The 106,753-nt window shown below is 36.9% G+C and overlaps 5 protein-coding genes across 8 annotated transcripts in view; 4 read left to right on the forward strand and 1 right to left on the reverse strand.

Moving 5' to 3' along the window:
- The window catches only part of alkal1 (ALK and LTK ligand 1), an 11,884-nt gene extending 9,010 nt beyond the window's left edge, over positions 1 to 2,874 (reverse strand). For 2 of the 3 annotated variants that reach the window (XM_051117005.1, XM_051117003.1), the window contains exons 1-2: positions 2,372 to 2,874; positions 1,787 to 2,053 (exon numbers count right to left, since the gene is read on the reverse strand). In XM_051117005.1, coding sequence (XP_050972962.1) covers positions 1,787 to 2,042 — 256 coding nt within the window. In that variant the 5' untranslated portion in view covers positions 2,043 to 2,053; positions 2,372 to 2,874. The remainder of the gene's footprint in view (positions 1 to 1,786; positions 2,054 to 2,371) is intronic. The other variant, XM_051117004.1, reaches the window with a different exon arrangement.
- A 3,074-nt stretch (positions 2,875 to 5,948) lies between these two features.
- On the forward strand, positions 5,949 to 15,281 carry zgc:153738 (uncharacterized protein LOC558115 homolog). Of its 2 annotated transcripts, none has more exons than XM_051116975.1 (19): positions 5,949 to 6,189; positions 6,377 to 6,704; positions 6,786 to 6,905; positions 6,988 to 7,173; positions 7,273 to 7,344; positions 7,990 to 8,195; positions 8,304 to 8,388; positions 8,581 to 8,685; positions 9,342 to 9,417; positions 9,517 to 9,623; positions 9,844 to 9,930; positions 10,039 to 10,100; positions 11,282 to 11,364; positions 11,525 to 11,632; positions 11,739 to 11,938; positions 12,024 to 12,110; positions 12,189 to 12,366; positions 12,472 to 12,710; positions 13,000 to 15,281. In XM_051116975.1, the coding sequence occupies exons 1-19, from the start codon at positions 6,179 to 6,181 to the stop codon at positions 13,117 to 13,119; spliced, it is 2,460 nt and encodes an 819-aa protein (XP_050972932.1). In that variant the 5' UTR covers positions 5,949 to 6,178; the 3' UTR covers positions 13,120 to 15,281. The 2 variants fall into 2 exon arrangements, with proteins under 2 accessions (XP_050972932.1, XP_050972934.1); XM_051116977.1 differs by having other exon boundaries at positions 6,786 to 6,899.
- A 1,579-nt stretch (positions 15,282 to 16,860) lies between these two features.
- On the forward strand, positions 16,861 to 19,860 carry LOC127169271 (obscurin-like). Its single transcript, XM_051116511.1, has 5 exons — positions 16,861 to 16,992; positions 17,702 to 17,760; positions 18,168 to 18,434; positions 18,624 to 18,785; positions 19,751 to 19,860. Exons 2-5 carry the CDS (start codon positions 17,754 to 17,756, stop codon positions 19,858 to 19,860), a joined length of 546 nt encoding a protein of 181 aa, XP_050972468.1. The 5' UTR covers positions 16,861 to 16,992; positions 17,702 to 17,753.
- Positions 19,861 to 19,918: 58 nt separating this feature from the next.
- LOC127169272 (obscurin-like) lies at positions 19,919 to 67,482 on the forward strand. The gene is given in 75 exon segments (XM_051116512.1): positions 19,919 to 20,198; positions 20,347 to 20,616; positions 20,785 to 20,906; positions 20,908 to 21,052; positions 21,177 to 21,440; positions 22,375 to 22,641; positions 22,746 to 23,015; positions 23,100 to 23,366; positions 23,480 to 23,746; positions 25,022 to 25,294; positions 25,654 to 25,917; positions 26,041 to 26,307; positions 26,389 to 26,655; positions 28,313 to 28,579; positions 28,719 to 28,985; positions 29,064 to 29,330; positions 29,592 to 29,858; positions 34,240 to 34,509; positions 34,606 to 34,884; positions 34,956 to 35,213; positions 35,560 to 35,826; positions 36,972 to 37,238; positions 37,616 to 37,882; positions 38,111 to 38,377; positions 38,456 to 38,722; positions 38,898 to 39,164; positions 39,265 to 39,531; positions 40,047 to 40,313; positions 40,438 to 40,704; positions 40,818 to 41,084; positions 41,196 to 41,462; positions 41,571 to 41,837; positions 42,342 to 42,608; positions 42,753 to 43,019; positions 43,118 to 43,384; positions 43,485 to 46,064; positions 46,208 to 46,265; positions 46,359 to 46,471; positions 46,603 to 46,712; positions 46,877 to 47,077; positions 47,171 to 47,265; positions 48,165 to 48,338; positions 48,437 to 48,596; positions 48,697 to 48,804; positions 48,981 to 49,145; positions 49,263 to 49,421; positions 49,623 to 49,800; positions 49,898 to 50,011; positions 50,097 to 50,264; positions 52,396 to 52,498; positions 53,054 to 53,183; positions 53,269 to 53,377; positions 55,693 to 55,771; positions 55,926 to 56,065; positions 56,156 to 56,268; positions 56,381 to 56,549; positions 56,639 to 56,729; positions 57,563 to 57,763; positions 57,883 to 57,943; positions 58,028 to 58,105; positions 58,908 to 59,080; positions 59,186 to 59,212; positions 59,358 to 59,510; positions 59,588 to 59,633; positions 60,550 to 60,627; positions 60,728 to 62,414; positions 62,685 to 62,828; positions 63,185 to 63,307; positions 63,395 to 63,562; positions 64,002 to 64,107; positions 64,685 to 64,924; positions 65,054 to 65,277; positions 65,909 to 66,005; positions 66,127 to 66,276; positions 66,641 to 67,482. Coding segments are annotated over 75 exon segments (18,354 nt in total). The 3' UTR covers positions 66,819 to 67,482.
- Positions 67,483 to 67,645: 163 nt separating this feature from the next.
- On the forward strand, positions 67,646 to 78,120 carry dmap1 (DNA methyltransferase 1 associated protein 1). The gene is made up of 11 exons (XM_051116990.1): positions 67,646 to 67,785; positions 68,162 to 68,269; positions 68,403 to 68,494; positions 71,673 to 71,871; positions 71,974 to 72,132; positions 72,240 to 72,407; positions 74,242 to 74,427; positions 74,614 to 74,685; positions 75,245 to 75,317; positions 76,713 to 76,999; positions 77,326 to 78,120. Exons 2-11 carry the CDS (start codon positions 68,171 to 68,173, stop codon positions 77,383 to 77,385), a joined length of 1,395 nt encoding a protein of 464 aa, XP_050972947.1. The 5' UTR covers positions 67,646 to 67,785; positions 68,162 to 68,170; the 3' UTR covers positions 77,386 to 78,120.
- Positions 78,121 to 106,753: the final 28,633 nt, after the last annotated feature.

Consider the following 106,753-nt stretch of genomic DNA (forward strand, 5'->3'; position numbering starts at 1 on the left):
GTTGTAATGCCTATCAATGTCAGGTCCACAAATCCATGCAGCAGCTAATTTTAACCTGCCTCAGAATGTAGGATAACCAACACTGCGTTATGAATGAGCTCCTCTTTCATTCAAAATACAGCCAATTTTTACATTTTTGATGCTCTCACAGTTAATTTTTTCCATTTTTGATAAGAGAATCGTGGAGATGATACACTATCAAACACCTATCGAGATAATTCTGGTCTATACGCGTGTTGTCGCACCTGAGTCTTACATAAGATGACTAAATACTTTTTCTGATGGGCTGTTCTATTCACGAGGGTACAGCACAGTACAGTGTGTTGCCTCTTTAGATTATATAAAGATCCATGATCAACTCAGTTTTCAAAACTGCCATGTTTTCACTGGATTACAGTCCAGTTAAAATCTCATTGCAAAACTTTAAAGGCAGTGAAGTCAGTCAAAGGTCATCCAGATCAGCAATAGCAGATGTTTATGGGTGTAATTTTTCTGTGTAACAACACGTCAATCAGTTTTTTTCAAATATTTAAATAGCAAATTCTAAATCAGCCCAACCAGAAAATTGTCACTGGCACAGACCACAGTCAAAGTTTCATTCATTTTGTTTTATAGTCAAACTAAGCAGTGGGGTGTCACAGCAGTTAAGAAACCATGTAATGGCACAGCACATAAACAACTTCTGTCTGTATTTGAGTACAATTAACTATTCCCAAGAGGAACAGAAATGCTAAAATGTCTCTGAACAAATGAAAACACTGGTCAGCTTCTAGGACATTCAGTAATTGCCGTTACATTAACACATATTATTTAGTTTGAAGTCATTCTTTGGAAAATTACACCAATAAGCAAGGTATCACTATTCCAGCATGCACAATCCCAAGTACATAAAATTTAAAAGCATGAGTAATGTCGGGTTCAGTGAATAATTCTGCTATATTTGCTGTATTTACATGAGACTCGAGTTATTATTTTCAAACCATTTCAAAACTGAATGTCCTGGAGCGTCATGTGACAATGACCATGTTAACCGTTACAAATGTAGACAGGGTTTTTTATCTATAATGAGGGTCACTATCAAAATGCATTTATAATGGTGTTTCAGAATGCAAGAATGCAGAAACAATCCATGGTTGTGGACATACAGAGGAAGAATGTGAACACGTTTTTAAGATATCACTAGCAACATATGGATGTATAATGGTAATTATATAGTAACGACTACTAAACATAACCAGATTTGAAATACTAAAAAGTCATGTTTGAAATGTTATATGTGTTAATTGGGGATCATTTCTATTAAATGCCTTTTTGGTGCCAATTTTTGGACTTAATAAATAAACTGGTTAACAAGGATGTTACTCACAAAGTGCAGAACATCAGCACAAAGCATTACATGACACAACCAGCTTCATGATTTCTCAAGCCTTTAAACTCGTCTCTGAGCAGTCCTTAGATCTACACCGATGATTTCAGCATTATGTGATCTGTCTAACAAGACTATGAGCATTCGTTTTACCACCCTCTGCAGATCAAAAGAAAGTCTTTTAATCCAATTTCATGTCTTTTTTACTGGACTTTTCACAATGACCTAAATAATACAGGTTATGATACTATAACTGCACTTTCATCAAGAGTAAAGGCAAAATATGAACAGCTGTCCCAAGTGATTAAAGCATTAAAAGTGCAGTTTATATGCAAGAGAAAAAACCCACTCCCACTAACAGGAAGGAGTTAATACGCAAGGATTACTTTTGTATCATCACCTGATCTCAAATCAGCTTACCTATTGGTCTGCTGTTGTCCGGCTTGGGCAAATGTGCAGTCCTTTCACGAGAGGAAAACTTCACATCTTGAGATACAGAGTAGAGGCCACTGGTGACGCGTCTGGACGCGGGCTTGTCCTCGATCACTTGCAGGATTAGATTAAGCAGAGTTTTCCTTTCCGACTCTTTTACCTCCCTGCTGTCCATGCACTGGCTGGAGGTGATGAGCAAAAGAATCATACTCAACAATATGTGCCATCTCTTCTCAGCCCGCATGGCTTTCCAGCCTGATAAACGAATAAAACAAGCAAACATAGTCATTACTTATCCTTGCACTAAAAGTTCTGATGCCAGAGCAGTGGCGCAGTGGTCCTGTGTTTATGCAGTACATATTACATCCAGATTCGAGTCCGAACTAAAAGTCTCGACCTGTCTGCAAATAAAAGTACAACTACATGAAACGCTATCTAAATGTGCATGACCTAAATCCAACTATTCTGCATTGTCCAAATGTTTAAACTTTTTAAAATCAGACAAATAATCGATTTACTTTACTATAATCATAAAGTAACATAGCACATAAGCAAACATAAAAATAAACTTACGCGATTATAAATTGGTAGGTGCTTCTACCTCTAATGATGTGCACGCAAAGTTGTCAGAGAAAAATATATCTTCCAACAGTTCCTGTTGTCTCGTGTCTTTCTTGAGAACATGCGTCTTGTTTTTATACGTCAAGTGCGAAGCTTCTTGAATGTAATACAATCGATTTCGGGTGGGTGGCAAATGTAGACATCTTTCCCTTAGGTTTTTTTTTTCTCCTCAACTCGTGGTCAGTTCCTTTGACATTCGCCCCTCCTTTCGTTTCAAATTCATCACAGAAGTTCAGATAACTATAAAAAAAAGTGTCTCAAAACTCCTCTCTGCAGGTTATTAAAAGATTCATAGCTGGCAGAGGGCTGGACGCGTAAATGTTCTTGGAGATATCCATCGCGCCATGTCCCCCCAGGGAAATGATGGGCAACCTCAAGTATCCATATATCCGAATATACTTGATTAAATGTAGCTGAGCAGTGAAATTAACGCCTGGATGTTTTTGTTCATGGATGGTCGGGTCTTGTGACTGCACTAAGCGCGCTATCCTGGTAAGCCCCGCTTGTTTCCACCTCCCAACTCAAGTTTGCACTTGGCTTGGTGCTGGTATTACACGCCTAACGCATAAATTCTAGGGTTCTTAACTTTTGTATGTCATAACAAGCAAACACAGATCAATGGTCTGTTTGGTATGATATTGAACGTTTAAATATTTTATGAAGTATCACATTATTTCAACCTGTTCTCATGCCTTATTTAGTACTCGAATCTTGATTATTTCTTTAAGCTTCTTAATATTTCTCTGTAGACAGAGTTTTCCCCCGGGGGTCTGTGAAGGTCCTGCAGGGGTCATGTCCTGGAAATCTGGCCTTTGAGTTTGCATTTGTGATAGTAATGACATTTTCCATGGAAAATTTGAATAAACTTTGTCTTATATTAATTGCAATGTATAAAAATAATTAAAAATTGTAATGAATGTAAGTTCTGAAATGCTCTAAGAATCAAATTCTCTATAGCATGGTGGCATTGATGGCAATATTTATATAATAATACTAATACTACTAATTATAATATAATAAAAAATAATAAGTACAGCAGTTATATTTGTGATCCTGGACCACAAAACCAGTCGTAAATAGCACAGGTATATTTGTAGCATTATCCAACAATACACTGTATGGGTCAAAATGATTGATTTTCCTTTTATGCCAAAAATCATTTTTGATTAGTAATATATACATTCACTAAGAACTTCATTTGGACTTTAAAGGCGACTTTTTTTTTTCAATATTTAGATTTTTTTCTTTTGCACTCTCAGATTCCAGATATTCAAACAGTTGTATCTTAGCCAAATATAGTCCTATCCTAACAAACCATACATCTGTTAAGCTTATTTATTCAGCTTTCAGATTTTGCAAAAATTGACCCTTATGATTAGTTTTGTGGTCAGATATTATTAAACATAAATAAAAATGTAGCCTATACATAAATACCAAACAATATGTTTTAACAAAAAAAAAAAAAAAAAAAAAAAAAAAAAATGCGAATTATAAAAATAATAAGAAATTGGGTTTCACTTTATCTTGATAGTCCACTTTAGACATTCTACTAACTAGAAGTAACTTTGCAACTACATGTCAACTAATTCTCATTAATTTGCAACTACATGTCTACTAACTCTCAGAGCAGACTGTTAGGTTAGGTTTAGGGTTAGCAGAAAAAGTTGACATATACTTGCAAAGTTTAGAAGAGTGTTAGAAGATATTAAGCAGACAGTCTAATACTCTAATGACTAGTTGACATGCAGTTGCAAAGTTACTTACTGTTAGTAGAATGTCTAAGGTGGACTATCAAAATAAAGTGTTACCAGAAATTATGAAATTTACATTCTGAAATACCCTAATCAAACAAACAAACAGAAACTAGACACTTTTTGGGAGAATTAAAATCTGGGTGGTGGATAATCCTAAAATAGTGAAATTATAGTGACAATAGTTTACAATAGTTTAAAGCTGTGATTTATCCATTAACCATAGACTGATTACATTAATATTATATTCAGAGGATCCCTGGGTGCATAAAAGTTGTAAACCCGTTCTGTTGAATCCATGTAAAAGTACAATGTGAAAAGACAAACAGTTTCACACAGCTCTTTTTGCTCTTCCAGGGATGTCACTGAACCTGCTTCATATGGGAATTTGAAGGAAACGGCCTGGGTCCCTCCTGACATCAAGATGCATAATGGGTTCATACTGACATCAGGAACAGAAAAATAATCTTCAGATGCTTAAAATGTCACATTTGCATGAGGACATTTCAAACTGTGCTTTGCTTCTGAAGTAACTTTACATATGGTCATGACAATGGAATGCTGCATTTTCCACTCGGCAAAGCTTAATCTCAGCACAGATATAGGCTACACTAAGTAAGTGATCGGTGTCCTGATATAGCCTTTAACCAAATACCTAAGACATATGATTACTGGAATGCTGTGAGATGCGTTAAAGCCTCATATGAACCCTATGAACGCCAACAGTTACGGACAAGCAATAAAGATATTGTACTTGGCGACATCAAGCGGTGTGTTTTCAAACTACAAGTAATATCGTTTTACCTCACACATCCTATATGACTATATCTGCTTAAAAAACATTTTTACAGTTATTTACTTCAATAAATATGACTTTTGAATTAAAGTCTGTGAACTTATATCTGTATTAAAAACCGAATTGAATCCAGAACTGTTTTCCCTTCGAGAATGGTAAGATTGCACCTGCTGTTCGTAAGATGTTTCCTTACGTAGCACGGGTATATTTGTAGCAATAGCCAACAATACATTGTATGGGTCTAAATGATAGATTTTTAATTTATGCCAAAAATCATTAGGATATTAAGTAAAGATAATGTTCCATGAAGATATTTAGCAAATTTCCTACCGTAAATATATCAAAACTTAATTTTTTAGTATGCATTGCTAAGAACTTGGACAACTTTAAAGGCGATTTTCTCAATATTTAGATTTTTTTGCACCCTCATATTCCAGATCTTCATTCTATCCCCATCCTAACAAACCATATAGCTTATTTATTCAACTTTCAGATGATTTCTCTCAAATCAGTTTAAAAAAATTGACCCTTACGACTGGTTTCGTGGTTCTGGGTCACAAATTGTCACGTAAATAATTCACAATAAACTAATAATAAAGTTAGTTTGCATCTAACAACTATATTGGTAATGTGGTTGCATCACTTGTTGTTCTACTTTCAAGTCATAATTTAGTCGGATAAAATAACGTTTATCTTTACTGACTTAATAAAAAGCCTCTAAATATAAACAGAAGGATTTCAATGCTGTGCATTTCAGTTCAGTTAATGTTTAAAACTTACGTAACTGACAACTGTAATAAATGACATTTCCACTATATGTTATTTAACGAGTGTACATGTCAGGAACATCATATATGTGTACAGGAACTATATCTGTCAGGCAAAACGTTGACGTAATTCAATCACCGGTCCTAATTTCTATTCGACATTTGATCTTCTTCCGTTCTACGTAATCGTTACCGTAGAAACAAGTTGACAACAACTTTCAGGCAAGTTAGTCAGCCATGTATCCAGCTGTCTACTGCTGTAGAAATGTGTTGAATTTAAAAGTCACATTATTTGTTGTCGGGAGTGTCGTTCTACGTGCTAATAACCTCATCTTAACGCCAAAAAGTGGATGTTTTAACTACCGCTACTCTTATCTGTGACAGACGTCCGACATTCTGTAAAATCCTGCTATACGAAGGAACCGTTGAGAGATTTTATCAAACGATGTCGCACAGGTTTGTAGGTTAAATGTGCTTGCAAGGAAATATTGCCTCAAATAAAATGTCTTTGTTAGTAATTCTTCTAAATGTTACAACATTCAGTCTCTTTCTGTTTAATTTAAGGTTAAGAGATTATTTAATTTTATTCAGATGTTAGCTTGTTTGTATTATTCCAATGGGTGAAACAATTTGTCTCTGGCAGCACATACAATACACTCTGGTCTGAAGCCCATGAGGAGCTCAGTTGTTTGCTGGATGAAGAACTCCCAGAAGAACCTCTCCGTCCTGAGAGAGACAGAGTGGTGTTCTTCCAAAGGCTCGCCAGCTTCTATGTCCGCTATGTGCAGATGTTCAGACAGCTGGAAGAGGCCTACGACCAAAGCGTTCACCCTCAAAAGAGGCGCGTGATTAGGCAGGTGCTGGACAGTGTGATGGGCCGAATTCTGGAGCTCAAGAACGAAATGGTGGAAAAGGAATATTCTGAATACCACTACATGGATGACATCATCCAAGACCTGAAGTTAACCCCTGTGAGTGTCTTTAATACTATAACGGACTTAATAAATGTATTTAAACTTTAATTTGTCAATTCAATCTCTTGTTTGTTAAAGGAGGACCTTGAGATTCCAATTCCCAGGTATTTCATTCGAGAGCGGAACAGAGTGCTGCAGGATAGAGAAAGAATGTTCGCTGCTGTATTGAACCAAATGGATGTCACAGAAAAGGCAGGAGTGAGATCAGTTGGTTATGTTTCATCATAAACAACAATTGGATTGTTTAATGCTCTAACATGACTTCTCTTGCCTCGCAAAGCCTCCTGTAATGCGCATGCTGACTCTGGAGAGGGCCATTAAAGTCATCCAAGTTGCTGAAAGAGCACGGCAAGGCCGACTGAGGGCAAAATTCATGAGAGAGATTCATAAAGACTCTGAGAGACAGAGGAAAGCTGAGGAACAAGAGGAAGTTAGCACTGACCAGGCCGCAGTTTGTATCCAGAAGGTAAAATATACTGTTATGTTCACACAAAATAGTTATAGTTAATATATACCTATTAGTTTACACAGTCATTTAATTAAACTAATTCTAATCTTTATTTAGGTGTGGAGAGGTTTCATGCAAAGAAAAATTACAAAAAGGCTGCGTGAGGAGGAAATGATATTTCTTGGAATGGTAAAATGAGTCATATAGAACTCATTTATTATTTATTTATTTATTTATTTATTTATTTATTTATTTTAATCAGTCTCTAACTGTATGATGACCAAGACTTCATTTATTTAAAATTGTGAAATATTACAATAAAATATTTAATATTTAATATATTTTAAAAGGCAGTTTATTCCTTATTACCAAAGATGAATTTTTATTAGCCATTACTCCAGTGTTCAGTTTTTCAGAAATCTGCTCATTTGTTGATTATGAAACATTGCTTTTTATTATCAGTGGTGAAAAGGGATTAGGTGCTTAATATTTTGTGGAAAACTTGATGTATATGTATTTTTCAGGACTCTTTGTTAAATAGAGAGTTAAAAACAGCATTTATTTGATAGAGATTTTTTGTAACAATGTAAAGTTTTTTTACCGTAACTTTTCATCAGTGCTTGGTGAATAAAGATGTACTTTTTGGGTACTTTATAATACATGCAAATCACACCAATACAAGTATGTGCTTTGTACTGATAGTCATAGGTAAACCGGACATATTATTAAAGATCATTGTGTTTCTACTGTGTACTGTGTACACCGTGTTGCCACCAGTAGATGGAACTCTAATACTGTTTCTTTTCATTTCATTCTCTGGCTGTGCATCTTCAGGCCATGGATCCAAAACTGTCCAATCAATCCCAAAATGAGCTGGATGTCCTAAACAATGAGGCCAACAGGCGAATTAGGCAAGAGGAACATGAAGATGACTATCAGAAGTCCATCGGATCTGTTATTCATCAGCTGAGGGAAGTGGAGGGCCCAGAAATGAAGGAGACCATGAAAGATCAGATCCGACAGTGGTTCATAGAGTGCCGGTAAATGCCAATAGTTGCACACTGTTTATATTACCTTGGTGTTTTACTGAGCATCTTTTAACAACATTTAACATGAGTGTGAATCACTTTTGCATTACTTGTGAATAGTGATGCAACAGGTTCATTTCCTGACTACCCAGAGGAGGAGGATGGAGGTTCAGCTCTCATATTCGCAGAGAAAACACCTGAGGAGGTAAAAGTATTGCTGTTATTAGTATATATGTTAATCTTTGATCAAAACCTATATATAGAAAAGGCTCAGCAGAATTACATTTGTTTGGGATGTTATTTACTGTTTAGTATGATTATAACTAAGTAGAACTGGAATATACAGTATAAAGTGTTTGTTATGTTTTCACTGAAATGATCATGTCTTCCTTTGAAGCTGGCAGAAGAACTGGCAGCAAAGGAGGAGGAAGATGCCAACAAAAAGCCGAAGGGCAAGGAGGAGACGAAAGAAAAAAGAAAGAAAGAGAAAGTCGATGACGAAGTAAGAACTGAGGGAAGGACTTTACATGCGCTTAAGGGATAGTTCACCCAAAAATAAAAATTCTATAATTAATTACTCACCCTCATGTCGTTCCAAACCTGCAAGATCTTTGTTGATCATTGGAACACAAATTAAGATATTTTAGATGAAATTTCTACATGCTCTCTGTCAGCAGCACCACGCGTATGCATTAAGGTACTCTGTTTAATGGTGGCAGATTCTCAAATGAGAGAAGAAATTGTTGAATAAAATCATTATTTTTGTCTTCTTTGCACACAAAAAGGTTTTTCGTAGCGTCATACAATTACGATTGAACCGCTGATGTCACATGGACTATTTTGTCTTTGTTCTTGGACACTTGCTGTCTATGGAGGGTCAAAAGCTCTTGTATTTCATCAAAAATATCTTTTTGTTCCGGAGATGAACAAAGGTCTTACGGGTTTGAAACAACATGAGGGTAAGTAATTAATGACAGAATTTTCATTTTTGGGTAAACTATCGCTTTAAAACAACATTTTGTAAAACAATGACAAAATCTGTCATAACAATAATAACAATGACAAAAAGTAAATCGGAAGACACTGGCAAGAACATTATTGAATATGTTTACTAAGTATTTCTCTACTGCATAGTTCTTCTAATATGTAATATCACAGGAGGAAGAGCCTGGACTGAAGATGCTACCATCTGCCTATCTGGCAGATCTTGAGAGGGGACACAAGACATTTTCTGGCAAGAAAATTAGAATATTTAAATATTTAAGTGTTACAATAACAACATATCAGTCTCAAGAGAAAGGGTGTGAGTATGATTATCTCATCTGACCTGCAGAGGTTTGGAAAAACAGAAACGAGTCCAAGAATTTTAGTCAAAGACATGAGCAGGAGCTGATCAAGGAGGAGAAAAGAAAAGAGATTGAGGTGGAAATAAGAAAACAGGTGACTGATTGTTCATTTAATGTGTTTTAGCTTGTTGTGAAACTACAGCTGCTGCTGTTAAACCTTTCTGCATGTACATGCTGTTTTCCATTTACTGTCGCTTTTCTTTTTAAATCTCCCTGAGATCAAACATTTAAGGCCATTTGTCCTTCAAAATTATTGTCATTTTATTAACATTAATCCTAGCTTTTAGAGACATTGGTTTTTGTTGCTTGTTCAGGTGGATGAACTGATGAGACAGGAACTGGCTAATTGGAAGCTGGCTGTGGATAAAGAAAAAAGTGGAAAGGTCAAGGGTGCTGCAAAAGTACAGTAAAAAAGTTCTGTTTACATAGATTTATTTGATAACATCAGAAACATTGACTGTACAGTATGTCTTATGTCTTTTATGCACATTTTGTGTCTTACTACACAGAAAAAAAAGGCATCAAAAAGTGGAAAGAGGAAGAAGAAGGACAAAGACCTTACAGCAGACAGGTTATTTTATTTTTATTTATTCATTTTTGTTAAACATGTCTTTGGAAATTTAGAGCGGTTAAAGGGATAGTTCGTTTATTTAATTATTTACTGTCAAAAGTTTTTACGTTTTTTAAAAGGAATACTAATACTTTTATTCAGCAAATGTGCATTAAATAGATCAACAAGTGAAAGAATCCTGAAAAAAGATCAGTTTCCACAAAAATATTAATGAAGTAGTTCACTTCCAGAACAAAAATTTACAGATGATGTACTCACTCCGTTGTCATCTGAGATGTTCATGCCTTTCTTTCTTCAGTCGCAAAGAAATTATGTTTTTTGAGGAAAACGTTTCAGGAATTATCTCCTTATAGTGGACTTTAATGGTGCCTGTGAGTTTGAACATCCAAAATGCAGTTTCAAAGGGCTCTAAACGATCCCGTCTTATTCCTCAGCTGGGATTGTTTAGAACCTCTTTGAAGCTGCATTTAAACTGCATTTTGGATGTTCAAAGTCATGGGCACCACTGAAGTCCACTATATGGAGATAATCCCTGAAATGTTTTCCTCAAAAAACATAATTTCTTTACGACTGAAGAAAGAAAGACATGAACATCTTGGATGACAAGGGGTGAGTACGTTATCTGTACATTTTTGTTCTGGAAGTGAACTGCTCCTTCAAGCAGCACAACTATTTTCAGTATTGATGATAAAATATAAGAAGACATGCACTAAATTAGCATATTAGATGATTTCTGAAGAATCATGTGACACTGCAGACTGAAGTAATAGCTGCTGAAAAATGTATCTGTGCCGTTACAATTCTAAATTATGTTTTGAAATATATGAAAATAATAAAACTAAAATAAGTTGTAATAATACTTAACAATATTACTGTTTTTCTTTTATTTGTGATCACATAAATGCAGCCTTGTTGACTTGAGACTTCTTTCAAAAACATTTTTGAAAATCTTATCGAACCCAAACTTTTGAATGTGTATAATTATGTGTATGATGTGCCCAGTGGTTAGTGTGCTGACATATAGCACAAGTGAGCTGAAGGCGATTCCCGTCTCGAGGTCCTTTGTCGATCCCGCCCCCCCACTCTTCACCCATTGCTTTACTGTCTGCTCTCAACTGTCCTATCAAATAAAGGCAAAAGTCCAATAAATATAACTTTAAACTCTCTTTTTTCATTTTTAGGACCACCGAGTCACTGTTTGAAGAGCTGGTTGAAGAGGAATTGCTGAAAAAGGCAGATAATGTTAAACTAAAAGATTATCTAGGTATTTACAATCTGTTTATGATTCTCCTTGAAATATACATATTTTGAAAGAAAAGAAGTAAACACTTCTAATGCTTGTTTGGCCTTTTAAAGTCAAAATAGGGTCATAAATTTCTATAAGTGTATATACAATACTAGATATATCTGCTCTGTTATTAAAGGGGACTATAGCTACCTTGGCACAACTCTACGACAGTCTGACATTGAGCCTATGCCGTCCTTATCTGATGTTCGGCAAGTTGTAGCTCTCTATGCTGTCTTACCATTAGGTGAGTAAATTAATCACTCATACTTTTACCTTAGAAATGGCAACTTCTTCATATAGTGTCAAGCTGGCCAGTTAAATGGATGAAAAAACATTTTCTTGTCCTATAGGTTCCCAAGCTGTGCATGAAAAGGCACCCCTGGTGAAGACAATACTGCTAGTAGGGCCATCAGGGGTGGGTAAGAAAATGTTGGTCCATGCCATCTGCCAGGAGACTGGAGCCAATCTGTTTGACCTTTCACCTTTAAACGTGGCTGGGAAATACCCTGGCAAGAGTGGATTGCAGATGATGCTGCATCTGGTGTTTAAGGTAACGTTTAGTTTGATGTTGGCCTAAATCTGCGAGTCCGGCCTGCTAATTGTTGATATTTTCATGTACTCTGTATTCTATGCAGGTTGCCAGATTGATGCAGCCTTCTGTCATATGGATCGGAGAAGCTGAAAAAATGTTTTACAAAAAAGTACCGAAAGATGAGAAGGAGGTAAAGTGTGCAACCCAATTGTGATCTGTCTAGTGGTAAAATGACATGTAATGAGCTGGTTTTAATTCTGGTACACAGTTAGATCCGAAGCGTCTGAAAAAAGATCTACCCAAGATCCTCAAGTCCATTAGAGGAGAAGATTGTGTTTTAATAGTAGGAACGACAAGTGATCCACACAGTGCAGACCTGAAATCCTTGTGCAAATTCTACAATAAGATAATCCTCATACCACGGCCAGACTATGCATCAAGATATGGTAAACTAATTGCTCATCAAGGCTGCATTTATTTGATCAACAATAAAAATAAGAACAAATAAGCAAAATCAGTGTTTCCAATCATGCATTTGCATATGTTTATAGTGATGTGGAAAGAGCTGATAAAAAAGAATGGAGGAGAAGTGACCAGTGACCTGGACCTCAGCTCTCTGGCAAAGATCTCTGATGGCTACACACAGGGTCATATGGTGCAGGTGGTCCGTAGCATCTTGACTGAACGGCGCATTCAGCAATTTCCTAAACGTCCACTAACTGCCTCAGAGTTTGTGTCTCCGCTTGCAAGAATCGACCCTGTGTTTCAGGAAGAAGAAGAGGCACTAAAAGTAAATAAAGTCTCTCAAATGTCTGATACACTGCTAAAAAAGGCTTATGTTACTTAGTATTTTTGTCTTGTTCCTAGTCAAAATATCTAAAAATTCTTAAATCAAGATGCATTTACTAGAAACAAGACAAAAATAGTAAGGATAAGTCTTTTTTTGCAGTGTAGAATGGCTTTTTATTGCACAATCAAAGTTAATAGCTAACTTGATGATAAGATATTACATTTTTGGAGAAGTAAACCCTCGTGATGTAAAATTTCCGTCTTCTCTATATCTTTTGCATTTTTTATAGAACTGGTATGCCAAGACTCCCCTTGGAAAGAAGAGAATTAAAGCTGCCTCAGGGAAGGAGGGTGATGAAGAGCCCCCAAAAACAGGAGGCAAAGGTGGCAAGAAGAAAGGAAAAAAGTAACAATATAAGTGTTAACATGAGCAACCACGGTACCACATTCCCTGCCTTCACCAATAAATGTATCAATTTGCTTACGACATCATAATCTTATGACAGTATGCTTGTTTTTTATTCAGTTGTAAATTAAATTCCCAATTGAGGGGTGGAGCTTGTGGCTCTATAAATACACAGATACCATCTCCATCAAAGAGGAAAGGCGTATCTCGTAGTTCATTTAAGAGTGTAAAAACCAGTGTGAAAAACATGATCACATGGCTTATCGTATCTAACACACTGTATGTCCCCTCAACAAACTGGCATATAGCCTGAACATTTTTGTAACTGACAAAAAAGTGTCATTGCTAACATGCTTAAGCCTCAAAAGTAAAGTGTTGTATAACAAAAATAATGGAGATACATTAATCTGTGCAATATAACAGATTAAATTTAGATTCAGTTATTTTAACCAGTAAAATTCTTATTGTGGTGAGTTAAAATGGCACTTATTTAGGTGTTCCACTATTTCATTAAATTGTAAACCACAAATGTCCAGCATTTTTATATCTACAGTGTCCCCTATACATTACCATTCAAAAGTTTGTGGTCAGTAAGTCTCTTATGCTCACCAAAGCTCCATTTGTTTGATTGAAAAGTACAGTAAAAACAGTAATATTGTAAAATATTATTACACTTTAAAATAACTGATTTCTTTTTTAACGGGGACATCGGGTGCTAAATTCACTTTTACATGGTGTTTGCATATAAATGTGTCTTAGCAGTGTGTGGACATAACCACCGTACAATTATCTATTTTACTTCTTTTTTTAATCCCTGAAAAACCTAAAGTCTTAATTATATCAAGATGTTTTGATTTTCTGAAAAGTATGATGTCATACTGCACAGGTCCCGCCCACGACCACTGACGTACTGTCTTGTATAGTAGCATATTTCCGGCCTCAGCCAGTTGTACGCCATTTTCTCAGTGCTCAAGCAGCTGTAGTGACAACGTCTCAACAATTAGCTCATTATCATTTAAAGTGGCTCATTATCATTTAAAGAGCCATGCACCGAAACAGGTCGCTGTGAACAGAGCTTCTTTTTGACAAGGTAAATTTTAACCACAGAATTTTGCAGACATTTTATGAGGACCCTAAAGAATCATACCAACTTGTGGAAAATGGGCATCCGATGTCACCTTTAATATATTTTAAAATGTAATTATTTCCTTAGATGACAAAGGAGAGTATTCAGCAGCCATTAATTCAGTCTTCAGTGTCACATGACCCTTCAGAAATCAATTTTTTTTCTTATATGCTAATTTAATGCTCAAGAAACCTTTCTTAATATTACCAGTCCTGAAAACAGTTGTGCTTTTTGTCAAAAACATGATATTTTTTCAGGATTCTTGAATGAATTCTAAAAATTCTAAAATAAGTCTAGTTTTATTAAAAGTAAAAACTAAATTAAAGGGTTCATTTTCTTTAAATAAAAAAGTGTACTGAACCCAAACTATTGAACGGTAGTGTACAAATAAGACATGAGTGTTGTATTGATATTCAAGTTGCACTTTGGTAAGATCTCCACAATCACCAGCCTGCTAAAAATGTGTGCTTTTACTAATGTTAAGCTAAGAGGTTTCCCTGCATAAGAATTCTTCCAGGGTCTGCTATGGGTTGTCGGGGTCCATACATAGAGGTGAAAAGACAGTACGTGCTTCAGATCAAGGACAACTAATGGGAGAAGGGGATTTTGTAGCCCCAGTTAGACATGTGGAGCTGTGATTGGTCTGGGCTGAAACTGAGACAGCCCCCCAGACTAGGGTTTAAGGGATTATCTCAGATCAACAAATGGACAGCCACTCTGTCAAAGCAATGCAACTCAGTGCTGGTAAACATGTAGATCTGCATATTTCATTGAAGTAGAACTTTTGTCCAGTGCATTCCAATTTCACAAAGTTAAAATTAAGGTTTTGGTGCATCATTTAACTAATGATGCAGGAATAAGCTGCACAGCATCAACATCATTGATGTCCAGAAGGTCATGCTGTTTTCACTCTCACTATAATTACACTTACATTCCAACCGTGTCATGGGTACTATGGATTGAATTTAGCCAAATTGCTTTACGTTTATATACATATAGTTCTAAAGCATGTTTCTGATTATGTGCATATAAAATTGTTTGAGTCCAATTATATTAATTCAAATGACGTTCATGTTGAACTGCTAACAATTATAATCATATGAATCATAAAAATTATAATAAAGTGCAATGCGATATGTATCAGCAACAAGGTGACTTCGAATTGATTTATGGCTCTCTGTAAATCTGTTGTCAGCAGGGTAGACAGAGACTGAACCAAAGGACATGTGAAACTCGCAGAGATGGGATCCAAACAAGGACCTGTAAGCTTAGGTGAAGTGTTCAGCTGTTTCATCAAGTTCTAATTTCATCTAACACATCCTCACATGGCACTGGTTCCTTAACAAATTGCTATTTATATGGCGTCTTCGGGCCATCAGTGATATTGCGTCCATGTCACCTTGAGTTGAGATTCCTTGTGGACATGCTTGGTGGATGTCTGCAACTCATCAAACAGACTTTACACCTGCTAAATGCAACAGATCTGCAAATTTATTCAGTGATAATAGGTAAAAGGTTTTTTAAGTGAGGTGCATTTATTTAGTCACCAACAAGGTTGCCAGATTTTCACAATAAAACCCGCCCAAAACTCAAAACTAGCCCAAATCTAGCCCAGTTGCATTTTGACAAGGGGTTTCCTATTAAAAATCACGTTCTGGGGGATAAAATACATGTTTTTTGTCAGGGTTCCCCTGGACATCAAACACACTGGTCACCAAACAGAATTCCAAAAGTGCTTCTGGTAACAGGTAGTTCCGCCCCTAAACTGATGCCATTGGTTGAGCCAGTTATTATGTCTAGCTCAGCTGCATTGGCAAATCAGATTAATTGTGTATGATGCTGCTAGTAACATAGACATGATAAATCAGTGCAGTTTATATCAGTGATGTTAACATTTATAAACTATTTATGTACTTGACAAAATGAAAAATGTTCTCTAACAAAGTTCCAACAGAACAGACAATGGAATTCTTGAATTGTCAAACTGCAGCTTCGGTTGTCAGAATGAATCTTGCTCATTTTGCAGTACAACTTGATTAGACACTCGACAGTCCTGAAGTATGCACATTCAGAATGATCTAACAAATGATTTCATGACTGAATGACAGCTAGGATCTTTTAATCTCTCGTGACCTTTCCAACTCACTTGTATTGGCAACTATCAGAGAAATATGATTCATGAACAGTGCTACTGTGAATAGCTTTTGGTCAACACAACATTAATCAATGAAATCTTTGGGAATCAACTTTAAATCAAGCCTTTGAATCAGTTTGGGTTTATTTGGTAAGGGTGTATAGTCAGTTAATTATGAAATTATGGGACTAAATTTTATGAACCAAACAATCCTTTGAGAAAGGTGGGTGGTCAGTCATCTGCGCTGGATGATAACAATGCTAGCAGGCAGGCAGGACTTGCTCCATGTAGCCAAGATGTTTCTATCTTTATGTATAATGACGCACTGCTATTTTGGAGATATGTCAGCTGTTCGGTATTAGCCTTTGGGAAAGCTGAAAAAAAAAGAAAAACACTTTCATCTGCTTGTCTGCCAAAGGAAACAGGGGATAGCACACTGACCTGGGTATCTTTGGTCAAATTTTGGGGGGGTAATCTTGGAGGAATTTACGTGAACTAAACAAAATCTTGGGTGGACCTTGATGTCTTCTGGTATTTTTGTCACTAGCTTCAAATATGATAATGATAAGTGTCTCTTCTGGACTTTAATGTGAGGAAAATGTCACATTCAGCTAATGGTAAGTGGAACCAAAGATTATCTATTCACGCCTTCCTAAAATTCTAGTCAGTATTAACTTTTTTTCTCATGCTTGATCTCTACATATTTTTTTTCTGGTGCATGATTCACAAAAAAAATTAGATTTAAATTTAATTTAATTTAATCTGATTAATTAAATGAAAAAAAAATCCTAAAACACATATTCTGTGTTTTAATCTTAAGGATGCAAGGATGGTGTCATGTTTCAAAGCATTATATACACTTGAGACCAACTATTAATTGAACACCGGTGACATATGAGACAACTGGGAGAAGTGTTTGTTTGTAATGTGAGAAAGAAGTGTGCAGGGAGTTACTCTGTCTTTGTCTCTCTGTTTGACATAGACAACCGTCATTTGACTCTGCATATATGGACAAAACTTACTGAACCAACCAAAGAGTAAGCTAGAGTGGCAGAGACATTGGTGCATTCCAAGTTATTAACTAATTACTCAGAGAGAGTGTAAGTTAGGGTTTCATATTTCATGTTATAAGATCAGCCACAGGTTGTATTCACTAATAAGATCTGTTTTGTCAAAATTGGAACACATTATTAATGTATTTTGTTAATTAGTTAATAATTAAATAAACATTAATGCAGAAATTGTATGTGTGTGGAAATAACAGGCACATTTATTTTTTTTATCAGTCTTTACAATGTCAGTGAATAACAAATGACACTTTTTTAGAATTCAGCTGGAGTTGCTGGTCATTCCTAAAGGCTTGTGAGAAGACATAAACATGGCATGTAAGAATCGTTTATTAATTAAGCATACTGAATTTCATTATCCACCTTATTTTTGACATTTCACGAGTTTTTAACTGTACAAAAACATCTTGTTTTTCTGCATTGATATTTCAAATTCGTGTGTCTTACCATATTATTGTACTGTATTATCTTACTTATGAACACGCTGATTTGTAGTGCAAAGAGTTTTACCATTTACTACACGTTGATATTCTTCTTTTTATTTAATTAACCGGAAGTCTCGTCCTTAGGCTTACTTCCACGTTGAAGAATAAGATGGATATCATTTAATTTTATACTGTTGCAGGGTTTTTATTTCACCTGCAAATGTCACTTTGGGGGTTCTGTAGTAGGACAGTTTTTGTTACAAAAACCCCCACTGAAAATTCTTCTATTTTTGTCTGAAGTGAATAGAATTCAGTTGGTGAAAGGGCTAGAAGATGTGACTCTGTGTGAGAAAGAAGCCTGTACTTTTGAGGTGGTCCTCAGTCATGCGTACATCCAGGGTCAATGGAGCAGGGATGGAGTCCCACTTAAATCCAGGCCTGTTTGTCGAATTGCCACGCAGGGGAAAAAACACACACTCACACTTACACGCGTCACGGTTGCTGACATGGGTGTCATCAACTTCAAGGCTGAAGGGATTGAAAGCTCTGCCATGCTGACAGTCACAGGTACTGTAATGTTACCATCAACATGTAATCTGTGTTTAATGCAGAAGTCATTTCTTTATGGGGTAATGGATGGGACGTCTCAAATCCCATAAGTTTTGGATCATTTACAGAAGTTGTCTTTGTCAGTTTAAATGTTATCAGAGTTGCCTGTGATAGCAGTACTTTACTGTCATGTCTTCTCTTTCTCAGCCAGAGATATAAAGATTGTGAAGGATCTTCAGAATGCCAGTGTGACTGAGAGGGAGAGTGTGACATTTATCTGTGAGGTCAACTGGGAAGATGTAGATGGGAAGTGGTACAAGGACGACAGCCGGTTGAGAGCTGGGGACAATGTTAAAATAAGATGTGAGGGTATGTGTGAGAGCTTGAGTAACATTGACTGGTGGCTCATTATGTTCATTAAAGGGTCATTCTCAAAATATGGTGACAACACGGCAGCTAACTTTTTGATCATGAAAAGAGATTTCAAACTCTATATGAAAAGCATCAATACTAAAATCTTTATTAAAGTGTAGTTTCATGTCATATTGTATATTAAAGGAGAAGCCCACTTCCAAAACAAAGATTCACATATAATGTACTTACCCCCTCGTCATCCAAGATGTTAATGTCTGTCTTTCTTCAGTCGTAAAGAAATGTTTTGAGGAAAACATTTCAGGATTTTTCTCCATATAATGGACTGATATGGTGCCCCGATTTTGAACTTCCAAAATACAGTTTAAATGCGGCTTCAAACGATCCCAAATGCGGTTGTAAACGGGCCCAGCCGAGGAAGAAGGGTCTTATCTAGCGAAACGATCGGTTATTTTCATTTAAAAAAATACAATTTAAATACTATTACCATCGGTGGTTGTGGCCACACACTGCTAAGACACATTTATATGCAAACACCATGTAAAAGAGAATTTTGCATCCAATGTCTCCTTAAAAAAATCTTATATATATAACAAGCTTGCAAAAAAACAAAAGCAGATAATATAAAAATACCTTTTGCCCACTGCTTTCTCGAGATTCTGTTTTTTTAATGTTAAATATTTGTATTTTGAAAATACAGAAAGCTGTGGAAAAATACATCCAAGTTCAGAGTAAAAATAAGCCGTTTAAACCTACACATGGTGGTTTTTCAACCGTGTTGAGAAAGTTTAAGTTAAGTTCATTTAAATGGATAATTAGTGTTATATTGTTTAAAAAGACGTCACAATATGAAACTTTTTTGAGAATGACCGAAAAAGTCTTTTACTGAAAATTGTAACATTTTGTTTTAGAATGCAATTTTCTTCAGCTCTTTCAAATTCAATCAAATCTCATAAACACAGGTAAAATACACTCCCTAACCTATAAATCAGTCAAACCAGAAGATGCTGGTGAGATCAGATTCACTGCCGAGAGGGTCTCTTCAACAGCAACGCTACGAGTCAAAGGTTAAAAAACAAAAGCACAAATCACATATCCGTTTTTTTCAGCTGTGTTTAAAATTAACAAAGATGATCATTACAGAGCTTCCAGTTCATATTGTGAAGCCCTTGAGAGTGAAGATTGCCATGTACAAACATCGTGCCTTGCTGGAGTGCCAGGTCTCCCGTGCCAATGCTGCAGTTAAATGGTACAGAAGAAATCATGAAATTGTGCCAAACAGGAAGTACCAAACTATCAGTGAAGGTGTGTACAGACAGCTCATCATAGATGATGTGGGATCCTCAGATGAAGACACTTTTATGTGTGACGCTGTCGATGACAGAACTTCCTGCCAACTGTTTGTAGAGGGTGAGAAGTTACATTTAATCATAATTTGTATACAATTTACTACCCATTGATTTAGACTCATTCTTATACTTTACATTCATTTAGCCTGTTAGTCTATCTTTTTGATATGCTAAAATTTTAACAGTGAATACTGGATCTATTCTTACAGAGCAGGCCATCAGCATTTTGAAAGGACTCAGTTCTGTGGAGGTCATGGAGCCTAAAGAAGCTCGTTTTAAAGTGGAAACGAGTATTAAATTAGAGAGGGCACCCAAATGGACCCTGAATGGCCGGATACTGTGTCCCTGTCCAGAAATCAGGATTGAGAGACAAGGAACTTCAAACAGACTTATTTTCACTCAAACCGACAGTAGTATGAGTGGAACTGTGCAGTTCACCTCAGGAAAAAGCAAGTCAGAAGCTCAACTCACAGTTACAGGTAATTACCTTTTCAAATATTCAGAGTAGGATTGTCAATTGGCCATAACATGATTAAAAATAATTTTATTAGCCAGAATTTTACTATCAGAGTATGGAGAAAACATCTGTATTATATGGTTTGTGAATCATGTGCCTTAAATGTATTCTTGCCTGTGCTTCCTAATAGAGCGCCCTTTGATTGTCAGTCAGCCCATTTCTGATGTGGAGGTGAAGGAGAACACGTCAGTTACTCTCAGCTGTGAGTTCTGTCCATCTCCCAGAGTGGTGCGCTGGTTCAAGGGTAGAACCCCCCCTGTTTGCCTCCAATAAGTACAGTATGAAGCGGGAAAAGAACCGGGTTGAGATGACCATCACGAGTGTGAAAGCAGCAGATTCAGGAGAGTATCGCTGTGTGGCTGGTGGCTCAGAGACAAGAGGAAGAATTAGTGTGGAAGGTAGCTGCTTTTAACTATTCATGCCCTGGACTTGTCCTAAGTATACACAAGTAGCTTTGCATAATACTGTACATCTTTAGATCCCAGATAAGTCACAGTAAATAATTTTTTTTTTTTCCTGCAGTGAAAAGGTTGAAGATCATAAGACACTTAGAGCAAGTAGAGGTTGAGGAGGATGGAACTGCAGTGTTCAGCTGTGAACTGAATCATGAGTCACCCAGCATCCAATGGTTGCTCAATGACCGAGTCCTATACACAAACCACATCAACAAAATCCAGAGTTCTGGAAAAGTGTACAATCTAATTCTAAAACGACTCGCTCCTCAAGAAAGCTGTGTAACATTCAAAACCTTTGATGTCAGTGAGTCTGCATTCCTCAGGGTCAGAGGTGAGGTTTTTCGGTTACCATTGAACTAGAAAAAAAGGATTTTGAAATAAGCTGCTGTCCTGCTACTTTACATTTACAGTAGAGACACGTAAGCTATGTTTCCATCACCCTGTTTTTATGCGCATTTTGAAGTATTGCATAAGAAAGAAGTGATGGAATTGCCAAATTTAGAAAAAAATAAAAATCTCTTGATTCTCAAAGGGGTTTCGACTTGTGCAAAAAACTAAATAAAAAACTAAATAAATACCTCCATGCGCATCAAATAAGTCACCTCTGAAAGCAATGACCACATTTATTGTGTTTCGTCTGAGGTGCAGTTTATTATATATGAAAATTGTGTTCAGTGGCTTCTCCTAAGTGATGATTTTGTTCTTTGGATGGAAACGTTCCTTGTTCCTAATGTAAAAAGTTCTATTTTTGGCAAATGTAAAAGCCTTTTCACACCAAAAGCCTGGCATTACTTATTTGAAAAAAAGTAACTCTAAAAAAGATATTTTCTTGTCAATTAAAAAGTAATGCATTACTTTACTAGTTACTTAGAAAAAGTTATAATATAACGTAACTCGCATTACTTGTAATGCGTTACCCCCAACGCTGCTGCTTTTCAACCTGCATTTATTAGATTGAAAATATAGCAAAAACAGTAAAATTTTAAAATATTTTTAAAATTACTATTTAAAACAACTGTTTTCTATTTTGAATCAAATAAATGCAGGCTTAGTGAGCAGAAGAGATTTCTTTAAAAAAACATTAAAACCTAAAAAATTTTGCCTAATAGTGCATGCAAATAGTTTACTTTTTATGGTAACTTTTTTTTCTGTTCTTCTTTTTTGAACAAAGCAGTATAGCTTTCTGATATTGGCCATTTATTAGTTTTCAAATTTCAAAATTTCAAAAGAGTTGCTATGTGACATTTGCTTTATGTGTCTCTTAGAAAAGCCAGCCGTGTTTCTTAGGTCACTGGAGGACGTTGTAGGAGAGGAACGTGGTGAAATCCTTTTGCACTGTGAGGTTTCGAAGCCATCTGTGACACCTGTCTGGAGGAAAGATGGTGGAATTCTGACCGCCAATGAAAAGTATGAGATTCTCCATGTGGGAAAGTCATTGTCTCTTATAATTCGCAAACTGAGAAAGGACGATGCAGGAGAGTACAGCTGTGATATTGGCTGCAGCCAAACTAAAGCGAAAGTCATAGTTCGTGGTAGGTTTCAGAATCTATACTTAAATCTAATTAAAATAATTTAACAAAAATTATATAAATGTAATTACATATAAATGTATTTAATATGTGGGACTTTTTTTCAGACCTGCGCATTACCATTGTCAAACGCATACGGACAACAGCTGTGCTGGAAGGGGAAAGCTGCAGGTTTGAATGTGTCCTGTCCCATGATATCATTGATGAAGCATCGTGGATTTTGAATGGCCAACTGATTGTGAGCAATGGACGGATCATAGTTGCTAACAAGGGCTGCAAATACACAATGAGCATTCAGGAAGTTACAATATCTGATGCAGGCGAGGTGGTCTTTACCATTAAAGAGCTCAGCTGCAGGACTATGCTGTTTGTCAAAGGTAAGACCCCTTATTATTATTTTAAACATCACACATTTTACAAGTTTACAAGCATTGTTCACTTTCTGTCTGTTCTGCTTTCAGAGAAGCCTGTGAGAGTATTTAGGGATATGCTAAATGTTAAAGCAACACCCGGTGAAGATCCAGAGCTCAGCTGTGAGATCACCAAACCTGACGCGACCGTTAAATGGCTGAAAAATGGACGCCTAATTAGAGTCAGCCCAAAATATGAAATTATCCAAAATAATTATCTGGTGAAGCTCATCATCCATAATGCAGCTATAAGGGACTCAGGAGAGTACTGCTGTGAGGCTGATGGGATTGCTACAAGGGCGAGATTAGATGTTAGAGGTAAATACTCATTTTATACACTTGTTTTTACATTTTTCTCAGTGCAATGACTGATCAAGCTTAGGTTATTCTGCTAAGTGTCATTAACTTTCTTTTTCTAACTCTGAATTTAGACTTGCAGCATACATTTGCAAAGGAACTGAAGGATATGCGTGCAGAGGAAAAGGGTATGGTGACCATGGAGTGTGAAACCAGGAGGCCCGCCGCTACCGTGACCTGGTTAAAAGGCCTGATGGTGCTCAGCTCGGGACAGAAGTACATGATGAAGAAGAAAGATGTTGTCCTCACTCTGACCATCTTCAATCTGGAGAAAAGTGACAGTGCTGTCTACACCTGTGACGTTGGGACAATGCAAAGCAGGGCTTTACTTACAATTCAAGGTAGCCAAATTTGTTGGTCAATTGTCTTTATTTACTAAAAATAATAAATAGCATAAAAATATACTGTGTACAGATGGCTTAAAGTGTTGGTAGAATTACAGTTGAAGTCAAAATTTTACATACACCTTGCAGAATCTGCAAAATGTTGTTTTACCAAAATGAGAGGGATCATACAACATGCATATTATATTTTAATTTTGTACTGACCTGAATAAGATATTTCACATTAAAAAGATGTTTACATATAGTTCACAGGAGAAAATAATAGTTGAATTTATAAAAATGACCCTGTTCAAAAGTTTACATACACTTGATTCTTAATACTGTGTTATTACCTTAATGATCCACAGCTATGTTTTTTTTTTGTTTGTTTGTTTGTTTGGTGCTAGTTGTTAATGAGTCCCTCGTTTGTCCTTAACTGAATTTCCCACAAAGTCTTTGATTTTTCATAATTTTTTTGTATTTGAACCCTTTACAACAATGACCGAATGATTGTGAGATCCATCTTTTTACACTGAGGACAACTGAGAGACTCATATGCAACTATTACAGGAGGTTCAAACACTCACTGATGCTTCAGAAGGAAACGCAATTCATTAAGAGCCGAGGAGTGAAAACTTTTTGAATTTGAAGATCAGGGTAAATTTAACTTATTTTGTCTTCTGGTAAACATGTAAGTATCTTCTGTAGCTTCTGAAGGGCAGTACTAAATGAAAAACAAATATGATATTTAGGAAAAACAACAAAAAAAAAGTACACATCTTCATTCTGTTCAAAAGTTTACACCCTTGGCTCTTAATGCATAGTTTTTCCTTCTGAAGCATCAGTGAGCATTTGAACCTTCTGTAATAGTTGTATATGAGTCCCTCAGTCGCCCTCAGTGTGAAAAGATGAATCTCAAATTCGTATAGTCATTGTTGGAAAGGGTTCAAATACACAAAAATGCTGAGAAACCAAAGAATTACTGGAAAATTCTGAAAGATTTTACTGAAGAACAGAGGGCAGTTTAACTGTTCAAGACAAACAAGGGACTCTTGAACAACTATCACTAAACAAAAAACAAAAAAAACAGCTGTGGATCATTCAGGTAACAACACAGCATTAAGAATCAAGTGTATGTAAACTTTTGACCTCAACTGTACATACCTTATTATAATAAGTTTGTAAATCTGACATTACTAGATGTTGCATTACTAGAATAGTAATGTTTGGACACTATGAATTTTAAAACGTTTTTATGCATCTGTTGTGTTTTCATATGAATTTGGCCCTCAGGTCAAAAAGTGGTCATTGTGGATGAACTAAAAGATAAAGAGAGTCTAGAAGGAGATACCATCGTCTTTAGGTGTCGGATCTGCCCAAGTGACTATGATGATGTCAAGTGGTACCTGGATGAGACCTTGCTCTACACTAATGATCTTAACGAGATTAAGATGATGCCTGGTGGATACCACACTCTTACCTTCAAACAGCTTGCACGTAAAGACACCGGCACCATCTCCTTTGAGGCTGGGGACAAAAGATCATATGCGTCACTATTAGTCAGAGGTAACTGTCATAAATCATCACACATAACAAAATGCATGTGGCAAATTTAGTGGATAACTATCAATAATTCCCACCTTTACAGAAGATACTTGGAGTCAAAACTAGTCAATATTTCTTTTACTGCTTTGATATTAGATATTAGTTTCTGACACTTTTTGAGGTTTTAAAAACCTTAAAAAAGAACTTTAAAACCCTTTTTGACCATCAGAAAAGCTATTTTAGGAGGTGTATGTGTAAACAATTTTTTCTCTTTGTATTGACTAGTATAAAATTTTAAAAAAGTGAAACGAAGTACAATGCAAATCAGAAAGCATTCAATTCAAATATGTCCTTGTAATAGAACTTTTTTTGAATTACAGAGAGACGCCCCACAATAACTAAAGCATTGGAGGACACAGAAGCAATTGAAGGAGGAAGTTTGGTGCTGTTATGCAAGACCTCAAAGCCATGTCATATTGTTTGGTACAAAGACAGCTGTTTAATCTGGAATTCCTCTAAGTACGTAGTGAGTCGATCTGGAAATGAGGCCAGGCTGACCATCCGTGATGTGAAAGACAGTGACGCAGGGGTGTACGAGTGCGATGCAGGATCTGTCAGCACTAAAGCCACTGTGACTGTTAAAGGTATTTCAGACCTCTCTTTTTTATACTCTACCAAAAGGGAAGTTTTAGTATTATTTCAGATGTCTCTTTTCCACAATCTACCAAAATTTAAATTGCTTAATCTTCATGTTTGTTTCACATAAGTTATTCCTGCTGAGTTTACAAAAGCACTTCAGAACCAGGAGGTCAAAGAGGGAGAGAGTGTAACGCTGATGTGCGAATACTCTATACCCGGCGTCCAGTTTGTGTGGCGCAAAGGAGCCGAGACATTAAAATCTAGTGAGAAGTACCATATGAAGCAGAGGAGGTCTTGCATTTCTCTTACAATACACAATCTGAAGCCAGAAGATTCAGGGAATTACACATGCATTTGCAGAGACCAAAGAACTATGGCTACTCTTACAGTCAATGGTATGGATATTGATTGCTATGAAAATAAATTCATACAATTCAGCTTTGATCTTGTAGCTTTACTCATTTCCTCCTTTCCAGCGGTTCCTATATCATTTATTAAAGAGCTCAAGAACCAAGAGACAGAAGAGGGTAAAAATGTGACATTACGCTGTGAACTTTCCAAAGCTGGAATCCCAGTGGAATGGCTGAAAGGCGAACAAACTCTCTTGCCAGGGGAGAAGTATCAGATGAGACACATAGTCACCATATTGGAGCTGGTAATCAGAAATCCAGTTCCCGGCGACAGTGGAATGTACATCTGTGTGTGTGAAGATCAAAGGACTAAAGCCATTATCACAATACGAAGTAAGACAAGATGTTGAATATACAGTCGCAAAAATATTCGTACCCCTTCGGGGTTTTTTTTTTCACATTTTATGTTGCAGCTTTATGTTAAACTGCTTTAAAGTCCTTTTTTTCTCTGCATCAGTTTACACTTCATACACCATAATGATCCGTAACAGATTTGTGACAACTTTGCAAATGTATTAAAAATAAAACACTGAAATAAGTACATTACATAAGTATGCATACCCTTAACTTAAGTACTTAGCTGTAGAACCTTTACAGCCTCACGTTTTTTTTGGGTATGATGCAAGTTTTGTACATCTACATTTGGCAATTGTCTGCCATTCTTCGCCTCACCTCTTCACCTCTCAAGCTTTGTCAGCCTGGATGGGGGCTGGCAGACATTTTCTCCAGAAATGTTTTATTGTACTTAAGCCCAGACTGTGGCTGGGCCACTCAAGGACATTCACAGAGTTGTCTATAAGCCACTCTTGCTGTGTGCTTAGGATCATTGTCCTGTTGAAATGTGAACCATCTGTCCAGTCTGAGGTTTTGAATGCTCTGGAGTGGGTTTTCATTAAAGCTGTCTCAATTTTTTGATGCATTGAGCTTGCCTTCTCTGACGAGTCCCTCATTCCCTGCCTCTGAAAAAAAAAAAAACATGCATGAGCCTGATCTTTCCATAATTTTCTGTTTTCTGTTGGGATGGTACTCTGCTGATGAGCAGTGCCTGGTTTTCTCCATACATGATGCTTGGAATTGAGGTTCGTCAGACCAGAAAATCTTTTTTCTCTTTTTTCTCACAATCGAGAGTTTTTCATGTGCATTTTTGAAAATTCCAAGTGGGCTTTAATGGGTCTTCACTGAGGAAAATTTCATTTATGGCCACACCGCCATAAAGCCCAGATCAGTGACGTGTTGCAGTGATGTTTATCCTTTTGTAGGTTTCTCCCATCTACACATATGATTGTGGAGCTCAACTAGAGTGACCATCAGCTTCTTGGTCACCAGTCTAACCAAGGCCCATCAGCTGCTCAATTGTTGCCAGGAGGCCAGCTCTAGGAAGAGTCTTAGTTGTTCCAAACTGCTTCCATTATGAATAATGGAGGCTACATGCTTCTGTGAATCTTCAATGCACTATTTTTTCTAACTCTTCTCCAGGTCTGAGCCACAATCCTGTCTCTGAGCTCTACAGGCAGTTCTTTTTACCTCAGGGCTTGGTTTTTGCTCTGATATGCATTTTCAGCTGTTAGACATTTTATTGAGGTGTGTGCCTTTCCAAATCATACTCATTCAAATGAATTTGCCACAAGTTAACTCCGCTCAAAGTGTAGTAACATCTTCAAGCAATATGAATGCTCCTGAGCTCAATTTCAAGTGTCCCAGAAAAGGGTATGAAAACTTATGCAATGGAAGCAATTCAGTTTTTTATTTCTAATAAATTTGCAAAGTTGTCACAAACCTGTTTTTTGCTTTGTAATTATGGTGCATGGAGTGTAGATTGATATGGAAAAAAAGTAATTTAAAACATTTTAACGTAAGGCTGCAACACAACAAAATGTGCAGAAAATGAAGAAAAATGAAGGGGTATGAATACTTTCGCAAGGCACTGTACAGAATTTGCTTTTCCAGTCCTTTGAAAGCTGAGCTTATATATCCTTTTATATTTCGTTAGCTCAACCAATCATGTTCAAACAGAAGTTAAGAAATCAAATGGCTGAAGAGGGAAACAGTATAATCTTACACTGCGAGATATCCAAACCAGACACCCCTGTCCAGTGGAGAAAGGAGGGCAACCTGCTAAAGTCTGGAGAGAAGTACAAAATCAGGCAGAGAGGCTGTATGCTAGAGCTGAAGATTTTTAATTTGACACAAGAGGATAGTGGAGTCTATAGCTGTTCGAGTGATACTGCCGAGACATCAGCCAACATCACAGTTAGTGGTAAGCTAAGAATTTTTATGCTTGCCCAGTCAGGCCAGTAGTTTTTTTTTTTTTTTACCAAACATTTCCAGCTTTTTCAACTGACACTACAACAAAATGATAATAAGAATGTTCTTGTTTGTTTCTTTTTGTTCTGAAGCGCAACCTGTGACTTTTAAAGAGAAGCTGAAAAACCTGGTAGCTGAGGAAGGAAAGACAATTACACTGCACTGTGAGCTTTCCAAACCCGGTGTCCCAGTAGAATGGTGGAATGGAGACGAACTGCTCCAGCCTGGAGAGAAGTATAAGATGAGAGAACGAGACACCTCAGTTGAGCTGATCATCTGTGAGGCTGAGCCTGAAGACAGTGGAGTCTACAGATGTGTCTGTGGAGACCAAAAGACAAAAGCTACAGTCAAAATTATTGGTAAGGTTTTGTTTTATTGATTTGTTTTCATTATTATTAAATGTATGTTATTATAAAATTCAAGTGGTGGTTTCCCAGGTGCTCCTGCTACTTTTAAGCAAAACCTTAAGAAACAAGAAGCTCTGGAAGGGGGATCGATAACTCTACACTGTGAGGTCTCCAAAGCTGGAGTACCTGTGGAATGGTGGAAAGAAGATAAACCACTCCTTCCAGGGACACGGTACCAGATGAGACTAAATGGAAAGACTGCAGAGTTGGAAATAACTAACGTTTTCCCTGAGGATGCTGGGACATATAGCTGTGTGACTGGAGGCCAAAAGACCACAGCTGAAGTGAAAGTCAAAGGTAATATTAACTGAAGTCATTAGATGTTTTTAGGTTTATTAATTTTATTCAGCAAAGCTGCATTAAATTGTTCAAAAGTGGAAGTAAAGGCATTTATATAAGTTGCTGTTCTTTTGAACACTACTTATCAAAGAATCCTGAAAAAATGTATCATTCTTTTTACAATAATATTAAGCAGTTTGGTACGGTAGTGTATATATCATATGATTACTGCCTGTGATTTAATTGTTCATATTAAAAGATCTGTCAATGTTTTCTCAGCTCATCCAATTACTTTCAAGCGAGAGCTTCAGAATCAAATATCTGTAGAGGGTGACAGTGCAGTATTTACCTGTGAACTTTCAAAGCCTGGTGCTCCAGTTGAGTGGAGGAAAGGTAGAGTGATGCTGAAAAGTGGAGCCAAATATCAAATGACGCTTGAGGGGCGATTAACCAAACTGGTGATAAATAACCTTGTTGAGGGTGATGCAGGAAATTACACCTGCAAAACCAAAGATTCACAATCGACAGCCGAATTGACGGTTCAAGGTAAGATCCACTTCGTTATAAAAATAAACAAATTACTTCTGAATTTTCTGACATTATGGATTTCATATGCATTTCATTTTCATCACCATTTGATTTTTGTCGTAGCGTTGAGTGATTTTTTTCCACTTCATTTAAAATGTCCATTTCTTCCACAGCTACAATAGCACTCTGTCATGACATTACATAAGCCACGTTCACAGGTTTAATTAATCTCTCAACAGTGATATAAATCACTGTTGGAATTTCATTACATGATGTTTAAATTCATACCCTCTAATTACACTCCTTATTTGACATCAGAAGAGTCTTGCTATCAGAAATCCCTTTGTTTGTTATTAATTGATCAAAACTACAGTAGGTAGCTTTTATTTTTGATCTTGACCCATTCATTACAGCATGGGCTAGTTGGTGTACATAATACATCAGTAAAATGAACCTCAATAGACATTTCTTTGATGTCTTTACCTGATGTAATTATTAACGGTGATTGCTCTCAAGCACAAAACGTGTAGACTGGTATGTTTTTGTAAATTCTTTGCTGATGGAAAGACACAACATTCACGCTTTTGGCGAGTTTATACCCTGCAATACAAGAATACAGGCTTACTCAATTCTTGGCTTTCTAAAGGACTCCCTGCTACCTTTAAAACAACTTTGAAGAACCAGGAAACTCAGGAGGGGAACAGTGTCACTTTGCACTGTGAACTTTCTAAGGCTGGGGTTCGGGTAGAGTGGTGGAAAGGAAAAGAAATGCTCAAGACTGGAGAACAATATCAGTTGAGACAGAAAGAAGCAACAGTAGAGTTATTAATAAGAAAGGCACAACCAGAAGACAGTGGAGTGTATCGCTGCATATGTGGAGATCACAAGACTGAAGCCACCATCAAAGTTAATGGTATGATCCAAGACGTTTTCATATGCAGGTTCCTGTAATTAAGCATGTTAGAAATTCTAGAGCAATTAAAAAGCATTGTTAGATAATGCAACATCTTCATCATTCAACTGCTCTGTAGCTCTCCCCATCACTTTTAAACAAGAACTTAAGAATCAAGAAGGTGAAGAAGGAAACAACGTCACATTGCGCTGTGAACTCTTTAAGGCCAGTGCTGATGTGAAGTGGTTGAAGGGAGAGGAAGTCCTTAAGCATGGAGAAAAGTACCAGATGAGACACATAGCAACTAAAATGGAGCTTGTTATCAGAAAAGCTGTGCCTGAGGACAGTGGAGTCTACTTTTGCGTATGCCCTGATCAGACATCCGAAGCGACAGTTAAAATCAATGGTACAAAGTTTAAGCAATTTATTAAATAAATGCAGATTCTTATAGGTCAAATATTTTGCTTAGTTGACCCAAATATGCTTACAATTTCGTAGCCCTCCCAATCACTTTCAAACAAAACTTGAGAAATCAAGAAGCAGTGGAAGACAACACTGTTGCTTTGCGTTGTGAGCTTTCCAAACCGGGAGCCACGGTGAAATGGTGGAGGGGTGAAGAGGTACTGCAAGTTGGAGAAAAGTACCACATGAGGACTGAGGGACGGATTGCTGAACTTCTCATCAAAAATGTCAACTCTGAAGATGTCGGCTTCTACAGCTGCTCTACCGGAAAGGAAAAAACGACAGCGGAGGTCAAAATCAGGGGTACGCTGTAATACTGCAAGATCTGATCTTTTATTTTGCAATTATGTAGTGCCGTTAGTAGTAGCTTTCCTCTTTTGGATCATTCTCCAACTTAAACACATTTTCCATGGCTTTCATAGCTCTACCTGTCACTTTTAAACGAGAACTTCAAAATGAAGTAACCAAAGAAGGTGGGCAAGCTGTATTTAGCTGTGAGCTCTCTAAACCCAGTGCTCAAGTCGACTGGAGAAAAGGAAGAGTTATTCTCAAGCCCGATGACAAATATGAAATGAAGCAAGAGGGAACATTCACCAAACTTGTAATACGTAATGTTGAAGCAAGTGACGCTGGGAACTATTCATGTAAAACCAAGGATTCTGAGTCGACTGCTGAGCTAACCGTTAAGGGTAAGGCATGCAGGCTTTTTGCAGCGGCAGCTTGGCACATTTTGGTCTTTCTCGGCTTGCTGCTATTACGTTGTTTTGCTTCTTGTGCTGTAGTTTTCGGCTTCGCTGTGCTTTGAAGACCTGCATGGCTTTGTTGTAAAATAATCAGGCATATCATTTTTATTGACGTTTCCAGTTCCACCTATCACTTTTAAAGTCAAGTTGAAAAATCAGGAAATCGAGGAAGAAAATAAACTTGTGTTGCACTGTGAGCTCTCAAAAGCTGGATATCCTGTTGAATGGAGGAAAGGGGAAGAGCTCCTTGGGTCTGGGTATAAATATCAAATCAGAGAGCATGATGTTACAAGGAAGCTGATCATCACAAAAGCCATGCCTGAAGACAGTGGAGTCTACAGTTGCATTTGTGGGGAGCAGAAGACCAAAGCAACAATCCGAGTGTTTGGTATGGACGGAAGTTTTTAAAGAAAATTGAGCTTTTATTGTAGCTCGAGCTCACTGTGAGGTAACATGTTACTGTGCTACTCTTCAGCCACACCAGTAACTTTCAAACAAAATCTGAAGAACCAAGAGGCCCCTGAGGGAGGTGTTGTTGTTCTGCATTGTGAGCTGTCCAAAGCTGGGATACCAGTAACATGGTTAAAAGGGGATGAGGAGCTCTGTGATGGGACTAAATACAAGATCAAGCAGGAGGGATTGGTTGCAGAATTACACATTAAAAATGTCCTTCCTATGGATGTTGGGGAATACAGCTGCATTGTTGGAGACCAGAAGACTACAGCTGAAGTTAATGTTAGGGGTAGGTCCAATGCCACTTTAATGGGTACACAGTCTCAGTGGGTACACACAAGATCTTTTAGATTTTTTAATAATCTGATTCAGCCAAATCAGATTTTGTCATTGCATACTAACAAATGTTGTGTAAAGACAGCTGTTTATGTCTACAACCACTACCTTAACAACATTTTTAAAGTGCTGTAAACACTCTATGATACCAAAGAATGGAAATGAGGGAATTGGGGGAACCAGATTTTATTTATTGAAGTGGAATTTATTTTCCACTGAATAGCCTTAAGAAAGCTGTACAAGTTAAAAAATTAATAACTTTTGCAACTGGATGTTAATCTTCTTGAAGTCTTCATTTATGTATATTCATATTTGAATAGAATCTGGTCATCTTAAAAGGGACCCCTGGTGTTAAGACTTACATGGCTTAATAAAACATAAATTATGTCTCTTACTGAAATATATAATAGAAAACCCATGAAAGATTGTTTTTACATATTTTGGACTATGGAGGTGCCATTATTTTGATTACTTCAAATGGTTGCGCTATGTGAGCTATTGGCGCTACCTGTTGTTACTACGACACAACTTTGAATAAGCAACTCTGTAAATAAAACCTTCATAAAATGCCACATCGTGTGGCTTTTGGATGTTATTTTCAGTTCGAAGGGCAACAAGAAAAATTATGTAAGTCTTCACTGCTTTCCTAGAGATATAAGAAGAGGAGAAAAGAATGGGAAGATGCCTGTGGACAAATAAAACTTGCTAAAGACCCACGTCGTTGTTCTCTCCATTTTAGCTCTGATGCCTTTTAATGGACCACAGCTACTGAAAGAGCTTACAAATGGCAGAGACAAGAAACGCTAGATGCCATCCTGGTAGGATGTAAACATGGTCGGCATTGTCATGATGCTGCAGCCACTGAAGCCATTTCTCAATGCACATTACACTCAATATCCGGGGGCATTTAGACTCCCTATGGGGTAAAAACAATGGTACGGCATTTGGTTTAAGCCTATGCTTACATCTGTCACCACCTATAAGCTCTTTCAGTAGCTGTGGTCATCGTATCAGTATTTTATTTTTCGAGTTACGCATTCTGAGTTGCGTTGCAGTAAAAATTGCAGCAGGTAGCACCAGTAGTTCAACGATAGAGTGCAACCATTTTACGCAATCAAAGTAACAACACCCCCATACTCCAAAATATGTATAAAACGATGTGGATTTTTTAAATAATATAAATATTTAATGGGTTTTCTACAACATATTTCAGTAAGAGACATCATTTACATTATATTAAGCCATACAAGTCTTGATAATAAAAAAGACCTCTGATTCCTCAACTAGGGTCCCCCAACTGAACCTCGGCATTTCCACCACTACTGATACCCTCAGGATCCTTTCATGAACCCTGTATGATACCCTTCATGAATCACAGGGTCATACACACACAGTGCCATTTCATATCATAAACTCTACCAATTAACACTCCTACATGATTTCTAAATTGCAATTTTTCCCTCAAAGTACTTTTGAGCTGTTGTTGAGATCAAACTTCTTACACCTCTCACAGCTGCTGCCTCTGTGTTCTTTGAGAAAGAGCTTGAGAGTCAAGAAGCAGTGGAGGGGGATTCTGTCCTGTTTAGTTGTTTGCTCTCTAGTGATAATGCCCCAGTGACCTGGAGAAAAGATGCAAATCAGGTCACGCAGGGAGGGCGATATACCCTCCACCGTAAAGGTTCCACTCAGGAGCTTGAAATCAGGAAACTCAGAATGCAGGACGCTGGTGTGTACACGTGCAATGTCAGAGGCAAAAAGACTTCTGCGACCCTCAAAGTAATAGGTAAATCAAAACAGGCTTACATAAAAGGTTAACAATTAAGCTTAGCTTGCCTTCAAACTTAAATGAACTCCAAGGACTCTTGTGCATTCACAACAGAGCGTGTGAGGATTGTGAAAGGACTGCGTGACTTGACGGTTACTGCAGGCGAGAGCGCACACTTTGTGTGCGAGCTTTCACACGAGAACATCCTTGACGGGGTTTGGTGGCTTGGTTCCAATGTACTTCAGGAGAACGAGATGAACCAGATGACTATCTGTGGTCGAGAACATCACTTGGTGCTCACTATGACCACAACCGAAGAGACAGGTGTCGTGTCCTTTGTGGTGGGAAATGAAAAGACTTCTGCTCGTCTTCGCGTGAACACCAAACCTAAAGGTGAGTGTAAGGATCCTAAGTATACCACAATGTAATGTATCTTTTTTTAACTGTGCATTCTCTCTTTGTAGTTTTCATAGAGGAAAGACTGAAGGACATGACCATTTTTGAGGGAGATTCTGCCACCCTCTCCTGTGTGACTTCTGATACTTGCACACCTGTCACCTGGAAACGAAATAATGTAACTCTGCTTCCTGGGGAAAAATATGAACCTCTGAAACATGGGAAACGTAATGTTCTTCTGATTCACAAAGTCAGAAAAGAGGACGCTGGGATTTACATGTGCGATACAGGAGACATGCAGAGTAGTGCTACTCTTATAGTCAAAGGTAGGAACAGCTGGAAACACAAAGTTTTTTTTTTTTTTTTCATTTTTTAAATTGAATGGTCACCATTTCAACTTTTTTTAAATTATCTTAATAATAATAATAATAATAATATTCTTAACAATAATAACCTATTAGTAAAAATAAAATGAATTACTTAATACATTTAACTTTAAAAACATGTATTTTTTCATCAATAAATTGGTTAAATGCTTATTTCAGTTTCAGAAATTGTTATTGTAGATTTATCTGTTGTTATTCTTAAGCATATCAGAACTTAATTATAAATTAATTCACAAATTGAATTTGTACAGTAATTTATACCTAAGGGCTCTTTGCTTACTCTCAGAACGTCCTTTGTTTTTCTGCCGGGAGCTCCAAAACCAAGAAGCAGAAGAGGGTGAGACTACTTTCTTGTGCTGTGAATTGTCTCAACCTGGAGTTGTGGTTGAGTGGAAGAAGGGAGCAGTTCTTCTTACACCTGGTGACAAATATGAGATGAAACAGGATGGATGTGAGTTCCAGATACAAATCAATGACCTCACAAGTCAAGACAGTGGGGCTTACAGGTGTTGTGCAGATGGCATTGAGACAAGGGCCAGTATTACTGTAAAAGGTAATACCAAAATAATTGCTTGTCTAATATTTATTTCATTTGATGGTGAGAATTTGATCTATGCATGAACTTGTCATTCAGTAGTACTTGTATTGAATTAATTGCATACATTCATTAAAGAGGTCATCGGATGCAAAACTTACTTTTACATGTTGTTTGAACGTAAATGTGTGTTGGCAATGTGTATACACAACCACCCTATAATAATAAATATTTACCCAGTGGTATTTTTGTAATCTTTATAAGAAATATCCCCTTTTTCAAATCAAGCCATTCTCAGCTTCTTGGCCGCTCCCACAATAGTTAATTGACATGGCCATCGTACCTTAGACCTGCCCTGACTGGGGTGGGGTGAGCAGAGCTCATTAGCATTTAAAGGAACATGCAATAGAATGGCTCGCTCTGAACTCGAATATGGAAAATGGGCATCCCCACCGACAGAGGCCGCTCCCACCATAGTTGATTGACATGAGCGTCTTACCTCAGATCAGCAGTAACAGTCTGACCTCCATTGTTTTGATGCCGGAGGAGGGATGTAAGTTACACAAGAATATCTCCGATTGAGGTGTTGTGTTGCTGGATGTAATAATGAACATAGTGGTTGTCATTTACTCCCAACATGAGCCGCTGAAGATGCAGTGGATTACGGTTGTTTGTGAATGTACATATTCTACATATATCCGTCTATGTTCGCGCAAATCATTCGTGATCCAGCTTCACTTACAGCAGAAGTGAGTATAAGGGCTTTTTTTACGAATCTTTGCGATCGCCTTTCCTAATAACCTGCTAGTTAGCAAGTTTAGCAGCTAAACAGGGCTAAAGTAAACAGGCTCGTCACTCCACACAGAGAAGAGAGGGGCGGGGCGAACAGAACTCATTAATATTTAAACCTTGACCAGAACAGAATGATTTTGCAGAGCTGATTTTGGCATGGTAAAAAAGGTGTTATTTACACTACCATTGAAAAATTTTAACCAAAGCATGTTATAGACTTTTCATTAAGACCCTAAAGAATCATATAAACTTGTGGAAAATGGGCATCCGATGACCCCTTTAAGGATGTATTAATTTCATTATAAGCATTTTTTTTTTTTTGCATTATGAACATTTGTTTTACCACTGTTTCTTCTCCCCTTTTGCCATAGAGCGTCCTTTGATCTTCCGTGAAGAGCTTCAAAACCAAGAAGCACAGGAAGGTGAAACAGCCTTTCTGTACTGTGAGCTCTCTAAAACTGGAGTGCCAGTACAGTGGAAGAAGGGGGCGATGCTGCTGAAGAATGGACAGAAGTATGAGATGACGCAAGAGGGCAATGAAGTACAACTTCAGATCCATGACCTCACAAGTCAAGACAGTGGCACCTACAGATGCTGTGCTGGCAACATAGAAACACGGGCTAGTGTTATTGTTAAAGGTAGGAATGCACAATATATCCTAATGGTTGTGGTGTATATTTAGATTAGCAGTAGTATTACCCGATATTGGATATTTTATAGTTTGTGCTCATTCCCCCTATTTTTACTTTTTATTTTATTTTCTGTTATCACTTAAAACACAAAAAATTATTTAACACTGTTAAATGTAATCTTTAGCAAATCCCATTTTCATAATGTACTTTTCACAAACAATATAATGCTGTAATGCATCAGTTACTATCAGTGCATCCTTAAATGTTTGCAAGTGTGATCATATAATGAATTCAGGTTTTTAATTAAGGTATGGATGTTCATCCATCACTAGATGTTGTTTTTCTGCAAAGCTAGTTAACATTAATTTGCTCTTCCTTTTCAGAGCAACCTCTTTTCTTCTGTGAGAAACTCCATAACCAGGAAGCAGAAGAGGGTGAGACAGCTTTCCTTTCCTGTGAGCTCTCTAAACCTGGAGTTGAAGTGCAGTGGAAAAAGGGGGCAATACGACTGAGACCAGGAAACAAATATGAGATGAAACAAGATGGCTGCAAAGTTCAACTACAGATCCATGACCTGACACGTGAAGATAGCGGCACATACAAGTGCTGCTCTGGAAGCCTGGTTACCACTGCATCCATTATAGTCAAAGGTGAGAAGCGTGAAATTAGAGGGCCATACTACGATATTGTGAAAAAGTATTTGGCCTGTTTGATTTTTCTGTATTTTTTAACACTGAATGTCATCATCAGGTCTTTAACTGAAATATAGATGACCATTCATGGACAAAAAGTACAATAATTTAGAATTAAAAATAAAAACAAAATGGAAAAACTCCTAAAGACTGAACAATTAAAAGACTACAATCTATTTTTTTTAGAACATCCTTTGTACTTCATCAAGATGCTTGAGTGTCAAGAAGCAGAAGAAGGGGAAACTGCCTTCCTTTGTTGCGAACTTTCAAAACCTGGGGCTGCCGTGCAGTGGAAGAAGGGATCTGTGCTGCTGAAGCCTGGAAGGAAGTATGAAATAAAGCAGCATGGTGGTGAACTGCAGCTTCAGATCCATGAGCTCACAAGCCAAGACAGTGGTGTCTACACATGCTGTGTTGGTAGTCTAGTGACCTCAGCATCTCTGGAAGTTAAAGGTATAGTATGTTCATTTTAGATTTCAAGATGAATTGTGAGAGTATATGTCAGTTAACATACTTATTTGCTGCATCCAGAACAACCTCTGTATTTCTGTGAGGAGCTCCAAAGGCAGGAGGTAGAAGAAGGTGAGACTGCAATACTAAGCTGTGAGCTCTCTAAACCTGGAGTGAAAGTGCAGTGGAAGAAAGGAGTGGTGTTGCTTACACCAGGAAACAAATATGAGATGAAGCAAGATGGCTGTAAATTACAGCTTCTGATACATGACTTAAACAGTCAGGACAGTGGCATCTACAAATGTTGTGCTGGTAGCTTGGTGACCACAGCATATATTGATGTGAAAGGTATGTATTTTTTTTTAGGATGAAATGTTGCAATTTTATAAAATTATTAAATTGACTCAAACAATCTATGCACTGGATCGAAAAAGTAAGTAAGAGTAAGCATGGAGTGATCCAGCATAGGGTTTGCTTTTTTTTAGGTAATAAAAATGGTTCTAATTTATTTTGTGTTCTCCAGAATCACCGGTTGTCTTCGAAGAGGAACTCCAAAGTCTTGAAGCAGAGGAAGGTGAGACAGCCACCCTGACCTGTGAACTCTCTAAACCTGGAGTTGCAGTGCAGTGGAAGAAGGGAACAGTGTTGCTAAAGCCAGGAAACAAGTATGAGATGAAACAAGACGGTTGCCTACAGCAGCTTCAAATATGGGACCTGAAACATGAAGATAGTGGCTCGTATAAATGTTGTGCTGGCAGTCTGGTGACAACTGCTTCTCTTGTGGTAAAGGGTAAGGAAATTTTGACGTAAGAATCAGTCAACCCATAAATCTTTTATCTTTCCAGTTACTCTTAAGTAAAGCATGAATGCATATTGTATACCTTCTGCAGAACAGCCATTGTTCTTCTCTGAGGAGCTCCAAAACCAAGAAACAGAGGAGGGTAGGACAGCCATATTCTGCTGTGAGCTCTCTAAACCTGGAGTTTCAGTTCAGTGGAAAAAGGGAGCAGTGTTGCTTAAGCCGAGTAAAAAATATGAGATTAAACAGGATGGCCATCAACTACAGCTTCAGATCCATGAGCTAACAGCTCAGGACAGTGGGGTGTACAAATGTTGTGCTGGAAGCCTGGTCACAACTGCTTCACTTGTGATAAAAGGTAAGTCGATTATTCAAATGCCAATTTTCCACAATTTGAATTTTGACATAAGAATTATTTAATTTTAACAAAAAACAAATGGTCACATGAACAGATCCAAAGTTCTGTCATGAAACTGGTGGCACAGTCCGATGACTCAATCTGACATAATGACATCATCACATGGCACAGCTGATTGGTTCCTTTTGTATCAGCAGCCAATGAACTGCTTTTCATTGCAGCATGCTTCAGAAACCCTCCACCTTCCCCAGCTCCACCTGGATCTGCTAGGGGGTGATTCATGTATGCTATATATGGGGGTTATTTCAAATATGTTATATATGAAGCAGCACTATTTTTTGCATGCTCGCAGCAGCATGTTGTGGATGTATTGGCAGGAGCAAGTCTCTGTACTTGTTCTGCCGCAGAAGCAGCATAGCAGATCTATTCTGCCAAGACCAAAAACATGTACATTATCATGGTAAACCCTCTGAGAGTTGTCATGATAGAAATGTGCTTTTGTTTTCCCTCTACAGAAGAGCCATTGTTCTTCTCTGAGGAGCTCCAAAATCAAGAAGTAGAGGAGGGTAAGACAGCCATATTGTGCTGTGAGCTCTCTAAACCTGGAGTTTCAGTGCAGTGGAAAAAGGAAACCATTCTTTTGAAGTCTAGTAACAAATATGAGATAAAACAGGATGGTCGTCAACTACAGCTTCATATCCATGAGCTAACAACTCAGGACAGTGGGGCTTACAAATGTTGTGTTGGGAGCCTGATTACAGCTGCTTCTCTTGTAGTAAAAGGTGAGTGAATTTATTTTTATTTTTTTGTATATTTTGACCTTTGACATAAGTCATTAATGCATTGATGTGTGCTTTTTTCTGCTAAGCATGTAAAGAAAGATATATTTTTGTTTTCCCCTTCCAGAAAAGCCATTGTTTTTCTCTGAGGAGCTCCAAAACCAGGAAGCAGAGGAGGGTAGGACAGCCATATTGTGCTGTGAGCTCTCTAAAACTGGAGTTTCAGTGCAGTGGAAGAAGGGAACAGTGCTTTTGAAGCCTAGTGAAAAATATGAGATTAAACAGAATGGCCGTCAGCTACAGCTTTATATCCATGAGCTAACAGCTCAGGACAGTGGGGCTTACAAATGTTGTATTGGGAACCTGATTACAGCTGCTTCTCTTGTAGTAAAAGGTGAGTGAATTTTGTTTTGTATATTTTGACCTTTGGCATAAGTCATTATTGTAATGATGTGTGCTTTTTTCTGCTAAGCATGTAAGATAGATATTTTTTTTTTCCGCTTCCAGAAAAGCCATTGTTTTTCTCTGAGGAGCTCCAAAACCAGGAAGCAGAGGAGGGTAAGACAGCCATATTGTGCTGTGAGCTCTCTAAAACTGGAGTTTCTGTGCAGTGGAAGAAGGGAACAGTGCTTTTGAAGCCTAGTAAAAAATTTGAGATTAAACAGAATGGCCGTCAGCTACAGCTTCAGATCCATGAGCTAACAACTCAGGACAGTGGGGCCTACAAATGTTGTGCTGGAAGCCTGGTCACATCTGCTTCTCTTGTGATAAAAGGTGATTGCTATAAGATGATGTTTGGTATAACATTTTTTTTAACTGTTCATATGTTCAGTTGTTTTTCTGTTGAGCATGTAAAGATAAATATTTTTGGTTTTCCCACACCAGAGCATCCTTTGTTTTTCTTTGTGGAGCTTCAAAATCAAGAAGCAGAGGAAGATAAGACAGCCATATTCTGCTGTGAGCTCTCTAAACCTGGAGTTTCAGTGCAGTGGAAGAAAGGAACAGTTCTTTTGAAGCCTAGTAAAAAGTATGAGATTAAAGAGGATGGCCGCAAAGTACAACTTCGGATCCATGAGCTAACAACTCAAGACAGTGGGGCCTACAAATGTTGTGCTGGGAGCCTGGTCACATCTGCTTCTCTTGTGGTGAAAGGTAATCGCTATAAGATTTGGTATAACATTTTTTGACTGTTCATGTGCCCAGTTGTTTTCCTGCTGAGCATGTAAAGATATATACATATTTTTGATTTTCCCACACCAGAGCATCCTTTGATCTTCACTGAGGAGCTCCGAAACCAAGAAGCAGAGGAAGATAAGACAGCCATATTGTGCTGTGAGCTCTCTAAACCTGAAGTTTCAGTGCAGTGGAAGAAAGGAACAGTTCTTTTGAAGCCTAGTAAAAAATATGAGATTAAACAGGATGGCCACAAAGTACAACTTCGGATCCATGAGCTAACAACTCAAGACAGTGGGGCCTACAAATGTTGTGCAGGGAGTCTGGTCACAACTGCTTCCCTTGTAGTAAAAGGTAAGAGAATTATTCAAATACCATATTGTCACATTTTAACTTTTAAAATATGAATTAAATAAATCCACTGCTCTCTTGCCTTCTCTGAGGCTGGGATTCTAAATAGTTCTCTGTGTTTGTCAGTGCAGCTAATGACAGAACAGTTAGAACATTTGCTTAAACTTTTGCATTGGCGTTAGAATTAGTACACCATTGTCGCTTGTGAAAAAAAATGGCACCGCCGTGGGTGGAAACGTGCGGTAATATTATAATAAGATCCCCTTTTTACATCACGGAGGGAGCGAAATCTGAGCGGCTCACTTTTTCACAAGCTTGCAATAAAAAGCTTACCAAAAAAATTGACTGGGTTGTTCTTTTTCACATTTTCTGGGTTAGTAGATGCACCAGAGACCTGATTATAGAACTTAGACACAGAAAAAGTCATGTCCCCTTTAAGAATTTGTTTTGTAAATATAGCCACAAATGATAGAAACATGAAAAATATTTTTATTTCCCCACATCCAGATCAACCAATATTCTTCTGTAAGAACCTCCAAAACCTTGAAGCGGAGGAAGGTAAGACAGTCAGCCTGAGCTGTGAACTCTCAAAACCTGGAGTTGCTGTGCAGTGGAAAAAGGGAACAGTGTTGCTAAAACCTGGAAACAAGTATGAGATGAAACAAGACGGCAGTGTGCTACAGCTCCAGATACGTGACCTGAAAAGTGAAGATGGTGGCTCTTATAAATGTTGTACTGGGAACATGGCGACGACTGCTTCTCTTGTGGTAAAAGGTGGGTGATTTTATTTAAATGCAATTTTCCATCTTTTTTTTTTTTTACAGTTGTGACAGAGAAGTCATTGGTCTGTTCATGTGTCCATTTTTTTGTGTTAAGCATGTAAAGATATGGGTATTTTCCTCTGATTTCCCCCACTAGAACATCCCTTGTTCTTCTCTGAGGAGCTCCAAAACCAGGAAACAGAGGAGGGCCAGACAGTCACATTGCGCTGTGAGCTTTCTAAACCTGTAGTTTCTGTACAGTGGAAGAAGGGAGCAGTAATACTTAAGCCTTGTAAAAAATATGAGATTAAACAGAATGGCCGCCAACTACAGCTTCAGATCAATGAAGTAACCACTCAAGACAGCGGGGCCTACAAATGTTGTGCTGGAAGCCTGGTGACTAATGGTTCCATTACAGTTAAAGGTACTATTTTAGTTTTATTTTTATGAAACATAGCCATTTCAAACTTTTTGTCTATGTAGAACTTTTTTCACACAAAACTTTTTATTCGGCATGTACAGAGCAACCTATATTCTTCCGCAAGAACCTTCAAAACCTTCAAGTTGAGGAAGGTGAAACTGCATTGCTGACATGTGAGCTCTCAAAACCTGGACTTGCCGTGCAGTGGAAAAAGGGAACAGTGTTGCTAAAACCAGGAAATAAGTATGAGATGAAACAGAATGGCTCTGAATTACACCTTCAAATCCATGATTTAAAATGTCAGGACAGTGGTGTCTACAAATGCTGTGCTGCAAGGATGGAGACAACAGCTTCTGTTGTTGTAATAGGTATATTCATGTGCATTGCTATTTTTGCCAAATTTAAATTTTTACGTTAAAGTTTTGCTTAGAATTCAATTGTGTTGCATTTTCCATATTTTCACTCCAGAAGCTCAACCTAGAATTAAAGAGATCCCTCAAGCCCCACCAAGATTAAAAGGAAAAAGCATTATAGAAGAAACACACAGTGGTCTAGTCCATAAGAAACCAGCTGCAGTCATTGAGGCATCAGACATCTCTATCTTAGAGTCTTCAGAGGATCACTTCCAGGATCTCTGTGAGAAACCGACATATGATCAGGAAGTTGAGAGAAAATCATTGGCTAGACGAAAAGGAAAAGATATAAGTTCCAAAATGCTTATCAGTGAATCTAGTCGCACCAAGGAAGAACCTGAAATGACTTCTCTTACAACCAATGTACCAGATGATCAAAGAAAAAAAGGGTTGGACACAGATTCCAAATGGGTTACCAAGGTTTCTGTGGATCAGCACAATGAGGAGATCACAGGGCAAGTTCAAAAGAAAACTCCAAGCATAGATACTAATGAACAGAGCAAGGAACCAATCAAAGATGTTCCCCAGCCTCCACCACGGTCAAAGGGTAAGGCCACACAGCCAGATGGTTCGCTCCAAGATCGGAACAGTGTTAAAGAGCAAACTGTTGCCAAAAAAGGCAAGGAACAAGATGTTGTCATGGAGTCAACTGTGGAGACCACAAAGGCGTCAAAGCATGTTGAAATGAAAAAGCAACCCTATGTTTTGGAAGCAAAGAACCAAGATGTGAACATAAAACAAACTGTGGATACCACTTTGAAGATATCAGAACATGGTTTAAATACACCAGTCTTTAAAGAGATAACAGCTAAGCACATTGAAACATCTCAGGAACAACCATGTTATTTAGAAGAACATAATCAGTACATCAAATTGGAATCAACTGCAAATAAGGAATCAAAGAAAGAGGAAATTGTGGACAAGGAAACAGAGTTGGATGAATTTCCCCTCCATGCAAATAAAAATAAGGAACCAAAACAGAAATCATTGGATAAGAATGCAGTACATGAAAAGCAAAATGTCCAATCTGAAAAGAGACCAGAAATTGAAAAGGTTCAATCCAATGATGAACCTTATGGAAAAATAATGAATATTACAGAAAAAGCTGTAAATATTGCAATTACAAGCCAAAAACCCAAAGAGCAAATCATTTGTGCACAAAGAGACACTACAATGCCTGTTAAAGATGTGCAGATGGACGCCAAGCAGGTTGTGGATGAACATCATGGAAAAGAACCAAAGCATGTTATAGAAAAACCAACAGATATTGCCATTACAAGCCAGAAATTCAAAGAAGAAATAATTACTGCAGAGAAAACTACAGCAGCTAGGGATGTGCAGAAAAATTCAGAGGAAGGTGAATTGAATTTACCATACACTGATAGTGTAGATGTGAAAAATGTGAAGCAGGTTAAAGCCCTGCAGCATGTTACAGGAAAGGCAACAAATATTGCCATTATCAACCAGAAACCCAAAGCGCAAATCATTTTTGCACAGAAAGACACAACAATGCCTGTTAGAGATGTGCAGAAGGAATTACAGGCAGGTGAACCGAATGTACCACACATTGATAGTGAACTGAAACATGTCAAGCAGGTTGTGGAAGAACATCATGTAAAAGTACCAAAGCATGTTACAGGAAAAGCAACAAATATTGCAATTACAAGCCAGTTTAAAGAAGAAAAAGTTCATGCAGAGAAAGCTACAATGTCCATTAGGGATGTGCAGAGGGATTCACAGGAAGTTGAACCAAACTTGCTACACATTGATAGCGAAGATGAGGAAAATGTGAATGTAGACGTACCGAAGCATGTTACGGAAAAAGCACCAAGCATTAAAGGACAAAAGATCAAAGAACAAATAATTCCTGTAGAGAAAGCTATAAAAATGTCTTTGAAGGCATCACAGGAAGTTGAATCAAACTTGCCGCACATGGATAATAAAGTGAAGCAGGTTGCCTATGAAGGTATTTCTAGAGGATCTAACACTCAAACTGAGGAAACAACGCCAGAGCAGATCCCAAGTGTGGATACTGACAAACAGAAGGGTTCAAAAGTAGAACAAGGTGGTCCTGGTATAGAGGTAGATTTTGAGGATGAGCCCGAGATGCTTGAGGCTGCCATTAAAATACAAGCTGCTTTCAAGGGCTACAAAACTAGAAAGGACATGCGGCTCATCTTCAAAGAAGTGTTCAAGAACCAGAATATTGATCTTGGTGGCACTGCATTCCTAGAGTGTGTTGTGGAAGGTAAAATAAGCACTGTGCGTTGGCTTAAAGATGGAGTAGATCTCAAGCCTGGGAAAAGGCACAAAATCTCCCATGATGCCGATGGTAGGTGTCATCTAGAAATTTCCAGCGTTACAAACAAAGATGCTGGAATCTATACGTGTGAAGTTGCAAACAAGTTTGGCGCAATTAGCTACAATGGGAATGTGACAGTGGGTAAACCTCAAAAGCCATCGCAAACAGTTCAGACTGCACAAACACCAGCTACAGAAATGGTCTCTGAGAAAGATGTTGTGCCGACACTCAACACTGAAGAGGAGTCATTGAGACTCGTCTATGACCTACCAGCAGATGACACCTACAACAAGATCCAGGAGAAAAGAAAAAGTCTAATTTCAGTCAGCTCTAGTGAGTTGCTGTATCAGTATAAAAATTTTATAGTAATTATGCTAAATGATTTCTTTCTTATAAATTGACTATACATAGTGTTAGAATTTTGCACATTATTAGCAGCTGAACTTGTTTTTTTTGTAATTCTGGTCCCTCTCTAGTATCCTGTTGCTCAGATTATGACACAGCGCCTGATGTTGAGACAGAATACCAATCTAGGTAAGTTTTACATCATTAAGACCTCTCAAGGACCTTATTTGTACTTTGGAATAATACTTTGCAATGTTATAAAATAAATATGTTCTCAAACAGAAGAAACAAAGCAGAGAAGACAAAAACTAAATCTCCTACAATTCAGACTCCTGAAGAAGAACAAAGAGTTGGTGTACAATCCCCAAAGAATACAGACCAGCTGAAAGTGAAAGGTCAGTTCTCTTAATACTACAAGTTATGTTTGAGGTAATTAAATAATATGCACCTAGGAGTAGTTTGAGAAGCTTAAAATGCTGTACCTTGTGGACTTCTGTATTGTATATTCTCCTTGTATTTGGCATAGGTGGGGATTCACAGGGCCAGACACCTTCTCCCAAACGCATGCATTCCTACAAACCCTCTGGAAATGCTGAGTCACTCTCTGAGTCTGATGGAGATGATGATAGAGGAGAGGTAGTAACTCTGTCTCTTTATAATAAATTAGCAATATTAATAATAAACTTCAATTATTGTTTATTATAATAAACTTTAAACTCAGCTCAGAGTGATTTAGAAACAAATGGAAAGTAAAAAATAAAATCCACTGATATAGGGTATATATCTTTGTCACTCTGCAGACTTTTGATATTTATGTGGCCAAAAGTGATTGTCAACCTCTGGGAGGAAACAAAGAGGCTTTTGTACTAAAGGAAGGCCAGTTTGTGGAGGTCCTGGACTCAGCCCATCCTGTGAGGTGGCTTGTCCGTACAAAGCCAACCAAGATCACACCATCCCGTCAGGGCTGGGTATCCCCGGCGTACCTAGAAAAGAAGACAAGGGTGAGCAGATGTGTGTGTGTATATAGTTGAAATAGCAATGATTTGGTATAATATGTTGGTACATTATTTTAATAATTTTTTTTTTCCTCAAAGGAAATATTTTCATTGGCAAATGAAGCAGAGACAAAAGAAACTGCTGAGAAAGGCAAAACTGTTTTCACAAAAGATGAGCACAGTTTGATCCAAAGGTAAATCAGACTCAAATCTAGACTGATAAATAGAAAATACCAGAAACGCAGTCTCATGCGTCTGATCGTTTTTTAGGTTTAAAGGGAAAGTGCAGTCAAAAATGAAAATTCTGTCATTGTTCACTCACCCTCATGTCATTCCAAACCCGTAAGACTTTTGTTCATCTTCGGGAACACAAATTAAGATATTATTGATGAAGTTTGAGAACTTTCTGACCCTGGATAGACAGCAATGCAACTGACATGTTCAAGGTCCAGAAAGGTAGTAAAGACATTAAGACACTGACGTTAAAATAGTCCATGTGACATCAGTAGTTCCACCTTAATTTTACCGTAAAAATACGGTAGCAACATTTAAAGTTTTACGGTTTTAACTTAAATTTAAACAGGTGGTAATGAGAAAGACACATGATAAACCAACTATCACAAGCAGCTTTTAAATATTAACATATAGAGAAGATGCAATGTCAATTTACGGTTATTCATAGTAAATTTTACGTTCTTTTTTAGTTACAAAAATGGTATGCTACCGTAAAAATACATGCAATGTCCAATACATTTTTTTCCATATATAGTAGGGGAAACTTAACGTTAACCATTTAACATGTTTTTACTGTAGCATTTTTATAGTTTTTTTACCGTAAAACTCATGGTCATGCAGAGTCAGAAAGCTCTCAGAGTCATCAAAAATATCTTAATTTGTGTTTTTAAAGGTTTTACGGGTTTGGAATAACTTAAGAGTGAGTAATTAATGACAGAATTTTCATTTTTGGGTGAACTATCCCTTTAATGTTTTTCATCTTATAAAATCTTAAAAAGAAGACTAATAATCACAGATATGTCTTAATTTTCTATTTTATTTTGCCCAACTTGATGCTTTATTTTTTTTTAAATTCCAGCCGCTTGATCAAGGGACTCCTTGATGGTGAGAATAATTTTGTGTGTGAGATGAACTTCTTTGTGGAGCACCATTTACAGTACTTGGAGACAAGCTCTAAAGTCCCTCTCACCATCCTAAGTCAAAAAGAGTACATATTCCGCAATATCAGAGATATTGCAAGTTTCCATGAATGGTAAACATATCTCTTTTGCTCTCTTATAATATAATATAATATATAAATGCATTCACATTGTGGTTTAACTTTTTTGGCCTTCTGTCCCTCCATCACAGCTGTATTCTCCCTAAACTGGAGATGTGCTTCTCAGATGATGATGTAGCCCAGTGTTTTGTCAGTTATACACTGGACTTTGAAATGTATCTCCAGTTCATAACAGGCTTGCCCCAAGCTGAGGCCTGCCTCTCAGACAAAAACACTCAGCATTTCTTCAAAGTAAGAGCACATACTGTTTTTGGTTTGGCAGAAAGTACTTCTTTTATATTATGTGAAGTATCTCAAAATAAACCAAAATTATTTTTCTACTGTGTTCCAGCAATATGCAAACACAGAGTTGGCACATTTGGATACCCAGGTCTTCAATGTTAGCACGTATTTGCAGAGACCCATGGAGAGAATTCAAACATACAAAAATGTACTTAAGGTGTGGTAGCTTATCATTTTCTTTCATATGCACAATATAGAATAGGATTTAGATATGTTCTACAAAGTTGGGGTCAGACTTTGTTTAAATATATTCATATACAAACAGAAAAAAGTTGCGTCATAATTATTGCTTTCAATACAGCTTGTTAACATCTTCCATTTTTGTCTTTTTAGGAGCTGATCAGGAACAAAGCAAAAAGTGGACAGAACTGTTGCCTATTAGAGGATGCCTTTGCCTTTGTTTCCAGCTTGCCTTGGCGTGCAGACAACTTGCATCATCTGTCCATGATTGAGAATTACCCTGCACCTCTCAAGGGGCTTGGAGAACCCATTAGACAGGTATTGTATCATTATACCCTGAACCTTTCTGTTTGCAAGTTGACAAGATGACAAGTGTGAGTAAGAATTGGAAGGTATCATTCTGCTAATGATAGTGTCATATGTCTTCTTTTCCAGGGCCATTTTACAGTATGGGAGGAAGTTCCTGAGGTCAAAATCTCTCAAAGAGGACATCACCGCCACATCTTTCTCTTCAAAGACTGTATTGTTTTCTGCAAGCCGAAGAGAGAACTTGGCACATACACTGAGGCCTATATATTCAAGAATAAAATGAAGGTTTAATCAGATATGCATTTATTAGTATAGCATTTTTTAGTAATCCAAAACTTATAATTGAGGGTTAATGAAAAGGTGTACCGTTCACAGTGCACTGTACACCAGTCTCTTCAAATGCATGTAATATTGTGTATATCATGGCAACACTAATCACTGCAGTCCATTTCACATCCATTCCAAATGCATTTGCTTTCTTCACAGTTGAGTGATATTGATGTAAAGGATACAGTGGAGGGAGATGACAGGTCATTTGGTCTTTGGCACGAGCACCGGGGAATGGTGAGAAAAATCATTCTGCAAGCTCGATCCATCCTCCTCCGCCTCTCCTGGCTCAAAGATCTGAGAGACCTGCAGCAGCGCAGCAAACAGCCCACTTGGAGTAAGTTAGCACACAGAAGAGCGAACTTGTAAATATGTCTGTCTTGACCACTTGAAATAACTGCAATTTTGCATCACTTCTTTGTTTATGTTTACAGCTGCCCCGTGCTTTGAGCAGCATCTTACTGACTATCCAGCAAAGCTTGGACAAACTGTAAAACTGGTCTGCAAAATCACTGGTACACCGAAACCAGTAATAAAGTGGTATAAAGGTAAATACTTTCTATATGCGTATATATATATGGAAAGTTTACATTTAATATAGTGTATAAATGGGTTCTGCTGATGTGCTTTCAGATGGTCATGCTGTGAAGGAAGACAAGCATCACATTACATCAGAAGGACAGTTGGGTGCTTGCTATCTTGTACTGACTGGTGTCACTTCGGCAGACTCTGGTCAATACATGTGTTATGCAACTAATCCTGCAGGGAACGCAAGCACTCTGGCTAATATCATGATTGATGGTATGTTTCTGAGAAATACTTATCAACATATTTTATAATTTTTGTATGTATTTTCATTCACATGTCTTGCATTTACACTGCTGTTCAAAAGTTTGGGATCAGTGGAAGATTTCAATTTTAAATGAATACTGTTGTTTTGGCCTTTCTATTCTTTAATGAATCCTTAAAATATTAGACGGCACAGCCTTGGAAAAATTATGGTAAGAAATGTTACTTGAGCACCAAATCAGCATTTTAGAATGATTTCTATAGGGTCATGTGACACAGGAATAAATTACGTTTTAAAATCTATTGTGCCTGCCCCCTAATAGTCGACTAAACGTTAGTCAACAAGAAGAGGCTTGATCGATCAAAATTTTATTAGTCACTTAGTTGCAGAAAAAAAAAAAAAACAGAAAGTGGCAACGTTACGCAGTCTGTGACAGACAGATTGTTAAAGGAAAAGTTCACTTCCAGAACAAAAATTTACAGATAATGTACTCACCCCCTTGTCATCTAAGATGTTCATGTCTTTCTTTCTTCAGTCATAAAAAAATTATGTTTTTTGAGGAAAACATTTCAGCATTTTTCTCCATATGGTGGACTTCTATGGTGCCCGTGTTTAAACTTTCAAAATGCAGTTTAAATGCGGCTTCAAACGATATCCCAAATGCGGTTGTAAATGATTCTAGCCGAGGAAGAAGGGTCTTATCTAGCGAAACGATCGGTTACTTTCATAAAAATAATACAATTTATATTCTTTTTAATGTCAAACGCTCGTCTTGTCTTACTCTGCCTGAACTATGTTTTTTCCGGTTCATGACAGTTAGGGTATGTCGAAAAACTCCCATCTCATGTTCTCCCTCAACTTCAAAATCATCCTATATCACTGTTTTACCCTTTTTTGTGAAGTTGAATTGTATTGGGAACGTTTGAAGCCGCATTTAAACTGCATTTTGGAAGTTCAAACTCAGGGCACCATAGCAGTCCATTATATGGAGAAAAATCCTGAAATGTTTCCTCAAAAAACAATTTCTTTACGACTAAAGAAAGAAAGACATGAACATCTTGGATGACAAGGGGGTGAGTACATTATCTGTAAATTTTTGTTCTGGAATTGGACTTCTCCTTTAACGGCTGGTCTTTGTGGTATTATAGTACATCGAGTAGGACATCTAAAGCTCACCTATCATTCCTCAACTTCAAATATGGCTTTTCATCTGAAAGATGTAAGTAGTAGCAACTTTACATGGCTGCTCAATGTTAAAATATGCGCTATTCAAGTGTTTGTGCGGAGTGTGGAAGCTGAATAGTACCGCACTCACTGCATGACAGATGGAGGCGCTGGTGCAGTCACTTGCTCTTAAAAATACTCCACAATTTTTAGTCATACAGATAAAAGTAATACATTTTTCGAATCTGTAAGGACTCTACGTTTACTTGTGTGCACTCAGAATAACGAAGCGTTGCGCTTTTGTAAAATAATGAAAGCAAACAGGATGCCCTTTCTGCGTCTCGCTCTCTGCGAACTTGAGCGGGAAACTTCAAAACTCTGTATAGCTGTCGTACAGACATGAAAAATATAGGCTATCTATAGTGAGTGAAATGTCTGATTTTAAATAAACGAATTCAAATAGAAAACAAATATTCTCAGATTATAATATCATATGAATGAAATATCCATATGAAACATTTAGGCGCATCGACTACTGTGGAGATGACAAGTCAGAGTCGATAAAAACAAAGAAAACACTAGATTATCAATAAATTATTAAATCATTGATGCAGTCTCTTTACTGGTTTTTCTCCGACACATAATCATTGTATCTGCTGTTGTGCTGTGTCAAGCTTTTTTTGCGTGTGCTTGAGCGCTTTTTAGACTATGTAGGCAATTAAATGCTCATTGTTATAGTCAATAGTCAAAGGCAGTCCTAAAATCTATTAAAAGAGAAAACAGTTATTTGAAATTGTAATAATATTTCACAGTATTACTAATTTTCTGTATTGCTGATCCTTACCTTGGTAAGCATCAGAGACTTATTTCAAAAATATTAAAAAATATTCCTGATCCCAAACTTTTGAATGCTAGTGAGCAAATTTTAAAGGTGACCAAAGGTCAACACAAATTGAGAAACGTTTATGTTTCCCACAGTTCCTCCAAGTTTCACAACCAGACTACAGAACACAGTGCTTGTAAAAGGACAAGATGTGCAGTTCAAGTGCTCCACACAATCTGCTCCTTTACCATCAATAAGGTAAAACTTGTATCATTCACTCATTAAAGGGATAATTCACCCAAAAATGAAAAATCTGTCATTAATTACTCACTCACTCACTCACAATTACTCATTTTTGTTCATCTTCGGAACACAAATTAAGATATTTTTGATGAAATCTGAGAGCTTTCTGCATCAACAGTAAAAAGCAAAAAGAATGTCAGCTCCTGCGTTGCAGCGCACACACATACATCATGGTACTTTTGTGAGCGTGTTTTCTTTGCTCACAAAAAGTATTCTCATAGCTTCATAACATTATGGTTGAACGACTGATGTCACATGGACTATTTTAACAATGTCCTTACTACCTTTCGGGATCTTGAACATGTCAATTCTGTTGCTGTCTATGGAGGATCAGAAAGCTCTCTGATTTCATCAAGAATATATTAAGTTGTGTTTCAAAGATGAATGGTCTTACAGGTTTGGAACAACATCAGGGGAGGATAATTAATGACAGAATTTTTAGGTAAACTATCCCTTTAATGTATTGCCATGTACATGGTCATGAAAAGCTCACACAATCTACATGCACAGGTGGTTTAAAGATGGCATTCAGCTTGAGGATAACAGGAAACACCAGATTCAGTCTGATGTTCAGACAGGAATTCTCACTCTCACCATAAAGAGAGCAGAAAAGGCAGATCTGGGTCAATACCAGTGTGAGGTACCAGAGTCTTCTATTACATTTCAGTGACTCCATATCACATATGAACCCCATTATATACTTTTTCTCTGTGTTTATGATACAGCTACAGAATGAAGTGGGAAGTGCCAAGTGTAAAGCTGAACTCTGCCCTCCAGCACCATTACCCGTGACAGTCAGCACCCAAAAGCAATCACAAACCCCCCCAGCTCCAGGTAGGATGAAGGGGAAGGTGAACCGCAGTTACCATTTAAAGCAGAGAAGGTGTGTATTTGCCCACTAAGTCTCACCATGTGGTGGTGAGCACTAGTAGGCTTTGAAAAAGCACATACCACAGTCACCTCCAACTCCGACCGCCTCTGTTCCCATCCATTCCTCATGTTCCGTCACTGAAACGTCACATTCCACTCCTCTAACAACTAGCTGTAGTCTGGAGACCAAAATCATATGTATTAATAAAATATACGTTTATGTTATGCTGAATTTCACCAACAGTTTCCCATTTTCAAGAGCTTCTTGATCTGAAAGAAACCTCTGATGGGATCACTCAAACTATCAAAAACATCATCGGCCATCTTCATAGAGGCATCTGCATTGCATTATGTCATTGGAAACATTTTCTTACATTATAATATTACATTTTTTATGTACATACACAATACCGTTCAAAAAGTTTTGGGTTGGTAAGATTCCTTAATGTTTTTGGTAAAATAAAAATGCAGTAGTGAAATGTTATTCCGATTTAAAATAACTGTTTTCTATTTTAATATTTTGTAAATGTAATTTATTCATTTGATAGCAAAGCTGAATTTTCAGCATCAGTACAGTCCTCAGTGTCACATGGTCCTTCAGAAATCATTCTAAGTTGTGGTTAGTGCGCCGACATATAGCACAGCTGTGCTTGCGGCGACCCGAGTTCGAATCCCATCTCGAGGTCCTTTGCCGACCCTGTTCCCCTCTCTCTGCCCAGTACTTTCCTGTCATCTCTCTACTGTCCTGTCCATTAAAGGCACAAAAATGGCCAAAAAAATATAGAAACTTTTTTTTTAATTATCGTCATTGCTGAAAACTTCAAAAGAATTTAGAAGAATTAAGAGTTATGAGGCATTTATTTGAAACAGAAATCTTTTGTTATTATAAATGTCTGTATTGTTGTTTTTATTTAGTTTAATGTGTCCTTGGTAAAAGAAAGTATTAATTACAAAAAAAAAGGTCTTACTGATCCTAATTTTTGATCGGTAGTGTAAGGTTTCATTTTATTTATCTTTAATTCATTTGGGATTAAAAAACGGCATGCTACCTCATATATCATATGTACGGTATTTCATATCATGCATAATGTATTCTTTAATATATGTGGTTATATGTTTTCATTTATACATTAAGTGGTTCATAAACAACTTTTGAACACTTGTCACTCATGTGCATTTCCACATTCAGTTTAACACACTTTCCACCCCATTTCCTTTATAGTCACAGAGCAGGAGACTAAAGATCTGATCAAAATCATCATGTAAGTGTCTTCACAAAATGCCTCAGCATTTTGCATGCATGATACGGTCCCTTTTTTCTGTCTCTTTTCCTTTTCTTGTCTGTTCCATCTGTTTCTATATATGTTCTCACGGTTTCCCGGTCAGTGCATGCTCCGCTAACATGCCACGTCCATCTTCAAAGCTGGTTATGTGCTAAGACTCAAGCCTTGCTGCAGATAGGGCCAAGTGGCTCTTTGCGCTGCTTGTGAGGCAATGTGACTGTATACATGTGAACTGTGACTTAAAACGCTGGTCGAGAAAGGCTGTTTTTATACCTGTCATTATCAGGGTAAGTAAGTGTTTCTGTTATTTTACAGCTGAGAAGAAAACAAATATGCTACCACATTCCTTTTTTAAAGCTAATTTGGACCACCACAGGTCTTAGTGATTAAGTACTTTAACAATTTGAATATTTTACATCACAAAATTATTTTAAACTGTATTAGTAATGTACTGTAAGTACAGTTATTTATTATTACAGGTATTATGGCATTATCAGATTTTTAGATATATCAAATTTTCTTAGACTGATATTTATTATTATTATTATATTTTTACAATATACACTGCCATTCAAAAGCTTGGTGTCATTAATGTTTCTGAACGAAGTCTCTTATGCTCACCAAGTCTGCAATTATTTGATCCAAAATACTGTAGAAACATTAATATTGTGAAATATTATTACAATTTTAAAATCATCTTAATATATTTAAAAATGTAATTTACTCCTGTGATGGCGAAGCTGAATTTTCAGCAGCCAAAACTTAATTTTTATTGAATAGAAATAGCAAAAGAAATTATTTTAAATAGAAATTTAACATTAACGTCTTACATTTCTAAAAACAATCAAACAAACGAACAAACAAATCCTTGCTTAATTAATGTATTAATTAAAAAAAAAAAAAATTTACTTGACCTCAAGCTTTTGAATATTAGTGTATGTTTAAGAAAAATGAATGAGTTTTTATCACTTTAACAACCTAATTGTTTTCAAATAGAGCCCCAGTCAGAAGGGTGGTCCAGTTCCTTTGTGAAGAACCTGTTTCATATACTCTTTCAGCCAGGATACCCTGAACCGTGAGTTTATATACACTGTGTAACCTGTGGGCTGTAAACATTGTCTTTATTATGTATAGTTTAATTATTCTGCATACAATAGTTTCCTTAAACAGTGATACTCAGGTCAGTAATCTTATTTTAGTGTTTTGTGGTTAAAATGTGTTCTCTAAAGACCTGTTGCTAGTGTTGAAGACACGCACGCTCTTGAGGAACAGGAGGATGTGGACAGGCATGTACAGGCGGCACAGGAAGAGGGACCTGTGGAGCCCGAGGAGCAGTTTTACTCAGACACAGAGGAAGCGTTGCTGACCGGTAAATGCTGTTTTTGATGAGTTTTTTAAACAACTTGTGTGAAAAATGATCACTGGAGGAATTTGTCAATCTATCATTTATTTTTTTCAGAGCCTCCAGCTGTGCAAGTGTCCATTGAAGACCTGACAGTCCGGCCTGGTCTGTCTGCAACATTCTCTGCCATTATTACTGGCCAGCCCACCCCAGAGATTCAATGGTTTAAGGTATTATAAAAACAAAAATTGTAGCCATGCTTACTGATATTGTTATGTTACGATGGAAACACAATCTTTACTTGTATTTACAGTGGAAAATAATTTATTTGGTTTCCTGCAGGATGACAATGAAATCTTATCCAATGACTACACAGAAATAGTCCAAAGTAATGCACGTTGCTCTCTTACTTTGCTAAATACTCAAATAGAGGATTGTGGCACCTACACCTGCGTAGCTAGTAACAATGCAGGACAAGCATCTTGCCAGGCCAAACTAATTGTTGACATAGGTGAGTTAGAGAGATTTATCTCTTTACCTTAACAAATCCTAAATGTCTGTTGTCAAGTAATAGTGTGTTTAAATTGACCTTTTTTTCAGGTCCAGATGACATTGAGGTAGAGAGAGAAGTGGATTTTGGAAAAAGACGGAAATTACATTCTGTATATGATGTTCATGAAGAGATAGGGAGGTAGTATCATTATATAAATACCAGCTTTTTTGTCATAATGGTTAATAGGGCTGGGTAAAAAAAAAACAATTTCTCGATTTTAATTAAGATACTGATTCCTAAATGCCAAGAATCGATTAGTCTTTTCTGTTTTTAATTTATGAACGGAACTTCGTAGCACACCTCCCATCCAATAAATAACTGTGCTTTGTTACATTTTTTTGACATGAAACAAAGTTTCGGATTGTAAATTCTTTAATGCCAGTTACAGTATGAAATAAACAGCTGAAGATATGTTAAAAGAAAGAGTGCAACTTACCGAAATCCGTGTCCTGTATCTGTATCCGTATCCCTTAAATAAACTCATGACAGCCACCATTCAAATGTTTATATTTCAAAAAACGAATTTGAGTAGAAATATAGTTACGTAATTGTAACTTTATTGTTATAAAAACTTAATTGACTGTAATTTAAGCGTCTGTATACAAATCAGTTAATTTTAACCTTCAATATTATAGTAATGTAGTACCAATTGACGCTCATGTATATTTTACAGCATTAGTTAAGAGATTTTTTTTTCTTGATTTTTTTTCTTGAAATTTGGCATGAACTGTACCATATATATATATATATATATATATATATATATATATATATATATATATATATATATATATACATATATATATGTCGAATTGGAAATTGAATCTTTGTGAATCAGAATCAAATCGAATTGTGAAATTTGAGTCAAAACCCAGCCCTAATGGATAATGTAATGTAATATCTGATTTGTTGTAAGACATCTGTTATTGTCCTTATTAGCATTTTCCTTTTTTTTTTTTCTGGATAACCAGGGGAACTTTTGGAGTGGTTAAAAAAGTCACACACAAGGCGAGTGGTGAATGTTTTGCTGCTAAGTTCATTCCACTCAGAAGCAGCACACGGACCAGAGCGTTCCAGGAGAGAGACCTGCTGTCCCGTCTAGCTCACCGCAGACTAGCATGCCTCTTGGACTTTTTTGCCACAAGACGCACACTGGTGTTGGTTGTTGAATTGTAGGATTTAATTTTTTCTTTCTTCTCAAAATTATTCAATAATTAGCATTAGCTTTTTAGAAATTACACATTGAATCGAATGTACCAAATATATACCTTTCTTTTTTCCTCTGCCACAGATGTTCTACACAGGGGTTACTAGATCATTTGTTTTTAAAGGGATCGGTTTCAGAGAGGGAGGTAATTATGAGAATTCAGTGAATTTCAGTCACGCTTTCATACAGAAATCAAGAAAAAGTTATAATTATTATTCATTGTTTTTAGGTCCAGTTATATATTCAGCAGGTTCTGGAGGGCATTGCATACATACACAGTATGAACATCTTACATCTGGATATCAAAGTAAGTGATTTTACTTTATATTAGTAGGTATTATAGTTATATTACAGTATTATTAGTATTATAATTGGCATTAAGTGGTAATTTCCTAACTGCCATATATCACAAAAAAGTTTTATGCTTGTATGAGGTGGTTTTTCAGGCAATTTAAAAAAGTAATATTTCGCAGAACTGCTATTTACAGCTCACTTGGCATAGGTAAAAAGTCACATGATCATTCTTTAATGTACTATAACCTCCAAGAAACACCTCATTATGTGGCCGTTCACAAGTATAAGGGGTTTTTCTTGCCAGTAATGCTTGAACAACCCCTTATTTACACTGTACCCGTCTGCAGCGCATTATGGCTCTGTTGTGGCCACTCTAGTCAATGCTTGTGTTTATACCAGCCACGCCACAGCACATTTCAGAAGCGCCCCAGAAGTGGCTCTTCCCACAGCCTTGTCAAAGACACGTCTACTTTTCCTTTGTTAAAAAAAAATGGCTAGTGTGGTGGCTGCGATATACATAAGCCTACCGCAAGAGGAAAGAATTACGTTTAGTTGCATAACATCAGTTAATGGAGACGCTGTCATTTCGCAACAATTTTTTATCAATTTTTATTTTTTATATTTATAAAATATCACAAAGTTTTGCACAAATTTGTAATGGAAACACACCTCATGTATTGCAAGAAATTTCACAGATAGGAAATTAAGGACAATCCACATTGGGACATTAGGACAAATGACATTGGGCTAATTGGTGTCTTCGGTAAAGACATCTTCTGTCCTTCTAACATTTTGTCAAACTTATTTCTCTGCAGACAGACAATATCTTAATGGTGTCCCCTGCGAGAGAAGACATCAAAATCTGTGATTTTGGCTTCTGTCAGGAAATCGACAATTCCAGGCACCAATACAGCAAGTTTGGGACACCTGAATTTGTTGCACCAGAAATTGTCCACCAAGAGCCTGTGACAATAGCCACTGATATCTGGTAAACGAACTTTGGCATTTGTTGCAAACTGTGGTGAACAACATTTCCCATGTTCAGAAATACAATTCGGTCCTGCTTGGTGAATGTTATTTTTATTTATTCCAGGTCTCTTGGTGTTGTTACTTACTTATGGTGAGTGCACTGAAGAATTGGAGCAAGCAGATATTTTTCTTTTGTTTCCATTTTATTTTCTCTGTATAATGCAATTTTTATGGCCATAAAATCTAAAAATAATCATACTGCTAGAAAATAATGAATGTTTCTTTTCTCTGGGTAGCTTAACATGCCACTGTCCTTTCTTCGGGGAAAATGACCGCGCCACCCTGATGAAAGTCGCTGAGGGCGTGCTGTACTGGGACACGCCTGAGATCACAAGCAGAAGTGTGGAGGCACAAGACTTCCTACATAGGGTTCTACAGCCAGACCCAGAGTAAGATCTGCTTACATGCGTGTAATTAAAGTTTTGTGAGGAGCAAGTGATAAAGTTGTTTTATTTCACCTTCACAGAATGAGACCCTCTGCATCTGAGTGTTTGAGTCATGAGTGGTTTCAGGTAGGTAGTCATCATTTTTTTACCAACAAGCAAACATAAAATAAGCTGTGTAAACAAATACAATTGAGGTCAAAAGTTTACATACACCTTGCAGAATCTGCAAAATGTTAATTATTTTACCAAAATGAAAGGGATCATACAAAATGCATGTTATTTTTTTATTTAGTACTTACCTGAATAAGATATTTCACATAGAAGAAATTTACACAAGAGAAAATAATAGTTGTTTTTATAATAATGACTCAAAAGTGTACATACACGTGAGTTTTTTAAGTGATAGTTGTTCATGAGTCCCTCGTTTGTCTTGAACAGTTAAACTGCCCGCTGTTCTTCAGAAAAATCCTTTTGGGCAAAATAATAAAAATGTACACATCATTTATTCTTCATTCTTTTTAAAAGTTTACAGCCCTGGCTCTTAATGCAACGTGTTTTCTTCTGAAGCATCAGTGAGCGTTTGAACGTTCTGTAATAGTTGCATATGAGTCCCTCAGTTGTCCTCAGTGTGATCTCAAAATCAAAAGTCAATTTTGGAAAGGGTTTAAATACACAAAAATGCTGAAAAACCAAAGAATTTGGGGGACCTGAAGGACAGTGGGCAGTTAAACTTAGGGATTTCACTAAACAAAAAAAAAATTCAGGTAACAACAGTATTAAGAATCAAGTGTATGTAAACTTTTGAACAGGGTCATTTTTATAAATTCAACTATTGTTTTCTGTTGTGCACTATATGTAAACATCTTTCATGTGAAATATCTTTTTCAAGTCAGTACTACATAAAAAAAAACATGCATTTTGTACGATCCCTCTTATTTTGGTAAAATAATTAACATTTTACAGATTTTGCAATGTGTATGTAAACTTTTGACCTCAACTGTTAATTAAAATTCACGTTCATCAGAAATGTAATTATTTTTAGGGTTATTATGAAGATGAAGAACCTGAAGACATAGATACCAAAAATTTAAAATCTTTTATTTCAAGAAGAAAATGGCAGGTAAGATTTGAAATTATTTCCATTGCCATCCATTGTCCAGGAAAACATTCTTCTTTCATGTCCTCCTACACTTTTCCACACTTCTTCCTATTTCTTTCAGCGTTCCTTGACATGTCTCGGCTCGGTTCTGACTCTGAGACCAATCCCAGAGTTGTTGGAGGCACCTCTGCGTGACGTTTCAATTACAGCTACAAGGGAGACCCAGGAGCCGAGCAGCACCTCCTTAAGCAGTGGATCCTCCTCAGAGTTTGATGAGGCAGATGCTTGGGACTTCTTCCAACAAGTGAGCCAGGAGGATGAAGATGATCTGGAAGATGAGGAAGAATATGACCCATACGTTCACGCGTCAAAGACGCCCACAGTTGTAAAACAGGATGAAGAAGACGTGCTCATTGGTGAGGACCGTGTTCACAGTGGCCCGCTGGTGATTCCCACAACCGCACTATCAACAGAGCCAGTCAGTTTAGAGAGCAGGGACAGTAGCCCCTATCTTCACCTCTCAGAAAAAGATGAAGGATTGGATCCCATACCACGTCGTAGCCTCATCAAGAGCACTTTTTATTGCAGCTCTGAGCAGCTCTCACCCATGTCTGCTCGTCACATGACGCTTCGGGATAAAATCCAAGCTAAAAAGCAAGAGCGTGGCCGTAAACCCCTCCGCGCCAGCCTCTCTGGCAGGTTAAATGAGCCCCTCATAGAGTATGAAGAAGATTCCCCAGACATAGAAGCTAATCGTAACCAAAGAAGAGGATCAATGCATTCGTCTATCCTCAAGTCAAGCTCATTTGATTGTGGAGTAAGTGCTGCCCATCCAAGCCTACACACCCAGAGAAGAAGCAGATCTTTAGATATATACACACAGAGATCTCCAGCTTCAACTGAGCCAACAGTGGAAGGAGAGGATGAGCATGATGTCAAAGAAAGCCAGAAACCTGTCACTGATGAAGAAGAGGAGAAAACTGAAGCTTTCCAAGTGAGGAGGAAACTTTGCCGTCGCTCTGCGTTTTTGTTGAAGAAAGGCCCAGTAATTGTGAGAAAGGTGAAAGCGCAGGTCCATGAGCCCGAAGAAGGACATCAGCTGGTCTTGCAAAGTTCTTGTGAGGATGACAACCAATTGCAGATCACAGAAACAGAGACAAGACATTTAGATGATCAGGAGAGTGTTGATGGCTCACAGCTTTCGCTAGCATGCTCACTTGACCAAGCTTCAGAGGCGTCTAGCAGGATAGGCTCACATGAAGAACTCTCGCACAGACACCACCATGATGAGACCTTGAGATCCTCTGGAAAAACATCCCCAAGCTCTTTACTACAGGACTCTGAGGATGAAGACATGGAGAGGGTCCTGAGATCTCTTCGACAAGACCTCCCACAAGCCCCGCCAAGACGGCGCACCAACAGTTCAAGCTCTGGACTAAATGAGATGCGCAATAAAAGTGACATCCTTCTGAGAAGAAGCTCCTCTGCCATTCCTGTCCAGGCTGCGAAGCAAGGACGAGAAAGCAAAGAGTTGCTTCAAAGACATGCCTCAGCACCAGCTCTTCAAGAAAAACCCCCTAGTGGGAAATCTTCCAAACCTGGATTCATGAAGATCTTCCGCAAGCACTCGTGGGCTAGCCATTCTTCTCCTCAACTAGAAGGCTCAGAGAGGAAACAAACAGAAGGAGCATCTTCACAACCCAAGACCCCTCTTCTAACCCTGAGGAAGAAGATGCGAGCTTCAGCCTCTAGCATTACAAAACTGTTCACCCGACAGTCCAGCAAGGAGGATGTAGAGAAGAAAGGCGGTAGGCTACTATTGTTGCACAATTGAAAATACACTATTTCTGCGGTTCTCAACTCTGGCTCTCGAAGTCCACTTGTCAGTTCTAACCCTGAACAAATAGACCTGAAGAAGCTAAACAAGGTCTTTAGGGTCACTAGAAGTTGCAGGCAGGTGAGTTTGATTAAGGTTGGAGCTAAACACCGCAGGAAAGTGGACTTCGAGGGTCAGGGTTGAGAATACCGGCACTATTCAATTTTATGCATAATAATTGTCAAATTTTTCTTTCTAACAGGACCAATTGTAAAGAACCCCTCCCTTGTCATACCAGAGATAATGACTTGCTCTGCCACAGTAACAGCCACCACCTCATCCGAAAGTCCTCAGAAGAAGTCCAAATTGTTCTCGATGAAAGTGCCGATATTTAAGAAAACCAAAGGTTAAACAACTAACAAACATGTTCCATATAATTTATATACATTTATTGTAGATGCACTACCATTCAAACGTTAGGGGTTTGTAAGATTTTTTAAGGGTTTTGAAAGAAGTCTTTTATACTCACCAAAGCTTTATGTAATTTATTCCTGTGATGGCAAAGCCTACTTTTTAGCATCATCACTACAAAAATCTTTATAACATTAAAAATATCTTAACTCTCACTTTTGTTCAATTTAAAGCAGCATTAGTTAAAGTAATGTATTAATTTCATTTAAAGAAATGAAAAAACTGACTCCAGACTTTTGAATGGTAGCGTATTTCGTGAAGTTATAAAATTGATTTCTGATTTTCCACCAGAAAGTCCAGTCAAACCATCCAGGCCAGATGTCATCCAGCTAGCAGGGGGAGGAGCTCTTGTGTTCTGGAAACCTGTGCCATCCAAAGAGCTCGTTATATATTGTATTCAGTATAGTGTAAATGGTAAGAATACATACTCAGGCTCAGAAAGAACATATTATAAACCTCATCCTGTATTATGAGCATTGTTTTTCATTGTATTTTTCCAAGGTGCGGAGTGGAGAATATTGTCAGAGAATGTCACAGACAGCTGTTTTACAGCAAATGCCCTTCCGAGGGGACCAGGATATATCTTCAGAGTGTCCTATAACACCAAGACAGGGTTGGCTCCTTTTAGTGACCCTTCACCACCGGCCTTTATGGCCATGCCTTATGAAGGTACAGACATTCTGGAAATAATATTTATTTTTATCCAGATCATGTGACCATCAGATCTGTTTTTCTCTACTTTGTCTGCAACCTGTTTGTAGATTACATCTTTAAATATAATGCAATCATCCCTTTTTCTAAAATAAATGCAGTATTTTCAAAATATTGTCATATCCACCTTATTTTTCCCGTAAGACGGGATGCATCCATTCGTTAATTTTATGGGTCTGGCTTTCGGCCTCATCCGCGTCCAGCTATTTTTTAGCTGTACAAAACAACGTGTAATTTCCCTATAATGGCTAATGAACCGCACGTCTCGTCCGTAAGTTTACTTCCATGTTAAAGAATTAGGTGGACAAGAGAGTTTAATTTAAGGAAATTTTAAAGGTGAATTTATTGTTTTTTTTTTTTTTTTTTTGTTTTGTTTTTTTTTTTTTTTTTATTGCAGACTCTCACAATCCTCTCATTAAAATGGATTCTGTTGGGTCAAAGGTCATTGTACCTGGAGGTCTTGGCACTGAGAAATCTTATAGCTTCCTGTCTGAAATCAACAGGTACTTGACTTCATATTCATATATATATATAAGGACTAGTTCACACTGCCACAACAAACACTTCACTTCACCTTTAAAGGGTTAGTTCAGCCAAAAATTGCAAATTCTATCATTAAATACTCACCCTCATGTTGTTCCAAACCCGTAAGACCTTTGTTCATATTCGAAACACAAATTAAGATTTTTTGATGAAATCTGAGAGCTTTCTGACCCTGCATAGGCAGCAAGTGAAAGGCAGAAACATAGACTATTTTAATGATGTCCTTACTACCTTTCTGGGCCTTGAACGTGTCAGTTGCATTGCTGTCTATGCAGGGTCAGAAAGCTCTCCTGTTTTATCAAAAGTATCTTAATTTGATGTTCCAAAGATGAACGAAGGTATTACTGGTTTGAAATGACATGAGGGTGAGTAATTAATGACAGAATATAAATTTTTGGGTGAACTATCCCTTTAAAAATTCAAATTACTGCCTCACGAAACACTGATTACCATTGTTTAAAATCCTTTTTATGTTGCTTATTTATGTCATTTTTTTAAACTACATTTAAGTACATAATCTTGTGTATCTTTCGACAGAGGCCGTTTCAGTGTGGTAATGCAGTGTGAGGACAGCCGTAGCTCTCAGATGTTGGCCGCTAAGATAACCCCCTACAGACCAGAGCAGAGGCAGTTGGTTTTAAGGGAATATCAACTGCTTCGCCGACTGAACCACCCTCGAATCGTCCAGCTGCAGTTGGCCATCCTCACACCCACCTGCCTGGTGCTTATAGAGGAGCTGTGCTCTGGACGAGAGCTTCTTTATAACCTAGCAGAAAGGTGAAGCCATTAATACTATTCAAAGGGTTCTGTTAAATTACAAACTATATTTTCACAGATACTAGTGAAAATCATTCTAAGATGGTGTTGTACGAAATGACCTTACTCTTTACTCTTGATGGCCTGTAGGAATCTATATTCAGAAACACAAGTGACTGACCTACTTGAGCAGATTCTGAGTGCTGTGGATTACCTACACAGCCGACGCATTGTACACCTAGACCTAAAGTCTGACAACATGCTTGTGACGGGCCGAAACGTAGTGAAGATTGTGGATTTGGGCTCTGCTCAGCCCTTCACTCCAGGACAGGCACTAAACATTGAACACATCAAAGAAATGACAGATAATAAAGGTATCAGTAGTACTGTATTATGAACTAGGATTTGTTGCTTTTTTTTATTCAATCATTATAGATTCATGTTGCAAATTTGGGATCTGATTTGTAGCCAGTTTAATTGGATTGTTTAATGTTTTGAAGTGCTTACCAAACTTGCTATGATTTGATAAAAAAATACATTTAAAAGCAATAATATTGTGACATTTTACTGAATTAGCATTAAAATAAAGTTTTAATATATTTTAAAATGTCATTTATTTCTGTGGTGGTTGAATTTTCAGCAGCCAATGATCCAGTCTTCAGTGTCACATGATCCTTCAGAAATCATTCTTATATGCAGATTTTGGTGCTTAAGAAATGCAAATTTTGGTGCTCATGAAAACAGTTGTGCTACTAATTTTTATGAAAAGGGTTATACATTTTTACGGTACTTTTCATCAATTTAATGCATCCTTGCTGAATAAAAGTATTAGTTTCTGTCTTTAAAAAAAATAATATATATATATATATATATATATATTATACATTGAAATACTTTAATTTTCTTGGCTGCTTGGCATCTTAAAAGAAAAAAAGGTTTCTGGTATCTTTTCACCATAAAACCAATTTAGTTTATGAAAAATATTTTCTGTTTTATGTTTGTTAGGTTATATTGTCCTTCCTAAAGCTCCTGAAATCTTAGAAGGACAAGGAGTTGGCCCCGAAACTGATATCTGGGCTATTGGTGTTTTGGCTTTTATAATGTAAGTACTTTCTTTCAATAAAACCATAACTGTAAGGAATAATTACAGAGCCATTAGAGCTTTCTTATTGTTCAACCATTATTCACTGATTTCCTCAATTTACTTTAACTCTCATTTTTAGGTTGAGTGCAGACAGTCCCTTCCATGCTGATATAAATTGGGAGAGGGATCGAAATATCAAAAAAGGCAAGATCCAATTTAATCGTTGTTACCCAGGTCTCTCCGAGGGAGCCATCAACTTTATGAAAAACACCCTGAGCAACAAAGCCTGGTAAAACTCACAGAGCCACAAATGATGGTTGCTTATTTTAAGTGTTAATATCTAAATAACAGACAATAATTATATACATATTACATTTAATATATTTATGACTTTCCATGAGTAGACCCAAGAAAAACCAATAGTTATAAAGGGATAGTTCACCCAAAAATGCAAATTCTGTCATTAATTACTCACCCTCATGTCATTCCAAACCCGTAAGACCTTTAATGACATGAGGGTGAGTAATTAATGACAGAATTTTCATTTTTGGGTGAACTATCCCTTTAAATGGATCCTGCTTCTAAACTTAATGTGATGACTGACTCAGTATGTGGACATAGGCAGTATTTAATGCAGCTTAATGTTTCACCAGGGCAAGACCGACGGCTGCAGAGTGCCTCCAAAACCCCTGGATACAAGGAGACCGTTCTCCCTCCAAACACACCGACTCAGTGGTCTGTTTCTCAACAGACAAGCTGCAGGCCTATCTCAGGGAACGAGAGGTCAAGCGAGACCACGTCCGCACAAAAATTAATCTGCCCTTTCTTTAATTCAAGGGGGCAAAACATATTTGGAGGCTGAAAGTGATGTGTGAAACTGTGAAATGCTTTCTGTAGTTTTTAAAAGCTATGCTTTCATATCAACACGAGGAAAGATTATGATTAAAAGTTTTAGCCATAATGATAATCAATTATATTTCTTTAGATGACATTTTTCAGTAGGTGTAATTAGGCAATCTGCATGACATGGCTTTATTGCTTTGTAATCATTCAAACAGTGGCACATTACTTACATAAACACTATTTTACAGTAGTGTACATAAATGGGTAATATCTGTCTATCTAGATATGTTAATGTAATATGTAGAACATGTTATCACTGCATTACACAGTATTTTTTTTTTTCTTTATTTTTTATTTCTTTTTTTGCCCTGTGTTGTTAAAATTCTATGACACTGCTTTATCAGGGACAACGTTATTGTATGATTTACATGATGTGGTGAAATGCAGTATTTTGTTCATAAATTATATTTTTCTCATTTTAATGCAAATTATACTTGATGTGTAAGGATTTTATTGGTTTGGATTGTAGATTTTATAGAGTGATAGGCAAATTTAGGGGTTACTGTTTTCTCTGCTGTGACTAGAATAGATTAACAAAATGCATGTATGTTTTTGTCTCCATTGCTGCAAACTGCCATGCACTTACAATAAATGTTTTATTACTCTCTAAAAGTTGTGGTTTGACTCCTTACAGAGAGCGCTGATATTTTTAAACACAACCGCGAAGTAAAGCATTTTATGAACACTGGTTGAGTGCAGTATTGTAGATGTACTTATTTGTTTTGTCCGATAGGTGGCGATCGTTTGCACTAGTGTGTCAAGATGCACATCGAAGCCGACCATCGAAGAGCACAGCAGTATCCGCCGTTGAATGTAGCATTTTGGCTAACACCGATCCGTAAATAAAGACAAGCGTATATATTTTAGATACACAGACTGCCCGTATTTTTCTCAGGTAAGAATGAATGTTACTTTTATTACCCTTACAGTTCATAAACGCAGTTCTGGAAGTACTAAAAGAGCTCAATACGGTTCCCGCCTGTTAGGTAGCGTGTAAGCTCATTGATTCCGAAATTCGACCGTTATTAGCGTTTCGTTTATTAGCTATTATTTATTTCTTTATCTTCTACTTGCTCGAACAGACACAGCAGACAGTTTTTAACGTTTAACCCTGATGTGTTGTCTGTGTTAGGAGGTTGTCATATGTAACGTTAATGCAGCAAATGGTTCATTCAGCTTTCATATAACAAAGACGGTTCTTATTGTCAAACGCAAACCAGCCACTTCATAGTATATGTATATTATGCTAATCATTTTGTTTAAATTATTAGTCCCTCACCATGGCGACCGGTGCTGATGTGAGGGATATTCTGGAGCTGGCAGGAGGAGACAATGATTCAGGACCCATCAGCAAGAAGGACATCATTAATTCAGACAAGGTAAACTATCACAGATAAGAACAAACACCATTCGACTATTTACTATAGACGCAGCTTTACAGTGGGTTTTATATTTTATTGTGACGTGTTTTAGTTTTGTATTACTGAGGCAATTCTCTGTCTGTTGTTGTAGAAAAAAGCCAAGAAGGTGACAGAGACATTAACCTTCAAGAGACCAGAAGGAATGCACAGAGAAGTTTATGCCTTGCTGTATTCAGACAAAAAGTAAGTTGGGTGTCATGACTCTTCGCCTCACTGTTTTATAAAGGGCACTTACATCAGGTTTTGGTCAGTTACCTGGATCCGCGGCCATATTGGCGATACTCGGATGTGAACAACAGCATGGATTGCACGTTTAATGTGCTACTGAATACGTTGTTCTGCTAATTTATGCTTTCTAAACCACAGAAAAAACATGTGGAAGTTAAGTCATATAGAAAATGATTTAGTAAGCAGGAAAGGGTGCAATATTTTGACAAACTAAAGTTAGTAGGTGGTAAGGATATGTACAATGAGTATTAATTAAGATATTTGCCTAATATTTCACCTACCTGACTGGAAATGATAATAACAAACATGAATGTTGAAAGATTCTTGCCCTGGAATTCCTGGTTCAGTTTGGTCAACCACAAATGCCTATTGTTCCTCAGACATTTTTTTTTGCACTCTTTTGATTTGTTATAATAATTTTGGCAGTCTGTAGTACTCCAAATGTTTTTCCCGGTCCGACCGATTAGTACAGCCCAAAACATGACAATAATTGTCCATTTTCAGGAGCAATAATCAGCTAAATATGCAAGTTTCGTTCAGTTCAGTGGCATTGTTGACATTCAGTGCCACCAATATGGCCGATTGATGAGGTGTTGTGAAAACACTCTGTTGCCCATATTATTAGATTGTATTTGCTAGTGTTGTCACGGTACCAAAATTTCAGTATTCGGTACCAATACCAGTGAAAATCCACGGTTCTCGGTACCAATTTCGGTACCAAATCAAAACACAAAAACATGAATTGAACAACACACTATTTTTATTTATAACAAACAAAAATAAAACAAAGTTTTGACTTGGAAGCTGGTATTTTGAGCTGAGGTGATGAAGCATTTGCTGGAATCCCCATTTTTCACTGTATAAACTGGCACTTAATCCATACATGTGAATTCAGCAACAGCTCGGTTCAGTTTTCTTGCCTTTTTGTCGTACTTCTGCTGCTCAAAAGCATCTGGAACCATTGTCTGCTTAGGAGTCTTCCTCAGCCTGCAGCTGTAAAAGGAAAATATAATATACTTCAGTAAAACAATGGGCTGAGTCTAACTAAATGCAATATTAGATTGACACCAGCTAAACAGAACTTTATATATAACTTTTCAGTAAATAACAAACCTCAGCTTTTTATAACAAAGATAGATAAGATTACTTATACTGAGTGTAAGATATCAATGTTACACAGACGGAAACTGTCGTATTAAAAACACCCCATTTAACATGACTTAATAAACAAGTGTTACATAGCAATTATTCTTCTTAATTTCAAAATGTATTCATAATTTATTTTAAATTAAAAGTTGTATCTGTTGACATTATTTCACGCACAATAAACAAACATGAACGATCAAATGTTTGTATAAAACAACATTCACACACATTGATTAATGTTCACTCACTGTAAATTTATGTTAGATAATATATTAAGTCATGTTAATGAATAGTATCTTTTACCAAACTATACAGGACTGTATTTGACTGTACTTTTATTTAATCAAACTGCGCAAACTATATTTCATAGCCTAGAACTGCTTTTCTGATGGACCGATTTTAAGGCATTAACCATACATTTGTACATTTGTTCTCTAACACACATATTTTAGCTACACGGGTCATTTAAAAGCCTCAGGTGTGTAAAAATAGTACACTATCATGTCCTGTTTTTTTGTTTTTTTTTAAATAAATGCTATAGGAGCATTAAACACTTAATAAAGAAGTTTATTCTAATTCTCGCGTTAGCATTAGCCGCGCTTATGCTAACGATTAACTAAGCAAATGGCGATGTTTATTTAACGTATAATTTTTATAACAGAAGCTCTAAATATAAAATAAAATTAAAACTTACCTGCTTGAACTTTCATTAAATCTGGGTGTCGGTCTTTGAGGTGTTTTATTAAGTTCGATGTATTTCCTCCTTTTGAGAGAGAACTTCGATGACACCGTTTGCAAGTGGGTTTCTGATGATCTATGATGTTGCCCTTGTCATCAGTAGCAAATAAATAAACAAAATATTTCCACACGTGGCTCCTTCCTCCTTTCTTTTCAACAAGCGGATTCAGAGCAGCCGCATCAGCAGCACCACCGGTCGCCGTGTCTTTGTGCTTTTATGAAGAAGACGCAACTGCGCACTTTTTGCATAGCGCAGCAAGAACCGGGTTGACCGGGTGCTCGGTACCACCGGTACTTAAGAAAACCTGGTACCGTAACATTTAATTTTTTTTAGTACCGACTTGGTACCGAAGTACCAGGTCTTTTGACAACACTAGTATTTGCATTGCCTTCTCATGACTAATGACAGGCCATTTTGCTGTTGGCTAGAAAAAAATGAGTGTAACATTTTGTTGTATTAGTTTTACAACAAGTAGGTTTGTATGAGTTTATACCTTTCATAAGATAAATTAAAATCAAATAAATGTATATTTTTGTAAAGTACTTATACACTTGTCTCTTATGCTTGCCAAGACTGCATTTGTTTAATCAGAAATACAATACAGAGAATGATATGGTGAAATATTACAATAAAAAAAAAAAAAAAATATATATATATATATATGTATGTATGTATGTGTGTATATATATTTATTATTATTATTATTATTATTATTATTATTATTATTTTTTTTTTTTTTTTTTTAATATATAATCTAAAATGTATTTTATTTCTGTGATGGCAAAGCTGAATTTTCAGCAGCCATTACTTCAGTCTTCAGTGTCACATGATCCATCATGAATTATATTTATATGCTGATTTGATGCTCAGGATACTATTTTTTCAGGATTCTTCAAGTAAAAGGTTCAAAAGAATAGCATTCATATGAAATAGACATTTTTTTATAACATTATAAATGTATTTACTGTCACTTTTGACCAATTTAATGCACCCTTGCTGAATAAAAAAATTAATTTGTTCAGAAAATACTTACTGACCCCAAACTTTTGAGTTGTAGTGTATCTACATCTCTTGACATGCACATGAAAATATCTAAAGATAGCTAAAAATTTGCACTGTAGGTTTGACCAGTCCGGCATAAAAGAAAGCTTCTATTGTTGAGCCCTGTATGCTGGCTGTGGACAGTACTATTGGTACATTGAAAAATGACAACATATAATTAACTTTTATATGGTTTCGCTTTTTCAGTCGGGATGCCCCTCCCCTGTTACCGAGTGATACTACACAAGGCTACCGGACAGTGAAAGCAAAACTGGGCTGTAAGAAGGTGCGGCCCTGGAAGTGGATGCCCTTTTCCAATCCAGCCAGAAAAGATGGAGCCATCTTCCATCACTGGAGACGTGCAGCAGAGGAGGGAAAGGACTACCCATTTGCTCGCTTCAACAAGGTAGGAAAGAGAGGATGATATTGAACAGAGCAGGAGATATTTTGTACTGAAATTAAAACCATTCTCATTGCATGTTACTGAAAATATTCTTCCTGTTTCAAGACTGTGCAGGTGCCTGTGTACTCAGAGCAGGAGTATCAGATGTATCTTCATGACGATGGATGGACGAAAGCTGAAACGGATCACCTGTTTGACTTATGCAAACGTTTCGATCTGCGGTTTATTGTCATCCACGATCGCTATGATCACCAACAATATAGAGTAAATTCCTCTTTGTAATTCAGCTTTGTACCGAACATAAAATAGCAACTTGACCATGTTAGAGTTTGTTTTATTCTAGTCACATTTCCTCACTGTTATTATTGTAGAAGCGCTCTGTGGAGGATCTTAAGGAGCGTTATTACAACATTTGCGGCAAACTGACAAAAGTTCGGGCAGGAACAGGGGCAGAGCCTAAGATCTACATATTTGATGCCGGTCATGAGAGACGAAGGAAAGAGCAGCTCGAGAGACTGTTCAACCGCACACCAGAGCAGGTGAGAGTGCTCAGACCAAGACTAATCTTTTTCAGTCTGCATAACAATTACAACAGTGATGCAGTGTTTTTACACAGGATTTTTTGAGACTGTAGGGGGTGGAAGAAACACTTCTGCATTTTAGCATTAAATGCTTAAATCTGGTGCACTTTAAGAGATGAAAATTAGGAGCTCCCACTAATTTTCAGTCTTAAATTGAACTTTATACAATTGATGTCAAATGTTTAGATACACCTTGCAGTATATGCAAAATGTTAATTGTTTTACCAAAATAAGAGGGATCATGCAAAATGCATGTTATTTTTTTTAGTTAGTAATGACCTAAAGAAGATATTTCACATAAAAGACATTTACATAATACTTCACAAGAGAAAATAATAGTTGATTTTATAAAAATTACCCCGTTCAAAAGTTTACATAAGGTTGATTCTTAATACTTTTGTTTATTGATAGATGTTCATGAGTCCCTTCTTTGTCCTGAACAATTAAGCTGCCTGCTGTTCTTCAGAAAAATCCTTCAGGTGCCACAAATTCTTTGGTTTTGCAGCATTTTTGTGTATTTGAACCCTTTCCAACAATGGCTGTATGGTTTTGAGATCAATCTTTTCACACTGAGGACAACTGAGGGATTGAAACTACTTCAGAAGGTTAAAATGCTCACTGATGCTCCAGAAGGAAAAATGATGCATTAAGAGCCAGAGGTATAAGCTTCTAAACAGAATGAAGATGTGAACATTTTTCTTATTTTGCCTAAATATCTTTTTTTTTCCATTTAGTACTGCCCTTCAGAAGCTATAGAAGCTACTTGCATTTCCCAAAAGACAAAATAAGTTAAATTTACCCTGATCTTCAAATTCAAAAAGTTTTCACCCCCAGCTCTGAATGCATTGTGTTTCTTTCTGAAGCATCAGTAAGTGTTTGAACCTTCTGTAATAGTTGCATATGAGTCCCTCAGTTGTGCTCAGTGTGTAAAGATGGATCTCAAAATCATACAATCACTGTTGGAAAGGGTTCAAATACATAATAATTTATGGGACCTGAAGGATTTTTCTGAAGAACAGTGGGCAGTATTAAGACTTAAGTGTATGTAAACTTTTGAACTATTATTTCCTCTCGTGGACTATATGTAAACATTTTTTATGTGAAGTATCTTATTCAGGTCAGTAGTAAAAAAAAATAAAAAATAAAAAAAACCCATACATTTTGTATGCTTATGTTGGCAAAATTAACAAGGTGTATGTACATTTTTGACCTCAACTGTAGTTGCGATATAGTGTCTGTCTACATTACGTTCATAATGTTTTTTTAGGAAGCCAAACAATTAAAATATAATAATGTTATTAGGGCTTTCACTAACGATTATTTTGGTAATCGAGTTATCAGTCGATTATTCTGATTATTAATCGAGTATTTGGATCATTAATAAAAATAGACCTAAGCAAACAACAGACTTTAAAAATGACTTAAAATACATATATAATAGCAATGAGGCAATAATAATTGGTTCAGAGTCAAAAGCAAGTAATCATATGGCAATCTGATGACTGTATTTACCCTTTATAGTGCGATCTAATCCTAGTTCAGACCGAGAGTTTAAACTTTTATTTCAAATTTGTAATGAACAGTTAGCTTTAGAGACCTTTTTTTTATTATGAGAAATGTTAAAATATTTTCAGTTCATCATAAAACTGTGGTGGGACAGTTTAGACTGTGGCGGCTGCCGGAGTGTTGATAATTAATGACACACACTGCCGATAATGGTTTAAGTTTGTAATAAATGATAGGCACAAGCTCAATCTCATTTGGAAAATGTGCTTTCTTTCCTTTCCTGTAGGTGGCAGAAGAGGAATACCTGATCCAGGAGCTGAGGAAGATTGAGACACGTAAGAAAGAGCGTGAAAAGAAGGCCCAAGACCTCCAGAAGCTCATTACAGCCGCTGACACGACAACAGAGATGCGCAGAGCTGAACGCAAAGCCACCAAGAAGAAGCTGCCGCAGAAACGAGAGACAGAAAAACCTGTAATCATCTCTTTGTTTACCCCTCAAACTAAATTCAATTTTTATCCTGTCTGTGATAGTAATAATGTTTTGATGAAGAATTTTTTTTTTTTTTGGTTTTGCAAAATTAAAAAAAAAAAAAAAAAGTTAAATGTAATACTTTCTAGCACTAGGTCTTCTAATGCCCTCTCATCTGTCCAATGGCAGGCTGTTCCTGAAACCGCAGGCATCAAATTCCCAGACTTCAAATCTGCTGGTGTTTCACTACGGAGTCAGAGAGTAAGTTCAACTTACACGCTTCAACAAAACTGACCCCTGATCCGTTTTTTAATATACGATCTATGCAGAATATTATGATACATCCCTCTACGCTGCAGGACTCAGGAGCCTGTGGCGTTTAACTTCTCTCTCATTAGCCAGGAGTTGATTGATTCACACAGTCGTAGGTAGAGTAATCTACCCACAGGAAGGCATTCCTCTTAAAGAGTAATGAAGGGAGGTCGCTCTATATAAAACGCATTAAGGATGGTACTGGGGTAGTGTATGACTCAGATGTGGCTGGTCATCTGTTAGTCAGACTTGGGTGCATAAACATGTTTTGATCTGCCCTCTCTGAAGTGCATTTCAGGGGTATTATGAATGAAAGATGACCCCATTTTTATTCCATTGCTCCCACGTTTTTCTACCATGTAGCCATCTGAGATTAAAGGTGTTAATGTTCCAGCTAGAGTTTCCAACACCTCATGGATTAAAACATGAGTACACAAGTGCAACTTAAGTTTACTGAAAGTTTATTTTATTTTATGGATTTGGTTAACTAATGAATTTCTGTGTTTAGATGAAGCTGCCCAGCTCAGTTGGACAGAAGAAAATAAAAGCAATTGAACAGATCCTGACGGAGCAAGGAGTGGGTGAGTAGCATTGTGATGAGCATTCCTTCTGTTATTCCTTCTATATTATTGTATAGCCATTTCTACTGAACGGCAATAAACGGGTTCAGTCTAAAAATGGTATTGATTCTAATTCACAAGCTATTGATTCAGTTCAAATTTGAATTACGTTTTATAATATTAATTAAATATTAATTTGACAATTTCAGTTATGATATTGATTTTCTTTGCATATGATGAAATGTTATTTTCTTGAATTTCCATTTCAACATTGTATTATTTTACTTTAAAATGATAAATTACTGGAAATCCTATTAAACTCTATAAATATTGAGACTCTTGAATGGGGTTTATTAATGATTTTTTTTAATGAATGATGAGCATTATATGGACAGGCTTTGTTTCACTAAAAAGAACTTTTGAAAGAATAATTTGGGACTGCTATGTTATTGCATGAAGGCTGTTGGGACAAATCAACAGATACACTGCCGCTCAAAAGTTTGGGATCAGTAAGATTTTTAATGTGTTTTAAAGTCTCTTATGCTTTTCAAAGTTCAGTTTACTTTATCAAAAATACAGAAAGTAATATTTTGAAAAATTGCAATTTAAAACAAGTTTTCTATTTTAATATACTTTAAAATAGAATTTATTTCTGTTATCAAAGCTGAATTTTCAGCATCATTACTCTTCAGTGTCACATGATCCTTCAGAAGTCTTTCAAAAATGCTCATTTATTATCAATGTTGGAATGATATTCAGAGTTGTGCTGCTGTTTTTTTTTTTGTTTGTTTTTTTAGGATTCTTTGCTGAATAAAAAGTTAAAAAGAACAGTATTTCTTTAAAATATAAACCTTTTTCTAACAATATTAGTCTTTACTCTCACTTTTTATCAATCTAACACATCTTTGCTGAATAAAAGTATTAATTTCTTTCAAACAAAGAAAGAAAGAAAAAATACACTGCCCCCAAACTTTGAAAGGTACTGTATATTGTTACAAAAAATCCTATTTTAAATAAATGCTCTTCTTTTTAATGTTTTATTCATCAAAGAATCCTGAAGAATGAGCAGAAAAGACTTACTGATCTTATTGATCCCAAACTTTTAAAGGGCAGTTTATATGAAAATATATATTTGTGTTTATTTATATTTTTATATTATTATTTCACAGTACATTGCCTTTTTTCAAACTCTGGTAAAATATGACTTCTGTTGCTATGGTGTGCAAAACACTGGCATAGAATAAAATAAATGATCAATCATGGAATTTTAAGAATCAGTATTTTGAAAAATATTGAAAAAAAGAATGTTTTTACCCAGCGACAGTGTTGTTCATCTAAACCAAACAATAAAATAACAACTACACAGAATTTGCATTGAACCATCTCATAACGTATCCTTTTTTCTTTTCTTGATAGATCTCAACCCCATGCCCACAGAGGAGATTGTACAGATGTTCAACGAACTCCGCAGCGACCTGGTCCTGGTGTACGAGTTAAAACAGGCCTACAGTAACTGTGAGTACGAACAGCAGATGTTGCGGCACCGCTATGACGCTCTGCTAAAAGCAGGGGGCGCCGTCACACCGCAGAGCGAGAGCGGTGGAGCACCCGACAGTCAATCCTGGCCCGGCGCTGATGACATCAAAACCGAAGCCAAAGAGCAGATCATTGATGTGGTTGGAGCACCACTCACTCCTAATTCGGTGAGTTTTTAGAGGGAGGTTCGTACAAATACCTGTCTGTAAATTGCCACTACTTGTTAAACCATTGGCTTGGTAGTTTATATGATAGAACTACTTTTGTGAAGCATTGTCATGCAATTTGATCTCCTTTTATACATTAAAAATATTTGAAATTGAGTTTATTTGATTATACATCATCTATGAAAGTATTGACTTAAAAAAAATTTTTTTTTTTTATCTACAAAATTATAAAAGCGTGTCATTTTTAAACAAACTTAATGAATGTGATTTTAAAATGAAATTCCACTGGAATTAATATTTAAACATGGTTTATTTTCCTTGCACAGCGCAAACGCAGAGAATCTGCCTCGAGTTCCTCATCTATCAAGAAGGTGAAGAAACCGTGACATAAATGACTTTGTTAACTCGATTGGACATTTTTTGGAAGAGGATAGAGAGGTTTGTTGAGCGCTCTTAAGTGATTGCCTGCTTCAGGGTCAGAGGGTGAGGTTGTGGTTGTAGGTCATCTGTTATCTGCTCTTTTGATGACCGCTCTCTGGCTCTCTCTGTTAATGTATTCAACACAATGACTGCCCTCTCTGTCCAACACCCCTCAGTCCCACATGCTTCCCTCCTCTCTCCATTCTCCAGACCAAACGTGTACCATGACACAGACCACCCTTGACAACCTATTCCATTATACCACCTCTTCTGTCCAACCAGGCAGCCCAAACCCAGATGAACTGTAAATTGGCAGAGAGAGCTAATCGGCACATGACAAGACAGAAGCAAGTAGACAGAAAAAAAAAGTCTGCTTGTCTGTCTGAAATGAACGTATGCTGGACAGATGGTATGAGTGAGTCTGGATCCTGTTGGGGAATTTATTGAAAAAGTGTTTGCTTTTTGGCTGCATCTTGAAACAGAAGGCTCTGGAAAAATGTCTCATTTTTTTGGAGGTGTCCCTGTCTAACTGGCGTCTTTACATCTGCTATTTTGAGTTGCCCGTTTTCATCTGCAATCCTGCGGTTTCTCGAAAGAACCGTAAACAGAGTGCCACCCGTCTCAAATAGATGCTCTTGTATGTTGAGCTCATTACCTGTAAAATGTCCTTGTTTAATAAATGTTTTTTTCTAAGTGTTTCCCTTTTAATTTGTTTAAGTCTAATGAAAGAAAAACAATCCAGCTGATCTAGAGAGTAGCATAGAAATATCTTGTGACCATGATTCAGTGTTGTAATATGATTGCTATTTACTTTAGAGACCGGTTTAGATGAAAAAATGTAGTTGTAAAACAGTTAAAGCCAAGGTAAAATTCTCACCATCATTTCACAGTGAAGCTGAAAGCGTTAACTAAAGTAAACTACACCCATGCGTTGATTTGTTGCGTGAGATCCGTGTATTTCGCTCCGCATTTGTGAGGCGCTCGGTGCGTTTTAAATTAGCTGTCAAGCGCGCGCATCAATAACGTGCACGGCGCGAGCTCTGCCTCTCGTCATCGCCACTTCATGAATTCGCCGCGATAAAGACATCTCTAGTAAATTCATTACAGTATTGAACATGACAGGAAACATTTATAATTTACATGTCAACTCTGCGTAACCCGTGATAAATTTATTCGAGAGACAGTAAAGAGCGGCAGTGAGCCGCTCAACTGAGACAGAAACATAACAGAAGACCATCTGATAGGTTTGCAATTAAAATCTATCTTTATCTGACAAACATATTTTAATTTAGAAGGTAACAACTTGTTTATCTGTAGCTGAAAAATGTGTTTTATTAAAATGTCTTATGTGTAACTTGAGTTAAGGCCCAAGCAAAAGTTATATAAAGTTCTGAAATTCTGAAAACGGCTAAGGCCACACCACAGCTATAACGACAACTATAATTTAAAAGTTTTAATAGTTGTTACAATTCTATGTGAATATGGAAGTCCACTGAGGAAGCATAGATATGTATAGCTTTTTAAAAATTTTAATGTTTAACATTAGATTATTAGCTCGGAATTATAGTATTAAATAAAAACTATAATAATAATTATAAACTACAATTATAATAATTATAATAATTTGACTAGAAACATTGGAGACCGGAATTGCAAAGCATCCTTCCGGGTGAGAGTCAGGCGTGATTTTCGTGTTCAAGAAAAAGTAATTTTTATGTTCAGAAGGCCCATTCTCACCAACAATGGTAAGCATAGCTAAATATTACTGTAAAGGCTCTTATTCTTAATTCTGTTTGATAACTATATTAGCGTCCACACCAAATGATGATAATCTTATGTTTATTATTCATCTTATTTTTCAAAGCAAAGGTATGTCGTTTTCTGTGAATGTGCGAGACTTCCGGTTCATTAGCCGCTGTTTTAAATATGAGACATCAGTGTTTCGGGAGTTTAGGTCACAGAATTGGATGTGTATTTGATACTGTTTTATTTCATATTTGAGTTTATGTATATGCTTTATTTTATAAGATTAACTGTTTTTTTTCCCAAGTTAGTTGCCAGTGTTTCCATCACAGCTTTGCAAAGATTTGATTTCATAAAACTGTATCATACCGATTAACTATTAAACTATATCTTATGATTTTAAATCTGCATTTAACCTCAAAACGATCTAAAATATGTGCTAAAGTCTGATTTTGTGCTGGCTGTGCTTTTAAACTGAATTATTATAATCTTAATTAAGGTAATGAAGGTACTGAAGGTACAGCGCTGAGTACTACTGTAATGTTAACGCTGCCTGCTTCAAAAGTTTAAAAATTACGAGTTTAGAAAAAATGTTAATAAATAAATAAATAACTTACATTTTGGAAATGTAATGAAGAAGTATTTGAATGTAATCAGTTACATTACTTTAGTAAAGTATTTGAAACAGTTACACTACTTGTTACATTTTAAATAAGGTAACTTGTAATCTGTAACCTATTACATGTGCAAAGTAACCTTTCCAACACTGGCTAGGTGATATTTTCAATACATAAATTCTATGCGATAAGTCATTATGAGCATTTCAGACAATATAGTCTATATTTTCTCCACCATTGAAAATAGCTTCTAAAGAAACCAAAGCATCAGGCTTTGTGGGTTACCAAGCTATGCACAGAAACAGATTAAGTAATTAGATTCAGCATGTTTTTAATTATTTCACAAGCTCCCTTAACATTGTTTTAAATATGAGGTAAGTGGTAGTGTCCACTGGAAAAGAATTAATCCTGTTTATCTCTCGTCTGACTGTAGATAATAAAGCGGCTTCTGTGGTACCTGAGGAAAGCTAGCAGCTGTGATCTGTAGAGAGGAGAGAAAGTGAAAAACAGTGGTAAAATTGATTCTTGGTGTCTATATTTCATGTTGGAAATTGGCTCGTAAATCCCGACGTATGATCTATGGTGGCCATCCTTGGGAAAAAAAAAAATCAGTAAGTGTGTAATTTCTCCCTTGACAGAACACAGGCGAAAGACGATCCTTCTTTTCCCCTCTCTCTTCCTCTATGTTTCTTTTCATGACTTTGTGATGGCTCCATCTCATTACAGCAAATCCATTTATCAAACGTGTTACTAAGCAAATCTCATTCCAAAATTTTGAATGGCCATTTGTGTCATTCTCAGATGAGGATGAAGGTCATTTGAGCAGTCTCGTGTCTTTCCTCTTATGTGTTTATTTTTGTCTTGAAGGCAGGGCGGATGGCTTGCGTTCATGTTGATGTGTCTTTGGGAGCCCATACAGGATCATTGCATTGCTACCCATGTGAAAATGTAAATGGCTGAGCATTCCTCCTCAGTGGGACACCAGACGTAAGGGGATGGAGAGGTAAAAGGCATCGGGCAGAACCCTGGCGGAGTGGTTTATTATCCCGACGAAGAAGTGATGGTGTGAAACGAGAGCTCTTTATCAGAGGCACTGGAGTGGAGGAGAGCTTTTTAATCATGGCCTAAGAGGGGTGAAGGGTTTTTATCATAATTGAAGTCTTTCCAGGGCTAATTGTGGCTATACGTCATTGTCTGAGAGCACGCCTAGAAGCAGATGCGGTAGGGATATGATGGAGAAGAGTTAGTCAAGAAAAAGACGACTTGAGGTCTGTCATCGAGGGAGCGAGGCTTCATACACTTTTCATCACTCTATCAAAATGCACAGATCTCCATCACAGTCAGATGATGATAATGAGCTTTCATTGAACTCCATCGTAAATGTTCTGAATGGGTGAAACTCGTTTAAAAATCTAGGAAAAACCTTTTGTCTGATGACTTTTTTCCTCCTTTTTGTTTGAATATCAATATAGGTGAATTCATCTCCAAGAAAGACAATGAAATTCTTTATTCGAGTTACAGTGGACTTTGCTGACTTGAGAATCAATAGTGGACATCTGCAGGGAAAGGTCAGTGTAGCTCATTTCAGCTTCCTTTTACCTGTTAGATGAGGTTACTGTCCCAGTCACCTGTTAGTAGTTATGCTCACGGCCAGTTTTAACCACTCCAGTCTGCTTTGGACAATGTTTTGATATCCATGCCCCTAAGACAGTTAGAAAAGGAGGTTATTAAATGGGGACGCTCTGTCTCTCTGGAGAAAACTCGTTGTTCACTCCATAGGACACCTTGGTAAGGGGGAAACATAACTGGGGACAGACACAATGCACTTCTCTAGAATATACTGCAGAAACATTGACATTTGTGGTTTACTGAATGCAACTGATTAAATTAACTTTTTAATTGTGTTATACACCATTTGTGGCAAGTGTTTGAAAGAAATTAATACAGCAATTAAATTCAGCAAGGATGCATTTAATTAATCAACAGTTACAGCATGACATTTATAATGTTACAAAAAATTCCTAATAAGAAATGTTTTTTGAGCCCCAAATCAGTATGTTAGAATGATTTCTGAAGGATCATGTGATAATGGCTCCTAAAAATTACAGCCATTACAGAAATACATTTTTGTGTATATTGAAGTAGAAAATAGAGTTTTAAAATAGTTACAATTATTTTAAACTATTTTAAGTTGTAATAATATGTCACAATATTGCAGTTTTACTGTGTTTTAGTGAAATAAATGTAGGCTTGGTGAACATAAGAGACATTTTCAAAAACACAACATTTATCAGATATACAGGTGCATCTCAATAAATTAGAATGTCGTGGAAAAGTTCACTGATTTCAGTAATTCAACTCAAATTGTGAAACTCGTGTATTAAATAAATTCAATGCACTTAGACTGAAGTAGTTTAAGTCTTTTAATTGTGATGATTTTGCGTCACATTTAACAAAAACCCACCAATTCACCAATCTCAACAAATTAGAATATGGTGACATGCCAATCAGCTAATCAACTCAAAACACCTGCAAAGGTTTCCTGAGCCTTCAAAATGGTCTCTCAGTTTGGTTCACTAGTTTACACAATCATGGGGAAGACTGCTGATCTGACAGTTGTCCAGAGGACAATCATTGACACCCTTCACAAGGAGGGTAAGCCACAAACATTCATTGCCAAATTCATTGTTCCGGGAGTAAAATAGACGTTTTTGGCAGGGTTCCCCTGCATTCCAAGGGCTAAATATCACGTTATTGAGGTCGCTTTAACCCACGGACACGAAAAACAACCTGTGACAATAGTTTTAAAGTAGCCCGTGGACTTGACAACACTGTTCCTATGAGACTTGCTTGTGGACTTTTTGTGCGAGGGCGCCCTCCGGCATCGAATATGAATGAAACATATTACATGTAAGTGTTTAACATTCCGTAATGACCCTGGTTTATTATGTGATTTGTTTGTCTATGTGTACTATTTATTTTTAAATATCGCCAATACTGGTATATCGTGACACACCTAATTAACACAATAATGATATTTCATTATTTAAATAACAGGATTATCGTCAATGCCGGTATAAAGGGTTTGCACTTATGTCCAGGATTGCCAGGTTTTCACAACAAAACCCACCCAATTGCTACTCAAATCTAGCCCAATCGCATTTTGGGGAGGGTCTACTTTATGCTCTCTAAACCATGAAAAAACATGTGGAAGCTGCAAAATCATATAGAGAAAGAATTTCTAAGCAGGAAAGGGCGCAATATTTTGACACTAAATATATTTTGACTAAAGTTAAGGTGGTAAAGATACATACGAGCAGTATTAATTAGCCAAATATTTCATATACCTGACCGGAATGATAAAAACAAACACAAATGTTGTTAAGATTCTTGACCTGGAAATCCTGGTTCAGTTTGGCCAACCAGCAATTTGTTCCTGAGACAGTTTTTTGCACTCTTCTCCTTGAATTGTTGTAACTTTTGGTAGTCTATAGTACTCCTAATGTTTTTCCCGGTCCGACTGATTAGTACAGTCCAAAACATGACAATAATTTACCATTTTCATCAGCAATAATCAGCAAAATAAGAGTTTCATTTGATTCAGTGGAATTGTTTACGCTCAATATGGCCGATTGATGATGCGTCGTAAAAACACTCTATACCGCAATATCCCTAGCTAAGTTTGTATAATGTTGCCTAAATTTACTCATAGCGTTGAAAACTAATTTTCGCTATTATTTTTAATTGATTAACACATGAAGATAATTATCGGCACATCGAATGAATATATAACAAGATCCTTACCCTTTAGAAAGTATTAACAGTATAAAGAAAATGCTTTTGAAGTGACATTGACAAGCTTTTACTCACACTGTTAAGTAAAACATTGTTTAGTTCATTGAGAGAAAGCTGTTTCTGTCTCATCTAGCAGCCAAGCCAATGAAGCAGATGGCTGTGAGCAAGACAGAGAGTAGTTATTCTGCTCCATCCCTTTGACCAGCACTGCCTCAATTATCAGACTGACGTTTCATTAGCTCCAGCAGCTGATGCCACAGTGGAGGAGCACTGAAGTGTGGTGAAAAGAAAAAGTGAAGGTAAAAACGACTTGTGCTAGTTGCTAACCTAGGCTGCTAATTTTAGGAGCCATTATATTAAATCCCAAAACTGCCTGAGCCCGGGTTGCGTTTGCTATCAAAGCCTGAGGAAATTTAGTTGGCGGTTGAAACAGGCTTTGCGTGTGTACTCTGAGAGAGGTTATCGCAGGGCTAAGCCCAGGGAAAGTGGCAGATTTAAAGGATTCAACCCCAAGATGCTGTTGAGCTATCACGGATGACAGGCCTCTTCCTCTGCTGTCAATTTCAGCCAGAGATTAAACCCAAGAATAAAGCTTGGACTATAAAATATGCAAGACTTTGCTACCTCCTGTCAAGACTTTGTCATATCTCTCAACCATCATTTGAGTTTTACTTTTGAGTTCAGTAATATTAATTGCTTTTCTATCTACAAACAGATTGTTGTTGACGTGGCCTCGGGTGAGTGAGGCTGACTTATCAATTCACTAAAGGCACTAAAGTGTAATCTTCAGTCCTTCCCAATGCGAGAAAATCAATACGTTCAGCTGGAATCCTGAGCAAAGGGGTTAATTACAGCTCAGGGTGCTTGTAGAAAGACAAAATGCATTGGAAATGCATGTCAGATTGGTTGGATTCATTCATAAGGTTGTGTTTAAAGCATCTTTATAACAGTTAACAAGGCAAACCTTACATGTGTTAGATATATAATGCTTCTCATATGTGAGCCTGGACCACAAAACCAGTCATATGTAGCACGGTTATATTTGTAGTAAAAGCCAACAATACAATGTAAGGGTCAAAATGATAGATTTTTTTTTAAGCCAAAAATCATTAGGATATTAAGTAAAGATCATATTTCATTAAGATATGTTGTAAATTTCCTATCATAAATATATCAAAACTTAATTTTTGATTAGTAACATGCATTGCTAAGTACTTCATTTGAACAACTTTTAAGGTGATTTTCTCAATATTTTGATTTTTTTTGCACCCTCAGATTCCAAATTTTCAAATAGTTGTATCTCGGCCAAATATTGTCCTATCATAACAAACCATACATCAGTGGAAAGCAAAGGTATGATGTATAAATCTCAATTTAAAAAAAAATTACCCTTATGGCTGGCCGTTTCTGCCACAAGAAAAAAAAATAATGCTGAAATTATGGCATATTAAGACAGAATTATGAAATATAAATTCAAAATTATGACATACTAGGTCATAATAATGAAATAAAAAGTCAAAATGATAACAATAAAAAAATCTATTAAAAAATAAGGGTTCACTTTTCAAAATTATAACTTTTTACCTTACCATTCAGATTTTTTTAGCATCTTAATTGTTGCCTTTATATGTTATAATTCTGTTTAATTTTATAATGTCAGTCTTAATCTTAATATTTTGATTTATAAGTCATAATTTTGATTTATGGCTTATGATTTTTTTCTTATGCGGCTTAAACGAGCCTCCATAGAAACCTCATTAGCAAGTCTCTGTCTTTATACTTTAGCATTCACAGTCCATTATTAAGCTATTACAAAATGATCACAAAATAAAGATATAATTTGCAATTTTCATATTTTTGAATATTTGACTTGCATTGAGTGAGGGCAGAGAGGAGAATTAGAGGCTTTAAGAAAGGCTCATAAAGTCTTATTAAGACAGATCTGGAATTGGTTTAATGATGTCTAATAGAGGGCGCAATCACACATTTAATGCAAAGATCCCTTTTGGCACAGTGCATAGAAATGAGTCAATTACGTATTCATTAGCAGCACAGACAGACTGTAAGTGCCACGTGAATTGCACGAAGTGTTTGCACTGTATAAAAAGCTACTAATAAAAACTGTTTAAACTGTCTAAATGCACAGTATTGAAAACTGGGAACTCTGGGAAATTAAAGGGATAGTTTACCTAAAAATGAAACGCAAAGTTTTTTTGGAAGAAACTATGTTCTTTTGCCATCCACAGAAAAAATACTTCGAATGAGTGTGAGTAAATAATGACAAATTTCATTTTTGGGTTAGCTATCCGTTTAATAAACTGTATATTTCTTTCATAGTTATTCTAAGAGTTCTCTGGTGGGCAACAGGAGCCACAAATAGCCCTGTTTTTCTGTTTTGAAGAGTGTGTTGTGTTTTGTGTGGTTTAAAAGAGCTTTCAGGTCAGATCTTTCCCTCTCTTTTTTCATTCTTTGTCACTTTTTCTATTTCTTTCTCACCGCCCCTCCCCTGCCTTCTCGCGCTGTCACCCTTTACGTTGTCCGTCGGCGGCGCACACAATTACAGGCTCTGATTGCTATCAGCCAAGGTTGGGGGGCTTACAAATTAGGGGATAAATAGGATTTCCTACATGCCGGATGGCAAAGGCCAGGGAATGGTAATGAAAAACTATACATCACAATCAGCGCGACAATCCTATTCATACAGCCAGGCATTACACTCACTCTTCATAATAATAGCCAAATGACAGTCACGGCCGTAAGGCAGCAGCGAGACGCTCCCCATAAGCATCTCCCATCTGAACAACATCTATGGCCAGGCTTTATTGTTATGCCGCGGTGTGATGCCATTTGCACGCTTTTTGAGAGAACTTGATTTATTTCTTCATTGTTATATCCCGTGAGTTTATGGGAGGGCTTTTTTCTGTGTTTCTGTGGAACCGGCTTGTGGTTTATTGAAATATAGCCGGATTTGAGTTGGATTTTTATGATTTAGGACTGTTAAAAAATGTCTTTGTCTTCTCAAGAGAGGAATATTGCTGTGTGGCCATTTTAGGTTAAAGTCTGTTTCATTTATAAACATTCTGAGTCCTTGTTTGTCACACGGATGCATGCTTATACCCCGAAAACACACAAAGTATGACAAAATATAGGAAAAGTTAACTTTTTACACTGTTCTGCACATCTCCTATGGCTTATTTTAAGCTTCAATTTGCATTGCAGAGCCCTAAAACTTAACAGACAGAGAAAGGAAAGTTAACCACTCTTGTTTCTCTGTCACTCTGGCTGAGGGACAGACATTCTCGAGTAGATGAAGACTCATTTACTTCCACAATCAGTCGCCGAAGAGCCAATCTGTCCCACAAAACAGACGCACACACTCATTCTCACGCACAGAGGTTGTCAGACTGCTGTAGGACTGAATCCACAGACCCACTCAGACCACAATTACTTGCGCTATAATGAGAAACTCGAGTCTGCCCACTTCAGTATCGGACTGCCACTAGGAGGAGATGGAGTCAATTAGAATGCATTGCACTGACAATGCAAACTCATTCACTTAGCCTGCCTATTGACAACCTATCATGGCATTCCTCAGAGAGGATGTTGCAGTAATTGGCTCTATTTTTATTTTTGGTAGTCAGTGGTCTAAGAAGCATCACAAAATGTTTTCTGCTCAGGACATCTCCTCAAACTTGTGTAGTTTCTCTCGACTTGTGATTTGGTGAAGTTTTCTAGCTTCGCCGAGCCACTCTGAATCTGTTTTAGTTGACTGGTTTACAGTTGCATTATGGTAAACTATAGTCTACAGTATTACTGAGTATTAATTGTAGCTAGTTTAGATTAAAATGTATATGAGAACCCTGGTTATTAAATAAAAATGATAGTTGTTAAGAGAACAGATTAAAATGAAAATATGATGTCCGTTTTTTTTTAAAGCTTTTTCTGTCTTATTTTCATTCATTTTAAAGGATTCCAGAATAACAACTTCCTGATAATTAACCCCCATGTCATCCAAGATGTTCATGTCTTTCTTTCTTCAGTCAAAAAAAAAATCATAGTTTTTGAGGAAAACGTTCCAGAATTTTTCTCCATATAGTGTCCTTCAATGGGAGCCAATGAGTTGAAAGTCCAAAGTGCAGTTTCAAAGCAGCTTCAAATGGCTCTACACGATCCCAGCTGAGGAATAGGACTCTTATCTAATGAAACGATCAGTCATTTATAAAAATGTATATACTTCTTAACCACAAATGCTCGTCTTGCACTAGCTTTGCGATGCGACTTTCTTAGGACGTTCGCTTTGTAAACACTGGGTCGGTACTTCTGCCTACGTCATGCATGATCTTTCCAACATGACTACGTAATGTGTGAAGTCGAGCTAGTGCAAAATGAGCATTTGTGGTTAAAAAGTATATAAATTTGTATTTGTTTAGAAAATGACCTATCGTTTTGCTAGATAAAACCCTTATTCCTCGGCTGGCATCGTGTAGAGCCCTTTGAAGCTGCATTGAAACTGCAGTTTGGAGCTTCAAGCTGTTGATCCCTATTGAAGTCCACTATATGGTGAAAAATCCTGGAATCTTTTCCTCAAAAACCTTAATTTCTTTAAGATTGAAAAAAGACAGACATGAACATTTTGGATGATGTGGGGGTGAGTAAACTGTCAGGAAAGTTTTATTCTGGAAGTGAACTAATCCTTTAAGCCATTTTTGGCCTCCTTGGAAGTATGCTGAGTCCCTCTTGGGTCCTGGTTCCCTGGGTTGAGAACCACTGATTTAAGCTGGCCCTCGTAGCTGAATGTATGGGTTTTCATCTCTTGTTCTCCATAACTAATCCAGTTTTCTCCTTGAGTGATAAAAGATTCTCTGATTTGCTTTTTGGGAATCATCCGATTGTAAGATGATAAAACAATTGTACCTAGGGCCTCTTTAGCTTCTGGCAGCCTCAAGAGAGATCAATCACATTTTATCAAATTCTCAGAAAGATAAAGGGCACATACACACATAGCACAAATACACACACACTTATAATTTATCACCAAGGTGACAAGCAACCTGACAGCATTTCGATCAATACCGCAAAGAGTAATCGGCGATAGAACGACATGGGACAATGGCCCGCACTTCCCCTTGTGAGGCCATAATAGATTGGCTGAGGAATCTGATGCCACTAAGACACTGAAGAATCTGATGGCATGAAACACAGTGAGGTGACTGAGATAAAGGGAAGATAGCAAACACGTCCCCAGTCTAGGTTTTTAATCTAGGACAGCAGAGGGATTTCGTAAAAGCCATTATCACCACTAGAGATAAAAGTGCTTATCTGACTGTTTGCACCGTGAGTGTATCTGTAAAATAGATTTGTTTTACTAGTCAAAGCAATTCAAATTCACATATTAAGATCAAAAGCATCAGAGCTGACATTTTAGGCAGTACTAATAGGCCTGGGTAAAAAAAAAAAAAAAATTCTTCAATTAATTGTGTTTTTTTTTTACTTATAATAAAAGATCAGTCTTTTACTTAATTTTCAGAAGCTTTGTGAAAACTTATCTGTACAGCGCTAGAAATATTGTTTTACCTGAGTAATGAATGTGAGCTTGAAGTCTATATCAAATGTAAATGCGACCACTGTAGTCAGATTCACAAACAATTGATTCTAATAACCTAGTTCTTAGTAGTAAGTCAAAAACATACAACACGATTAATGTAGTCAGATTCGCAAACAAATGATTCTAATGAACTGGTTCTTTGCGTCAAAAACATACAATACGACCAATGTAGTCAGATTCGCAAACCAAATAATTCTAATGAAATGGTTCTTTGAGTCAAAAACATACATTACAACCATTGTAGTCAGATTCGCAAACAAATGATTCCAATGAACTGGTTCTTTGAGTCAAAAACATACATTACGACCAATGCAGTCAGATTCACAAACAAATGATTCTACTGAACTGGTTCTTTAAGTCAAAAACATGCAACATGACCAATGCAGTCAGATTCGCAAACAAATTATTCTATTGAACTGGTTCTTTAAGTCAAAACCATACAACACAATCAATGTAGTCAGATTCGCGAAAAAATGATTCAAAATAACTGGTTCTTTGAGTAGCAAACAAACAACATGACCAATGACAAATGATTCTAATGAACGGTTCTTTTTAGTAGTCAGAAACATACAACATGACCAATGAAGTCGGATTCGCAAACAAATGATTCTAATGAACTGGTTCTTTGAGTCAAAAACATACAACACAGCAACCAATGTTGTTCAGATTATAAAAACACGTGATTTACGTAAGAGAAAATATGTATGTGTGGGTGTTTTTTTGTTTGTTTGTTTGTTTTTTGTTTTTTTTTGGTAAAAAACAAACAAACATATGTATGATACCTAACCCTAATACTGATGACCTGTCTAATTAATATTAATTATAATGATTGTTTGGGTATTTTTTCAATTCAATTCAATTCAAATTTATTTGTATAGCGCTTTTCACGATACATATCGTTGCAAAGCAGCTTTACACCAAATTGACATTTTTACTATATATGTAGTAGTAGCTTGATGTACATATGGTAGAGATGTCTGGTAAAGATCAATTAATGACGTAATCAAACAGACAAAGAACACTATAAATTTGTAGCAGAATTTGGTAGTGCTGTATGTTTTCAGGGTTGGCATCAGGGTTGGCATCATCTGAAGTCCTCTGAAGGGTTGGCATCATCTTTTCTTAAGTGTTCTGGATCCACACTGGAGCTTGTGAATTCCTAGTTACCATGGGATGTCAATCCCATGGCAAAAACAGAGAACAAATAGGAACATAATTAGCGTAGCTGCTGTTCAAACTAAGAAAAGGAAGGTTTGTTAAACCAGAGCTAAAAGATTAAAATGAACATTTGATCAGATATAGCTGCAGAAAAAGTTTATGAGATGCATTATTTGAATGCTTGGCTAAAAAGATGTGTCTTTAATCTAGATTTAAATAGAGAGAGTGTGTCTGAACCCCGAACGTTATCAGGAAGGCTGTTCCAGAGTTTGGGTGCCAAATGTGAAAAAGCTCTACCTCCTTTAGTGGACTTTGCTATCCTAGGTACTACCAACAGTCCAGAGTTTTGTGACCTTAGGGAGCGTGATGGATTGTAGCGTGGTAGAAGACTAGTTAGGTACGCAGGAGCTAAACCGTTAAGTGCCTTATAGGTAAGAAGTGCTATTTTGTAGCTGATGCGGAACCTAATAGGCAGCCAGTGCAGAGACTTTAAAATTGGGGTAATATGATCATATTTTCTTGACCTGGTAAGGACTCTAGCAGCTGCATTTTGGACTATCTGTAGCTTGTTTATTGAAGATGCAGGACAACCACCTAATAGTGCATTACAATAGTCCAGTCTAGAGGTCATGAATGCGTGAACTAGCTTTTCTGCATCAGAAACAGGTAACATGTTTCGCAGCTTGGCAATGTTTCTAAGATGGAAGAATGCTGTTTTTGTAACATGAGAAATATGATTTTCAAAAGACAAGTTGCTGTCTAATATAACACCCAGGCTTTTGACTGTAGTGGAAGTAACAGTAACAGTACATCCGTCTAGTTGTAAATTGTAAGTCAAAAGATTCTGTGTATTGTTTTTAGGTCCAATAAGTAATATCTCTGTCTTATCTGAATTTAATAGCAGAAAATTGTTGGTCATCCAATCTTTTACATTTTTAACGCACTCTGTTAACTTTGATAATTCAGAAGTTTCATCTGGTCTTGTTGAGATATATAGTTGAGTATCATCAGCATAACAATGGAAACTAATCCCGTGTTTTCTAATAATATTACCAAGGGGCAGCATGTATATTGAAAATAGTCTTGTATTTTTAATACAAGACTCCAGTTGCGGGTCTTTTTCTTTACCAGTTCCGAACAGCATACTGTCAATACATCTCAGTGAATCATTATTCCATCACCAGTGTGCAGAAAGAGTGCAAGCCTGTGTGTAATGGACTGTGGGAAGGGCCAGAGATGAGACTTCTTTCTTGGGGTATGTTGGCTCATAGTCTTCATCATATTGTCCCAAAAGAGAACTGTCTCATCCATCAGTTCCCTTCCTGCTCATCCATCAAAAACCACCAACTTGCAACCACAAACACACACACCTGGCTTGTTCTAGACCACAGGAACCGATGAAGAACAGCGGGGATTGCTTAATGTCATACTCGCTCACTTTCACGCTCTCATTCATGTGTGGTGAGACGGATGTAATCGTTATAACTCGTTGTCCTCAAACTGCAATGGGATGTAAACGTACTCCCCTCACTTGTGAGGTCACGATGCAGGGCCAGTGGGATGTTCAAAAAAGTTTTACAATGCTCTTGGTCAGCGTCACCTCAGCTGCCCTACACAGCCAGAAATCGATCCACCAAAACAGTCCACTGAAGAGATGAGCGAACTGGCTAATTCACTATCGATCTGGACATGGAGCGATACTTCTCTCTCTTCAGTTGTTATGGAGTATCCGTTATGGTTCAGTTCTCAAACCAGGGCTGAAAGAAAGAGATATGTTGTATACCACAATGTAGCTTCTGCTTTCAAAGTGTCTTTTGTAATCAACACTCCGGTTCACACCTGAGCTCATAACGGTTATATGTGCACTAGCGATCAAATGTTTTTCTTTTGTTAAAAGAAATTAATAGTTTTTTTTCAGAAAGGATGCATTAAATAGATCAAAAATGACAGTAATGACATTTATAATGTTACAAAAGATTTCAATTTCAAATAAATGCTGTTTTTAGAAATTGCAATTCATCAAAATATCTTAAAAAAACACACGTGATGGTTTCCTCAAAGATTTTAAGCAGCACTACAGTTCTCAACATTGATAAAAATAAAAATGTTTCTTAAGCACTAAATCAGCATATTAAAATTATTTCTGAAGGAACACTGAAGACTGGAGTAATGGCTGCTGAAAATCAACTTTGCTTCACAGTATTACAGTTTTACTGTATTTTTACTCAAACAAATATAGCCTTGGTACTGTATGCTTTCATTTAAATAGGTAACTTGCTAATTTCTTTCTTTTTTATGTTCCACAGAAGAAAGACAGTGAAACAGGTTTGGAATGATTTGAGGGTGAGTAAATGACAATACTGAATATTTTTTTGTGTGAACTGTTATTTTAAAGGGATATTTCACCCAAAAAAGAAAAATTCCAAACCCGTAAGACGTTGTTCATCTTCAGAACACAAAGTAAGATATTTCTGATAAAATCCGAGAGCTTTCTGACCCTGCATAGACAGCAACGCAACTGACACGTTCAAGGCCCAGAAAGGTAGTAAGGACATTGATAAAACAGTCCATGTGACATCAGTGGTTCAACCTAAATGTTATGAAGCTACGAGAATACCTTTTCTGCGCAAAGAAAACAAATGTAACAACATTATTCAACAATTTCTTGTTCAAGTCGTTGATGCACGTTCACGATAGAGCTCTGCACAGGCCTGGCCCGAGATACTACTGTTTCAGCTATTAAAATAGTTAAATTTTCGTTTAGTTTTTTTTTTTTATTAAGTTCATTTAGAAAAACATTTGGAGCAGTTTTTGCTCGTTAAAGTTTTTAATTTTTAATGTAACGACCAAGTGGCCAGCGGCAGACAGTGAGTTGATTATAGCCTATGTTTGAATAATTTACCTTTCTCAAATCATCATGAATTGCCTAAAATAAAATGTACAGATATAAAACAGTTCAAGCATATCACAATGTTAGTTTAAACCTTTAACCTATATAAATGTGCGCTGTTAGAGGCATATCCGGTCGTTTCTGCGGAGAGTGGAAGCTAAAGCGTGCTTAAAAGACGTGAAGGCACCAGTGTGATCACTTGCATTGGAAAGAACTTAAAATACACTGTCATTTTTTTTAATAAAGGTACTGTAAAGCGTATACTTTTGTTTGTGTGCACTCAGAACATCAACAAAACGTTGTGCTTTTATAAAATAATGTAAACAAACAGAATGTGCTTTCTGCCATCTCGGTCTTGAACAGAAGCACTTCACATGATGAGCCGAAACTCAGCGAATAGCCTACTTGCCTTACAATCTACAGACATGGTAAAATATCTGTAGAAAGCTTTGAATTACTACTTTAAAACTAAATAATTTAAATCAGAAACAAAAACTCTTTCATTACGTAATCCATGAAGATGCATTTCTCGCTAAAGGCACGTCCAATGAGCAGATGGCGAGTCAGGATCGTCAAGTTTTAGCCCAGGGAATGGGATAGGCATCATTGGTCCTGGAGTGCCGATGGCCTGCACATTTTGCTCCAACCCTGAAAAAATACCTCACCTGCCTGTAGCCCTAGTAATCCTGAAGACCTTGTTCAGGTGTTTTTGATTAGGGTTGGAGGTAAACTCTGCAGGTCATCAGCACTCCAGAACCAATGTTGCCTATCCCTGCTTTAGCCTGTTGCGTGCGCTTGAATGCGGAAATCTTCCACCTGCGCTGAAGGCACGCTCGCTGCTGCTGCTACTAGCGGGGACACTAAACACCATACGAGCCTCTCTTGACCACTGTCTTGTGTTTTTTCCACCAGCGCAGCAAATTTTTTTCATCACCATAATTGATGAAAGTCTAAAGTATAAAAATAAGGAGAAGCCTAAAACAGGCCCGATGCCTGGCCCGCATTTGAGTTGGCACCCTTTGGGCTTGGGCTGAAATGCAGGGCTTTAGTTTATGAGAGTTTTGAGTCATGAGAAACATAAAATTAAGGTTAAACCACTGATGTCACATGGACTATTTTAATGATGTCCTTACTACCTTTCTGGGCCGTGAACGTGTCAGTTGCATGTCTATGCAGGATCAGAAAGCTCTTGGATTTCATTAAAATATCTTAATTTGTTTTTGAAAGATTAAAAAAGATTTGCAGGTTTGGAATGACATGAGGGTGAGTAATTAATGACAGAATTTTTATTTTTGGGTGAACTATCCCTTTAAGTTCTTGTTTGTTCATGTTTGCTTTTTTCCAGAATATGGGTCAACAGAGTCCTGTCATGCTAATGTAGATGTGTTGCAGTTGTATCAACATACGATCCACCCCAGTGACCCTATCTGTGTGAGGTGATGACATCCTGTCTGCAATAATTAGAACTGTGTCGTGAGTAAATGCGCAGTCGTCCACAACACAGAGGCACACTCACCTCTGACACTTCCCTGCTAGACGATTTCCTGACAGACCTCAAGACACGGCTTAACATTGTAGAGGTGAGGATCAACAACATCTGCCGCTGGAGGCCTGTTAAACATGAAGGTAACATTCTTCAGGGATTGTCTCCATTGCCTTCTTTAGTCCCAAAGGATTATTTAATCGCTCTGTCAACACTGGTTTTGAGAGACACAGGATTACTACAATACAGCTCATGATATTTGCTTTAGTCCTTTGAAAGTTTATGTTGGTAAAACGGGTAACGTGTAAAATTCATTTTGAGTTTGTAAACATATTCTCTCTCTCTCTCCATCCCTCACTCTGTGCCTGCATTCGTCTTTGCATCTCACCTCCGCCCTTCTTTCTCCTGTGTCACCTCTATCGCAGTCTAATTGGAATTCTGTCACTAGGTAAATGCTTTGTGACCAGTTAGTGACAGGTGAGTCGTCCCGCCACGAGAATCCTGGAGACAATCACCGTCACCTGGACAGCACAGAGCGGGACAGAGGCGTTACAGCCAGAGGGGGGCCATGCTCGACACTGACCTGACACCTCCATCAGGACAGTAAGAGCCAGTTCGGAATGCCAGTGTGCCTGTAATAGACTATGTGACTGACTGACTGGATTCATACTAACCACATCCCTACTCATTTCCCTTGCCAATTAAATGGAGGAGATGTGATGCCTCGCTACCTTTCACAGCCCTCCCCCTCAACCGCCGCCTATCTTGGACACAGGATAACAGGAGGTACTGTGGTTCTCTCTGTTCTGGATTTCTTGCTGCCCATTTTGACTTGCATTACACCCACAGGGCAGAGGAATCATTTCTTTAGCTTTTTCAACAATAGTGGGGAAGTAGGTGCAGAGGGCTTTAAATACCATTCCCGTCAAACTTAATATGTAAACTAATGGTTTAAATTAGATTTATTTAAGTATGCTAAACTTTGTTGGGTATTACATTCATTTTATTAATACCAAATCCAAAGCAGTTGCTTTGCAATTTAACAGTATTGCTTCGAAGTAAAAGCTCATATTTAATTTTAATTAAATACTTCACATTTATTCTGAATTTATGTTACTTAGTTTAGTATTAAAAATTAAGACAGAACACAGAAAACCATATTTTTTCATGCCCAGGTCAATTTAGAGATTTTGGGCTATTTTGCTTACATACGTGTGTGTGTGTGTATATATATATATATATATATATATATATATATATATATATATATATATATATACATATAAAGGCCGTTTTCAGAAGCTGTCCCAGAAATCTCCACTTCAGTAGCGTTTATATGCACTAAACTTTAGTTTTATTCCTAACTACATTTTGAAGGTTTTTACAGAGGGTTTTGTCCATGTATCATTCATTTGATTTACAGTTGTGGTTAAAATTTTACATACACGTTGCAGTATCTGCAAAATGTTAAATATTAAATATTATACCAAAATAAGAGGGATCATGCAAAATGCATGTTATTTTTGTTTTATTTAGCAGTGACCTGAATAAGATATTTCATTTAAAGACACTTACATATAGTCCACAAGAGAAAATAATTGTTAAATTTATAAAAACGACCCTGTTCAAAAGTTTACATATGCTTGATTCTTAATACTGTGTTGTTACATGAATGATCCCCAGCCTTTTTTTATATATATATATATATATATATATATTTGTTGTTTATGAGTCCTTTGTTTGTTCTGAACAGTTAAACTGCCTGCTGTTTTTCAAAAAAAAATCTTTCAGGTCCCACAAATTCTTTGGTTTTCCAGCATCTTTTGTGTATTTGAACACTTTCCAACAATGATTTTATGATTTTGAGATCCATCTTTTCACACTGAGGACAACTGAGGGACTCATTCACAACTATTACAAAAGGTTGAAACGCTTGTTAATGCTCCAGAAGGAAAAACGAGTGTACGTAAATTTTTGAACTGGGTCATTTTAATAAATTCAACTGTTATTTTCTCTTGTGGACTATATGTAAATGTCTTTTATGTGAAATACCTTATTCAGGTCAGTACTAAATAAAATAAAAAATTGGTTTGTAAAATTTTGACCCAGCTGGTTGGGTTTTATACATTAATCCATTTGCTGGGTTGTTATTCAGTTGTTTAATGTCAGGTTAGTATTTTACAATCAGAAAATCTTAAAAAAAAAAAACATTCAGGTTTTAGGACGCGACAGGAGCAGCAAGAGCAAAAAACTCCTATCAGTAGGCTGTTCCAGTTTATTAAATGACTTATATTCACAATTTATTCATGTTTGAAAAGTTAACAGCTCAAAAACGGCTTTACCTCGTGCCATCTTGTCTGTCCGACATTTAAGTTTCAACCCATCAAACGCATAGCGAGACCATCAGTAGCGCTTTTGTAGTAGTCAATGGAGCGCACAGAAGCTTTGTTACATGTAACAACGAAGTCGCGTCATGTTTCATCCCTCGTCGTGCATTCGTTTGGCAGGAGGAGAAACTGACCTAGGGCTGGGTAATGTTAGGTATGTGAGGGAGTTCATAATTTGTATTGACATTACATTAAAAATGAGCAACTGAGTTACAGAAAAACTACCCAGCACCTGGGTAAAAAAATGTTAAAAACATCCCAGTAAAATGACCCAACAGGCTGAACCCAGCATTTCCCTGGTGAAAAAACCAGCAACATGACCAGCATGAACCAACAAAGGACCAGCATGAACCAACAAAGGACCAGCATGAACCAGCAAAGGACCAGCTTAAACCAGCATCAAAACATACCTAACCAGCATCCCAGCATCAAAACATACCTACAAGCATGTGCTGGTTTTTTCACCAGGGGGGTTAAAAACCCAGCATTTTTAAGAGTGTAGTATAAGTTGTGTAATTAAAAAAGATTTAAATGTCAGAATGCTATTTTGAGGTAAATTACTGTACTATTTTTTCTTTCTACATGTGTGCAGAGGACAAGCAGTTTGGAAAACAGATGAATGGATATGCGCTTTTCAACTTCTGGTTGTCTACCTACTTCAAAACCAAGGTTTTTCATGATTTCCCTTAAGAACAGCAGTATAACAGGTCAGTAAGGCGTGCGCCACAAGGTTCCTGACAGTTCTCATTTTTAACCCCCTCCCATCTGTGACTTTGCCTTAAGGCTCAGAGTTTGCCTCCACTAATTCGTGGTGACGTGGGATGAGTCCGCCCTTGCCAGGCATTGGCAAAGGCCGAGAGCCTCATCATGACAGTGAAGTGATGCGCCACAGCAGCTTGTATGTGCTAACATGCAGATGTCCTTAGTACTGTGGTAATTAGGCAGGAATAGCTTCCCCTTAGGTGGTGCTGCTCCCACTTAACATTTTACACAAGCCTGAAAAAGAGCAGCAGACTGATGTCTGCTACATTAGTCACACACAAAGGTTAAAAATGGCTGCGCTGCATCGCACCATCAAGCTTTCTATACATGAATTAAACATTCTAAGGTTTCGCTTATCAGAGTGGACTGCCAAAGCTATTTGCACACTGAGGAGATAATGCACACTGCATTGTTTTGTGCATGGCTGAATGAACCGTATAATTCGCCTTGTCTGTTTTCATGTAATTCAAATATTTTGTGTCTGTTAGACTTAGATCTTTTAGATCACCTCCTCCGTGCATGACCCATCTGATCTTCCTGCCTCCTGCAATACTGCCAGCCACCATTGACTCTCCTCTCGCCTTGTTTCGCTGATTACCTGCCACCTCCCGCCTGTAACGGTGTTGTCAGTAAAAACAGATGCGACACCAGGCAGGAAATCAAAGCTGAGAGGTAGCAAGCTGCAGTTCAGAGACCTTTTCCACTTTGACTCTCCTCAGAGCAGTGAGGAATTTAGAGGCAGGCAGAATGTAATTTAACACAAGTCGTTGTGCTGTTCAGATTACATATGACTGGATGCAATCTATAAAGTGATGATCCGATGATCTCTGTGCGTTCGCGAATGTGTGTGTGTGCAATTGTATTTTTGTGCAAACACGTACAATTCTTGCTTTATTGTACAGACCCCAGATGTGCATTTTTATGTGAGTGTAGCACATCTGTGTAAAACAGAAATCAAGCTGATAAACAGTAAAAAATGTATGTAACTGCATTTATAATTTAGGAAGGGGGTTCTTGCAAGGGAATCATCTTTTTTGGGTGTCTTCGCACCCCCAAGGTAAGAGGAGGAGGTGGCAGATTAAACTCCTCCATATGGAAGGTTAAAGAGACATGCATATTAATGACAGTGATGTGGCACATGATCAATGGCTTTTAATTGCTTTTCCTGGTTTGTGGAACAAAGTGCCATTAACTATTGATCTGCTGAAGAAAAGGCAACTCACGCGCCAGCACTGGGTGAAGCCTGCCATAATGGGTATCAGGAAGGATACAAGAAAGCGGCAGTGTTAACAAGCCATACATCAGTGTCAGTCCTGGAGGATGCTGTTGTCTTTTTATGCACACCTGGTAGACTGCTTGACTGCACGCCAACTGCCACAGCAGGTGCTGCTGGGTGATAGAGAGAAATCCAAAATGATGTTTATTGCAGCAGCTTGTTATAGCGCACAACAGCTCACAGCACCACAGATTCACAGTGTGAAGATACTGTACGATTAAGAGTATTATAAATCAAATACACCAAACAGCTTCTGTTGTGTGGTGTTGATATTTTTTAAAGTAATGTATAAGCCATAAGACTAATCCTGTGATGTGAGGATTTTTTTTTAATTTATATATTTTTATTTTTTTAACTGCTCATCTAGGTTACATCATTTATTTGCTCAAAAATACATAATACAATACAATTTTGAAATATTATTACAATTTCATTACATATATATACTCTAAAAAATGCTGGGTTAAAAACAGGCTAGCTCTGGGTGAAATATAGACAAACCACAGTTGTTCTGACCCAGCCGTTGGGTTAAATGTTTAACCCAGCCCTATGGGTTGTTTTATTTAACTCAACTATTACTTAAAAATTGCCATATGGCTGGCTTAAAATGACCCCAAAATAGTTAATTAAGCTTTTGATTACTGCTGATGCCTCTACACTCTGAAAATGCTGGGTTAAAAACAGCCAGACTTGGGTTATTTGGCAACCCAGTGCTGGGTAAATATTGGACAGAACACATGCTAGGTTTTGACCCAGCTGGTTAACATGCTTTTTTAAATGTAAAAAAAGTAACATTTACAAGTAGCATTTTAATTTAAGTGTATTCAACCATTCTCTGCAATCATTTTTCACTGAAATAGTGCTGATTCTTGTGCCAGTGTGTCGCTGAAATCTGAGCGATGGGCTGCTGTTCGCTGGGGGAAGTACGAACCTCAATAACCATAAATGAAATAAACTGTATACAAACCTTTAGTTCGCTGAAGAAGTGCACCAAATTGGTGACGCTGAGAACCACTCTCTCCTGTAGAGGACGCAAAAAGCCTGTGCTCTGACTGTAACTCAGCAGCTGTGTTGTCTCCCAAAATTTATTAATCCATTAAAAATGACCCAGCAGCTTATTTACAGAAAAACTACCCAGCACCTGGGTAAAAATAAATAAAAAATAACCCAATAAAATGACCCAGCAGGCTTAACCCACCCTTTTGATTTAAAAAAAAAAAAATGACCCAGCATTTTTAGAGTGCAGAAAAACTACCCAGCACCTGGGTAGAACTATTAAAAACAACCCAATAAAATGACCCAGCAGGCTGAGCCCAGCATTTGGGTTAAAAAAAAAAAAAAAAAAGCATTTTTTTTTTTTTTTAAAAACAGACCAATATAATGAGTGGCTGAAAAATTAAAAAAAAAAAAAAAAAAAAAAAGGACCCAGCATTTTTTAGAGTGCAGAAAAACTACCCAGCACCTGGGTAAAAACATTAAAAACAGACCAATAAAATGACCCAGCAGGCTGAAACCACCCTTTTGATTAAAAAAAAAAAAATATTAAAAATAGACCAATAAAATAACCCAGCATTTTTTTGAGTGCAAAAAAATGACCCAGCACCTGGGTAGAAAAACTATTAAAAACAACCCAATAAAATGACCCAGCAGGCTGAACCCAGCATTTGGGTTTAAAAAAAAAAAAAACAGCATTTTTTTTTTAGTGCAGAAAAACTACCCAGCACCTGGGTAAAAATATTAAAAACAGACCAATAAAATGACCCAGCAGGCCGAACCCAGCATTTGGGTTAAAAAAAATAACCTAGCATTGTTTTAGAGTGTAGTAATTATGTGTCTGGATTTTAATTTACAGCCTATTTTGGGTACATTTTAAATCAGTCATATAGCAATGTTTAAACAATAGTTGAGATACATAAAGCTACCCAGAAGGTTAGGTTAAACATTTAACCCAACCGCTGGGTCAAAACAACCCAATTGCTAAGTTAGCCCAAAGTTTCACCCAGCACTGGGTTGTTTTTACCCCAGCATTTTTTTAGATTGTATGTATATATACACATGTATTAATGTACCTTTGCTGAATAAAAATACCACTTTCTTTCCAAAAAAGTTCCTGACCTTAAACTTTTGAATGGTAGTCTTGTATAAGAAAAACCAAGTTTTCATGCTTAATTTTTTTCCCGTAGATACCGTCACCAGTATACTGCAGAGAAGATCTGTTGCACCAAAAATATAATACCACTACAGATGTCTGCCCTTCTGTATGATTGAATCAGTATACGTAATCGCAAACACCCCCTTGCTTTTTCTCCTTCTCACCCCCCCTTCTCTTTCCCTTCCTTGAAAGAGGCTGTAATCAGAAGTAAGTCAAGCACGACAGAGAAACATTTAAGAGGAGTAATGAAAGGAGATTGGGGAGCCATTGAAGAATAACACCCAGGCTGCTTTGCCACTGTCAAATTGCATCAGACTCTTGGTAATAGATTCTCCAGCAGACACTCAATTTCATTCAAAGGGGAGCCCTCTTTATCCCAGTGCATCAAATATTTAAACACTTGTATTAGAGACAGTGTCAGTTCCTCAACTCTGAGCCTAGGCCACTGATCCCCCCGCCACCTCAGTTCTTTTTCACTTGATGTCACCCATTCTCAAGGTGTTATCTCTCGCTCCGAAGCTGCATATATAGGCTTTCATTTCATTCCCGACACTTAAAATGGTATTAGCTCTTTTTTTCTCGATATTACAGTCTTTGTTGCCGCCTCGACTTTTCGATTTCTTGGCGCACGGCTTAAGGATCTCTGGAGAAAAGAAGATTGAGGAGTCAGGGTGGAAGAGGAGGAGGAGAACAGAGAGAGATTGGCAGCAGCGGAGCGTTTGACCAACGCTGTTCAGACTCAGTCTAGCTTGTCAAATCTTTGGACACAAAATGAATTGGCATATCTGCACCCCGCATAGAGATATCTTTCACAGAGGCCGATGCCGGAGAATTGTGGCGTGCGAAGCGTTGGGGCAAGTGCTGGATGTTCTGAAGTGTCTCGGGCCTAGCATTTATCATTTCGGGGATTCGACTCTCTCAAGAAAGTTATTCATTCACCCTCTTAAATCACATCAGATTGAATCTCTCAGCAGCTGGAGCTTTTCCACTCTCCTATACATTAGAGGCTGCAAATTAGGAGAAGGTGCTAGACGACCCTCTCCTCCTTTCCATCTCCCTCTCTTTTACCACTCCCCCTTCTCATTTCCTCTCCTCCTCCCTCCCCCACGCCTCTCCATCTCATCTCCATCTCTCCCAGCTCTGTCTCCTCCGCCGAGGCCCCCATTAGTTTAGTGACCAACGTTGTATGAAAGCCAGCAGTAATACTGTCCCAATCCTCAGCCGACTGTGACAGCCCGCGGTAATGCCGTCCCCCCGGCTGAGTGGATGGAGCTCTTCCATTAACGCCTCTAACATGGTGACACCTAACCCAGCCTGATATTACGTTCACACACTGATTAGGGGCCGGGAATAGAGCCGGCGGAGGTCCTGGGCGACGGTAGACTAGCCGAGTGTGGCTTTAACAGAGCCAGACCTGTCTCCGCTGCCCCCGCCAGTCACTCACACAGCCGGAATTGTTTAATTGGGACAGCGGGCGTGGGAGAGTAGAGAGAGCGAATTTGAGTTTTAAAGAGATAGCTCACTTAAAAATGAAAATTCTGTCATTGTTTGCACAGCTTTATGTCGTTCTAAACTTGTTTGGCTTTCTGTTGGTGCTTATGTTGTGTTACTTTATTTGATTGTGCTGCCATATTTGATTTGTATACATGAGGTAATCAATTATTTGATTTGATTTGACTCAACTGAGAATAAAGAGGTACAGTTCAGTCTTTTTATCACATAAAATGATGAAGACTTAGAATACAGGCTACTAGTCAAGTAATATATGAAAAGTTGTTTTGACCATATTTCTTGAAGATATCTTCTTTTGTGTTCCACAGAAGACAAGTCATTTCAGTTTACATGACATGAGGGTGAGTAAATGATATCAGTATATATATATATATATACACTACCGTTCAAAAGTTTGGGGTCAGTACATTTTTATTGTTTCTTTCTTTTTTTTTTTTTTTTTAGAAATTAATACTTTTATTCACCAAGGATGTATTAAGTTAATAATTAAAAGTTTATTAAAAGTTAATAATAAATAATTTACATTGTTATAAAATATTTATATTTTGAATAAACACTGTACTTTTTAAACTTGTTATTCATGAAAGAATCCTGAAAAAAAAAATCACAGGTTCCAAAATTCCAAAAAATTTTGCAGCACAACTGTTGATATTATCCAACATTGATCATTCTAATAATAAATCCGCATATTAGAATGATTTCTGAAGGATCATGTGACACTTAAGACTGGAGTAACAGCTGATAAAAATTCAGCTTTTCATCACAGGAATAAATTCTATTTTAAAGATAAATTTTTAATAAACGTTTTAAATTTTTTATGTTAAAATAAAAAACATTATTTTATATTGTAAAAACATTTTGCAATATTACTGTTTTTTTTTTTCTATATTTTTAATCAAATAAATGCAGCCTTGATGAGCATAAGAGACTTCTTTAAAGACTATTACAAGTCTTACTGACCCCAAACTTTTGAACGGTAGTGTATATGTGTGTATGTATATGTATATATATATGTATATATGTATATGTAATGATTTTATGATTTAATTCTTTATTGCTTATCAGGCATATTTCAATTCCATACATCATTCTCATCAAAACATTAAAAGTAAAAGTAATAAAAAAAAAAGTCATTTTTTGTAGTTTTGTTATGTACTTTTGTCAATTTTATTGGTTATGGTGTTTTTAAATTTTGCTTTAATTTATTTTTATTTCAGTTTTAGAGGTTTTTCTAATTTTAGTACTTAAACTTATTTAATTTCATTTGCTTGCCATGGGAGCATTATTTTATTTTTATTTTTTATTTTTTATTTATTCATTTTTTAAATTTAAATCTGGTGTGCATTTGACTTCGACTCCATTCATCATTCTTTCTTTATCAAAACATTAAAAGTAATTTCCAAGTCATTTGTTGTAGTTTTATTATGTACTTTTGTCAGTTTTATTACTTTTTGTGTTTTTATTATTTCTATTTTTTTTTTTAATTTTGCTTTAATTTATTTTTATTTCAGTTTTAGTGTTTATTTTATTTTGTAATTGTTTATTTTTTTATGATTTATTTCTTTAAATCTGATGTCATTTGCTTATCAGGCATATTTCCAATTTTACTCAGTATTCAAGTTGCATTTTTTTCTAATTTTAGTACTTCATTTTATTTAATTTCATTTGCTTGCCATTGGAGAATTTTTATTTTATTTTATTTATTTTTTATTTTATTTTATTTTATTTTATTTTATTTTATTTTATTTTATTTTATTTTATTTTATTTTATTTTATTTTTATCTTTATCAGCCATATTTCAACTCCATATTGCCATACATTCATTTTATTTTACTTTGTCAAAACATTAAAAGCGAAAGTAAACTCCAAGACTTTTTTTGTAGTTTTATGTACTTTTGTCATATTTAATAGTTAGTTTATTTGTAAATTTTGCTTTATTTTTTTATTTCAGTTTTAGATTTTATTATTATTATTATTTTATAATTTAATTATTATGATTTATTTCTTTAAATCTAATGTGCATTTGCTTATCAGGCATATTTCGAATACATATATACTTCTTACTTTATCAAACCATTAAAAGTAAAAGTCACATTGTGTAGTTTTGTTATGTACTTTTGTCATTTTTATTAGTTTTTGTGTTTGTAAATTTTTAAATTTGGCTTTAATTGATTTTTATTTCAGTTTTACATTTTATTTTGTTTTATTTTATAATTTAATTTATTATGATTTATTTCTTTTAAATGTAATTTGCATTTGCTTATCAGGGATTTTTTTTTGGACTGCATACATCATTCTTACTTTGTCAAAACATTAAAAGTGAAAATAATCTCCAATTATTATTATTATTTGTTTTAATTAATTTAATTTTAGTTTAGTTTATATGTTTATGTTTATATTTTTTTTGGCTTTATTTTAGATAACAAAAACACATTTTAATAGTTTTAGTTAACAACACAGAATGTAACTGCAAAAATAATGTGTTTTCAAACAAGTTTCCCCTGTCTTCCATAGGTCTGACAAACAGGAAGTCTCTCCAAACTCACTCTATCAATTGAGCCAATGTTGCTACAGTATGTTAGACAGATCAGGATGCTCAAACAGTGCATGTTTTGGTATTAAGTTTTTAACATTGGAAATATTACATCACCTTTAAGCTTTTAGGTTTTTATAGTTCTTCAATGACAAACTGTCCATTCAAGTCAGACAGAAATTTGCACATTACTGAAAATCTAAAAATAAAGCCCACGACCCACGCAAAAAAAAAAACCTAAGGGGTATTTGCATGTGATAAGAATCATTTGTATTTGATTTAAGAGTGCTGTCCTCAGGCAAGACAGTAAGGTGTTTCTATCACACAGGCTACACCTCATTGCCTGTGATTATTCAACTCTCGGAGAGCCCCCTCTGCCCCAACACTTTCAGCCCCAAAATAATATCTCATACATGCATTATCCAGCCCCCACGGCAGCCCCCTCATTACTAAGGATCATTCCGGAATTAGATTCCGTCCTTCCAATATTGGTTCCAAGAGCTGCTTCCTTTGTACTGTAGTCAAAGGTTAAAATACCAATCACGATAGCCTCGACTGATGGAGCCAGACATTTTAATATTCGCTTAGCTTGGTAATTGTGGAGGGACGTAATATCGTTCTTTCTCCTTCTCTGTGTCCTAAAGGTAACATGTAGGAACGTCAGAGAACAGAACAGAAGTGCGGCCCGGTATGTCTGTAGGGCTTCTGAAGACATGAACACGGGTGAGGATAATGACTTTTTCTACACGTTTGTGTTATAAACCAATATATAGTCTGTATTTTCACTTCCGGTAACAGTATGAACAAAGTAGCCCAGTATAAGTTGGTCACGTTGTGTTTGTCTGGTGCATTCAGACCATCGTTAGGTGTTTCCGTCTGTAGTGACGCAGGGGTCTTTGTTAATCACTGCTGACACTGTGAGCAAGGGAGAAGACCGCTTGCGCTCGGGCAAGGAGTGTTTGTTGATCATTATTTTGGGAGTGTCATGTCAATGTCAGCCCTGTGGCGAGGAGAGACAGAGCTTACAGAGGGAGGCGGGGAGGAGGAGGCAGTGGGTTTGGGGGTCTCAGCCTGTCATTGCCTTTCACTGTTACTCACTTCACAGCCCATACACTCCTGTTCAGCCCCCTAAGCTCTGTGCGCCCGGACTTGACCAAAAAGACATGAGGATTTGCTGCATGTCCTTGTCCGTTTTAGAACCCCTTATGCATGTGAAATTATTTCAGCATGGACAGTTGCATTTCTTGTTTAGAAAATTTTTAGTGATGTCAGATTTTAAGAGCGTATTGTTTCCATTCTGTTGTGGGGATGTGGTTGTGGGATACTCTGAGTGAAAGAGAATGCGATGTGAATTTGTAAACAGAGGTGCTGCTGGGACACTGAGGGGGAGAGAACAGGGGAGTATCATATTTTAACCTTTT

The sequence above is a fragment of the Labeo rohita genome, chromosome 8 (genome assembly GCF_022985175.1).
Source record: "Labeo rohita strain BAU-BD-2019 chromosome 8, IGBB_LRoh.1.0, whole genome shotgun sequence".
NCBI classification, from domain to species: domain Eukaryota; kingdom Metazoa; phylum Chordata; class Actinopteri; order Cypriniformes; family Cyprinidae; genus Labeo; species Labeo rohita.

Excerpts from the sequence above, each read along its gene's own strand:
- zgc:153738 (XM_051116975.1), top strand. Across the intron at positions 8,196-8,303 it reads CAGTGGTTCATAGAGTGCCG|TGATGCAACAGGTTCATTTC; the intron begins GTAAATGCCAAT and ends ACTTGTGAATAG. Across the intron at positions 12,111-12,188 it reads TACCGAAAGATGAGAAGGAG|TTAGATCCGAAGCGTCTGAA; the intron begins GTAAAGTGTGCA and ends TCTGGTACACAG.
- LOC127169271 (XM_051116511.1), top strand. Across the intron at positions 18,435-18,623 it reads TGCCATGCTGACAGTCACAG|CCAGAGATATAAAGATTGTG; the intron begins GTACTGTAATGT and ends TCTCTTTCTCAG. Across the intron at positions 18,786-19,750 it reads TGTTAAAATAAGATGTGAGG|GTAAAATACACTCCCTAACC; the intron begins GTATGTGTGAGA and ends TCATAAACACAG.
- dmap1 (XM_051116990.1), top strand. The coding sequence starts at position 68,171 with ATGGCGACCGGTGCTGATGTGAGGGATATTCTGGAGCTGGCAGGAGGA. Across the intron at positions 68,270-68,402 it reads ACATCATTAATTCAGACAAG|AAAAAAGCCAAGAAGGTGAC; the intron begins GTAAACTATCAC and ends CTGTTGTTGTAG. Across the intron at positions 74,428-74,613 it reads AACGAGAGACAGAAAAACCT|GCTGTTCCTGAAACCGCAGG; the intron begins GTAATCATCTCT and ends GTCCAATGGCAG.